Source organism: Carassius carassius, chromosome 40 (assembly GCF_963082965.1).
Source record: "Carassius carassius chromosome 40, fCarCar2.1, whole genome shotgun sequence".
NCBI classification, from domain to species: domain Eukaryota; kingdom Metazoa; phylum Chordata; class Actinopteri; order Cypriniformes; family Cyprinidae; genus Carassius; species Carassius carassius.
In genome coordinates this window covers 14,389,640-14,533,490 of record NC_081794.1, presented here as the reverse complement: position 1 = coordinate 14,533,490, position 143,851 = coordinate 14,389,640, and the positions used below count along the sequence as shown (strand labels likewise).

The 143,851-nt window shown below is 37.5% G+C and overlaps 11 protein-coding genes across 17 annotated transcripts in view; 3 read left to right on the top strand and 8 right to left on the bottom strand.

Annotated features, from left to right (window-relative positions):
- LOC132122193 (caskin-2-like) overlaps window positions 1-5,539 on the bottom strand; it is a 65,817-nt gene extending 60,278 nt beyond the window's left edge. Inside the window, exons 1-2 of the mRNA XM_059532164.1 lie at window positions 5,333-5,539; window positions 4,616-4,965 (exon numbers count right to left, since the gene is read on the bottom strand). Of these exons, the coding sequence (XP_059388147.1) occupies window positions 4,616-4,709 (94 nt within the window). The 5' untranslated portion in view covers window positions 4,710-4,965; window positions 5,333-5,539. The remainder of the gene's footprint in view (window positions 1-4,615; window positions 4,966-5,332) is intronic.
- Window positions 5,540-15,401: 9,862 nt separating this feature from the next.
- LOC132122653 (alpha-N-acetylgalactosaminide alpha-2,6-sialyltransferase 1-like) lies at window positions 15,402-20,210 on the bottom strand. Its single transcript, XM_059533019.1, has 9 exons — window positions 19,800-20,210; window positions 19,431-19,629; window positions 19,172-19,334; window positions 17,063-17,231; window positions 16,763-16,901; window positions 16,441-16,541; window positions 16,209-16,292; window positions 16,013-16,112; window positions 15,402-15,832 (listed from the first exon to the last, which is right to left on the bottom strand). The coding sequence occupies exons 1-9, from the start codon at window positions 19,892-19,894 to the stop codon at window positions 15,659-15,661; spliced, it is 1,224 nt and encodes a 407-aa protein (XP_059389002.1). The 5' UTR covers window positions 19,895-20,210; the 3' UTR covers window positions 15,402-15,658.
- A 58,536-nt stretch (window positions 20,211-78,746) lies between these two features.
- LOC132122192 (vacuolar-sorting protein SNF8-like) lies at window positions 78,747-81,767 on the top strand. The gene is made up of 8 exons (XM_059532162.1): window positions 78,747-79,069; window positions 79,155-79,205; window positions 79,296-79,434; window positions 80,067-80,171; window positions 81,000-81,072; window positions 81,147-81,288; window positions 81,365-81,439; window positions 81,522-81,767. The coding sequence occupies exons 1-8, from the start codon at window positions 79,016-79,018 to the stop codon at window positions 81,657-81,659; spliced, it is 777 nt and encodes a 258-aa protein (XP_059388145.1). The 5' UTR covers window positions 78,747-79,015; the 3' UTR covers window positions 81,660-81,767.
- LOC132122191 (calcium-binding and coiled-coil domain-containing protein 2-like) lies at window positions 81,765-87,996 on the bottom strand. Its single transcript, XM_059532161.1, has 13 exons — window positions 87,742-87,996; window positions 87,538-87,640; window positions 85,936-86,096; window positions 85,695-85,820; window positions 84,892-84,972; window positions 84,657-84,772; window positions 84,513-84,582; window positions 84,155-84,310; window positions 83,864-84,049; window positions 83,646-83,732; window positions 82,486-82,654; window positions 82,362-82,387; window positions 81,765-82,282 (listed from the first exon to the last, which is right to left on the bottom strand). The coding sequence occupies exons 1-13, from the start codon at window positions 87,916-87,918 to the stop codon at window positions 82,121-82,123; spliced, it is 1,620 nt and encodes a 539-aa protein (XP_059388144.1). The 5' UTR covers window positions 87,919-87,996; the 3' UTR covers window positions 81,765-82,120.
- A 1,061-nt stretch (window positions 87,997-89,057) lies between these two features.
- Window positions 89,058-95,372, bottom strand: LOC132122190 (syntaxin-4-like). Its single transcript, XM_059532160.1, has 11 exons — window positions 95,039-95,372; window positions 94,333-94,440; window positions 94,029-94,128; window positions 93,839-93,913; window positions 93,676-93,746; window positions 93,450-93,558; window positions 93,149-93,222; window positions 91,741-91,878; window positions 91,469-91,579; window positions 91,296-91,377; window positions 89,058-90,071 (listed from the first exon to the last, which is right to left on the bottom strand). The coding sequence occupies exons 1-10, from the start codon at window positions 95,066-95,068 to the stop codon at window positions 91,297-91,299; spliced, it is 897 nt and encodes a 298-aa protein (XP_059388143.1). The 5' UTR covers window positions 95,069-95,372; the 3' UTR covers window positions 89,058-90,071; window position 91,296.
- A 205-nt stretch (window positions 95,373-95,577) lies between these two features.
- Window positions 95,578-102,490, bottom strand: LOC132122185 (tubby protein homolog). 3 transcript variants are annotated; one of them, XM_059532152.1, is made up of 13 exons: window positions 102,177-102,490; window positions 100,499-100,697; window positions 100,264-100,420; window positions 99,928-100,167; window positions 99,702-99,838; window positions 99,464-99,581; window positions 99,190-99,374; window positions 98,444-98,614; window positions 97,313-97,425; window positions 97,125-97,239; window positions 96,902-97,000; window positions 96,155-96,326; window positions 95,578-96,037 (listed from the first exon to the last, which is right to left on the bottom strand). In XM_059532152.1, the coding sequence occupies exons 2-13, from the start codon at window positions 100,601-100,603 to the stop codon at window positions 95,904-95,906; spliced, it is 1,746 nt and encodes a 581-aa protein (XP_059388135.1). In that variant the 5' UTR covers window positions 100,604-100,697; window positions 102,177-102,490; the 3' UTR covers window positions 95,578-95,903. The 3 variants fall into 3 exon arrangements, with proteins under 3 accessions (XP_059388135.1, XP_059388133.1, XP_059388136.1); XM_059532150.1 differs by having other exon boundaries at window positions 100,499-100,713; window positions 102,177-102,233; XM_059532153.1 differs by having other exon boundaries at window positions 98,456-98,614; window positions 100,499-100,713; window positions 102,177-102,230.
- Window positions 101,633-108,960, top strand: LOC132122186 (uncharacterized). 3 transcript variants are annotated; one of them, XM_059532156.1, is made up of 7 exons: window positions 101,633-101,817; window positions 103,682-103,736; window positions 104,002-104,088; window positions 104,591-104,691; window positions 106,721-106,816; window positions 106,960-107,190; window positions 107,277-108,960. In XM_059532156.1, the coding sequence occupies exons 2-7, from the start codon at window positions 103,713-103,715 to the stop codon at window positions 108,316-108,318; spliced, it is 1,581 nt and encodes a 526-aa protein (XP_059388139.1). In that variant the 5' UTR covers window positions 101,633-101,817; window positions 103,682-103,712; the 3' UTR covers window positions 108,319-108,960. The 3 variants fall into 3 exon arrangements, with proteins under 3 accessions (XP_059388139.1, XP_059388138.1, XP_059388137.1); XM_059532155.1 differs by having other exon boundaries at window positions 101,633-101,915; XM_059532154.1 differs by lacking the exon at window positions 101,633-101,817 and adding an exon at window positions 103,451-103,586.
- Window positions 108,961-111,355: 2,395 nt separating this feature from the next.
- Window positions 111,356-118,663, bottom strand: LOC132122187 (arylsulfatase G-like). The gene is made up of 12 exons (XM_059532157.1): window positions 118,562-118,663; window positions 116,688-116,918; window positions 116,424-116,611; window positions 116,176-116,223; window positions 115,508-115,619; window positions 115,267-115,401; window positions 113,265-113,461; window positions 113,096-113,176; window positions 112,782-112,890; window positions 112,585-112,705; window positions 112,393-112,483; window positions 111,356-111,639 (listed from the first exon to the last, which is right to left on the bottom strand). Exons 2-12 carry the CDS (start codon window positions 116,909-116,911, stop codon window positions 111,362-111,364), a joined length of 1,584 nt encoding a protein of 527 aa, XP_059388140.1. The 5' UTR covers window positions 116,912-116,918; window positions 118,562-118,663; the 3' UTR covers window positions 111,356-111,361.
- LOC132121874 (monocarboxylate transporter 7-like) lies at window positions 117,818-128,201 on the top strand. The gene is made up of 4 exons (XM_059531612.1): window positions 117,818-118,013; window positions 119,288-119,436; window positions 122,720-123,446; window positions 127,143-128,201. Exons 2-4 carry the CDS (start codon window positions 119,301-119,303, stop codon window positions 127,363-127,365), a joined length of 1,086 nt encoding a protein of 361 aa, XP_059387595.1. The 5' UTR covers window positions 117,818-118,013; window positions 119,288-119,300; the 3' UTR covers window positions 127,366-128,201.
- Window positions 128,202-128,217: 16 nt separating this feature from the next.
- Window positions 128,218-132,729, bottom strand: LOC132122188 (archaemetzincin-2). Of its 2 annotated transcripts, XM_059532159.1 has the most exons (8): window positions 132,580-132,729; window positions 131,896-132,178; window positions 131,634-131,807; window positions 130,627-130,755; window positions 129,727-129,890; window positions 129,013-129,189; window positions 128,717-128,876; window positions 128,218-128,550 (listed from the first exon to the last, which is right to left on the bottom strand). In XM_059532159.1, exons 2-7 carry the CDS (start codon window positions 132,176-132,178, stop codon window positions 128,748-128,750), a joined length of 1,056 nt encoding a protein of 351 aa, XP_059388142.1. In that variant the 5' UTR covers window positions 132,580-132,729; the 3' UTR covers window positions 128,218-128,550; window positions 128,717-128,747. The 2 variants fall into 2 exon arrangements, with proteins under 2 accessions (XP_059388142.1, XP_059388141.1); XM_059532158.1 differs by lacking the exon at window positions 128,218-128,550 and having other exon boundaries at window positions 128,636-128,876.
- A 1,535-nt stretch (window positions 132,730-134,264) lies between these two features.
- Window positions 134,265-139,830, bottom strand: LOC132122184 (guanine nucleotide-binding protein subunit alpha-13-like). 2 transcript variants are annotated; one of them, XM_059532148.1, is made up of 4 exons: window positions 139,507-139,829; window positions 138,235-138,461; window positions 137,121-137,171; window positions 134,266-134,981 (listed from the first exon to the last, which is right to left on the bottom strand). In XM_059532148.1, the coding sequence occupies exons 1-4, from the start codon at window positions 139,784-139,786 to the stop codon at window positions 134,409-134,411; spliced, it is 1,131 nt and encodes a 376-aa protein (XP_059388131.1). In that variant the 5' UTR covers window positions 139,787-139,829; the 3' UTR covers window positions 134,266-134,408. The 2 variants fall into 2 exon arrangements, with proteins under 2 accessions (XP_059388132.1, XP_059388131.1); XM_059532149.1 differs by lacking the exon at window positions 137,121-137,171 and having other exon boundaries at window positions 134,265-134,981; window positions 139,507-139,830.
- Window positions 139,831-143,851: the final 4,021 nt, after the last annotated feature.

Here is a 143,851-nt window from a genome sequence, read left to right as displayed (position 1 = left end):
ATAATCTTTACAGACTGATCCTAGTTACTCACTCGAAGGAAGATAAAATCAATACAATGAAAGCACACATGGTGTTCTGATTTCATATCTCTCAAATAGTCTGGATACGTCACCTGCTCTTGTAAGGTTGTTTTGGTGCTGATGACTGTAAACAAAGCTGCTGAGAACCAGTCAGCTCGAATGAATCTTACCTTTACCTTGCTAGTCTGTGCATAAAGACTTTTCTCCAAAAAGGACATTTTTATCATGGAAGCTTCAATTAATCATTTTCGTGAAATTAATGCTGTTGGAAATAACTAGGCCAGTAACGCCTTGTTTAAGAAAATCTGAGCTGAAGCTCAGTGGATCATATGACCAATGGCCATAGTGATAACAAAGATTATGTTAAGTTTTGATATAGGTCATTATTCAGCTTTACAATACAGAACATTTGGGTCACAGAGGTCAAATATAAGCCTGGCTATTGTCTCACTATAATAAAACAAAGCTACAAAGGGCATGTCTATGTAAGTGCAATATTATTTATTCAGATACATTTACTCTGAAATTACTTATTCAAAGAGGTGATTTCTTGCTTTGGAATTACTTTCACTACATATTACATAAGCCAATGAGGATATGAATGTGTTGAGATTTTTGAAGCCCACAGACGCTCATTATCATTCATTTGCATCGACAATGAAACAGGAAAGGTGAGACAAATCATAGCTGAAAAGTTAAGTAACAACACAACTAAATCACGCCCATATTTATTATAGCTACAAACAATCACTTGTCCCTCTGACACCATGTACTAACCAGAAGTGATGCTATGTGTTCAACAACGAGTGGTTTGTCTCTCTTCACCAAAAGAAACAGAACATATTTGATATTTAAAATGTACAGCAATGTGCTGTGGGATCCAGACCAATGAGATTCCACAGTGCATTGCCACAATAACAGAAACCAAATGATCACCAAAATGCCATTACATAGTTAGAGTTACATTAAATACAGATTAACATGGGATATCTTTTATCATTTTGCCTGGTTTAGGCACAGTTTGAAAATAATGCAAAACAGGGTTTACGTAAAACTTATCCTTTGCACTTTGCAGAAAAATATAATATGGTGTATAATATATAATACGTAATATGGTGTCACTGGTATAAAATGACCAGTCTTTCAAAAACTGAGATTATAACCAAATCTTCAATTAAATCATTTCAACAGATTTTGTATATTGTATATAGAATGTACATAGGCTAAGGAAGTTGTTAGAATACCCTGTGTGAGCAAAGTCAGTAAGTTTTCCAGTGCGCTAACTTCAGCAATTTCAGGAAAAAGAAACAGTCTCTACAGTCAACAATCACTTTAAGACAATTAAAACGAAGGCAGAAGAGCGCATTCTCATGCAGTCTTTTCAGTAAATGTGAGGACCTAGATGTAAGATGCTGTATGTGTACGTTGTTTGTGTTTTCTACAGTAGACTTCATGTTCTGTAGACTAATTAAGCTAAAAATAGTTAATGTATGCAAGCTCTCACATAATGCTTATAATACAGTCCATCCTTTAATTAACCAAGTTTTGATGAATATTTAAAAGCTGACTGAAAGATGCAGGACCTGTTTGATAAATTGAAGGAACAGCAGACTTACAGTTTATACTAGATCTATCGATGACTGACATCGCTCAAGGATTAACTCACTGAGCAGATCCCAAAACAGTCCTGAGTAGCCTGACCCATCTGTCATGAACAAGTGGAGAGAGTATTAAAATGTGTACAAGCTTGAGTAAAACATGCTATGTGTGGAAAAACTCTATGGTTTTCAATCAACTCATATGGAACTGCTATTTTTACCATAGTGTTTACAGGGTTTCAGCATTTTTAGGGGAAAGAAGCGACAAAGCAAAATGGCCCAGATGACGGTGCACTGAAATCCAGCTCTCTTTAAAGTTAATCTGTCAGTTTGCCATATGGGTTATCCCCCTATTATTTGTAAGACAGGTGGGGGTAGACATGAACACCAGAATTTTCAGATTTTGCTAAAATGAAGGAGGCGGTTAAGAATTTCAGGTTTTAATGCTGAATTTAAGCCATACAAGATACAGTATAGGAGCATCTCAGTACATTAGAATGTCGTGAAAAAGTTAATTTATTTCAGTAATTCAAGTCAAATTGTGAAACTCGTGTATTGAATAAATTCAGTGTACACACACTGAAGTAGTTTAAGTCTTTGGTTCTTTTAATTGTGATGATTTCGGCTCACTTTTAACAAAAACCCACCAATTCACTACCTCAACAAAATAGAATAATTAATAAGACCAATAAAAAATTACAAATAAAAATTTAGTGAATTGTTACTCTTCTGGAAAGTATGTTAATTTACTGTACATGTACTCAATACTTGGGGCTCCTTTTGCTTTATTTAATGCCTCAATTCAGCATGGCATGGAGGTGATCAGTTTGCGGCACTGCTGAGGTGGTCTGGAAGCCCAGGTTTCTTTGACAGTGGCCTTCAGCTCATCTGTATTTTTTTTGGTCTTGTTTTTCATTTTCCTCTTGACAATACCCCATAGATTCTCTATGGGGTTCAGGTCTGGTGAGTTAGCTGGCCAATCAAGCACACCAACATCATGGTCATTTAACCAACTTTTGGTGCTTTTGGCAGTGTGAGCAGGTGCCAAATCCTGCTGGAAAATGAAATCAGCTGGTCAGCAGAAGGAAGCATGAAGTGATCCAAAAACTTCTTGGTAAACGGGTGCAGAGACTTTGGTTTTCAAAAAAACACAAATGGACTGACACAAGCAGATGACACCCCAAATTTACTCCAAGCAACATGAGCTTCTCCACCCTTCCTCCAGAATCTAGGTCCTTGGTTTCAAAATGAAATCTGAAAAGAGGACTTTGGACCAATGAGCAACAGTCCAGTTCTTCTCCTTAGCCCAGGTAAGACGACTCTGATGTTGTCCGTGGTTCAGGAGTGGCTTAACAAGAGGAATACGACAACTGTAGCCAAATAACTTGACCCGTTTATATACCTTGACCCCAGCCTCAGTCCATTACTTGTGAAGTTCACTCAATTTCCTCAATCAATTTTGCTTGACAATCCTCATAAGGCTGCGGTTCTCTCAGTTGGTTGCGCATCTTTTTCTTCCACTCAACTTTCCTGTTAACATGCTTGGATACAGCACTCTGTGAACAGCCAGCTTCTTTGGCAATGAATGTTTGTTAAATGTGAGCAAAAATCATCACAATTAAAAGAACCAAAGCCTTTTCTTTAAATTCTGCATGAAATTAAAATTCCCTTATTTTAAATGTTTACTTTTGATTTAACTCTTTTACTTGATCTTTGAATGCTGGACTTAAAACGTAAGACTTAATGACTGCTTAAAACACTTTCTTAAATTCGACCTCAAGCTTGCATTCAGATATGACTGAATCGATTTATAATCCATAGAACCAAGTCCCCTCTCTACATTATTTCTGATAATCAATATCATTCAGATGTAAGTCATAATACAAAAGAGATGATCTGTCTCTTCTTTCGTTTCATCGCAACTTTAAATAAAAAGTAAGGCAGTTACCAGAGTTGCCAGGTTTTCACACCAAAACCTGCCCAATTGCTACTCAAAACTATTTTTATTTGTAATTTTTCCCTTTTACTAGGGAAAAGTAAGTAAATGAGGGACTTTTTAGGAAAATTTGCTATTAAAAAATATTGAGAACTTTTTGGTGTTGCCTTGTTTTGTAAAACCCAACCCACTCCCAAAAATCTCAAAGGCACTTCTTTATGAAAGTGCCTGATTAAGATTGATATGGCATTGTGTGACAAGAAACACATTCAAAACTAATAAAAAAGACTTCACACTGCCATCAATATCCTGTAGTAGAATATGACCACAATAGTGTTGACTATAAGCTTTCAGATATGCAGGGAGTTCACGGACTGTCACGGACTGTTCACCTGCCACGAACTGACCCTGTTTGGTCTCCAGTTGAAGCAGTCTCCATCTGCTTGGGGAAAACATAATCTGCAGGTGCACTGCACCAACTTGGCCAACAACTGACCCTTGACCGCCTAGTGAGTAGACAGACTACTGATTTAATCCCCCAAAAAAGGCTTTAATGTGCCATTCTAACTGCAGTTGATGTCTGAAGGTACCTGTTTACATCTAGTTTTTATGTGGAGTGAATACATTACTGGAATGGTCAAGAGATGCTAATGGTCTTTTCATGTTCAGTTTGGATGCAGCTGTTGTTTGGTGTCATATAGGGCTAATTAGTGTTATTGCCACTGCTGCTGCAGCTCAGATGTTAAATTAATGAGTCCCTGATGGTTAATCTTAATATTAGACACAACAACATCTTAGCCAAATCGAATCAATTTATGGGCTTGAAAATGAATTCTTCACCTGGAATGTAATCTGGGACATAAGAACAGCATTTTTAAAAAAAGAGCATAGAGTGTATCAGACTGCAGATTATTTCTTTTTAAATATTTTAAATGTGAAAAAGAAACTTTCAGAAGACACTTAATTTACGTATAATCTGACCTGTGGCTGATAATGTTTTCAAATGGCCGCTGCCAAAAGAAGAAATAAGTAAGCCAAAAAAGCAGCCTACTGTACTTACTATTTCGGTTGGTCTTGATCTTGGCCAGAAGTTTATGAGCTAAAGGAAGGTCTCCATTCTTCACAGCCAGAAGAAGGTCCTGCTCCTTGCCCATGGTTTTCGTCCAGCTTCCAGAAAAGTGTTATAATCTGGATTCACAATTTCATGATCTCTCGGTTCATTAAACTTTGGACTTGGCTTTTGTTTACCTTATCACTTTTTGGTTTGCTTTTACACATATGGTCTAAATATTTAGCACACTGCGCTTTTAATTTAATGTCCTATGCTACATAAAGTAGATGATTGCTTTTGAGCAGCGAGAATATACTGAATGTAAGCCATCCTTACAGCCAGAAACATCACAAGGACACCTATGGGGAAAACAGACATGCTGTATTATCAAGGCTCTCTATACAGTCATATACTCTTTAACATAATATTCGTACATAAAACGCAACTTTGCTGCTGCTGTTGTTTTAAGAAAACATCTCATGACGTCTTGAATCTGAATTTTTATGTAAAAGAAACAAGCAACCAATCAATTAAGACAACATAAGAGCGTGTGATCGTTTGGATGTTATTAAAAGTACAGTAGGAAGGAGAGTGAGACGTTGAAAATAACCCTAAGCATTAATGACAACTTTCCTGAACGGTTACCTCTCTGGGTGTTATTTAATCAAATTGTAAATAAGTAATGCACTTGTCGTGTAGAGCTGTGGGATCACGTAGCCTACTCACCAATGCGTAGTCAGGTCGATAAAAGCGCTTAAAGCCACTTATTCCTCGAAACCGACGAAGTTTATGAAGTATAATCCCGTTTGTGTTTTCCGTTTCTGTTCGGGAAATCGCAAAAGCGCAATGCCATACTTGAACGTCTTTGACACAACACAAGTGACCGGTGCGTGAGCGCGCGCGGATCAGTCACGCGCCTCTCTAGTGCTCGCTCTTCCTGAAAGGTGCGCTGTGAAGACTCTTATATTGCAGAAAAAAAGGATTCCAAGGATTTCAAGGACGAATATCTCCTACAAAATACTCTGTGCGTTCAAATTACTGGATGTAATGTTCCAAAGATATCCATATCATTTCATGTTATATTTACAGCTTGACTTTATACCATAATTGTTCATTTGTTGCTAATTTAACAGTTATTTCACCATGGACTTCGTATTCGTTGATGGACATTTAATCATTTAAAACATCTGGGACTCCCATGTTAATTCGTTGTCGTTTCTAAAGTTATCGCGACATCTGGTGTCTGGACGATGTAATGTCCTGAGAGCTCTTGGCGGGAACCACAAACTAGTTCAGGGTTGTCAAACTCAATTCCTGAAGGGCCAGGGCCCTGCAAAGTTGAGCTTTCTCCATAATTAAACACATCTGATCCAAGTAATCAAGTCATTCAGGCTAATTTGAAAATTAAGTATTTGGAACAAAACTTTTCAAGGGCTCTGGCCCTTCAGGAATTGAGTTTGACATCCCTGAAATAGTTGTTAATTTGGCACCTACTGATTGTGCCCCTTAATGTCACACAATATGCAAAAATTATTTGCAAAGAGATCTGACTCCAAAACACTGTCTCAACCACTTTTTTTAATCTAGTAAGTATTTGGGTCATTTCAAAGATGATGATTTTCTTGTAAGAAACACAGATTCGTTTAGATTTTCGCAAATACATCCAGATAAATTTGTCGTCATGAAATTTCTTCCAGGTTCTCATCTCCAAACGATAATCATGATTAGCATAAAGCACTAGTTTAGTGTGTTTGTTGTCATAGTAGTTATGGGATATTTCTTATATTAACCATAGGCTCTCACCTGCAAGAAAGCAGAAAAAAACAAATGGCGTTGCTATAAAACAATAAGCCCAGGGGTCAGTACATCTGTTAAAATCAATCTGAACTATTATTATTATTACTGCTATTATTATTACAATAACACTTAAAATGTCACATGTGTGCATAGCCAGCAGAAGAGTAAATGCTCCATTAGTTGGCCTGACTAGCCACCATCTTTTTGTTTTCAATTGTTTTGCCATAAGAAACCTAAAATAAAAAATGTAAGACATGGCCATCAATGAATAATTAACAGATATGTTCATGCTCTGAATATATGGTTGTATGGAAATTAAAGCTCTTACCTGTTTCGCACATATCTGAGAAAGTCTAAATTGAGGATGTATTAAGAAGTTTTATTAAAATGGCCACTGTAATAATTCCTTGGCTTTCAAAATAATAATAATAACTCACTGAACAACAGTCTGAAAGTTTATTTGTATATTAGAATGTTCTTGATCACTCAAGTGTCACTTAAAAGCATCATCAGCTGCACTCGTTGGATCTGGCCTTATGTTGTTCAAGTTTAAGACCATCATAATAACTATAGAGCAAAATGCCCAGTTGAAATATATGAGATGTAATGTTAATCTGAACTGTGAAGGTAAAACAAATTCAAATTATGACAAATGTGAATGGGGAGGAGAATTTATATGTGCATCAGTTTTTGGAAAAATAAAGTCTTCCACATAGTAACCACCTGTGTATCCATAATCATTGAAGGTTGTGCATTTCTTACACGGATGCACCAAGAATATACATTAAGTGTCTAAAACTGAATGATAAAGTTTGCCGTCTTTAACTTAACTATGTTAAATTGAATGCCCGAAGCAAACTTCTTAAATCATCACAACATTAATAATAACACCAAAATAAGACTGCTCTCTTTATCTGGCAATCTCAGGTGCACAAAAGTTGTTTTTGTTACAGCAGTAGTTTCCCTAGAAGATTTTCCTTTGAGATTTTAAAGTCCAAGTGCATGAATCCATCATAAAAAGTATTCCACATGGCTTTGGGGGGTTAATAAAAGCCTTCTGAAGTGAATTGATGAGTTCATTTAAAACTTTATAAATCATAATCTCTAGTTTCCACATTCACGAGAGAGTGGCGTTCCAGAAGATGACGTAATGCAGGCACCAAGTTTTGTTTACAGCAAAGAAAAAACAGTCTCCTCTTGGCTTATATTGAAATTATGCTCCATGTGGAGTACTTTTTATGATGGATGGATGGATGCACTATTTTTCGTCTACAAAATCTTGACACCTATTCACTGCCATTATAAAGTTTGGAAGAGCCAGGACATTTTTTCATATAACTCTGATTGTATTTGTCTGAAAGTAGAATGTCATATAAACATGGATGGCTTGAAGGTAAGTAAATGATGGGGTAATTTTAATTTTTGGGTGAATCAGCCGAGATTAAAGCTTTGACAAGATATCCTGATGTAACACATAATAACTCTGAATGATTTCATCTGCCAAGTAAACTTTTCAGTTTACCTGAACACACAATCAGTAGAGTCAATCTCCTTTTCTAGCCTGGAGCCATTGAGAATGCCATCATTCCCATCAACAGCACAATGAATACAGCCATCCTTCACTCTTATGGGTACTTGTAGTAACTGAGTACTAGATGCTAGTTAAGGGATGGTGTCAACAGCTGCTTTTGTGGCTATAAAAAAGAACAATTGTGCATTATTCTAAAACCATGTCTTTATAAACCATATACCGCATCACATTTATGCTTTCAGATTAAACACATCTGTGTAATTGAGTCCCATATAGCCAAAGGGGTTGTTGAGATGATCACTTTGTAAAAACAGCTGAATGTTTGGAATAAACTTCTCCTTAAACACAGGATTAGAGGAATTTTACAAGGAGGCCATGCATTTCTGAAAAAAAATATTGAATACGTCTTTAACCCTATAAAGCCTGACAAATGAAAAACTGTTTGAAAAGTTGTATGTGCTTATGTGATTTATGATAAAGGGAGAATATAGAGCTCATGCTTGAGGGAAAAAACTCAATTTTATTCAGAGCCCAAACTAAGCAAAAATCTGCTGTTTGGTACGGTTGTTACTTTTTAGCACGATACCCTCACCTGTCACCAATTCATCTGCTTATTTTAGAATGTTTAATTTTTTTTTTTACTTGGATACCCTATAAACATTCAACTTATTTCCCCTGTCTCGACTTTTTCAGAATGTGTTGCAGCCATCAAGATCTCTTTTAATTTACAACTTAATATAATTAAGTTGATCAGTGAAATATTGTAAATCTTTTCTTTGTTCAGTCGTTTAAATAAAAATCAACCAACGAGAAATAGACTGAAATAGAATAACCAAATCAAAGATTTTTGTGCTAACAGTTAACAAAATGTCCCACCATTTTTGAAAATGGGGCTGGCTGTATCGTTTTCTAGGGGGAGAAAATGACACATGGAGAAATCATGCACACCTACAGTAAGTTGCCTCGGTCTAGTAAATGTTCATTTTAAGATATTACCAACAATGGAAAAGTTTTTACATTTTCTTTGCAAAAATCACTGAACATAGACATTCACCATGATTAAAAAATTTACATTTTAGAAATACACTTAAAAGGCCTTTAACTTGCAAAAGATAAAACCTACCAGATCTGAACAATCTGTTCTTCACAAAGACCGTAAAAGAATAGAGAGCCTCCTTCTGCTTTTGATGTGTTTGTGTTTTTAAAAAGTCAGACGGTTTCACAAATTGTCACCCCCTCCTTTCGTGGAATTATAGTCCAGTATAATTTCTGGCTTAAGGTCCTCTCTTGCACTCAGTGATGCATTTCTGTGCATTGTACTCATCACAAGGACATTCTTGTTTCTGGGCAATAGGAAACTACTGTTGCATTTTCAGAGAAAGCTAATTTTGATGAATGCACGTTTCTGCCCTCCATGTTCAGAATCTCTCTGGGTAGCTCAGGTTTGTCATTTGTAATTTGCCATTAATTTTGAACACCATGATTTAGCTTTGTGAATGTGTTTGGTTAGGGTTAGAGCACTTTTAGATACACTTACTGTTTAGAACTGGAGTTGATGCCCTGACATACTTAAAATAAATGTTTTTATGTTGTGTCTGTACAGTTGCTTTTGAAAAGCTACCTATGATAGTCAAATTGACCCACGAACATCACAAACGTAATAGTAGTTTTGTTTGTATATGTCAAAAAACACCAGCATGTTGAAACTTTGCATGCATGTTCATGATGATAAATGAGAAAAAGTCACAAAAAAAGTCACAAAAAAAAAAAAAAAAAAAAAGATTTAATATTATTTCAGGTAGCTTGAAAAAATAAGTGATAAGCCACCATCTGTGGCTGACAAAATATTTTTCTGTATTGGAATAAGTGTGGAAAACCAAATTTTTTTGCTTCATAAGGTAGTAGAAAAATAAAATAACAAAATATATCCATGAAATGTTATTATTTTGGGTCAGTTGCCTTAGAGCATTAAAATATGCGGGTCAAACTGACCCGCGAACATCACAAACATAATAGTAATTTTGTTTGTATATGTCAAAAAACACCAGCATGTTGAAACTTTGCATGCATGTTCATGATGATAAATGAGAAAAAGTCACAAAATATCAAGAAATAACATAGGTTAACCAGTATTTCCAACAACTAGAAAATCTAAAGGGGTCAAATTGACCCGCAACATACAAGGGTTAAACACTGAATACTGACATGGCTGTCTAATAGAGTTGGCTTTGGGGAAAAAAATGTTGTAAAAGAGTAAACATAAAAGATTAATGTTCAGATACAGTTTGTTCTTCACAAAGACTATCAGAATACACAGTATCTTTCTTTCTGTCTTTGATGCGTTTGTGTCTTTGGTAAAGTCTATGGATTATAGAGTCACAGAATTTCTTCAAAGTCTTAAGCTTTTCAGGCCTGTGGTAAGAATAAGTTTGTTAACCCTTTAAAAATATCAACATTTCTACACTGATTATTCATAAAATCTTAATTCGTCTTTTTCAAACAATTATAGACAATCTGAAAAATACAGATACGTGTATTTTCTGAGTTTTTATTGAATACATTCAGTAATTGTTCACATGCAAGGTGAAGAAGGTCACCTAAACATTTTCTTAACTGCTTATAAGACTTTTGACCAATTCTGAACCCTCTCTCCCCACAAAGCTCTATCAGTTTATCAATATTTCTGGGATGTCTTTATGATGTCTGTCATGTTCATTCATGTAGTTTCTGAAGTTTGATGATGCTTATCAATAGCTTATCATTTGATGATGCTTATCAACAGTTCTGGAAGAACATTTGTTAGATAGGATGAGCTATAAAAAGTATACTTTAGATGTAGAAAAAAATAAATAACTACTTTAAAGTTGGTCATATGTGGCTATTGATCATATGTGGCCCAGGTTTAGGAAAAAAATAAATATATAGAATTTCTTAGAAAAACATTATTTAAGAAAATTAAGAAAATAAACATTAGAATAAAATGTATATATATATATATATATATGTATATATATATATATATATATATATATATATATATATATATATATATATATATATATATATATATATGGGTGATTCTTCAATTAGGGGAACTTTTATGTCCCCAGGTTATACATTCATGTTAAAAATACAATATTATAAAATAAATAGATAAGTTATTTCAAATAATATTTATTGCACCACCAAAAAATGTTATACACTAAAATCAGTATGATTTCCCTTTTTTTAAAATGTTTTCATCACTTCATTTGCCTACTCAGGCCTTGTCCCCAACCCAGACTTTAAAACTTATCTGCTCTGAAAATGTGATAAAATTTAATCAGTTCATTAAAAAATCACAATATATGTTTAAACAGTTACTTAAAAAGGCACTTGATGCATAATTTGGGTTCATATCTGTGCAATTTGTGAATATTTTTAACAATTTAATATTGTCCACAACAAAACTGTCATTATCGCAACAGTCTATGATTTCAACAAGGATTTTTTGAGGGTAAGACTTGTTTATGCCGTAACCATGGAAATAAAGACTAGCAGGGGAGCACATGTCAGCCATGAAAGAACAGTGCTATTTGATGTCTGAAAAGTAATTTAATCATGAATTCCTTCTGATCATGCAGTAGACTTATTCAGCGTCATTACCATAAATGCTGTAGCAGCAATATTTTGATAATATATATATATATATATATATATATATATATATATATATATATATATATATATATATATATATATATATATATTCACATGATTTATGTGTATTTAAAGTTCTTTTTGTATAGCTGTTGAGTGATGTTAGCAAAACCATGACCTAGCATATTTTTTCCTGAAAAAAATAAAAATGTCATTACCGCAACACGTCATTACCAACACACAACTTGTTGTGATGGTAATGACAAGTGATGGTGGTAATGACATGTTCTGGGTCACTATCTTTATCATATTATGTGTTTATAAATTAAGTTAAAGAAGCATAATAGTGTGATTTTACAATGAAACTTAAAACTATTTTTTCTTATTTTTAACCAGAATGGCTCCCAAGAAATAAACTGAAAGGTCTAGAGATTATAGAAAAAAGGAAGGAAGGAAGATCCTGTAAAATATCAGCAGCACATTGACAGAGAAAAGGAAAGATACAAAAGAAGAAAAGAAACAGGAAAGCTTAAATTAATCTCACAACTTTCAAAACAGGAGCAAAGACAGAAACGCAAACAATGGAGAGTTAACCAAAACAATAAAAGAGCCAATGACAAAATTCGACAGGAAGTACTTAAAGAATTAAAATTGCAGGAAAAGTGCAAAGTCTAAATTCTAAATAAAACCTAATTTTATAACAAGGACAATTCTTTATGAAATTAAATTAGCTTATTTTAATACCATGAGCAAGATCCTAAGCAAAAACATTGGGTCACCACAATACTCCCACAGGACACACAATGGCATGGCTGGAGTTAATCTTCAGGACACTTTGCTCATTGAGTGACTACACTATGCCTGTCATTTAAAATAGGGCCCAGTATCTCTTTCTCTCCACATCCCATCCATCTCCCTTTATCATCTCTAATTCACGTTTTGAATGTTCAAATACATGTTTGAAAGCAAACACCAAGGTTCATTATGCATTGTTAGTTTTGACCTAATGCAACTTTTATGAGTTTTTAACCCAAACATATAATATTTCACCTAATAGTAATAGTCATAGTTATGAAATATTTATGAAGGATATGTTTATGCTGTTTTATCCCATTGTGACAATTGATTCTCTAGAAAATAGTGTATGGTTTCTTCATGATTGAAATGAACATGTTCAAGTTGATGGTTGTGTCATATTTATATATCTCCTCACATCTGTCCATTTCTTTCAACAACACTCACCAGAAGTCATTATTTAAGCCTTTAAATTTGCTTTATGTATCAGTGCACTTTTCATTTATGTCATTACCAAAACACATGTCATTAACAGAACAGTATGTCATTACCACGTTGCTTAATTTACAGCAAACATACATTTAAAACTGTTTTATGTTCAATCTTGAGGTGCTACATGAAAAGCCTAATGAAATACTCATCCACCTATTCAAAGAGAAAACATCTAAAATTAATTTTCCAGAAATTAAACAAAAGTGTGCTTTGATGAACACAGAAAAACACATTTTGATGGTAAGAACAAGAAAAAATATGTAATTCGCTGAATGGAAACATTTGGTTTTTTATACGTGTTGTTGAAGGTTAACAATGTTTGCAAGATTAATGAGTTTAAATGATCTCCTTGATACATTCTTTGCATTATGAGACTTTTTGATGTTGTGATGGGAATGACGTTTTGCAGTGCCAGTTGGCAAATATATATAAATACTCAAATTATATTTAAGCTCAGTCGTGGTCAAACAATTAAATTATTAACGGAGGCAAAAACAGATACAGAAGTACCACCTTGTATTGTTGTTGATGACAAAAAAATCATTGGCAAAAACGAAATCTTAAATAGTTTTAATACTCATTTCATTGCTGCTGGTTCCCTTTATGAAAGGCGACGTAATCCAGTTTCAGGTTCTCCCACTGCATGTCCTGTTGATCAGTTACTATCAGTTCAACCATTTCATTTCAAGACAGTAACCGTACCAGAAGTAAGAAAGGCCCTGAAAGATCTAGATCCAAAAAAATCATCAGGTCCAGACAAATTGGAACCATATTTTCTAAAAATAACTGCTGATTTGATAGCAAATCCAGTTACATATTTAATAAACCTTTCTTTAGACACAAATCAAGTACCAGCCATCTGGAAATCTGCTAATGTTCTCCCCCTTCACAAAGGTGGTGATCCTGCAGACATAAATAACTATAGGCCTATTTCCAAATTGTTAAAAAATCTAATTAATAACAATATTTTGAATGAATTTCAATCTGGTTTTAGGAAACAACACAGTACAATAACAGCTGTTTCAAAGGTTGTAAATGATCTGATCAAAATCTTAGACAATAAGCAGCACTGTGCAGCACTGTTTATTGATTTGTCAAAAGCTTTTGACACAGTGGATCATAAAATACTTCTTCAAAGACTCACCTCTATTGGAATATCAGAACAAGCAGTGGGATGGTTCAGCAGTTACCTATCTGGGGGAACACAATGTGTGCAAGTAGATGGCCTCACTTCTGCCTCCCTAAATATTTTAAAAGGGGTGCCTCAAGGCTCAATCCTTGGGCCACTTCTTTTTAGCATTTATATAAACAACCTCTGCAATAATATAAATAATACAAACTACCATTACTATGCTGATGATACTGTTCTCTACTGTTCTGGGTCCACATTAGGTCAAGCAATCACAAATTTACAATCTGCTTTTAATATCGTGCAACATAATCTGGCTACTTTAAAGTTGGTTCTAAATTCTAAAAAAACTAAAGTCATGACTTTCACTCGGGGAAGATCAACAAAAAACAATGTCCCAACTATTTGTACACTTTCAGGTACAAAAATCGAAGAAGTGTCAAATTACAAATACTTGGGCATTACCATTGATCAGTCACTATCTTTTACATTGCATGCCCAAGATTTGGTTAAAAAACTGAAGTTAAGGTTGGGTTTCTTCTTTAGAATCAAGTCTTGTTTATCTTTTGAAGCAAAAAAACAACTTGTAAATGCAACATTCTTGTCTGTTTTGGACTATGGTGACATTTTATATATTCATTCAACCTCCCAGTGTCTTCATGCTTTGGACTCGGTGTTTCATGGAGCCTTAAGATTCATCACAAACTTAAAATCTCACACTCATCACTGTCTGCTGTACTCTCGGGTCGGGTGGTTCTCCCTCTCCATTAGGCGTTGGATGCACTGGCATCTTTTTATTTATAAAGCAGTATTGGGAATACTTCCTCCTTATCTGAACGCTTACATCCTCCCAAGGTCTGCAGGGGCATATCACTTGCGTTCACAGGATCTGTTTTTATTGACAGTCCCTAAAGCCCGCACTGACTTTGGCAAATTAGCTTTTAATGTTGCAGCACCATCTGCATGGAATCAGCTTCAGAAGGAACTACAGTTGAAGGAGTTGGTCTCATTTAATTATTTTAAAGGCCTTTTAAAGGACCTTGCAGAAAGCCAGTCTGTCTGTCATTGTTTTTAAATAGATTTATTTTTTAATTTTTTTGATGACATTGTTGTTTGAATATGATGAGTGAAAGTGTGTTTATGTACTTACTTGTTATTGTCTATGTATTTATTTGAAACTACATTGCTGCCACTTGCCACGACACTCTTGTAAAAGAGATTTTTAATCTCAAGGAGTTTTTTATCCTGGTTAAATAAAGGTTTGAATGAATGAATGAATGGTCATTATTATATCTTTACATCAAAGCATGTAAACATTGTCTTGACATAATTCTAACAAAATTCAACCAAATTTCATTCATCAAAATGTAAGATGGCAAAATATCCCCCAATTGAAGAATCACCCATATATGCTGTGAATTTTTAATGTAATGAAAATGTAATGAACAAAGATCGAACAAACAAACCAAGACCATTTTAAAATATAAATATCACCTTCCTCACCTTTTAAAAAAGCGAAAAACAAAAAAGGTAAAACTGATAGTAGGCTACAACCTTTCATTTGGAGCATATTACAGATGTTTCATTTCATTTTTGTCCACAGCTCGTTTAAGAATCGTAAAATAACGCCTGTTGACAGAACAGAGAGTCTTCTTCTGTTTTCGATGTGTTAGTGTCTTTGGAAAAGTCTAATGATTCCAGAGTCATGCAGTTTCTTCCAAGTCTTTATCTCCAGTCCATAGTCATGGTTAATATAGAAAATTACACTAGTTTTTTTTAACTTTTCATAATAATAGTTGGAGTACTTTTGGTGGTCTTCTGTAATAAATCCATAGGCGTCCACCTGATATTGAACAATAAAGCATTTTCAAGTAATACTTATAAGGAATTAGTAATTTATGTCCAATACAATTATAAAATGAGAACAGAAAATTGTATTTTAGAGTACTTCCAGTGTTAAACAGCTGCAAACAACTTGATGAATAAGCTGAACGAATAGAAAATAACTACTGTGTTTACTTACAATATTACATGTGTGAAGAGCCAAGAACAAAGCAAACGCTCCATTGGTCGGTCTGTACATTGACCAGTGAATGCCCTGCATTTGTTTGGAAGGCATTAATCTGTTTTTTTTTTAAACATGGGTCATGAAAAGAGATAGATCACACTTAGATTGTTGTATGATTAGACAAACTGCTCACTGGTTACATAAATGTTACCTGTTGCGAATGTATCGAAGAAAGTCAGGGTGAAGAACATAGAATCTACTCTCGTTAAATTTCCCTTCGAAATATTTCAGTGGCCTATGCAAGAATAAATGCAGAGGGTTTCTTTGTTTGTTTTTAAATCAATAACATAATAATACCTTTTCACCCCTTATCATGCTGAGGTGGAGCCACTGTTGCAATGCTATTCTGCCACGGTTTGAAAAACTAGAGCTGGATACTGTACCTCACACCCTTGAATGACCCGTTGGCTTCTTTTCCCTGCAAAAGGCCTTGGATCCACTCAAAGTCCCTCCGGCCTTCAGGGATCATTACATATTTGATACCCTATTAAAAAGAAGAAATTTGGGGGGATCAAATAAACCTTGTGAGCATTAGAGACTTCTTTTAAAAACACGAAAACAAATCTTAACCTCAAAGTGTTAAATGGTAGTGTATGTTGTGTAGTGTATTTATATAATTAATTCTCAATGAAGAACACAGCAGCACAAGCAAATTGTATGGAATATTTGTTTTTTAAGACAGAGTCCAGTGTAGAATATACTGACCTCATCTTGTGGAACACTGTTAAAGCCGTACTTTTTTAAACTCAGAATGTTGGAATACAAGGAAAAAGCTGTGTGTATATAAACTGATGTTCTATTTCCAACATCCTCCTCGTAACCTTGAGTAACAGCCCCATTTACTCTGTTTCAGAACACACACAGTCAAGACCTCAGTAAAGCAGGCTGTTATTGTCATGCATTATCATTAACATAACTATTTAATTCAGTTACCAACTCTCCCTAGCCATATTTGACTAAGCTAAATGATTTTATTGTAAAACGTTAACATGTTTTAACTCTTACCGAAAAACATAATCATGGGAGTCTATGTCTTTGCCCATCTTTGAGTTATTGAGAATGCCACTACAGCCCACAACAGCACAGCGGATACAGCCATCCTTTGAATTGTCATGCACAGGCAGTAATATTGAAGACTTAGGCTTTGGTATCAAATCCACTGCTCTTTTAATCTCTTCAGTGAAAGACAAAAAAACACAGTTTATGAAATGTAAAGTGCATATAGGGACAGTAGGTCATCTAAAGGAATAGTTGACCCAAAAATGAAACTTACTGAAGTTGTACAAACCCTTCAGGCCATCCGAGATGTAGATCAGTTTGTTTCTTCATCGATTTAGAATAACATCCACCAGTGGATCCTCTGTAGTGAATGGGTGCCATCCCAATGAGAGATTGAATAACTGATAAAAACATCACAAGTAATCTACAAGTAATCCAAATTACTCCAGTCCATTGAATAATTAAACTTCATAATCCATAATAACTCTTCCTTGAGTCCATCTATGATGTCCGCAAAATCTAAATATTGTCATGGTTCATGGGATCACTGACTCATTTTCATTCTGTGTGTATGTGTGTGTGTGTGTGAGTGTGTATCAGTGATTTCTGCTGACTGGTTGGTCAGTGCCAGCTGTAGCTCATCAGCTCAGCTATTTGAGACCTGCGCTATCTGTCCTGTGTTGTCAGATTGTTGGTGTTACCGCTGTGTTGCTGTTCTTTGTCTAACTGGATTTTGGTTCAAGCTTCTCCTATGGATTGCATGTTCCCTGGGATATCCACGGCTGCCATTGGCATCCCTGCGCTACCAAGAGTGACTCATTTCCTGCACATGCTTTATTTGACTCTCTTCAAAATAAATGATTTCACATTCGCTACTGAATTCTCCTTTGTATTTTTGACATTTGTTTAGAACAGTTTCTTCACTTGTTAAGTGTTTAATCTGTACATTTTTCTCTCCTGATTCAGATGAGACATCTTTTTCACTGGATAAAGCAAGTTTAAAACATCTTGATGGACTTGTTTATTACAAACATGCAGCTTTTCACTTCACAACATGTTAATTGAGGGTCTGGAGTTGTGTGGATTATTGTGATGTTTTTAGCAGCAGTTTGACCTTTCATTCTGATGGTACCCATTTACTCCAGAGGACTGGTGAGCAACTGATCAAGTCTCCAAATCTGTTTCAATGAAGAAACAAACTCATCTACATCATAGTCTGAGGATGAGTAGTTTTTATTTTATTATTATTATTTTATTTGATAAATTTTCCATTTTTGTGTGAACTATTCCTTTACTTCAAGTGTGCAAGTTTAGCTAAATCTATAGTGTTTGTGGCCAAATGGTTATTTAAAGAAAAGGAGAAAAAAGGCTGTTCCTTTTTTAAATCAAGATTACAGTGAAACATTTAAAGGGGTCATATGTTGCGATTACAATTTTGAATTTCTCTTTGGAGTGTTACAAGCTCTTGGTGCATAAAGAAGATCTGTAAAGTTGCAAAAAGTAAAGTCTCAAATCCAAAGAGATATTCTTTATAAAATTTAAGACTTGTCAACACCCCCCTAAAACCGCTTGTTCTAACACGCCCCCACATGTTTACATCACTATGTGGAAAGATTTGAATAATTCCGACCAGATGTTCACACAAAGGTAACGTAAAATAATGCTAACACATGTTTTTCAGCTGCAGTACTCGTTTGCTATTGCTGGGATCTCATAAATAAAATGTCATTGCAAGGGGGAGGGGAAGTTATATTATTTAAAAATTACAAACACACATGAAGTTTAAAAAAAAAAATTATGTTGTGCATGAATAAATCCATTATACTAAATACTGCAATATTCCATTCAAAAAAAAATATAATTGGTGACTTGAAAAGATAATGTGGGATAAAATCAACATTATATCACAAACACTGTCAATGTAAGCTTGCACTGAAGCCATAATGTTTCTTTGAACAAAAAAAACTCACCTGTTTCCATTATTTACAGTGCTAAACTCGTGACATTAAGCTAATGAAGACATCAAGATAACGACCTGCTGCACCCCTTTCTCAAACACATGCAAGACTCTACACACACATATTATGCCAAATCTTTCATTTGCCAGGTTATCACCATTGTACTTGTATTCCATGAAGCCGAAGGGATTGTTGAAGTGTGCTAATCGATTCCATTCTGTTATGTTGAGTAGACCTTTGTACAGCCACAGCTGAATGTCAGGAAGAACTTTCTCCTTGAACTTGAGATCCTCTGTGTTTTGAAGGGACTTTGGACAGGTCTACAGTAAAAGGTGATTTATTACTATTTTTTTTCAAAGGATTAAAACGATTTCACAACTTCACAGTGAGAATGTTGTTAGAGAAGAAGGACTTACAGGATCTCTTGCTTCATTGTTTCGCAAATAAAAGTCTTCAAAATCCCACACTGGAAGTTTTGTAAAATTTTTCTTATAGAGAACTGGAATAGGTGTTATGTTGATTTCTTCCTCAGTGGAGTAAATGTGTTTTTCAGTTTTGTACAAACTAGGAATTCCAAGTTGTGATAAAATTGATGCAGAAATGATGACAGTTTTGCTAATTAGGAGGAAAGTGTGTAGCAAAAACAGGAATAAACTTTTTGTGGTAATCCAGACAGACAAATATCTAATAAAACAGTAATAAATCCCATATACTGGTCATTAGAATATCAAACACCTTATAAGACAAATTTACAACATTTGCAAAAGATTTACTAATTTTCTTACCTGTGAAACTGTTCAGAAAGATTCATCCAAAGCTCTAGATAAAGCAGCAGGCAACAAGTCAGTATGATGCTAATAACAGCCCAGGCGTTCTGCATATTTCATGACCTGTTTCCACTCATGTTATCAGTCTGGCCCTATTCATGTGAAAGATTCACTGTTTTATAATCTACCTATTCAAATGTATTACATCATAAAACCTGTTGTTTATTTCTGGATTAGAGTCTGCCTATTGCTATGAAGGACATTATTTTCCTATGGCCTGCCCTGATCTGGGCAGGGTTTAAACATAACACAGTTTATAAATGAAAAATATAAAGCAAAAAGTGTTTTTTATTTATAAAAAATAATAAAATAACATGCATCATTTGCCTATTTTTCATACTAGTAACTAGTAACAGTGTCGACATGTAAGATAGAGAGGGTGATACTAGCAGATTTTGAATTTTAGTTCAGTTTAGTTCATACTATATTTAACAAGGATTTGAACTGACATGCACTATAATCATTACAGTAAGTAAAGCTAAAGCACTACTACTGAATTTTCTACTAAACATTTCCAGACTTCTGATTCACTACTTATATTATGTATAATAATGAGCAATAAATACATATATACACATACAAGTAAAAAAAACATACCCATTTTTAGGTTCACTGAAGTCACTGAATTCAACTTGAACTCCTTAAAATGGTATTTGAATCTATAATCCACATAACCACACTTTCAAATAGAATAGAGTTTAAGCTGTTCTTGTAAATCACTCTCTGTCACCTCACCAAACGTGTCTTAAAAAACACATACACTTTATTAAATATATATCACAGATGCTCAGTCTGTGAAATTATCACCTATACAGTTGTGGTTGTAAGTTTAGTGTGAAAAGGTTTAAAGGTGTCATATGATGCCATTTTAATTTTTCCTTCCTCTTTGGGGTGTTACAAGCTCTTGGTGCATAAAAAAGATCTGTAATGTTGCAAAGACTAAAGTCTCAAATCCAAAGAGATATTCTTTATAAAAATACGCCCCCCTAAAACGTCTCATTAAAACACGCCCTCACATGTCAAGTCAAGTCACCTTTATTTATATAGCGCTTTAGACAAAATACATTGCGTCAAAGCAACTGAACAACATTTATTAGGAAAACAGTGTGTCAATAATGCAAAATGACAGTTAAAGGCAGTTCATCTTTGAATTCAGTGATGTGAAACTCCATCGGTGACAGAATGGAGAAAAAAACCTTGGGAGAAACCAGGCTTAGTTGGGTGATACTCATGAAATCTAGATATAGAAGGTGCCTATCATCAGAATTTTTAAAATGCCCTTGAAGCCAATTTTCTTTTTGCACATATAAGATTGAGGTCTGAACTTACTATAACCATTATTTCTGGAAGATTTAAAAAAATATTTCCTATATAATTTTTACATTTTTTAGATGAAGTCCATAAAAAATTATCATTACCGCAACATGACATTACATTAAATATATGGTTAAAAATGTGTATTTTTGGCTAATGTTAAAGTAAATTAAATTAAAAATTTAATTAAATCAAATTAAATGTCACGTTCGGTGTTACAGAGAACACACAGGAGAGAGAACCAATTGCGGGTATGTATTTATTAAAGGGGCAATCCAAAGAATAAACAGTCCAGGCAGGGGTCGATATCCAACAAATCCAAACATAAACAAAACACGAAGACAAGGCAAGGCAAGGCAAGATGACGGACATGAATAAACATCAACATTAAACAAGGACTCCGTCACTAAGACTCAGACAGACCAGGTATAAATACACAAAAGGATGATGGGGAAACAGGAGACAGGTGGGGAACAATCAATTACCTAAACAAGGAGGAAGGTGACCAAATAAGGAGACAGGAAGTGACAAGGTGACAGACACCGTGAGAAAGGAGGACATCTAGTGGAAACCCAGGGACACAACCCAGACACTGTGACAGAACCCCCCCTCTACGGAGCGGCTCCCAGACGCTCCACGACAGACACAAAACAGACCAGGAGGGAGGCGGACAGGTGGAGGCTCAGGGGGAGGGATGGAGGGCCAGAAAAGAAAGACATTGGAAACAGGCACCAGAAAGTAACCACAAAACAGGAAGACCAGGAGGGAGGAGGACTGGAGGAGGTTCAGGGGGAGGGATGGAGGGCCAGACTACAGAGAGGAACAGGGACAGGAGTAAATACAAAAACAACAAACAAAAAACAACATGAAGCCCCCCAGGGCGGGGCAGAAGACCACCACGTCCTTGTGGTCGAGGCCAGAGTCCTCCAGGGCGGGGCAGAAGACCACCACAACCGTGTAGTCAGGGCAAGCGCCCCCCAGGGCGGAGCAGAAGACCACCACGTCCGTGTGGTCAGAGCAGAAGCCCCCCAGGGCGGAGCAGAAGACCACCACGTCCTCGTGGTCAGAGCGGACGCCCCCCAGGGCGGAATGGAAGACCACCACGTCCGTGTGGTCAGAACGGAAGCCCCCCAGGGCGGAGCAGAAGACCACCACGTCCGTGTGGTCAGAACGGAAGCCCCCCAGGGCGGAGCAGAAGACCACCACGTCCGTGTGGTCAGAACGGAAGCCCCCCAGGGCGGAGCAGAAGACCACCACGTCCGTGTGGTCAGAACGGAAGCCCCCCAGGGCGGAGCAGAAGACCACCACGTCCGTGTGGTCAGAACGGAAGCCCCCCAGGGCGGAGCAGAAGACCACCACGTCCGTGTGGTCAGAACGGAAGCCCCCCAGGGCGGAGCAGAGGACCACCACGTCCGTGTGGTCAGAACGGAAGCCCCCCAGGGCGGAGCAGAGGACCACCACGTCCTCGTGGTCGACGCCAGAGTCCCCCAGGGCGGAGCGGATGACCACCACCCCCCTGTGGTCGATGCCGGAGTCCAACAGGCCCGAGCAGCAGCCCACCCAGTGACTTGACTTGACTCTGAACGTCCAACGGTGACCCGCCCTGACTCTGGAAGGTCATCAGTGACTGGCCCTGACTCTGGAGAGTCCACTGGGACCTGACTCGACTCTGGACGGTCAACTGGAACTAGCCCTGACTCTAGACCAGTCTTGGGCACCGCCTCGGCCTCGGGAACGGCATCGGGCACCGCCTCGCCCTCCGGAACCGCCTCGGCCTCCGGAACGGCATCGGCCTCGGGCACCGCCTCGGCCTCCGGAACAGCATCGGGCACCGCCTCGGCCTCCGGAACGGCATCGGAAACCGCCTCGGCCTCCGGAACAGCATCGGCATCGGGCACCGCCTCGGCCTCGGGCACCGCCTCGGCCTCCGGAACAGCATCGGGCACCGCCTCGGCCTCCGGAACAGCATCGGGCACCGCCTCGGCCTCCGGAACAGCATCGGGCACCGCCTCGGCATCGGGCACCGCCTCGGCGTCGGGCACCGCCCTGGCATCGGGCACCGCCTCGGCATCGGGCACCGCCTCGGCCTCCGGAACAGCATCGGGCACCGCCTCGGCATCGGGCACCGCCTCGGCCTCCGGAACAGCATCGGGCACCGCCTCGGCATCGGGCACCGCCTCGGCCTCCGGGACAGCATCGGGCACCGCCTCGGCCTCCGGAACAGCATCGGGCACCGCCTCGGCTTCGGGCACCGCCTCAGCCTCCGGAACAGCATCGGGCACCGCCTCGGCATCGGGCACCGCCTCAGCCTCCGGAACAGCATCGGGCACCGCCTCGGCATCGGGCACCGCCTCGGCATCGGGCACCGCCTCGGCCTCCGGAACAGCATCGGGCACCGCCTCGGCATCGGGCACTGCCTCAGCCTCCGGAACAGCATCGGGCACCGCCTCGGCATCGGGCACCGCCTCGGCATCGGGCACCGCCTCGGCCTCCGGAACAGCATCGGGCACCGCCTCGGCCTCCGGAACAGCATCGGGCACCGCCTCGGCATCGGGCACCGCCTCGGCCTCCGGAACAGCATCGGGCACCGCCTCGGCATCGGGCACCGCCTCGGCCTCCGGAACAGCATCGGGCACCGCCTCGGCATCGGGCACCGCCTCGGCCTCCGGGACAGCATCGGGCACCGCCTCGGCCTCCGGAACAGCATCGGGCACCGCCTCGGCTTCGGGCACCGCCTCAGCCTCCGGAACAGCATCGGGCACCGCCTCGGCATCGGGCACCGCCTCGGCCTCCGGAACAGCATCGGGCCCCGCCTCGGCCTCCGGAACAGCATCGGGCACCGCCTCGGTCTCCGGAACAGCATCGGGCACCGCCTCGGGAACGTCCTCTGGGCCTTGAGGAACGGTAGACGCCTGTCTCCTCCTCCTCCGTCCTCTATGTTGGCGAGCCGGTGACACCTTATCTGGAGACTCAGGCGTTGAGTCGGCCATCTTGTGCTGTGGCCCCAAGCTGGCGGCCACCTTGTGCTGTGGCGCTGGGCTGGCGGCCATCTTGTGCTGTGGCCCTGGATTGGCGGCCATCTTGAGCAGTGGTGCTGGGCTGGGGACCGCCCCACCGGAAGAGACCGGAGTGGCTGGGGCATTCCACAGAAGCCGATGCTGCACATAGTACACAAACTCCCAGTAGTCCAGTGTCTCTAAATGTACCATCTCCTCCTGAGACACTGGATCATCCAGCCCGCCGTTGAAGTAGTCCTTCAAGGCCGCATCGTTGTATCCCATACCCTCGGCCAGGGACCAGAACACCTGTGCCAGGGCACCCACCTCATTGCCCTCTTGGCGGAGAGCAATCAGCCGGAGATACTTAGCTCTCCGCTCCGCCATCTTGGCTGGGGAACGGGAAAAAAACATACCGCTGGATCTCAGTGTGACGGAGTCCTTCTGTCACGTTCGGTGTTACAGAGAACACACAGGAGAGAGAACCAATTGCGGGTATGTATTTATTAAAGGGGCAATCCAAAGAATAAACAGTCCAGGCAGGGGTCGATATCCAACAAATCCAAACATAAACAAAACACGAAGACAAGGCAAGGCAAGGCAAGATGACGGACATGAATAAACATCAACATTAAACAAGGACTCCGTCACTAAGACTCAGACAGACCAGGTATAAATACACAAAAGGATGATGGGGAAACAGGAGACAGGTGGGGAACAATCAATTACCTAAACAAGGAGGAAGGTGACCAAATAAGGAGACAGGAAGTGATAAGGTGACAGACACCGTGAGAAAGGAGGACATCTAGTGGAAACCCAGGGACACAACCCAGACACTGTGACATTAAATTACTCATGCTCAAAGCTATGTAAAACTCTGGAGAGATTACTTTTTCATATTTATTATTTTTTGTAATTTTCTTATTTTCTCTCATTACCGAAACATACATGATGATTTAAAATTTGTTTTATTTAATAGCTTTATTAAAAGATACCATACACATATGTCATGTAGCAGACCTTAAATAAGTAGTGTTGTATAATATGTATATACATTTTAAAACTAAATATGATTATCTAATTATTGCTTAATTTGTAAAAAAAAAAATTATACATGTTGCGGTAATGAAAATGTCATTTCGGTAATGAGGATCAATGTTTCGGAAATGAGATTTAGCTCACACATTCACTGTTGACAAAGGGGTTTGATGCCTAACCCTATTTTACATATTTAAAACGCATAAAATCTTTAAAAGAACATTTATTTCATAAACAGTGTTTCATTTTCTCATTTATCGTAATCATCACAGTACCATGCCTTGTGTTAACAAGTTACAATCTTATGCTCTTCTTAAGAATCATGTCATGTAGCCTATACTGTAGTACTAACAATTATACAACCATTAGTATACATTTTATCATTCTAGTTAAACATACAACCATATGATGAGAACTTTTTTCAATGTAACATATCATCATGTGGTTCTGAGAAACCTTTAATTGTAACAGCATAATTTGCTCTTGTAAAAAGATTTTAGTTTATCTAAAACACTTTGGTCCTGACATTGAACACACAACCTTTTTCTGAGAATAATTTAATGTGAAGAACTTGAATAGCAGAAACATTAAACATGTGAATGGCAAAACCTGGAATGTGTTCTGTTGTTAGGGCCAGCAACCGCTCAATGGATGAGGTACGCTTTTCGAGGACTGTTTTCTTTGTCTGCCTTTCCTCTGTAGATCCATCCTTGAGGGTCTTTGTTACAGTGACAGACCTTGTGATCCGCTCTTGCCAGATGACAGTGTTCCCCTGAGTGAGAGGATCTAAGGATGTGGGAAAGGTCTTTTCAATGCATCTTTGACATCTGCCGTACATGCTGGACATGTTGCCAGTGTCAGACACACTGGACTGCACAAGATCCTCTGGGCTTGATGTTTCAATGATACCTAGTTGTTGCATTCTTTTTAATTTAAAGCCAATGTTCTCGTGCATTTTACATGCACACGTCTCTCTGTCTTTTAGGCCTAATAATCCAAAATGTCCTCAATCTAAAGAACTGAGCTTTGGACACTGTTTGCTCAGGATGTTCAACAATTGATGGAGTTTTGCCAAGGTGTCTGTGAGTGTTCTTTTCTATAAATTTGTCCCTTGCAACGAATCTCTCCAGACTTGCCATTTATGATAGTTGAGACATCATCCCGATGTAGGAACATGCTCACAACCTTGCCAAGTTGTTTCCGCCTGCTATTGATCGTCAGTCCCTTTTTAGCCTCTCTGATACTGACCCTCTGTGAAATATTTGCTTGTTGCATTGCACTTTTTGTTCTATTAGCCGCCAGCCTTCTAATTTTTCTGTTTAGTGTCAGCAGTTGTGTTGTCTTTGCCCCAAGTTTCTCTTCAACATACCTTAGTTTTGCTCTTAATGTGGCCCCAGTCCTTGATGCCCGCTCTTTTTTTTTAATGACTGGCCGTGTTCTCTGGGGGGTGGATGTCTCAATTGGCCCTGTCAGGTCTAAACTTTCTTCTGCTGGTGTTCTGTTCAGACTTTCATTATTTGTGTCTAGTTCCTGTCTGTTATTTTCTTCATTTCCAAAGGAATTTTGTCTCACGTAATGAAGATGTTGGAGTTAGATCTAGAAGTGCTTGCTCTTGCTTTTTTTTCTGTAATATTTTGCTGAATTTTTCTTCCAAATTGTTTTTTCTCTCATGCTGCCTACTTGTGAGGTTCTGAGTAGTCTTAATTTTACCATTTTCTTTACGTTTCCAAAACCTGAAAAAGAAAAAATTAATGAAAGGTGAAATGCAGTAAGCACTGACATAAATACAAACTTTGGACTATGATCAAAATTGCACACAATTTTTCATTTAGGAATGGTAGGTGTGTGTGTGTGTGTGTGTGTGTGTGTGTGTGTGTGTGTGTGTTTGTCTGTGTGTGTGCATGCGTGTGTGAGTGTAAGCACACACGCACACACACGTCTGTGTATGATGTGTGTGAAAGAGAGTGTGTGTATCTAAAATTATGTCAGCCTTCACATTTTCATGTCAGCATCTGTGTGTGTGTGTGTGTGTGTGTGTGTGTGTGTGTGTGTGTGTGTGTGTGTGTATATAGTAGGTATCCTATACTGCATTCATACTGCTTTTTGTGGAAGCACTTCATAAAAATGAAAAATTTGTGACCCCTGCTGGGGGGGTTGTAATAGCTATTTTGTTTATGCAATCTGTTCAAGAAGTGTTTAAGGCAAATATCAAGTTATATTGAAATTAGCAAGAGTTATAGTGCACGTTCCTCCTTCATAAGTCTGTTTCTCATTACCGAAACATTGAGTATCTCCACCGCAACAGGCCTTCAATTGTTGCGGTGAATGATAATGGTGTTGTGGAGGATGAGCGACCTTAAACATTTTTGCTTACTGTGGAAGCTAAATGAGGGTTAGCTAAACTTTCCCTCTCTTTTTATATTTAGACCATAATGGGGTATATAGTACTCAAAAAATTAAAACGGCAAAAGTTTTTGGTAATGAGAACTAAAAGGTTGTGTAGGTACTATGACAAACAAATTTTTTACTTTTATCTGGAGAAAAACAATAAGAACTGCTTATCTGGTAGCCATCTTGAGTGTCACAGTCAATTATGTCCCTTCCAACAGAACTCCTTGAAAATGTTAGTTCTTTGAGGACTTAAACAATGATTGAAAATTATTGCGGAGGATGAGAAAATTGGTCTTGGACACATTTATATTCCATGTTTAAATACCATGTTTATTTACTGTAAATGTTTATAGTATAACATGCACTGAAGATTTTTATTTTTTCATTATAAAAAATTCCACCTCAAAGAACCCAAATCCAGTCATGGGCACGTTGTGGTAATGAGAAATTTTACCATAAGTCTAATTTCGTGAGAATCACCCAGGTGGGGCGCCAGTTCTCCTCTGACCAGACGAAACCAGCAGTTCAATTCCAGGCTGCAGCAAAGTCAGATTGTGAAGAAGAATCATCTGTTTCTTGTGGTCTTGTCCTGGTGGTGATCTGAGACAAGGTCTTTACAGGGGATCTGTATCTGGGGCTCTAGATGTCCTGTTCTCCACTGTCTTTCAGGGCTGTAGAGGTCCTTTCTAGGATGATCCAACATCTGGTCTGGATACGTACTGTATCCGGGTGACTGCAGTGACCCTCTGATCTGGATACAGACTGGATCTGGTTGCTACGGTGACCTCAGAATAAGAGAGAAACAGACTAATATTAGCGTAGATTCCATCATTCTAATGATGTAGCAAGTACATAGGGTGTTATGTGAAGTGTTCCTGGTTCCGGTTAACCTAATTAATGCAGCCTAAAAATCCTTTAACGGATTTGGATATTAAAAGCATATTAGTATGTTATGTGTGAACCAGGTTAAAGAGATAGGTCTTTAATCTAGATTTAAACTGCAAGAGTGTGTCTGCCTCCCGAACAATGTTAGGTAGGTTATTCCAGAGTTTAGGCACCTAATAGGAAAAGGATCTGCCACCCACCGTTTATTTTGATATTCTAGGTATTATCAAATTGCCTGAGTCTTGAGAACGTAGCGGACGTGGAGGATTGTAATGTAACAGGAGCTCATTCAAATACTGATGTGCTAAACCATTCATGCTATTGTGCGTGCATGCACAGGCGTGTATGTTTGTGTGTGTGTGGGTGTGTGTGTGTGTGAGAGAGAGAGAGAGTGAGAGAGAGATGGTCACATCCCAGCGGAGTCAGCTGTTTTAACCGTGGCTTGTGTACTGCATACACATACAAGCTTCATCACTGTGTCTGTCACATGACTCCGTTCCCCTTTTGGGCTTGAACTGCTGGTAAAACTAAGGACATTATTAACTGTCTTTACATTAATTTTGAAAGATGAAGCTCACGATTATGGAAAGGGGCGTTACATTTCTGATGAGTACTTGCAGTGTTTGGCCAATCACAATGCACTGGGTCATTTGGCCAATCAGAGCAGACTGCGCTTGTAAGAAGGAGGGACTCTGTAGAAAATGACAAGTTTGAGAGAGCCGGGGCATAGAGGACCTACAATAATGTAGAGTATTTGAAAATTAATGTGTTTTTTTGAACATTAAAGCATGTCAACATATTCTGTAACACCAAATACACAAAATAATCATCTTTAAAAAAGCATCATAGGACCCCTTTAAATATGCAAAAGATTCTGGAAAACCAAAGAATGTGGAGGACCTGGAAGATTTTTCTGAATAAAAGTGAGCAGTTTAATTAGGGACACATAAAAACATAGTTGATCAGAAAACGTCATTGATCAGGTAACAACACAATACTGGGAATTAAGTGTGTGTACATTTTTGAATGGGGTTGTTTTTATAAATTCAGTTGTTATTTTGTCTTGTGGAATGTGATTTTTTTTATCATCCTCTTTAGGGGTGTCGCGATATACCGGTATTGACGATAACCGTGATATTCAGAGCAACAATTATCGATATCATGTTAATTTAGTGTTTGACGACATACCGGTCCGGTATTAGTGATAACCGCAATATTTCAAATAAACAGTTCTGTTATGATAACACCACATGTAAATACTCCAGCACCAGTACCTGGTTGAGCTCCCAGGTGGTAGTATTGTAGACAGGTAGACACCTGGCACACAAGAAGAAGACGCAGCACTCGCAGCTAATGGGAAGCCAAACACACCTAAAGTAGGATGAAACAGCGTGGTATTAAAGTAAACGACTCGACAGAGCAGAAAGGATGTGTTTGCCAGCGTCACCGAACTGACAGCGCGACGCTGATCAGTTATAAAAGTGTGGCGCGAATATTACTCTTCTTCTAATAATGTTTTATGGCAGACGCCAAACCAACTTTTGGCGTCCACCATTGACATTTACCACCACCAACTGGTGAGGCATCTGTCTGCAACAGAAAGGGACAGTTAAAGTCCGGGGCCCGCAGGACGTGAGGGCTGTCTTGATCTGACGGATCGCTTCTTCCTCCGCAGGGCGCCAGGATGGCTTCTCCGGCTGCCCCTTTCTGGTCAAGTCTGTCAGGGGGGCTGCTAAGGAGGAGAAGTTAGGTATGAAGCAACGGTAATACCCTGCCAACCCCAGGAAGGCCCGTACCTGTGTCTTGGAGCTGGGACGTGGTGCGGAGAGGATGGCTGTTACCTTCTTCTGCTGGGGTTTAATCACCTGGAACCCCAGATACTTGGCCTCGGTATGGGCGAGGTGGCACTTCCGGGGACTGGCCGTAAGTCCAGCCCTCCGTAGTTCTCCTAACACCCTCCGGAGCCGCTCTAGGTGGTCCTCCCACCGCTCGGAGTGGACAACGACATCGTCCAGGTAGGTGGCAGCATAGGCTTGATGGGGCTGCAGGAGGATGTCCATCATGCGCTGGAAGGTTGCCGGCGCCCCTTGCAGGTGGAACGGGAGGGTCCGGTATTGCAAGTGGCCACTTGGGGTGGAGAAGGCGGTCTTGGGCTTGGCGTCCTCTGTGAGTCCGACTTGCCAGTACCCTTTGGTCAGGTTGAGGGTGGAGATATACCGGGCCCTCCCGAGTCGGTCGAGGAGTTCGTCCACCCTGGGCATTGGATAGCCGTCGAACTCCGAGATCTTGTTTAGGCGGCTGTAGTCATTACAGAACCAGAGGGTGCCATCGGGCTTCGGGACCAGGACGATGGGGCTGGACCAGGGGCTCCGGGATGGTTCAATCACCCCTAACTTCAACATGTCAATGTCAATGTCAATGTCACCTTTATTTATATAGCGCTTTAAACAAAATACATTGCGTCAAAGCAACTGAACAACATTCATTAGGACAACAGTGTCAATAATGCAAAAATGATAGTTAAAGGCAGTTCATCATTGGATTCAGTTATGTCATCTCTGTTCAGTTAAATAGTGTCTGTGCATTTATTTGCAATCAAGTCAACGATATCGGTGTAGATGAAGTGTCCCCAACTAAGCAAGCCAGAGGCGACAGCGGCAAGGAACTGAAACTCCATCGGTGACAGAATGGAGAAAAAAACCTTGGGAGAAACCAGGCTCAGTTGGGGGGCCAGTTCTCCTCTGACCGGACGAAACCAGTAGTTCAATTCCAGGCTGCAGCAAAGTCAGATTGTGCAGAAGAATCATCTGTTTCCTGTGGTCTTGTCCTGGTGCTCCTCTGAGACAAGGTCTTTACAGGGGATCTGTGTCTGGGGCTCTAGTTGTCCTGGTCTCCGCTGTCTTTCAGGGATGTAGAGGTCCTTTCTAGGTGCTGATCCAGCATCTGGTCTGGATACGTACTGGATCCGGGTGACTGCAGTGACCCTCTGATCTGGACACAGACTGGATCTGGTGGCCACGGTGACCTCGGAACAAGAGAGAAACAGACAAATATTAGCGTAGATGCCATTCTTCTAATGATGTAGCAAGTACATAGGTTGTTATGGGAAGTGTTTCCGGTTCCGGTTTACCTAATTAATGCAGCCTAAAAATCCTTTAACGGATTTGGATAATAAAAGCATATTAGTATGTTATGTGTATGCCAGGTTAAAGAGATGGGTCTTTAATCTAGATTTAAACATCCCCTTAACTTCCTCCTCGATGGCGTGTCGCCGAGCCTCCGGGACACGATAGGGCCGCTGCCTCACGATGAGTCCTGGTGGTGTACCACGTTGGTCCGCCCAGGGAGGGGGGAGAACACATCGGGGAACTGACCGACCAGGTGCTGCAGCTCCGTCTTCTGGGAGGCGGACAGTTGGGGCTCCATGTCCACAACCACGGGAGAGTAGGTGGCAAGGGCGGAGAGCTGGGTGCGGATTCCAATCCAGTTTTTTAACAGGTTGATATGGTACAACTGGCTTTCCCGTCTTCGCCCGGGCTGTCGCACCCTGTAGGTGACCTGGCCCACCTTCTCGGTCACAGTATACGGCCCTTGCCAGGTGGCCAAGAACTTGCAAGCCGCGTTGGGGACCAAGACCAGGACGTGGTCTCCCGGCTGGAACTCCCGTGGCTGCGCCGCCCGATCGTAGTGGTGTTGTTGGGCCCGCTGTGCTTGACTGAAGTGTTCCCGAACCAAGGGCATCACTTGGGGTGACACTATAGTGCGACACAATAGATAATAAATAATTTACAGTGCGACACAATAGAGCAGGCCTTTCCTGACGATGAAGTGCGGGACCGGGTGGGGCCCTGGCCGGACCTCCTTCCCCTCGACAACCCGGACAACAGTGCTTCAACGGGTCGTCCTCGTGCTGGGCCTTGCTGAAGTCGCCCTCTCCTGACACCTGCTGGAAGACATCAAGATATAGGTTAGGGACACTTGGGGACTCACCCTCTCTAGCACTGTCGGAGGCCAATAGCACAGGACGACGTCGGTCCCCCTTCTTCCGGAGGGGTCTTTGGCGGCTCCCACAGGGGCTGGCAGGCTGGGTGGCGGCGAGGAGGAGGCGGTCAAATCTGGGCCAATCCCTTCCTAGGAGCATCGGCACCGGGAGGTCCGTGACGATCCCCACCTCAAGCGGCCAAGATCCTGGGGTGGCTGAAATGGTGACCCGCCGTGCCGCCACCTCTTGGGTGTCCCCGTGGACACACGTGGGACTCCCGGAGTCCAGGACAGCTTCCAATGCTTGGCCATTTACCTTCACCTTGGCTCGTGGGCCCCCCCCCCCCCGGGCGGGGCATGGTGGACGATACAGCCTGCCAGCCACGTCCGCATGGAAGGGCGGGGTGGTTCGGTGGGCATGGGCTCGTCCTGGGGAGTGGGAGCCGCCGGCCTGCTCACTGGTCACGAGGCGCCCTCTGGCGTGCGTTGCTCCTGGACCACCCTCCGGGGAAATGGCGGCGCTTGCTCCCCAGCCTCCCGTCATTGGGCCGCATCCGCCAGTTCGATGGCTTCCACCAGCTCGCCGAGAGTTCTTGGGATTCCGCATTCCTGCCGCTTGACGATGGGGCCAGGGTAGTGCGCGCTAGAACCGGTCGACGACCACGCGCTCCGCCACCTGGCTAGCGGTGGGATGCCCGGCGAGCAGCCAGTGCCGCGCGAGCCGGGATAGTTCTGCCACTTGGGCCCGGGCTGGGGATCGCGCGTTGTATTCCCAGTCAAAGAACAGTTGGGCCGCTGCAATCGGTGACAATCCCACCTGAGCCAGGATTTCCCGCTTCAGTTCCTCGTAGTTCTCGCTGGCCTCGGGTGGGAGGGAGAAGTAGGCGCGATGTGCTTCGCCGGTCAGGAGGGGTGCGAGCAGCCGTGCCCAGCCCGGGCATTCCCAACGCTCTCGGATGGCGACTTTCTCAAACATCTGTAGGAACATCTCTACGTCATCATGGGCGGTCATTTTGGGTATCAGCTGCGCGGCCTGGACACGGGGATCAGGCGGCGGGGCGTGTCGGCCTGCCTGGAGGGCGGCGAGCTCGCGTTCCGTCTACCCTTGACGGCTGGCAGAGTGTTCAGCAATTTGTTGCTGGCGGATGCTGACCTCGGTGAGGTGTTTATTAAGTTCTTCCATGATGAGGGGAGGAGCGCCCGCCTGCATGGGGAAAGGGAGAAAAGAAGCAACGATGAGGTAACAAAATAATAATAATTTTCTTTTTTTTTTTTTAAGTGAGGCGGCTGTCGGTGACACTTCACGCTTCTGCCCGCATTCTCCACCAGTGTCACGGGGTGAAGAATCACACGACAGCAAGGAGTGCAAGGTAAGGCCCCGGAGGGGGGATTTATTTGAGAGAGTTCAGTGTTCAGGAGTGGGAAGTGCTGGTGCGCTGATCGTGGGGGTCGCGAGGCGCCCTCTGGAGTGCGTCGCTCCTGGACCACCCTCCGGGGAAATGGCGGCGCTCGCTCCCCAGCCTCCCGTCGTTGGGCCGCATCCGCCAGTTCGACGGCTAAACCTTATTTGAGAGAGTTCAAAAGGCTGCTCTTCCAAAAGGCTTGACAAATTATATGATTTAACACCCATGTTTCTTACTTTATTAATTTTTAATAAAGTAAGAGTTTTAATATTTATTTTTCATATTTTTTTACATTTTATTAAAAAATGCTCTATTCTTTCTGCCTGATTACATTGTATAAATAATACATTGACCTGTTTCATGTTTTCCTATATTAAACAGAGAGCGAACATTACTCTCTGCAGAAGTTTGTGTTATTTTCCTGCACATAATATAATGAAGATCAGAATTAAGTTATTACATTTATTTTCCTTATTATCTTTCATGTTACTAAACGTAAACAGTAGTGATAGCAACTTTGTAGCACGTATATATTTAATAGTCATGTTCACAGCAGAAACTTCCATTATCCTCTTAGAATTTAAATATTTTATGGTTTCGTTCATCAAGGCATATTTTAAGTAAATTTTACATTTAAGGATATTTGTGTAAGTGTAGCATATGGTTATCCTTGGAGAAAATAGTAAAATGTAGACCTACTTATACTTTTCTGTCAGGACATTAATTTTCTCTTACATTAAAATTAAACATAGATTGATTGTCATTTTTAACCCACAGTTTGACTACAAATATAGCCTATCGTTAAAAGACACAATGCAGTGCAAAATTCTAAATACATCATATTGAATTTACAAACACTTTGTTTTATTTTTAATGAAATTTTATTTATTTAACTTGGAGTGTAGAGAAAAGCCTTACAAACCGTATCCATTAGCCTACATAAAACTGCAATGTTAAAGTTAAACAACGTTCCCTTTACCAGAGACAACAAAAATCCCAAATATATACTATTAATAATGTCAAATTTAAAATGGGCAATATTGTGCTGAATGTAGAACTTGGAAGACAATAACAATAATAACTAAGTACAAAATAAAAAATATTTTATATATATATATATATATATATATATATATATAAGAAACATGGCAATTAAGTAACATGGTTGTTGAATTAATTAATTTGTCAAGCCTTTTGAAAGAGCATGCAGAACAATGTAAAATATATGGTATTGTTAAATACATTAAAGAAATAGGATTAATCAGGAAAATTATATATATATATATATATATATATATATATAATTATGTATATATTCGTTGGTTATTGGTGCTTCACACTCCAGTCCAGTTGGAGGCAGTAAATGCACCAAAAGTTGGATTGAACATTATTAGTAAGAGTAAACATTATTCATTATTAGTAAGAGTAATGTTGCGCTGTTGCAACCAGGGGGGCAGGGTTTCATATTTTATTGAAGCAGCCCTGGGCGCCGCCATTGGCTAGCGGACCCCCACCTGCTGTTAGCATTCCACTGACTCCCATTCATTTTGCCGTCACTTTGACAGTGAATAACTTTACATCTGAGGCGTTTAAAGACTCCATTTGTCCGTTCATTATTTCTAAAGAAACACGAAAATGTATAAAAGGCTCCATTACCTTGTATCTTACGTTATGGTCCCGTAGAAGCCTTTTTTGTGAAAAATAGGCTAATGATTGCGTCATAACCAGCGACTCTCTGTCGCACAGTAGATAAATTACCGTATGGACAATAGGAGAAGCTCGAAGGCAATCTTTTACTGTCTATGAGGCAATCGGGGGGACGCGGAGGCATAAAGTCAAGGGAGATAATTAATCAGAATACTTACCTGTATAATATTTACTCCTGTTCACGCTCGCCTTCTCTGCAAGATTCGATGGGTGATTCAGATTTCTCTAGGCACAGCGATTAAAAGACTTACAGGTTGCTCACGTGACATCTACCTCATCAAGTTCAGTTTGAGTCTGCGCAGTACGCTCGACCCCCAGGAAGTGCGTGCTTCTAATTGACTTCACATGTCTCCGTTGAATCCAATGGGGTCGCTGTGTCCATTTCTTTTACTGTCTATGGTCATAACAAGAGACTCTCTGTCGCACAGTGGAGAAATTACCGTATGGACAGGAGGAGAAGCTCACAGGCAATCTTTTACTGTCTATGAGGCTATTTGGGGGACGTGGAGGCATAACGTCATGGGAGATAATTAATCAGAATACTTACCAAAATGTGCTCCTGTTCACGCTCCCCTTCTCTGGAAGATTCGGTGGGTGATTCAGATTTCTCTTGGCACAGCAATTAGAAGACTTACAGGTTGCTCACGTGACATCTACGTCATCAAGTTCAGTTTGAGTCTGCGCAGTACGCCCTACCCCCAGGAAGTGAGTGCTTCTAATTTGACGGCATTCACTAAATTCCAGGGGTTTCATTATAATACAACGTAAAATGGGCGTTTCTGAAGGTATTGGTAAAACACCCTCTTTAAAAAAACCTGTTAACCTGCACCAGAACGTCCTCGTCCTCAAAGCCTCCCCATACGCACATGTCAGTGATTATGAATAGATTAAATGAAACAGGACAAATTTAATCCTGACAAACTATGTATCATTATAAAGATCTAAGCCTCAAGCATCGACGACAGATCGCTGTTTTTCAATGGAAAGCTTATAAAGACTGTATTTGCTACATTTGTGTAAGCAGTTCACATAAAAAAATAAACATTGAAAACGCTGTACATACCAGATCCGTCGTAATAAGGGGTCATAAACACATCCACAGCTGTAAATCCCGGTTTAGTTAGAAAGGTAAGGGTCCACTGAACGACATCTCATGAAGCACGTTTAGTCCAATGAAGCAATAACGTTGTAATATGGATCATAATTCCTTTGTTTACATTTCATTTCTTCAGCGACAGAATTGTTTGCGTCCCTTATGGAATAACTCACGGTTGGAAACTGCGTCTTGGTAGTAAAAACACGGCATGGTTTTGCAGTGTACAGTGTCACAAACAGAATGAGGCGATCCACCGGAAAAAAGAATGAATGAAAAATAGGCGGAAAATAGTTTATTTGAATTTGGCGCTCTCTCCTCAGAGCTGGTGACGCGCTCTGACGCACCTGTCAGCTGATGGAGGCGGAACTTACAGCGATCGCAAATTCCTGTCTTTCTTTAAATTTTTGACAGTTTTTATATATGTGAGAGTGTGTTTTATGTTGAATGTGAATGTATCTGCATGATTACCATCTGTTTGAGTGCAAATCAGCCCAAATCAGCTCGCTATTACTGAATGGTCATGGCTATCAAAGTGAACGCGTCTATATGAATAGAGAGAGTGGATTATTTACTTCGGCACATTTGTGTTATTACCATCTGTATAAGTGGCCATCAGCACATCAGCACTTATTTGCATCGTAATTTATTGTAAAATATGCATCTCTAGCAATCTCAGGATGTTCTATATTGGCAAACAAAGTTAAATCTTTTTTTTTATTTTTCTTATTATTCTTATTTTTCTTACTCAAATTATTCTTATTGTATTTTTCTAGTGCTCAAATAAATCATTTATATGATGTCTAAGTTTCTGTCTAGTGTTTTATAATTGAAAAAAAACTATGCAGTGGTATGTTTACTGACTTAATAATTTGTAGAAGCTTTCAATACTATTGGGAAATATATTTTCTTATATTTGGGGGGTTGGGGGGTGAGAAAAATCTCAGAAAAATATTTGCAGGAGTCTCATTTTCCATGATATTTTATTCAGATTTGAAATAGAAAGAGACATGTGGCTTTCAACCCATTACTTTTCTAGATTGCTCCAGGACTCATTTCATGTATTTTTATATCAAATAAAAAATATTTAAGAGTGGTAAAAAAAAATTCAAGGCACTTCAGTGTCTATAACTTTTAATATTTTTGAGCATTATCAAATCTGGTTGATAAAAAGTGAAGCCCAAAGGGTCTTCTTTCTAAAGACACCACAATTATGTTTGTAACACACTAGGAAACTATTACAATTATAAGTTAGTTAGAGCACTTTCAGCTGTGAGTCCCATAATGGGGGGTGCTGGCTAACAGGTTAAAAAAAAAAAAAAAAGGTCAACGATCATGCGCAGAATTGTTTTGTTTTTTTTCGCAGCCATTTTTTTATCCTAGGATCAACTCAGATGGATAATGAAGGATAAATAAAATCATACCTACGATGGAGAAAACAGTCATACAAGTAGATATTATATTTCATATCTATTATGTTTTATTATCTTACAGTTAAGCTATTTTCGAAAACAAATAAACAACTAAAAAATAGTACTCTACTTATGTTTTACTATAAGTTTTACTACAAACCAAACATGGTTATTGAAGTTCATGCTAATCACAAAATATTTAATCATGTGTTTGTTAAGCCACTCACATTCAGCCAGGTACAACATCCTGTTCACACATTCAACCCTCAAACATTTTATTATGCTCTTGATTTATCTATTTCTTTCTCTGTAGTGTGACAGTCCATTCTTCAGAAAAGTGATGGTTTGGGAGATAATACATCAGAAGATCCTGTAAGCCCTGAACCAACCAGTCCTTCAAACATTATCAAACTAAATATGTTCTTTCTGTGTAAATTCAATTTAGGATAGAATTACATTAATACAGTTATGACTTCAGATCCCTGTCCTGATCTCAGGTGTTTCATGTCAAATTACATTAATACAGTTATGGCTTCAGATCCCTGTCCTGATCTCAGGTGTTTCATGTCAAATTACATTAATACAGTTATGGCTTCAGATCCCTGTCCTGATTTCAGGTGTTTCATGTCAAATTACATTAATACAGTTATGGCTTCAGATCCCTGTCCTGAATGAAGATCAGAATTAAGTTATTACATTTATTTTCCTTATTATCTTTCATGTTACTAAACGTAAACAGTAGTGATAGCAACTTTGTAGCACGTATATATTTAATAGTCATGTTCACAGCAGAAACTTCCATTATCCTCTTAGAATTTAAATATTTTATGGTTTCGTTCATCAAGGCATATTTTAAGTAAATTTTACATTTAAGGATATTTGTGTAAGTGTAGCATATGGTTATACTTGGAGAAAAAAGTAAAATGTAGACCTACTTATACTTTTCTGTCAAGACATTAATTTTCTCTTACATTAAAATTAAACATAGATTGATTGTCATTTTTTAACCCACAGTTTGACTACAAATATAGCCTATCGTTAAAAGGTCAGTGTAATAAAATCATGGTTAATTTGTTTTCTGATAAACATAAAACACAATGCAGTGCAAAATTCTAAATACATCATATTGAATTTACAAACACTTTGTTTTATTTTTAATGAAATTTTATTTATTTAACTTGGAGTGTAGAGAAAAGCCTTACAAACCGTATCCATTAGCCTACATAAAACTGCAATGTTAAAGTTAAACAACGTTCCCTTTACCAGAGACAACAAAAATCCCAAATATATACTATTAATAATGTCAAATTTAAAATGGGCAATATTGTGCTGAATGTAGAACTTGGAAGACAATAACAATAATAACTAAGTACAAAATAAAAAATATTTTTTTTATATATAAGAAACATGGGAAGTAAGTAACATGGGTGTTGAATTAATTAATTTGTCAAGCCTTTTGAAAGAGCATGCAGAACAATGTAAAATATATGGTATTGTTATATACATTAAAGAAATAGGATTAATCAGGAAAATATGTATATATATATAATTATGTATATATTCGTTGGTTATTAGTGCTTCACACTCCAGTCCAGTTGGAGGCAGTAAATGCACCAAAAGTTGGATTGAACATTATTAGTAAGAGTAAACATTATTAGTAAGAGTAATGTTGCGCTGTTGCAACCAGGGGGGCAGGGTTTCATATTTTATTGAAGCAGCCCTGGGCGCCGCCATTGGCTAGCGGACCCCCACCTGCTGTTAGCATTCCACTGACTCCCATTCATTTTGCCGTCACTTTGACAGTGAATAACTTTACATCTGAGGCGTTTAAAGACTCCATTTGTCCATTCATTATTTCTAAAGAAACATGAAAATGTATAAAAGGCTCCATTACCTTGTATCTTACGTTATGGTCCCGTAGAAGCCTTTTTTGTGAAAAATAGGCTAATGATTGCGTCATAACCAGCGACTCTCTGTCGCACAGTAGATAAATTACCATATGGACAATAGGAGAAGCTCGAAGGCAATCTTTTACTGTCTATGAGGCAATCGGGGGGACGCGGAGGCATAAAGTCAAGGGAGATAATTAATCAGAATACTTACCTGTATAATATTTACTCCTGTTCACGCTCGCCGTCTCTGCAAGATTCGATGGGTGATTCAGATTTCTCTAGGCACAGCGATTAAAAGACTTACAGGTTGCTCACGTGACATCTACCTCATCAAGTTCAGTTTGAGTCTGCGCAGTACGCTCGACCCCCAGGAAGTGCATGCTTCTAATTGACTTCACATGTCTCCGTTGAATCCAATGGGGTCGCTGTGTCCATTTCTTTTACTGTCTATGGTCATAACAAGAGACTCTCTGTCGCACAGTGGAGAAATTACCGTATGGACAGGAGGAGAAGCTCACAGGCAATCTTTTACTGTCTATGAGGCTATCGGGGGGACGTGGAGGCATAACGTCATGGGAGATAATTAATCAGAATACTTACCAAAATGTGCTCCTGTTCACGCTCGCCTTCTCTGGAAGATTCAGTGGGTGATTCAGATTTCTCTTGGCACAGCAATTAGAAGACTTATAGGATAGAATTATGAATAATTACAAGGGTTTTCTTTACAGCAGTGGGCTTTGGAAAAGTACTGAGATTAATCAAATCTGAGGTTTAACTGCAGACTTGTCTTGTGTGATAGAAATCATGATAGAATGGATGTAAAGTCAGTAAACTTATTGAAGTGAAATAGGTATACCATAACTGAATAGTATATTGTGAACATGAAACGATCAGGACAGGTATCTGAAGTTATAACTATTAATGTAATTTGACATGTAACACCTGAGATCAGGACAGGGATCTGAAGCCATAACTGTATTAATGTAATTTGACATGAAACACCTGAGATCAGGACAGGTATCTGAAGTTTTAACTGTATTAATTTACATTTTACATGAAACACCTGAAATCAGGACAGGGATCTGAAGCCATAACTGTATGAATGTAATTTGACATGTAACACCTGAGATCAGGACAGGGATCTGAAGCCATAACTGTATTAATGTAATGTGACCTGAAACACCTAAGATCAGGACAGGGATCTGAAGCCATAACTGTATTAATGTAATTTGACATGAAACACCTGAGATCAGGACAGGGATCTGAAGCCATAACTGTATTAATGTAATTTGACATGAAACACCTGAGATCAGGACAGGGATCTGAAGCCATAACTGTATTAATGTAATTTGACATGTAACACCTGATATCAGGACAGGGATCTGAAGTCATAACTGTATTCAGGTAATTTGACATGAAACACCCGAGATCAGGACAGGGATCTGAAGCCATAACTATATGAATGTAATTTGACATGTAACACCTGAGATCAGGACAGGGATCTGAAGCCATAACTGTATTAATGTAATTTGACATGAAACACCTGAGATCAGGACAGGTATCTGAAGTTTTAACTGTATTAATTTACATTTTACATGAAACACCTGAAATCAGGACAGGGATCTGAAGCCATAACTGTATGAATGTAATTTGACATGTAACACCTGAGATCAGGACAGGGATCTGAAGTCATAACTGTATTAATGTAATTTGACATGTAACACCTAAGATCAGGACAGGGATCTGAAGCCATAACTGTATTAATGTAATTTGACATGAAACACCTGAGATCAGGACAGGGATCTGAAGCCATAACTGTATTAATGTAATTTGACATGAAACACCTGAGATCAGGACAGGGATCTGAAGTCATAACTGTATTAATGTAATTTGACATGAAACACCCGAGAGCTGGACCGGTATCTGAAGATATTGCAGTGTTAATGTAATTTTAACTGTATGAATGTAATTTGACATGAAACACCCGCGATTTTTATGGCCACACTAACCATGAAACACACACTAAACATGAAACACCCGCGATTTTTATGGCCACACTGTGTGTGTGTGTGTGTGTGTGTGTGTGTGTGTGTGTGTGTGTGTGTGTGTGTGTGTGTGTGTGTGTGTGTGTGTGTGTGTGTGTGTGTGTGTGTGACAGAAGGCAAAAGGGCCAACAAGTGCTAAGCATCTCTCGGGGAACTCCTTCAAGACTGTTGGAAGACCATTTCAGGTGACTACCTCTTGAAGCTCATCAAGAGAATGCCAAGAGTGTGCAAAGAAGTAATCAAAGCAAAAGGTGGCTACTTTGAAGAACCTAGAATATGACATATTTTCAGTTGTTTCACACTTTTTTGTTATGGATATAATTCCATATATAATTCCACATGTGTTATAGTGGAATTATATAAACTATTAATTCATAGTTTTGATGCCTTCAGTGTGAATCTACAATTTTCATAGTCATGAAAATAAAGAAAACTATTTGAATGAGAAGGTGTGTCCAAACTTTTGGTCTGTACTGTATATATCCGGGTCTAAAGGAACAATTAGCAAACAGAAAAAGAGATTAGCCTGAAACCTTCACTATGTAATGTAATGTTGAGTTTATCTAACATGACCACTGAGTTGTTACAGTGTATGCTACTCAAACAGAAAATGTCTTTTATTCATCTGAATAATCAACAATGCGATAATGCAAACAGGTGCACATTTGAAACTATGTGAAACTACAATATTGAAGTGAGTCTGCCTAACCGAACTGTTTGCAGACTATTAAATAAACTTTATTTTTAAATGTTGGTTATGGGTGGAGTGAAAACATTGCAATTGTTTGTATGGGTCATATACCATCAAGATATTACAACACATCCTGCGTTTCTCTGAAAACAAACTAGAAAAGCAAGATACAAAGCAAACAAGTGTAAGACTTGAATTACTCAGAGTGAACCTTGCATTTTAGACAAGATGCATTATAGTGAACAAACATGGCATGTACAATGTAAAGATATTTACAATGCTATAAAACAATTCTATTTCACTATTCTTTTTCTTCTGAACTTGAAAAAAATTTAAGCTGCACGATCATTTTCAACACTGATAATAAAAATAAGAAATGTTTCTTGAACCAAATCAGCATATTAGAATATCATATAATATAAAGTATAAATTACATTTTAAAATATATTAAAATAGAAAACAGTTATTTTAAATTGTAATAATACTTACATCATAAGAGACTATGTAAAAAAATGTATTTGGTGTAATAAAATGTGTTTATGCGGATTAAGGTTCAAAAATCACATTATTTTCCACATACTGTACATTATTGTTCCTTCTCTATGCCCTGACTTTCATGAAACACATCGTTTTTTACAAAGCTCATTAATCTGAAAAGTGAGGTTGTGTATCCAGTGCCTTGTGATTGGCCGAATGCTTCAAGCATTTGACAGAAATGTTACACCCCTTAACATACTGTGATGGCGTGTCCCAGTCAGAAGACTGGCGCACAGGACAAAAACAATAAAACCCATTACAAATATAATTCTAATTAGACAGATTATAATGACTTATACTGTCTTTTTATGTAAACATACAACCATGTCTGCATTTGTGATCGGAGAAAAAACAAAGAAGCACTACCCTACACTGCTCAAAAACTCACGTTTGAATCATCAGTTGCAAATTTTTTACATGTAAAAAACGTACTTACAGACTGTGAGTCAGAAGTGGCAGACTGTCCTTGCAAAGAGTGAGGAACAACCGGGGGCTAGAGTGAGGAACGGCCAGGGGCTAGAGTGAGGAATGGCTAGAGTGAGGAAAGGCAGGATGCTAGAGTGAAGAACGGCTAGAGTGAGGAACAACCGGGGTCTAGATTGAGGAATGACCGGGGGCTAGAGTGAGAAACGGCTAGGGTTAGGAGCGACTAGAGTGAGGAACAGCAGGGCGCTAGAGTGAGGAACAACCAAGGGCAAGAGTGAGGAATGACCGGGAGCTAAAGTGAGGAACAACCAAGGGCAAGAGTGAGGAACGGCTAGAGTGAGGAACAACCAGGGGCTAGAGTGAGGAATGGCTAGAGTCATGAACAGCCGGGAGCTAGATTGAGGAATGGCTAATGTGAGGAACGGCTAGAATGAGGAACAACCGGGGGCTAGAGTGAGGAACAGCCGGGGGCTAGAGTGAGGAACAGCCAGGGGCTAGAGTGAGGAACGGCTAGAGTGAGGAACAACCAGGGGCTAGAGTGAGGAATTGCTAGAGGGAGGAACGGCCGGGGGCTAGAGCGAGGAACAGCTTAGAGTGAGCAACAGCCGGGGGCTTAAGTGAGGAATGGCTAGAGTGGGGAATAACCGGGGGCAAGAGTGAAGAACGGCCGGTAGTTAGAGTGATGAATGGCCAGGGGCTAGAGTGAGGAACGGCCGGGGGCTAGAGTGAGGAACAACCGGGGGAAAGAGTGAGGAACGACCGGGGGCTAGAGCGAGGAACGGCCAGTGGCCGGGGGGAAGAGTGAAGAACGGCCGGTAGTTAGAGTGATGAATGGCCGGGGGGTATAGTGAGGAACGGCCGGGGGCTAGAGTGAGGAACAACCGGGGGCAAGAGTGAGGAACGACCGGGGGCTAGAGCGAGGAACGGCCAGTGGCCGGGGGGAAGAGTGAAGAACGGCCGGTAGTTAGAGTGATGAATGGCCGGGGGGTATAGTGAGGAACGGCCGGGGGCTAGAGTGAGGAACGGCCGGGGGCTATAGTGAGGAACGTCCGGGGGCTTGAATGAGGAACGGTCGGCGTATAGAGTGAGGAACGACCAGGGGCTACAGTGGGGAACGGCTGGCAGATTTGACGAATGAGCGGCCACGGGCTTGCGGGAACCACATGTGATGACCCCAGGCTGGACTTTGTCCACAGTGAAAGCTGATTCGGTGATCCACAGCATGAAGATGATGTATTTCCTCAGCGACCAACACGTATCAGCTCTATACATGATGAAGCAGATATCATCCTCTTTTGGAAGGCCAAACAAAGTAGTTTCGATTTCACAATGAAAAACACAGCTTCTCCACAACCTTGCGCCGGTGGAAAGGTCTATAAAACGTGAGTTCAGAATGTCTATAAATGGTGATCCCAATGCATCTTTTTCATTATCAACATGGATATTAAAATCACCAACTATTAAAAATTTATCTGCAGCCAGAACTAACTCGGATGTAAAATAACCAAACTCTTTAATAAAGTCTGTATGGTCCCCTGGTGGCCTGTATACAGTAGCCAGTACAAACTTAACAGGGGATTTATCATTAACATTTGTTTCTCTGGATAATGTTATATGAAGCACCATTACTTCAAACGAGTTATACTTGAAGCCTGCACTCTGAGAAATCCTGAAAACGTTGTTATAAATTGAAGCAACACCTCCCCCTTTGCCTTTTAGATGCGGCTCATGTTTATAACAGTAATCTTGGGGGGTGGACTCATTTAAAATAATGTAATCATCAGGTTTTAGCCAGGTTTCTGTCAAACAGAGTACATCTATATTATGATCAGTGATCATGTTATTTACAAAAAGTGTTTTCGTAGAAAGGGATCTGATTTTCAATAAGCCTAGCTTTATCATTTGTTTATCCATATTGTATCTGTTTTTTATTTGTTGAACCTCAATTAAATTGTTAATCTTAACTTGGTTTGGACATTTTTTGTATTTTCTAGTTGGGGGAACAGACACAGTCTCTATAGTGTGATATCTAGGTGAAAGAGTCTCTATGTGCTGAGAATTAACTGACCTCTGTGAAGGGAGGCAGCTAGCAGACGGTCGGTTTAGCCAGTCTGTCTGCTTCATGACCTGGGCCCCAGTTAGTCAAGTATAAACTCTAAGACTATTTGCCATATTTCTAGAGAGAAGAGTGGCGCCACCCCAGGAGGGATGAAGACCATCTCTTTTCAACAGGTCAGGTCTGCCCCGAAAGCTTGTCCAATTGTCTATGAAACCTATGTTATTCTGTGGGCACCACTTAGACATCCAGCCATTGAGTGATGACAATCTGCTATGCATCTCGTCACCACGGTAAACAGGGAGGGGACCAGAGCATATTACAGTGTCTGACATCGTGCTTGCAAGTTCACACACCTCTTTAATGTTATTTTTAATGATCTCCGACTGGCGAAGTCGAACATCATTAGCGCCGGCATAAATAACAATCTTACTGTATTTACGTTTAGCATTAGCCAGCAATTTTAAATTTGCCAAAATGCCAGGCGCTCTGGCTCCCGGTAAACATTTGACTATGGTGGCTGGTGTCTCTATATTCACGTTCCGTACAATAGAATCACCAATAACTAGAGCACTTTCATCAGGTTTCTCAGTGGGTACATCACTGAGTGGGGGGAACCTGTTTACTGTTTTGATCGGAACAGAAGAGCTGTGTTTTGACCCACGACTACGCTGCCTCACCGTCACCCAGTTGCCCTGCTGCAGGGGCCCTGTTGCCGGAACCGAACAATGTACAGGAATCCCTGAGCTAGACGCATCCAAAGCTGTATCTAGAGCCCTAACATTCTTACTGTCCTCAATTAAAGTTTGGATGCGTGTCTCTAATTCTGAAATCTTCTCTGTCAGCCTAACTATTTCCCTGCATTTATCACATGTGAATCCCTCATCTGCGACAGAGATAGATAAACTGTGCAAATAACAATAGCAGGAGAAGCCATTACTCACCGTGCTTGATGAAATATTCTTACTGCGGTTGTTTGATGAACTTGTGAAAAAGGATATAAAATAAAAGTGAACGATCAAAGTTAATCTGATAAGATTGATCGATAATATCAGAAATGTGGTGTGAATTAAGTTAAATTTGATCACTTTAAAAAACAGAGAGTGATAGTAAGATAAAGATTCTAGAGAAAAAATAAAATAAAAACAGCGACACAGAGCTACGATTAGCTACAGAAGGCCAACAGGAAGTAGAGAAAACACTGTCCAACAGCGAGTGAGGAACAACCAGGGGCTAGAGTGAGGAATTGCTAGAGTGAGGAACGGCCGGGGGCTAGAGTGAGGAACAGCTTAGAGTGAGCAACAGCCGGGGGCTAAAGTGAGGAATGGCTAGAGTGGGGAACGTCCGGGGGCTAGAGTGAGGAACAAACGGGGGCAAGAGTGAGGAATGACCGGGGGCTAGAGTGAGGAATGGCCAGTGGCCGGGGGGTAGAGTGAAGAATGACCGGTAGTTAGAGTGATGAATGGCCGGGGGCTAGAGTGAGGAATGTCAGGGGGCTTGAATAAAGAACAGTCGATGTAGAGTGAGGAACGACCAGGGGCTACAGTGGGGAGAATGGCTGGCAGATTTTACGAATGAGCAGCCAGGGGCTTGCGGCAACCACATGTGATGACCCCAGGCTGGATTTGTCCACAGTGAAAGCTGATCCGGTGATCCACAGCTTGAAGTTGTGTATTTCCTCAGCGACCAACATGTATCAGCTCTAGGCATGATGAAGCCGATATCATCCTCTTTTGGAAGGCCAAACAAAGTAGTTTCGATTTCACAGTGAAAAACAAAGCTTCTCCACAACATTGCGCCGGCGGCAACAGCGCAAATAAAAGTTACGCATTCTTTCTTTGCATGAACATTTGGGTGGCATTATGCAAATCTTCCCACAACATGTGGGGGCGTGGTTTAATGAGGTATTTTAGGAGGGCATGGACTAGTCTTAACTTTTATAAAGGATGTCTCTTTGGATTTGAGGCTTTAGTCTTTGCAAATTTACAAATCTTTTTTATGCACCTGTTGTCACGCTGTCTAGTCTCTATTTCCCTGGGTGTCCACTAGTGGGCTCACTTCCCCTTAGGCACTTCACCGTAGGCACTAGAATTCCTCTAGTCTTGTACTGTCATCACAGTAATTGCACTCCTGTTAATTGCACCAGGTGCAGTCACTTTATTGTCATTAGCCTCCCTATAAATACCAGTCTTTCCCTGTTGTTTGTATGGAGTCCTTACTCTTCGTGTATCCAGCCTTCTCGTCCCCCGAGATTCTTCCTTGCCTTCTCTTCCTCCGAGTTCCCGTTCCATTCCCTTTCCTGTTCTCTCTTTTGTTTATTTATTTGTTTTGGACTGATTGTTTGGTTTTGACCTTGGCTGTTTTTGACCTCGATTTGGATTACCCTTTAATAAACATACTGGCGATTGGATCTCTCTCTCTCCCTGTGTCTCTCTGGGTCACGAACATCACAGAAGGACTCCATCTAAAAGATCCAGCGGTATGTCTGTTCATATTTCCTCCCCAGTCACAGAGCGGAAGAGGAATGGTTTCGAGGGTTCTCGCCTGGTCGTGTTTCGTGGGACCAGGGGAGGTCGCTCAAGAGTGAGTGATCAAGATGACGTCCGGCATCACTCTCCACTATGGCCCCCCGTCGACCTGGGTTCGGGAGAAACGGATGGGAGCCGCCATCTCACCATTGTGGACAGAGAGGGGAAAGGAGGCGCAAGTCTGCCGAGACAGCGCCCATGCACAAGATGGCCCCCAGCCCAGTGCCCCTGCCCAAGATGGCTGCCAGCCCAGCACTGCTGCGCAGAATAGCCGTCGACCCAGCACCATTGCACAGGATGGCCGCCAATCCAGCACCACGAGGCAATATGGAAGCCAGCCCAACACCACAGCACAAGATGGCCGCCAGCTCAGCGCAACGAGGCAAGATGGATGCCAGCCCAGCGCCACAGCACAAGATGGCTGCCAGCACAGAGCCAATAATCTTCATGAGCAGAGTCAAGTCAGCATTGATCTTCTGGAATCCAGTATAAACCCCATGGGATTACTAGAGTCTCGTCACTTCTCTGTGGAACTGCCAGAGCCTCTCCACGTCTCTGATGAACTACCAAAACCGTTCCACGTCTCTGCTGAACTACCAGAGTCTCTCCTCACCTCTGCGGAACTTCCAGAGGCTCGTCATGTCTCAGTCGAACTCTCTGAGCACCCGACTGATCCTGTTGTGGCCACGGAGGCTACCCTTAACATGTTCATGTTCTATGTTTCTTACTTGCCCAACCAGACTTGTCCTCCTGTTTGTCCGGCCGCACGGATGTGGTGGTCTTCCGCACCGCCCTGGGGGTCTTCCGTCCCGACCACACGGTTGTGGTGGTCTTCTGCTCCGCCCTGGGGGACTTCCGTCCCGACCACACGGTTGTGGTGGTCTTCTGCTCCGCCCTGGGGGGGCTTCCGTCCCGACCACAAGGTTGTGGTGGTCTTCTGCTCTGCCCTGGGGGCCTTCTACCTCGTCCACAAGGATGTGGTGGTCTTCTGCTCCACCCTGGTGGGCGTCACGCTATGTCCTTCCTGGACTTGGGGTTTTGTGTTTGTTGTTTTTTTTTTTTTTTTTTTTTTTTTTTTCCTCTAAGGACCTGGCCCTCCGTCCCTCCCCCTGACTCTCCGCCGGTCCACCTCCCTCCTGGGTTTCTTGTCTGTGTCTTTCGTTCTGTTTCCCTCTAAGGACCTGGCCCTCCGTCCCTCCCCCTGATCCTCCGCCGGTCCACCACCCTCCTGGACTCCTTGTTTTGTGTTGCACTTCTCTTGTCTCTGTTTTCCCATTTTACCTGGTCGTCTTGTCTCTGTTTCCCCATTCTACCTGGTCCTCTTGTCTCTGGTTTCCCCATTTTACCTGGCCCTCCGTCCCTCCCCCTGGTCCTCCGCCGCTCCACGTCCCTCCTGGTTTCTTTGTGTTTTTGGTTTTCCCTTGGGAAAATAAAAGTTACGCATTCTTTCTTTGCGTGAACATTTGGGTGGCATTATGCAAATCTTCCCACAACATGTGGGGGCGTGGTTTAATGAGGTATTTTAGGAGGGCATGGACTAGTCTTAACTTTTATAAAGAATGTCTCTTTGGATTTGAGGCTTTAGTCTTTGCAAATTTACAGATCTTTTTTATGCACCTGCTCAGCCAATGTCTGTGTCACTTTGGTCCATGGCTTCTTTGGAAGTTTTCAAGTTCAGATAATATATTACTAATAATAAAATACTCAGAGAATTGTTTAAAAGAAGTTTAACGCATCACAATTGGAAATGGTTTCACTTTATTAAAAACAACAACTCATAAGTATTAAAATTGAAAGTGATACAGAGAAAGGTTTTCCCCGAATTGCGGCTTGAATGTGTTCCAAACATTTTATATTCATGCATAACATTGCTGTGCTTCCATATTTAGTGAAATTAAACACACCCATTACTCTCTGTGTAAACAGAGACATAGTTTGGTATGGAGACCCAAGACAGTAGGTGTAACCTTTTAACACAGTAAGCAAACTTACAGAAGCATAAGTTCAAATGGAATAACTGCAGCATCTTTTCAGGGAAGTAAGCTGATCTATCTCTACTTTAATATAAAGTGTATATATATATATATACATTTTTATCATTATTACAATTATTATATTATTGTTGCCCTTTTGTTAAAATAATCAAAAGATAGTCACAAGATAAATATTCAGATTTTTTCCCCCAGAAGTCAGATTTATTCAAACAATTATAAAAAAAATTTCATATAGATACACAAGAACTTTGCCTGTTGAATATTGAAAAAAAATGAACAAACAAAAAATCAGATCAACTGTTCCTGCTCATCTCCAGACTGGATTTGTTTTCTCCACTTTCCCTAGTTGCAGATTCAATTGTTAGATTTGTCAGCATTAATATTTTTATACTTGTATTTATTTTGAGGGATCAAACTCTAACACTGTGTGTCCCAACCAGACGTGATGATAAAAGTATCTTTTCCATGTAGTTTTTGTCCTAACCACCCATGACAGCGACACAGAATTCTATTTTAGAAATGGTTATTATTTTTTGCAATGTCGCAGCAGGAACAACATACAAAATATGACATTGATAATCTCAGGTAATGATTAAGTGCTTTATTCAATGTTAAAAGTGTCTAATGGGTCTGAATATTATTTTGTGTGATCTTTATGGCCATAGTAAAAGCAACTACAGATATTTTACCTCAGATTTTGAAAATAAATTGGACTAAAGCAAACTTACGTTAAAACTGTTAACTCAATGCAAACTAACATCCATAACAAAGATGTGTTCATGAAGTAATGCTGCTCTGACTGTTGGGTAGAAGTCTGCTGCAGAGATCGCCCCAGTGGGTGCTTTGCAGAAGTGTGGATAGAGGACGCATAAATGTTAAATGGGACACCCTACAGTCATGTGGACTTAACAGGCATGGCAGCCATTGTAAGTCCGTAAAACCGAAAGTGCAAATGAAGGCCCTGTTCCAAATGGCACCCTAAACCCTTGTGGTCTTCCTCTGACTACGCACTTTCGTGATATAATGTCGCTTTGACTGTCGGGTAGAAGTCTGCTGCGGCTGCTGTGCAGGCTCGGCAGAAGTGTGCATCGACGGCACATAACGGCCCAAAAGGTGGCGCTCGCGAGCACCCTTTTGAATTCTAATGACGAATGACACCCTGTGGACTTCAAGCGTTAGTTCACCCAAAAATGAAAATTATGTCATTAAACTCGCCCTCATGTCGTTTCAAACCAGTAAGACCTCCATTCAAGTAAGAAAAACATCATCAAAGTAGTCCATGTGACATCAGAGGGTCAGTTAGAATATTTTGTAGCATCGAAAATACATTTTGGTCTAAAAATAGCAAAAACTACGACTTTATTCAGCATTGTCTTCTCTTCCGTGTCTGTTGTGAGAGTTCAAAACAAAGCAGTTTGTCATATCCAGTTCGCGAACGAATCATTCGATGTAACCAGATCTTTTTGAACCAGTTCACCAAATCGAACTGAATCGTTTTAAACGGTTCGCGTCTCCAATACGCATTAATCCACAAATGACTTAAGCTGTTAACTTTTTTAATGTGGCTGAAACTCTCTCTGAGTTCAAACAAACCAATATCCCAAATTAATTCATGTACTCAAACAGTACACTGACTGAACTTCTGTGAAGAGAGAACTGAAGGTGAACACCGAGTCGAGCCAGATAATGACTCGTTCTCGTCAGATTTTCCTACCGTAGTACAAAATTTTACCTATATCTATCGATATATCCTAACTCATTGAAAAATCCTACTGCGTACTACTGCTTCGCTCCTGTGACTATACGTAAAGTAACTTTATCGAAGATTCTTATTAGGCAATGGTATAGGCTATTTACAGTGCCAAGAACATCATCAGATTGTCCTACCACTATAAAATAAACACGTAGGATGACTTTACAGCGCAAAATACTAGGGATGTCCAGATCCGATCACGTGATCGGAAATCGGGCCCGATCGCGTGGTTTCAGACTCGATCGGAATCGGACGTTACCTCCCGATCAGGACTCGGATATATATATATATTCTCATTCATTTTTAACACATCTTTTGTTATGCAGTGGCACAGAGTTAGACCCCTTTGACTCCACACAGAAACAGCAACACGTGCGGCATGACATCACTTTGTTTTCAAGAGCTGGTGTGAATAAATATAGATTCAAACTCAAAGAGACATGATAGTTTGCGCATGACCTGATATTTCATTCGGACCCAGAATACAGCGAGATGAACATCACAGAGCGCTAAACTCTCATGCAGTGTGTGTTTCATTCATACTCGAAGCCGGAGCGCGCTCTCGCGCTGATATCAGGAAATTCCTAATATGGACAAAAGCGTCCAGCTATGCTGTGGTGCTCACAGGAAAACAGAAACTTATGCAAACACGAAGACATTAATATACGATCACGACAATAAATTGTTCTTCAAGTCATCTCCAGCAGGTGATAAATAAAGTATGAACAATGCAGTGCTGATTGACATAGTATTTATTACAGTATAGAAACTATTCTGCATTATTATGTGATAAACAGTGTTTGTAGTATATTAACAAATCATTATTATTTGTTATTGTCCAGCATTTATAGATTTCTAAGCCAATTAAAAGCTAGAAATTAGAGAAAAATTAAAGTTGCCTATACTACCAGTCAGAAGTTTTTGAACAGTAAGCTTGTTAAGGTTTTTTTTTTTTTAAAGAAGTCCCTTCTATTCACCAAGCCTGCATTTATTTGATCCAAAGTACAGCAAATCAGTAAGATTTTGAAATATTTTTACTAGCCTAATTAAAAAAGCTGTTTTATATTTGAATATATTTCAAAATGTAATTTATTGAACATCCTGGATCTGTTTTTTCGCTCTTCTTTATTCTTTTTTTATGTATTATAGAAGTATCGGATCGGGACTCGGTATCGGCAGATACTCAAAATCAAATGACTCGGACTCGGACTAGAGGACAAAAAAACCTGATCGGGACATCCCTACAAAATACATCATCAGATTTTCCTACCACTATAAAATAAACATGTCTGATGATTTTACAGCGCAAAATACCTCATCAGATTGTCCTACCACTGTGAAATAAACATGTATGATGATTTTACAGCGCAAAATACCTCATCAGATTGTCCTACCACTATAAAATAAACATGTAGGATGATTTAACAGTGAAACAATTCTTATTAAAATAAACAGGATGATTTTACAGTGCAAAATACCTCATCAGATTTTCCTACCACTATAAAATAAACATGTATGATGATTTTACAGCGCAAAATACCTCATCAGTGTTACAAACACGCCAGGTTCCACCTCCACTCATTCACAAGGTCTTACCTGTATGCTAACTCAAAGGACTAACTCTTCCTCTACTTACCTCTCTCCAGCGATTCTCCGAAGGTCCAGATCCCCAGTGTGCGTGTGTGGGGTTCACCTCCCTCCACTGACGTCTTCACCCAGCTCTCATGGATCCATTCATCACTCTACCCAACACTACCTGCTCCTCTGCTTGTGTCTATTAATAAACCCTTCTGTCTGTTACTCCTCAGCCTCCCGAGTGATCTGTAACAGAAGACCGGACCAACACCGCTAGGCACAAGCATGAGCCTCATGGACCCCTTTCAAGATCTGGTCGATGCACTCTGAAGAACACTCACGGCTACACCTGCATCCCCAACACCAGCGAGCACTTCCGTCAATGATGCCAGCACTTCCTCACCTTCCGTTCACGCCAGTCCCATGGCCCGGCCGGCGCCCTACTCTGGTTCAGCGGGGGAGTGCAGCGGTTTCCTCCTACAATGCTCGCTCGCAAAACACTACTGTGGGCAGATTCAATATGAACTCAAAATAACCCAGTTATCCAGTCTTATTCCAGCTTCATCGACCATTTCCGAGAAGTTTTTGGCAGACCAGCTTGGGACTCTTCCATTGGTGAGAAGCTGTATAATCTCAGACAGGGAAAAACGTACCAACCCGGTAAGAAGGTCTGGCTGTCCACCCGGGACATCCGCCTGCACCTACCCTGCCGCAAGCTAAGTCCCAGATTCATTGGCCCATTCACCATCCTCCAGCAGATCAATCCGGTCACTTACAAACTCCAATTACCCCCTGAGTACCGGATTCACCCCACCTTGAGTCTCTCCTTAAACCTCACCATCCTTCTGTCTCTCCCTCCACGAACCTGGCGAAACCAAGGCCCCCCCTCCACTCCTCCTAGACGACGGCATGGCCTATGATGTTAGTGACATCCTGGACTCCCGGCGGCGTGGTGGACAACTGGAATATCTAGTAGACTGGGAGGGATACGGTCCAGAGGAACGTTCCTGGGTCCCACGCAACGATATCCTGGATCCTAACTTACTCGACACCTTCCACTCCAATCATCCTGACCGACCAGCTCCCAGGAGAAGAGGACGTCCACCACGTCGTCGGGGTCCTCGGCCCTCAGGAGCGGGTCGTGGGGAAGGGGGTACTGTTACAAACACGCCAGGTTCCACCTCCACTCATTCACAACGCACGCCCTCACCTGAGTACTGAGCACTTCCACCTGACCCTCATCATTACCCAATCACCTCGGCACCTTAAATACCACACACACGCACTCAATCAGTGTCCGGTCTCGTTCGCGACATGGTCTTACCTGTATGCTAACTCAAAAGACTAACTCTTCCTCTACTTACCTCTCTCCAGCGATTCTCCAAAGATCTAGATCTCCAGTGTACATGTGTGTGGTTCACCTCCCTCCTCTGACGTCTTCACCCAGCTCTCACGGATTTATTCATCATTCTACCCAACAGGGGCGTCATGCATTCATGATTTTTGAGAGGGCACATTTGGGGGGGGGGGGGTCGGGAGTATAAGTCATTCTACGAAAGCACTGTATAACTGATATAGGCTTATTTTTTTTATTATTTTTTTTCCTTTTTATTCAAAACAATTCCAAACATGCTTAATATATCAGGAAATATCTCGTTTCTCAAATATGTGTAGGTAAACGCGTTTTGCACCTTCATAGATTGTTATTTGATCAATATATGGAAATGTAGTGTAATCTATTAACTACACATAAAAACCTGACTTTTTACTTAAGTGCCATATCATACCATAAAATATTTTTAATACGACTGAATTTGCATTTAATGTAAATTTTAATAACAATATTGTAAGATACTTATTTTAACACTTTCATTTTACAGAGAGTAAAGAACATTTACATTATCAAAAAACATTTTCATTCAGTCTAGCCAGAGTTCAGGCACTCTCAAAAACTCCCATTAAAATCACTGAAGCACTTTACATTATGAAACGAATATCTTACTTACATTCGTATGCACATCTGCACTTTTTGTTGTTTCTGATGAGAGAATTCGCTAAATAATTCAGTCAGCGAGCAAGTGAACAAAACACCGCGTTTCAGTGATGACTCTTCTGGACGTCTCTCATTGGCCATTGCATCCATAAGCGCAACAGAATAGTTTCTGATTGCTTATCATGAAGCGTTGTACGAACGCGTCTGTCTCTGGCTCAGCGCCAGCCAGCGAACGCAGATTTGAATTTAGCAGCTGATGCTGTGCACTGAACGATCTAATCACACCGCTGTGATTGTATCAAATATATAAAAAATATTATTCTGCAATTTTTTTTTTTTTCGTTTGGAAGCTGCATTTAAAATCCACTTGGCTCAGAAATCTGAGGGGGCACGTGCCCCCTCACTTTGAATGGGCACGACTCCTCTGCTACCCAACACTACCTGCTCCTCTGCTTGTGTCTATTAATAAACCCTTCTGTCTGTTACTCCTCAGCCTCCTGAGTGATCTGTAACAATCAGATTGTCCTACCACTATAAAATAAACATGTATGATGATTTTACAGCGCAAAATACCTCATCAGATTGTCCTAAAACTATAAAATAAACATGTAGGATGATTTTACAGTGAAACAATTCTTATTAAAATAAACAGGATGATTTTACAGTGCAAAATACCTCATCAGATTTTTCTACCACTATAAAATAAACATGTAGGATAATTTTACAGCGCAAAATACCTCATCAGATTGTCCTACCACTATAAATTAAACATGTATGATGATTTTACAGCGCAAAATATCTCATCAGATTGTCCTACCACTATAAAATAAACATGTAGGATGATTTTACAGTGAAACAATTCTTATTAAAATAAACAAGATGATTTTTCAGTGCAAAATACCTTATCAGATTTTCCTACCACTATAAAATAAACATGTATGATGATTTTACAGCGCAAAATACTTCATCATATTGTCCTAAAACTATAAAATAAACATGTAGGATGATTTTACAGTGAAACAATTCTTATTAAAATAAACAGGATGATTTTACAGTGCAAAATACCTCATCAGATTTTCCTACCACTATAAAATAAACATGTATGATGATTTTACAGCGCAAAATACCTCATCAGATTGTCCTACCACTATAAATTAAACATGTATGATGATTTTACAGCGCAAAATATCTCATCAGATTGTCCTACCACTATAAAATAAACACGTAGGATGATTTTACAGTGAAACAATTCTTATTAAAATAAACAAGATGATTTTTCAGTGCAAAATACCTTATCAGATTTTCCTACCACTATAAAATAAACATGTAGGATGATTTTTCAGTGCAAAATACCTTATCAGATTTTCCTACCACTATAAAATAAACACGTAGGATGATTTTACAGTGCAAAATACCTCATCAGATTGTCCTACCACTATAAAATAAACATGTCTGATGATTTTACAGCGCAAAATACCTCATCACCCTTACGAAACAAAAATATATTGCAATATACTAGAATTTATATTGCAATACATTAGAAAATATATTTCAATGTATCAGAAACTTCCTCATATATTTGAAAATATATAGCAATATATGGATGGACAACCTATTGCTATATATTGATTCATATATTAAAATACATTGATATACAAACAAAACTGTATTACATTATTGCATGTATGTTTATTGAAACAAAGAATTTTTTTTATGAGTTAAGCAAGCTCATGGATAGGTTTACAGAGAGGTTGATTAACAATAGTCCAAATCAAATTTTTGCATTCACATTCATTATATTTTACATTATATATCCATATGGATGGACCATATATGGCTATGTATTGATTCATATATTGTAAAATGTAGATGAGAGTATTATAAAATAAATTATCATTAACAGCAGCAATTACAACATTTTTTTTTTTTGAGTCCACTTTTTATTCTCCTACATGACATTTCATCCTCAACATTTTATTCCTCCACATGACATTTCAGTCCTCCACACTGCAACGTGGAGGTATACATGCATAAAGGTTGGCATAATGTGGCAGATCAACTAACATACATTTCCTGTTGAATTGCATCACATCAAAAACCTTTTTCCTGCCCTGTAACACTCTTTTCAAGCAAACTACATTTTCTAAATTTAGCACTGAACTGTGTGATTTGTCATACTGTCTTCCAACAGCAAAACATTTTCTGTCATCAAGTCTCTCTACCACAATGTAATAATATACAGTGATTATGTGTCCATTATCCAACAAAACAGTGAAGCTGTTCCTTTTCATTACTCTAGTGAACTGCTCTGAGTAATACAGTTCTCCTTTGACGAAAGTTCTACTGAATATTTTCACAATTGTATCCGTGGTGACTGAAAGTTTCTCTCTCATAGCCAGTATCTCTTCGTTAGTAAGTTTTCGTACATAGTGTAAACCAAGGGTCACAACTTGATCTGCTACTCTTTCAAACTGTTTCAGCTTTTTTTCACCAGTCAAGTTGTTATACAGCTGTATACATCTAGGCACAGCATTTCTCAGTGCATTGTTTTTCAAAAGAGGCAACACTTGTCTATATGTGAATTGTTTCATTATTTGTAAGGGAACACACTGGGTGCCATGAAACATCTTCAGTATCTCCCCATTAAAAGACTCAAAAATATATCCTGAATGTGCCCACAAAGGTCCCCAATTTCTCACAGAGTCCGGCAAATGAAGACATAAATGTACGTTAAATGACACATTTTCCTTTCCATACAGTGTTTCAAACTGTTTGACAAACTCAACAACTAGTTTTTCACATCTTTTTAACCCCTCTGATGTGACAGTGTCCTTACATAGCAAGAACATGAAGGTGACAAGGATTAACCAGTGCTGGTAAAATGCATGGGGTAGTATTCCCTTTAGCACAAAGATGCTATAAAAAAGTAACCAGTTCTGCCATTCACTGGCTTTCCAAAACTTCCTTTGCTGAAAAGAGCGGGGCACTCTTGTGATATTGCAAGGTGGTTTAATTCTCAAGAGTTGTTTGTCGAGCTCAGGAACACAATTACCAATATAGTATGGCTCCTCATGGTGTTCACTATCCAGCCACATGCTTGTCATTTGCCGAACAACTCCAAGATGTACATTATGCATATGGTCAGGAGGCATTCCAGATATGAGGTCAAAGTGTGGGATGTTGACAAGACATGTGGGCCCTTTAATGCCCCTCACAGATTGTGTGGTACGCACAGCCTCCCTTGCATCATTTAGGGTTGAAGCATGATCCCTTTTGGGAACTTCTTTGTATGGATAAACCCTAACAGTTCCATTTCCCTTTGGAACTTGTTCACCAGGATGTAGGCAGAGGCTGCACCCATAATGACCATTAAATTGGGTCATGTTTTGCAGAATGGGCCTGGCAACTGAATCACACATCATAACAGCTGCTATCACTCTACAATGATTCACAATGTTGTTGCTGTGTAACTTGAAGCCAACAGTTGACAATGACTGACACTCTTTTGTGAATGGTTTTAAAAATGTATTAACATTTGGCTTTTTAGTACCAAACCATAGGCCAAAAAGTAAAACATTCTCTTTACGGACAAGATAAGGAAGCTCGTTTACCATCCCTTGTAATGGCCAAATTCCATACTGGGATGATTTGAATACTGGAACTCCATCACAATTTAATGTTAAGGAGAATGCATGAGGACTATCTAGTGGGCCGCCATCTTTGTTCAGATTATGATACATTTTACCACAACATATGTCATCATAATCGTCTGAATTACATGTGCCATTTCCTGACTTAAGACAAGATGCAATATCTTCTCTTTGAAGAAGATGTTCCAGTTGCGTTTGGATGGGTAAGTATAGGAAGAAATTTCCATTCTTCAGTGAGCTGTTTCTATCCCATGTAGAGTTACATATAGAACACTGCCCTTCAGTGACTTGGTCGCCGATGTAATATTCACAGTTGGGACAGTATATGTGACATTCTAGGTGACCTTGTATTGGTTTAAGCTCTTTTAAGAACAGATGCTTTGAAGTTAGAACATTTTCTGGACAGTGGATATTAATCAAATCTAAAAGATCAGACAGGGCCACACCAGTAAGTGAGTGTCTCAAAGCATATGAAAGGATAAGTAAAAAACTCTGAGCTTTGGTTAGTTGTGAGCCTGTGTAAAGTGGCTCATCATTTACTGGAGGAAACCATTCATTAATGAAATGGATTCAGAGTCAGTAAAAGACTGCCATAGTGGTTCAAACACACCAAAATCAACACTGTCCTCAAAACTGAAGATTGATGACTCTGTTGTTAGGCTCAAATTTGGTGGTAGTTCATTGGATTCAGGGTCTGCGTGCAGGCTCTGTAATGGGAAAATACAGTAAGTCCAAGGCATAGTTGACAAGCATAAACACTAGGAATTTTGCACAAAATTAAAACTTGACAAAAATATTAAAGATGTGGCATTGTTGTATACAGGGTAAAAATAAGACTTAGGTTAATTTAAAAAAAGGCTAGGAAAGCGAAATAGTTAAAGTTTGAAGACACGAAAATCAGATCATTGCACTGTTAAAATTACTTACTGTAATGTCATCAACATCATGTGCATTTTCAGATCTGTTGTCATAGGAATCCTGATCCAGGTCCTGCTGTGTAAGAATAGAGAAGTCTTAGAAGAAGTGCTTTCAGTGAAATAGTCAAACACAGAAAACAGTAGATTAGTTGTAGTAGCAAATATTAGTAGATTCCTTACAGTAATCCCACCACCATCATGTGCGTCTTCTGAGCCACTGTCAGAGTCGTGGTCGGAGGAATCCAGATCCAGGTTCTGCTGTGTAAGAATAGCAATTGCAATTGGGTTAATGTTATCTGATTTGTCCTTACCCAATTCAGACAACAAAACTTTGCTTTTACTGATATTTACTGAGAAGCACAAAAAACCCCCCATCATTTTGGAATATTTTTGAAAATGGAAATATAGTGTTTTGGAAAATAACTCTTCATATATTATATATTATATATTATATATATATATATATATATATATATATATATATATATATATATATATATATATATATATATATATATATATATATATATATATATATATATATTCTGCTGGTGTATGTTTGATATGCATTATAATTAGGCTGTATTTCATATACCAATATTTCATAAATCCTAGCAAAAATGTACTCTATGGAACTCTCTTAAAAAAGGGAAGACGATAAGTGTCCAATGCTGACCGCCTGCAAAGTGGATGGCAAGATAAGATTTTTCCACCAAATGGCTCAAATGGAGGGCTTTCCAATTATCCCACTCAACATTTGGTCTGACCCAGGACTACTTATTTGCTCAATTTTCTTAACAGATAGTAATCAAGAAGGATTACATTTCAATGAACTGGTTATAAAATGTGGCCATTTAGTGCAGCGTACTGTCTAGGTCTACAAAATACACACAAAAGGTCATGTTCATGACTCACCGTTTCCTGGTTTGACTGATGCATGTTGATGGCCTCAGTCAGTTTCCTGCGATAAGAATGAAAAAATGTCCTTATTTTAAATAATATCTATTGTCAGAGGCTGTCCAGGGCGTAGGGTGTGGCAAGCATTTTTTAATTTACATACATATATATTTTTTCTACTTCACTATAATTTCGTTATTTTATTTCGCGACATACTCAAACTCAGCTTGTACTGAATCGTTTCAGAGACTTTGACATGTTTCCCAAATGACATCAGAATAATATCTGAAATTTCACTCACCAAAGCGACATTATCATATAGTCATTTAAAGGAATAGTTCACTTTAAAATGAAAATTCTGAATCATTCTCACCCTCATGTTGTTTCAAACCTGTATGAATTTCTTTCTTCTGCTGAACAGAAAGGAAGATATTTAGACGAAATATCAGTAACCACACAGTTTCTGTCCCATTGACTTCCATAGTATTCCTACAGGTTTGAATCAACATGATGACAGAATTTTCATTTTAAAGTGAACTATCCCTTTAAGGAAGATTGTTCACAGCGCTTCCTCTGACTTTCACTTCACTTCTCTCTCTCCGATGACAACACTCCAGATAACGCATCCAAAGTCCAACTTTCCAAGAAATGCTCCGTGCTGCTGCCAGCTGTTTCATCAGATCTGCTCTCATCTGACTGTCTACCCTGCTCACACTGACAGCGGCGCAGGCGCGATCTGAATGCGCCACTTCTTCTATTGGATCTTACGGGTATCAGACAGTCACTACAGCACAATCAGTGATTGGTTCGGATCATTTTACTGACTCGGATCTTTGAATCTCGTTCAGCAAAATTAACGAATCTTTTTTCAAGTCATTTCGTTCATTATAGCTGGATATAAATAAAATGTTACATGATACATTCCCCAACACATCTAGTACCTACCTATGCAAATGTTGATTATATATATATATATATTAAAAAAAACTATTATGAGAAACAGAAATAATGAATTGCTTGGCTGGGTCTTAAGGCTGCAGATTAGGCCTAACGTAACTTAGTTCACCTCTCGTGTCATCGGGTGATATCGACGTTGATATCGTCCATCGGCACAACCCTATTTGCGAGCCAGTGTGCTACATGCTAGCTACGTTTAGCCGCAAGCTTGTAAAAACCCACACGAAACTACAACAGTAAATACAGAACAACTTCCAGAAAGATGTTACCAGCATACCTAATGTTGTTCCTTATTGGTCTAACTTTGTTAACAACCTGAATTGTGGGAATATACCTTCCTTACAAATATCTCCTTACGAATAAAGTAAGAGAAGTCTCTTTCAAAATCATACATAGGTATTATCCTGCTAAGCATTATCTCCTTAGGTTTAAGCTTGACATATGTGTTAACTGTTCTTTTTGTGGAATATGTCCAGAAACAATGGTACATCTGTTCTGGCAATGTCCCTATGCCATCACATTCTGGAAAGATCTGTCCCGATACATTACTGTTAATCTTATTGCTGATTTTTCTTTGTTTTGGAAAAATGTACTGTTTGGCTTCCATGATAACAAGAGTAAAAAGCAGAAAGAAATATACCTAGTTAATCTATTGATCATTTTAGGGAAATATCATATTCACAAAGCGAAATTTAGTAAAAAAAAAAAGAAAAAAGAAGTAAATACAGAACAACTGTTTAATAACGTAACTTAACTAGGCTGGAGTAAAACACAAACCTCCTTTTCCAGTATCTCCTTGTTCTTGATGGAATCTCATATTCTGAACCAGGGGCAGTGTATTTTCTTCTCCTTCCGTCCATGCCTCTCTTCTTCTGGAACGGAACCCTCGATCAATGTCGGTACCACTTTTCTGCTTGCACGATCCGTTATGCGCATGCGCAGAGATGATAATCCGGTTTACGACACTGCAAGATCCCACGCTTGCGCGCCTTTGCACCGCGCGAACATATTGCGCATGCGCTTAACCACCGCTATTCTGCGTCTGTGCGTACGTGCCTCAGCGGTGAGAGGAGAAAAAAAAAGATGAAGTTTGCGCTAGTGAGCTGGTCAAAGGGGAAGGATAAAGATGCTCTCAGTATAGTCCCCGTAAATTGGATTGTAGACTTCGATCCTGAAAACTCTAAAAAGGAGTATCTTATCGAGTGCCGCAGCATCGGTGGCAAGAGGCCTACAAATGGGTGGCCGGTTGAAACAGCACACATTTTGCAGTTGGCAGGCAAGTACAGTGCTTTTTTATATTGTTTTACTTGGTTAGTCATGCAACATTATTGATAGCAATTATCCTGTTGAGGTTTTGCATTATTGGCCAAGTAACGTTCGCTGTAGGCTAGTAGCTAGCTTCGGGACAGTGACGAGCTAGCTAACGGCCGTCACGTGAGTCCCGCGCTTAATTTGAACTTCCAAAGGGCCATAGTCACATGAGTATGAATTTTTATTTAGAAGTGAAACATTAATTAAACACATACTTTAAAAGTCCTAAATTGAAGATTGTCAGCTGAGATTTGGGTTAATAAGAATACTTAACTGTCAACATTGTCAGGGAAATTCAGTTAGCTGCTGTAAGTTACATGACAGCAAAATTTAACGTGTTAAAATGAACAGTCTAAACTTATAAAAAAACAGGGGGAAAACGATACAAAAAACTGTAAAAACAGTACAAAATTTGACAGTAAAATACAGTATTTGATGTAATGTAAGCCACATAGTTTTGTTTCTAGCCATTAAATTCTGTCTTGCTACTACTTCTTACTAACAGAAAAGGAGTCTACACTTAAGGTTGCTGAGCAGAAACTCTTGCAAGAGGACCTACCAAAAAGCAAGAAGAGAAAGAGGGTACCCAACAAACTTTACCTTGACACACAGGAAGAAACTGTAGAACAAGTTCCAAAAAAGGTAATAGGGTTCTTTTCATGACAGCTATTTTGATAATATATTTTTACATTTCTGTCTGTATTTGTACATTTCTGACAATGGTTTGCACTGTCGCCTCACAGCAAGAGCCCAGCAAGCAATTTTGTGTTTAAAAGACGTCTAATAGCCATCCAAACACAGGCTAAAAGAGTCCAAACGTCTAGGCTAAAACAAGGCAAAATTTGGGCTGTCAGTGAAAATTTAATAGACCAAATGAAACCAAACACCTTGTAATCACTGTTGACTTTGCGTACATAATGGAATATCATACATATCACAAGTTATTTTGGCAGAAGCGACATGTAACCAAATTCAAGGTTATTTTGCCTAGAAGTGTTAATCATTGCCGGACTATATTGGGTCTATAGTTAACCTAGACGGTGAAATGACGGCTATTGCTTGCTGGGAGGGTTCTGGGTTCAAACCCGCTGGCTGGCTGGGGCCTTTCTGTGTGGAGTTTGCTATTCTCTCTGGGTACTCTAGCTTCATCCCACAGGCCAAGGGTTGCATGCATGTTAGGTTAATTGGTGACTCTAAATTGCCCATAGGTGTTTGTGTGTCTGTATATGTTAGCGCTGCTGGGTTGTACAAGAACGTTCCTGGCAAAAAAAAAAAAAAAAAAGGACCTATAGTACTACAGCTATGAATTTAAACAGAGTCTATCCATGGAACCTATTAAACTTAATGATTCATTTTAATCAGTTTTTGGTTTCATTTTCCTAACTTTTGTGTGTATTGTTTCATACATAATTGATTTGATCATTTTTACCCAACAGAAAAACTACAGACTCATAGCTGCAAGACAGTCTGAATTAGAGGTTTTTCCTCAAGAAGAACCTATCCTCAGCCCAGTGGGGACTGCTTTAGAGGCACTTGAGGAGGAGATCAGGGCCCTCAGGGAAGAGAATGAAAGACTGCAGGACCAGCAGAGTGTAGGATCTTCTGCAGCCAGTAAAGATCTTGAGACCCTAGTCAAGGCTTTACATAAGGAGAACGCCAGGCTACGCAAAATGGCAGTTAAAGGCAACTATCTCTTGTAGATTAAAATAGTGATTCTTTTAGATTGAATAAATCTCTGTCTCCTTATTTTTGTTGTTATTGTTAGAGATGTAACATTTTTAAGGGATATCTACTGATGTAGTATAGGGTTTCCTGTAGGAAAAATTTAGCCTAGGGCTAAACACTGTAGCGCCACTGACGCAAAATTGGTCTGGCAGAAACCCTGTAATGCTTTCAGAATTCCTCACTAACTCATTTTGCTACACTTTGAGACACCAAAAAATGAGCGGAGGTGTATTTAGATTTTTACATGTTATGTATTTACAACTTGTTTGGAGTCCTGTTGTGGTAAATTCGGTGGGCCATATTTTCCAGAAATTCCATCACTCTTAGCAGCTGTGAGGACCCTCATTTCGGACAAGATCACAGAGAGCTCAAGCAATGGAGGTGAAAGCGAATTTGAGGCCAGTGTTGCTCTACCATCACCTCCTCAACCCACATCTCCCAAACCAACATCAGTAAGTACATTTTTGTAATGGTCAATTAAAAACATAAAACATTGTGTCACTGGTGATTTTCTTTGTTTTTATTCTGGTTTGTCTTTCCTTCTTACAATTAATTAGGTGCCACTAGGGAATGATGACTCCACCAGAGTGTCTGCCCATTGTTGGGAGACTGCAAGAGCACAACCTACAGCGAAAGGAATGGCCCGCACCCTCCTGCTGGGCCTGTTCAGCATTGATGTCCTAATGAAGTCCAACCTGACGGGAGGGGTCAACAAGGTCGATCCATCTGCAGAGAGACGCCAGCCTCTGGACCCCAAGAAGCTTACAGCTTTACTCAGTAAGACAATAAGTATTTATTTTTAATGGATTAATATATTTTGCAAAGTTATTGTAAAGGGTAACGAACACTTTAGGACTGAAATGTACACAACTAATAGCAAAACAGATGGACGAATAAAAAGCTTTAACAGCTTTGATATTCTTTTAGATATAAAGCGATTTCTCTATCTAGTCAGAACACATCAAACATTTTTTAGCATTAAAATAGATCCCCTGTAGCAGCTTTAAAATCCCAGCACCAGCACCAATTCACCTCCCTTTTGCAACAATCAGAGGCTAACATTATGGATGTCTTTCTTATTTACAGATGCAGTTGTTCAGCAACACCCAGGGGCGAAGATTCCAGACATACGAACGGCCATAAACAAAAGGATCTGTGAGTTAAGACACCAGGAGAAGAAAAAGTCCATGGACAACTGAAGGACTGGCCAAGGCTGGCCAATCAGAGTGGGTCTTGATAAGTTAGCATGCGGGATCCATAACACTGCACTAAAGTATTGTTGTCCTGTTTTTTTCCACTGAGGGATTGTTCTGTTTTTGTTGCACTGAAGATTGCACTTTATTTTATTACAATGAGGAACAGTTGTCCTTTAGGAAATGTTTTATTAATTCCTTTAAGTATTTTTGTTCATTTATAGTTGTTGTTTTCTATTGGATCTATTCACATAAAAAAAAAAAAGTATAGCCTGGAACTAATTATGATATGGCACATCCCTACCAGCAAACCAGCTTGCCATTTGTCAAGCACATTATGTACAGATGGAACCATGGTGACATGCCTTTCATTCTGTTTGTTCTCAGGTCTTTTGAAATAAACCTCATTCAGTTAATGTGAACTATATTGATGTCTTATTCAATCTATTATATTTTAAAATATATGACAGACATTGTACATTAGATTATTTCATATTTACCATGTATACAATATATAATATGATAATTATATATAATATATTAGGTAATATAAATCAGTATATTTTTCAACATATTTAAGACATGTTCCCATATAAATCTGATTATATTATCTTGTACATTGAGGTATATTATCCCATATAATTTTACATATATATTTACATATATATAATGCCTCTTCCAATATATAATTTCATATAATGTGGGATATATTTCAATATACATAACAATATATTAAATAGTATAATAATATGTTTTTATTCAATATATGAAAACGGCAATAATTGCAGTATTGTCCCATATATTGCAATATATAACTTGCATATATATAATATATTATTATATAATATATCATATGATATATTACTATGTAAATTTCACAATATATGGAGACACATGAAATATATTGTTACGTAATATATTGAGAAATATATTTTTGTTGCGTAAGGGCAGATTGTCCTACCACTATAAAATAAACACGTAGGATGATTTTACAGCGCAAAATACCTCATCAGATTGTCCTACCACTATAAAATAAACAAATAGGATGATTTTACAGCGCAAAATACCTCATCAGATTGTCCTACCACTATAAATTAAACACGTAGGATGATTTTACAGCGCAAAATACCTCATCAGATTGTCCTACCACTATAAATTAAACACGTAGGATGATTTTACAGCGCAAAATACCTCATCAGATTGTCCTACCACTATAAAATAAACATGTAGGATGATTTTACAGCGCAAAATACCTCATCAGATTGTCCTACCACTATAAAATAAACACGTAGGATGATTTTACAGCGCAAAATACCTCATCAGATCGTCCTACAACTATAAAATAAACATGTAGGATGATTTTACAGCGCAAAATACCTCATCAGATCGTCCTACCACTATAAATTAAACACGTAGGATGATTTTACAGTGCAAAATACCTCATCAGATTGTCCTACCACTATAAATTAAACACGTAGGATGATTTTACAGCGCAAAATACCTCATCAGATGGTCCTACCACTATAAAATAAACACGTAGGATGATTTTACAGCGCAAAATACCTCATCAGATGGTCCTACCACTATAAAATAAACACGTAGGATGATTTTACAGCGCAAAATACCTCATCAGATGGTGCTACCACTATAAAATAAACACGTAGGATGATTTTACAGCGCAAAATACCTCATCAGATTGTCCTACCACTATAAATTAAACACGTAGGATGATTTTACAGCGCAAAATACCTCATCAGATCGTCCTACCACTATAAAATAAACACGTAGGATGATTTTACAGCGCAAAATACCTCATCAGATCGTCCTACCACTATAAAATAAACAAATAGGATGATTTTACAGCGCAAAATACCTCATCAGATTGTCCTACCACTATAAATTAAACACGTAGGATGATTTTACAGCGCAAAATACCTCATCAGATTGTCCTACCACTATAAATTAAACACGTAGGATGATTTTACAGCGCAAAATACCTCATCAGATTGTCCTACCACTATAAAATAAACATGTAGGATGATTTTACAGCGCAAAATACCTCATCAGATTGTCCTACCACTATAAAATAAACACGTAGGATGATTTTACAGCGCAAAATACCTCATCAGATCGTCCTACAACTATAAAATAAACATGTAGGATGATTTTACAGCGCAAAATACCTCATCAGATCGTCCTACCACTATAAATTAAACACGTAGGATGATTTTACAGCGCAAAATACCTCATCAGATTGTCCTACCACTATAAATTAAACACGTAGGATGATTTTACAGCGCAAAATACCTCATCAGATTGTCCTACCACTATAAAATAAACACGTAGGATGATTTTACAGCGCAAAATACCTCATCAGATGGTCCTACCACTATAAAATAAACACGTAGGATGATTTTACAGCGCAAAATACCTCATCAGATGGTGCTACCACTATAAAATAAACACGTAGGATGATTTTACAGCGCAAAATACCTCATCAGATTGTCCTACCACTATAAATTAAACACGTAGGATGATTTTACAGCGCAAAATACCTCATCAGATCGTCCTACCACTATAAAATAAACATGTAGGATGATTTTACAGCGCAAAATACCTCATCAGATCGTCCTACCACTATAAATGAAACACGTAGGATGATTTTACAGTGCAAAATACCTCATCAGATCGTCCTACCACTATAAAATAAACACGTAGGATGATTTTACAGCACAAAATACCTCATCAGATCGTCCTACCATTGACTTACTTCATTTACAAATTCTCTTCCCTGATCTGAGAGAATTCTCTGGGGACAGTCATGTCTATAAATAAGGGAACAGAGATGTCTTAAAACTTCAGCTGCTGTCTTTGCTTTTAAAGGAAAGGCCTCAATCCATTTTGAGAAGTAGTCTGTAGCTTTTAGGATATATTGAAAGCCTTCTGCAGTTTTGGGTAATGGACCAGTTAAATCAATTCCAACAAGCTCCCAAACCACAGAAACCTATAAAATGCAAAGTAAGTTTAGTGTGTCTGTGTATGTATTTATATATTTGTGTGTGTGTGTGTGTGTGTTATGATATATATATATATACTGCATATATCAAAATGTTACTAGGTCAAAGACATTTAAGTGTCCGCATCAAAATAAATTTACAAAAGTGGTCTTATATACATAGAAAGCACATTAAATAAAAGTAAAGTTTCAACTTTAAAAAATTTAAATATGTTGGGAAAATAAAATATCAAAATGTGGGTGAAATAATGTTCCATTGTAGAACAACATATGCTCTTATCCAGACGTCGTTTCTTTCAGGGAAGACCTTGCATTTTCCAACATGACAATGCCAGACCACATACTGCATCAATAACAAAATAATGGCTGAGTAGAAGAAGGATCAAGGTACTGAAATGGCCAGCCTGCAGTCCAGATTTTCACCCATAGAAAACATTTGGTGCATCATAAAGAGGACGATGCGACAAAGAAGACCTAAGACAGTTGAGCAACTAGAAGCCTGTGTTAGACAAGAATGGGACAACATTCCTATTCCTAAACTTGAGCAACTTGTCTCCTCAGTCCTCAGACGTTTGCAGACTGTTATAAAAATAGAGGGGATGGCACACAGTGGTAAACATGGCCTTGTCCCAACTTTTTGGAGATGTGTTGATGCCATGAAATTTAAAATCAACTGATTTTTCCCTTAAAATGATACATTTTCTCAGTTTAAACATTTGATATGTCATTTATGTTTTATTCTGAATAGAATATTGAGATTTGAAACTTTCACATCATTGCATTCTGATTTTATTCACAATTTGTACAGTGTACAGTGTTTTTTGGCATCGGGTTTGTAACAACCCTTTAAGTTGAATTTGAGTGCAAATCTACGAAGGTTCTGCCTTTTGGATCTATCATACCCTGATGGATCCCACTGACAGGAGATTACACAGTGATTCACTTATCTTCCACACCTGTATAAAAAATTAAAAAAAGCACAAATAAACAGAGAACTATATACACAAAAAAATCCAACTTTCAAAAAGTCCTACTAACCAGTGTAAAAAAGTAGCCTGAAAAAAGAATGTTTAGTAGAAATCAGTTTAATGTTTTGTGTGAAAAAAAAAACCTTGTCACTAGCATAAGCTGTTTTGTTTAACTTACTTAGATACTCAAGTATTTGTTCACAACAATCTCTAGGCTTTTCAAATTGAGTCATCTGAATAAACAATTGTACATGGAACAATATTGCACAAGTTCCCAGCATGCATTGCTGCTTGAAAACATTTTGTGTTCATTATTAAAATATTAGAATTGTTTTAAATTTTACTATCTTAATTTATGCTGCTGTTGTTGTCACTGTCCGTTAGCTGTCATGTGGATCAGAGTTCATTTTTTAACTAATTTAAAATTTATTGATCCTCACCATGGTTGAGAATCGTGTGCTGAGGTATGTGCATCTCATTGCAATTAAATTAATGCTTGTTGGCTATAAGCATAAATGCTTTTCTTCATTTACAAGAAACTAGTACTATGTAAAAGGCTTTGAACAATATACTTTAATTTTGTCTATATATATAAAAAAGGATTATTATAGATGTTAAGCAGTGCAAAATTCCAAGTGTCTTTGGTTGTTTAACACCTTTTTAAAAATTAAGTAGATTGACTTTTATTCAGATTATATGTTTATATATTTCGTTTGATAGTTAAGTTAATTTAAGCTGATCGAGTTAAATAGGTTGTCTATTTATTTTTTTATGTTAGGTCAACTGATTTTGCAGTTTAACTATAATGGAGAAATTATTTTTTACATCAAAAATTTTTGAAATGGTTTACTAATCAGATTATCATATAACCTAACATATAGCCTAACTTTTCAATGACAAATGATAACAAAGATGATCCCTGGTGCTAGCTGGTTACGTAATGTGACATTAATCAGTTCTCATTACTACTAGCTGTCTTGGTATAATCAATACTAACAGAAATAGTCAAAAACGTACCTTACATGAAGAAATCCACGCGCGAGTAGTAAAAATTTTGGGCGTGTTGTTCAGCGTGACAAAAATGACGCAATATCGATGTGCGCATGCGCTGTAAGCCCTTGTAGGAAAATCTGACGGGTAGGATAAAATGTCAGGACACCGGGCCGAGTCAAAGTCCAGGGCCGTTTTTTAGTCCCAGTCCGTCCCTGGCTATATATGTGATTTAATTATTTACTAACACTGATGTGGGTATTTTAATAAATGTATATTTTAACAACAAGCAACTGTGACAAATTTATCTGTTTTCAAAAACACTACACTTGACTCTATAGACAATGTACATGCAAAATTATTCCAATCGGGAGATATCGCCCTCCGAAGGGCACTTTGGAGTGAAAACAATCATGGCTGCTATATTGAAGGGTCGTTCCAAACCAGGCGGGAAGGAAGTCGACCGGAAGTTGAAGTCGGCCGCGTGCCGCCATCTTGTAGCAGAACTTCACTAGCGTTAGCATCCCATTGACTCCCATTCATTTTGGTGTCACTTTGACGGCGAATAACTTTACATCTGAGGCGTTTAAAGACTCCATTTGTCCATTATTTATTTCTAAAGATACACGACAATGTATAAAGGGCTCCATTACCTTCTATGTTACATTATGGCCCCGTAGAAACAGTTTTTGTAAAAATAGGCTAACGATTGCGTCATAACCACTCGACTCTCTGTCGCACAGCAGTAGAGAAATTACCGTACAGACAGGAGGAGAAGCTCGCAGGCAATCGGGGAGACGTCAAGAGAGAAGCCCATAGTGATGATGATGCAGACGGGCCCTTTAAGAAACAGTTGTTGGGTCCCCTACACCCTTCGAAGCTCTCCCTCCGGAGGGTAAACCCTTTGAAGGGATTAAGGCATAGGGATCAGCTCTTCCAAATGGAACGCTGGGAAAGATTTTTTTGGTGCTACTCACAGAGAAAGTTCTCATTTCAAAATAAAAGCTTAGGAAACAAGCAGTCCAAAAAAGCACTGAACCATTATTGCATTAATACAGAGTATGTAGACTATATGAATGAATATGAAACGGAATATTTACAGAACAAATGTCAAGTTAAAATCTTGTCTTTACCTTATTTTTTGTGAGGCAATCCTGTTTAAAATATTAAGTAGAAATATGAATATTATATTTTGCATTTTTTCCAGAAGTCTAAAAATACATTTTCACCAGCCATTGCCTTAATAACTGTATATCCATCACCACTGTTATTATTGCCACAAGGACATAGGAACCTATGGAAAATATAATCTGTTGACTTTTCTTAAAATGCCTGAAAATGTACACCTCGAGTCATTAGTTTGGAACATTTCCTTACATCAGTCAATACTTGTCTGATTTGCATAATGAAAATATGTTTGCCTTTAAAAACGAATGGTTTTAATGGGGTCATTTATCTATTTTCAGTTCCACGAACATGTTATTTGTCTAAAACAAACAACAAAGATGTAAATAGACTTTACACCTAGATTGTACGAAAAAATAGCCTTATCAGCGTTTATGTCTATGCATTACCCTTATTATTAATTGTTTTAATGATGTGGAAATAAGTTGTTGTTCTGGTGTTAATGTCAGTCGCACTGAATAAAAGACCAGTGCAGTTTGCTGTAGATTTGTGCATCAGTTTTAGCCAATACAGGGGCCAGAAGCAGAACCATCACAACAGGACCAGAACCAGAAAAGGTAGGTCTGAATCTATTTGCATTCAGCTGTTTTGTTGTCAGAGGTGCTGGATGTTTGATATCTATTTTCTCATCTGGTTTGAAGTATTAAAGGAGAAATGAAAGTTGCAGTATAAGTTCCATTTGTCAACAGAAGTAGTTAAAGGCATAGTTAACTAAAAATGAAAATTGGCTAAACATTTACTCACCTTCGAGTCATCCAAGAAGTAGAGGAAATTGTTAGTTCATGGGAATAAATATGGAGAAATGTAGCATTACATCACTTGCTCATCAATGGATCCTCTGCAGTGAATGGGTGCCGTCGAAATGAGTCCAAAAAGCTGATAAATGCAATACAAAACTCCACAAGTAATGCAAGTTATCCAAAAGCTATGTGTTTTTAATAAACAAATTTATCTTTAATACGTTTTATGTTACACCACCCCTTCTTGACCAAAATGGTCCGTGACACTTCCTCCATTGATGAGCAAGTGATGTAAAGTTTAACTTCTCCAAATCTGTTCTGATGAAGAAACAAACTCATTTGCATCTAGGACGGCCTGAGGGTGAGCACATTTTCTACAAATTTACACATTTGGGTGAACAATATTTTTAAGTTTGTTTAATGCATAAACTAACATAGGTGTTTCCAAAATGTATATGTACAGACAACAGAAGTCACACAACAATTAAAGAGAAGCTTTTGTTTTGATTTTATGCTCTATTTGTTTTTCAAATTTCACTAATAGCTCACGAAATGAGATCCAGAAGTTTAGCCGCCGTTATGCTGAATCAACCATTGCGAGTGACATCAGCAAAATTGTGGACTCAATGGTTCAGAAAAACTTTGTAAACTTTCTGCTCAGTCAGAGAGAGAAGAAAAGCGAGTAAGTCCGGGGAAATGGGCAGCATGTATGTTACAATATTCAGGTTTTATAAAGTAACAGGCAACATCTGATGCTCGTTTCTACAGACCAACTACAGAAGATCCAGACACCCGGATCTTCAATGACCTGCTGAAAAAAGAGTTTGTGATGTGGATTCAGAGAAAAGGTGATGCATTCAAGTAAGTTGACTTCTGCAAGTGTGATTTTCCATATAAACTGCATTTACCATATTTTTCTTCCCCGGCCAACAGGAATCAATAATGCAAAACAGAACATGCCTCTAAAGCACCTTGGAGACCATGGACCAAATCCAAGTTTGATTTGAAGAGTGTACTGGAAATGTTTAGTTAATCAATGTACTGAATCTCTAAATGGAAATCTCTTAATTCTAATTAAATTATTTTTCAGAATCATAAATTATGGTTTGTACTTTATTATCATTAATATTAGTCACCCAAAACGGAGTCATTTGTGATTTGAACATATACTACTGATCCTTTCCTCACCACTTTGTGAAATATATCCAACATGGAATACATTTGAACCATCCAGAACATCAGGGGCTTGATGTGTAAACCTTGCCATGAAAAAAAATTAAAATAAACGCTAAAAAAATTGTGCACATTCACATTCTCTTTGCCTTGCATACACATTCTTTCACTGATGTGGTAGAATTGATGAAGTAAACATTGATTTCCATTTAAACTTATTTCAGCACATCGCATCAATATCCAGAAATCATTACTTGACTGGTAGGACATCTAGTGGTGACCATGTGAAGCTACAGGTGAAAAGGCCACATGTAAAAAAATACGTTTCACTTTGAACCCAGACAGTTTCAGTGACCTAAATGTTGTGGTTTTTCAGTCTAAGACAGCAGCAGCACATTCTAACACATGAACAATAAGGTAAAAAACTTGATTGCCTTCAGATTTATAATTTTGTTACTGGAGGAAGTGATCCTTCTTGTCTTCCACCACCTGTATAGGTTTTTGATGCTCAAATTTTGAGAGGGAGCTAATCCTGTAGGTTCTGTACTGTATGACTTGATGAACCTGTTGTGTTCGTTGATGAGCAAGTGTTTCATAGATGGATCACTGACATATTGTACAGTTTCTATTTTCTCCTCTCTTCTGATTTTCAGCTTCTCTTTCTCTGCCAGCTTACCAATGAGGAGAAAACCCGATGCTGGTTGATTTTGCTACTGCATTCAGGCTCCTGCAGCCTACGTCTCTACATTTTGTACCTTCAATTTTGCTTAATTGTTTTTGGGATTGTCTTTTTTTATCCTTTTTATTTCTAATCTGTGGCTTTTGCATTGTTTGGCTCCACTGTTCATCTTTTGCAGGTGGTGGAGTTGCATATTCAGTCTTTCTCTCCTTCTTTTCTTGTCTCAGATCCAGCTCTACGATCATTTCACTCACTCTCTTACGCTTTTCATCTTCAACCTTGTTATCACAAAATACAAACAATTAATGTGTTTAATTTAATTCTCTGGGCCTTTCTTTCAGCAAATTCATCTGCTATGTCCTTGGTGTTTTATTTAAGGCTTTGTGTATATTTCCAGTGGAAAGAATGGCTTCTTTCGAAAGTCTTTCAATAAAAGAAAATTAAAATGAAAGAAAGAGAATTAAAATGGTGCAGGTGTCACTGAAGCTGTGATACAGCTGTGTTGTTGTTTTTTTCAAATAGTCAGCTACCAAACTCAAGGTTTTTTTTTTTTTTGAGAGAGAGAGAGAGAGAAAATAGCTGTGGTGCAGTAACCCTGCATAGTAAGGATATTTTCAAAATAATTTATACAAATCATATTCAAATAGGCTAATAAATACAGAAATTGTTTATTTTATTCTTTGTTTAGAACATAATTTAAAACATTGTGTAGTTAATTGATAGTTTGAATAACAAATAATAAAATAATAAAAACAATATTGAATAATTGCAATGCGGAGAGTAACAAAACAAATGATGTGGTAAAATAGTTTTTTGTAAAACATAAAAAAAAAAACTTGAATGTGACTTTAACAAAAAAGGAAATTTATTAATTTGAATAAAAATAAACTCCTGAAAACCCATTATGTATATTTTTATTGCTAAATATGATCCCCCATAACACCATACTACTCGCATTGCCTACTGTTTTTCCTCAAAGGCCTATTATACATTAGTAGTGTGCGATGTATGAATGCTTGGAAATAATAGGCCATTCAATATTTTCATGTCTATTCATTAGGCTATTTGTAGTTCACCAGCACCCAAAAATCATAATAAGTGTTTTGCTACTTATAACACAAATCATATACTTTAAATTCTGTCAATTTTTTTCACAAAATACAAACAATAAATGTCTTTTTCCACTCTTAAATGAAATCTCTGTATTGTAAATCAGTCATCTTTTCCTCTTTTCTACTGTTTACAGCATGAAATAAACGAATATCACAAGACTTGTTGAAAAAAATCAGAACATTTTAAATAAAACAAATGTCTCATGTAATGGATCAATCAGTCTTTTGAATATTGTCAATAAAACAGCATCATAACAGTTGTAACATAATATTTACCGAAATGCAAACAACATAACTTTGCGAACATTTTTTTATTTATTTATTTATTTGTTTTTTATTTAGGCTATTTATTTTTTGAGTACATAGAACTTTCACATTGATCAACTTTTTCGTGCAAAATAACTTTAATCTTGTAATTTTGACTTTATTCTGAAAATATTGTGACAAAAACCACTGCCATATTTACTAACACAAACATAGCCTACTCTTGGCACAGCGGCCCAAAATGTAGAAAGACAGAAAGAAATTAAATAAAAACTACTCACTACTCACATTTTAGTTGTAATTAGTTTTATTTAATTACCTTTCTTTGAGCAAATTCATCCACAATGTCCTTGTTGTTTAAAATGAAGAACAATATGTTCCCTCGTTTTACTTTAAAAAGCACGCAGTATATATAAAATTAAGAAGAATACATTCACTCTTTTTTAATTTCAAAAGTCCCCCTTTGCGGACCCCCAATCAGCCTGGGCCCATATATGCATGATAGGACACCCTACCGTGGACTTAACGGACACGCGCACGCGCACGCGGTGGCCATTGTAAGTCCGCAAGACCGAAAGTGCACATGGAATGCCGCATTTCCACCGCAGGAACTTTACCCAGGAACTAGGGACTTTGGCCTGGTACTCGGTGTGTTTCCACCGCAGGAACCAGGAACTAAATAAAGTTCCGGGTAAAAAAAAGCCCCTCAGAAAGTCCCTGCTGGCGAGGTGGTACTTTTTCAAAGTTCCTGAACTTTCGGGGGCGGGACTTGGCCGCTAAACATCCTGATTGGTTGAGTGGTCTCTTTAGTGGTTAAACATAAAATATAATTCAGCTGCGGGGTAAATCTAACAGGTTTTCTTTGGTCTGTATTCAATTTATCTATATGTTAAAATGAAAATAAAAAAGGCAAGTCTATATAATATTTCTGCCTCCTTACTGCCTCCTTTCGTTTTCATTTAAGCATAATAACAGCTGCAGAAATGTACTTAGTTCAGGGATATGTGTATATATAAAGCCATTACAATGAAACGAAATATTATATAGATTTGCCTTTTTTATTTTCATTTTAACATATAAATTGAATACAGACCAAAGATAACCTGTTAGATTTACCCAAAACGAGTTATATTTTATGTTTAACCACTAAAGAGACATCAGAGCCAGCGGCACATATCAGAAGGTCTAGCCGAGGTGAGGGTGCTTCTCGGCGGATACATGAGGACTGAGCTCCCGCTGATCGCGTGGAGTTCACCGTCTCTGAGATCGGCGAAACATGTATATAAATAGGCGCTGTCTTTATAAATAAACCACAGATTTGAGTTTTAAACAACTACATTCTCGCCTGAAATACTTTTACAATTACATTTCATGACACAATAAAACAGTAATATTTTGAACATGATCCGAATAAATGGTGGTTGAACTCAATCAATGCTGCGTGAGCTCAACTCGCTTTGGCTACTGCAATTTTGCTCTCAGTATATTTACAATAAAACGAAATAGGATATCAAATACCACTGCCTCCTTTCGTTTTCATTTAAATGTAATAACAGCTGCATAAATGTACTTAGTTCAGGGATATACAGCCATTACAATGAAACGAAATATTATATAGATTTGCCTTTTTTATTTTCATTTTAACATATAGATAAATTGAATACAGACCAAAGAAAACCTGTTAGATTTACCCCGCAGCTGAATTATATTTTATGTTTAACCACTAAAGAGACATCAGAGCCAGCGGCACATATCAGAAGGTCTAGCCGAGGTGAGGCTGCTTCTGGTCGGATGGATGATCACTGAGCTCTCGCTGGTCGCGTGGAGCTGACCGTCTCTGAGATCGGCGAAACACATTTTTAAATAGGCGCTGTCTTTATAAATAAACCACAGATTTGAGTTTTAAACAACTACATTCTCGCCTGAAATACTTTTAAAATTACATTTCATGACACAATAACAGTAATATTTTGAAAATGTTGATCCGAATAAATGGTGGTTGAACTCAACCAATGCTGCGTGAACTCAACCAATCAGGATGTTTAGCGGCCAAGTCCCGCCCCCGAAAGTTCAGGAACTTTGAAAAAGTACCACCTCGCCATCAGGGACTTTCTGAGGGGCATTTTTTTTACCCGGAACTTTATTTAGTTCCTAGTTCCTGCGGTGGAAACACACCGGGTACCAGGCCAAAGTCCCTAGTTCCTGGGTAAAGTTCCTGCGGTGGAAACGCGGCAATTGATTGCAGTGCACTGGCCCTCCAGGGAAAGATTTGAATAGCCCTGCCATAGACTGTAAAAGGGCCATACCCTGCAAACCCAGACGTTGTTCTCCAGACCGACGGGTGGCGTTATCGGACACATTCACCAAAACATTACTGTCGAGACCTTAGTCGTTTCTAGAAGAGAGAGCACACTTCTGTGAATGTTTTCTTCCTGGTTTGTTTGGAACGTTGTAGAGAAGAAGAGCATAACGTTAATTGAAAGGGAACATCCCTATTCGTTTGTTTTATAGTAATATATTTAATTTAGTTAGTCTGTTTTGTCGTATTCTGTCTCGATGTGTAACTGTAGCTCGTGAGCTGTTCAGCTGACTAGGAAGTAAATTACTACAGTTATCAGAACAGGGCAATAATACAGTTTCATTTTGTAGTATTAGTATAGTGTTGTAGGGGCTTTTATTTAGGCATCATGCACAGAAGAGGAGTCGGAGCTGGAGCGATCGCAAAAAAGAAACTTGCAGAGGTATGATGACATCACTTCTGCGAGATTTGGGAACTAGGCAAATCTTTTGGCATATTCATACAAGCTAATTTGTTTACTGTCACAGGCAAAGTATAAAGAGAGAGGAACTGTCCTTGCTGAGGATCAAATTGCACAGGTGCGTGTAGTCTACTGAGCAAACCACATGGATGTAACTTAAAACAACACTGACCCCATTATAATCAGACCCTATGTGTTACCCTTGTAGATGTCAAAACAACTGGAAACCTTTAAGACCCATTTGGAAGAGTTTGCCAGCAAACACAAACAAGAAATCCGTAAGAACTCTCAGTTCAGGGTGCAGTTCCAAGAGATGTGTGCCACCATAGGGGTCGATCCACTGGCATGTACGTGTCCTATCAGAAACGTTTCCCTTAAACCTGAATTGGACATGTCTTTTTTTAAATGTTCATGGGTCAAAGACGGGACGACTCATTTTTGCTCAGAAATAAATATATATAAATAAATAAATACATAATTGGTGGAAAATATACACACACACACACAATTAAGCAGGACACATTCTAATGAATGGGGGGGAACGTCTGGGTTGATACTTGCAAACAATTTTTCGTATTTGACCCTATATGAAAACTGTGTGGATGTATTCTAATTATTATAGAAATTATATTTATAATTAATTATAACATTATTTAATGTCAATTATAATAATAAATATTGCATTTGTAAGTAATTATAATTAATTATACAGAATTTGTATGATTTATTAGGGATTAAAATGCGGATAAATTATAATTACTAATCAACTAGTGTACATTATTAAAGCTGTATTTATAATTGCTTATATTTAATTCTTTTCATTTTTAATGAAGCCTATGTGGATGATTTATAATTAACTGATTATTATGTATAATTTAATTTATCGATTAAAATGATAAATAATTATATTATGATTAATCATAATTTCAAAGAAAAAGTTATATGTCCTTATGAACTTTTTTTTGCTGTATGTGTGCAGCTGGAAAAGGATTTTGGTCAGAGATGCTCGGAGTTGGAGATTTCTACTATGAGCTTGGTGTACAGATCATTGAAGTCTGTTTGGCTCTAAAACACAGAAATGGCGGTAAGTTTTGCCAGTTTAAAAGTGTTAAAGTGATAATTCAGTTTTACATATTATCAATATTACAGGCCTGTGTTTTTATCTTGAAGATATTATGTGTGTCGCAAAACAAACTGCATATTCTCTTCTTCCATATATTTGAAATACTTAATACACGGCTCTGGTATTCTTGATTCTCATTAGTCAGTCGTGCTTTCAGCGATCAGATATTTCTAAATTATGCTGAAAATGATTTCCTTCTTCGTATATAAAAACACATTAAAAGACCCGATCAGCTTGTCAGTGTTTGACAATAATGACTGTCTAAATGTGACCCTGGAGCACAAAACCAGTCATAAGTAGCACGGGTATATTTGTAGCAATAGCCAACAATACATTGTATGGGTCAAAATTATTTTGAAAATAATTTTTTCTTCTATGACAAAAATCATTAGGATAACAAGTAAAGATCATGTTCCATGAAGATATTTTGTAAATTTCTTACCGTAAATATTGAAGCTTCATTTTTGATTAGTAATATGCAATGCTAAGAAACTTAATTTGGAGAACTTCAAAGGTGATTTTCCTCAATATTTAGATTTTTTTTCACCATAAGATTCCAGATTTTCAAATCGTTGTATCTCAGCCAAATATTGTCCTAACAAACCAAAAATTAATGGAAAGTTTATTCATTCATATTATGTATAAATATCCATTAAAAAAAAAAAATTACACTTATGGCTGGTTTTGTGGACCAGGGTCACAAATGTCTAATATGACGTTCTAAAACGTTCTCTATGAAAATAACATATAAATGTAAATATTAACCAATGAATTACTTTATTTTTGCAGGTCTTATCACACTGGATGAACTTCACCACCGTGTCTTGAAAGGAAGAGGGAAGTTTGCACAAGATGTGAGCCAGTGAGTGTATATAGTGTTCTCTAGCTGTTCTGAACACATGAATTCTCTTACCAACCATTATCGTCGTCGCTCAGGGATGACTTGGTGCGGGCCATCAAGAAGCTCAAGGCTATGGGAAATGGCTTCGGGATGATTCCTGTTGGAGGCTCTTATCTAGTCCAGTCGGTCCCAGCAGAGCTCAACATGGATCACACTGTTGTCCTTCAACTAGCAGAGGTAATCAATACCAAACAAAGCCTGAGACCTTTACACTTCCATGACGTCAGATCTGATTATTGGCCATGTTTCACAGAAAAAGGGCTACGTGACAGTGAGCGAGATCAGAGACAGCCTCAAGTGGGAGAGAGAGCGGGCCAGTCACGTTCTTGTAAGTGTACAGGAAAAACCAAACGCTGCTCTGAATGCTTTCTATATCATATAGAAATGATACCTTTTGCTCTGTTTTTCAGGATCACCTGCTGAAGGAAGGCTTAGCATGGCTGGACTCTCAAGCTGCGGGAGAGCCACAGTACTGGCTTCCTGCTCTGTTCTCTGAGCTGTCATCACGAGATGTTACGCCTGAGGAGGCCAACCAAATGACACCTTGAGAATAAGACATTATTTTGTAAATACGTTGTCTTGGTGGATAGAGGTGAAGGTCAAAGAATGTCGCAATGTTGCAGTGAAAATGGAGATTAAAAACATCTATTCAGTCACATTTCTCACAATATGTTTATTATTCCAATGCCTTATTAACCACTGGAAAAAGTTTAGGTAAATAAGACCATGTCAGTTGTTGTAATTGTATAAGTCCAATTTATCTTGCATCTGTATTATATCTCCTATAAAAAAAAATATAGATATATATTGAACATTTGGTTCCAGTTTATCCAGTGATATTAGAAACATTACCTAATAATAAGAAAAATTGTCCCTATTTTAGATAGGTAACAGCTAAAAATGAAAGAGAAGTGCAGCATATCTAGAAAATCCTGGACTATTCAGTACTTTAAAAAGTGCCACCTTACTTTCCCGAAGACAGTATAGCAGATGAAAAAAAAAAATTGGACTAATCCTCATGACTATAGACGTGATCTTCAAACTCCTGCTGCTCCATATCATCACAGATCAGAGTGCAGAGTGGACAGATTTTGTGAGACTGCTCATGTTCTACCAGTTCAACCTCGTTGATGCCAGGGAAGACCACCTGACAATGCTGGCAGACCCTAATCTACACATAAGGAAATGCATACAGTTGAATCATTTTGACCTCATTCTTGAAATACTGCATTCATTAAAAAAGTAATTACCTGTTTATCTTGATCAGAAGGATTTGCTATAATGTAGAAATGAAATCTGAGTTAATACACTAATTTTAAGACAACTTGGAGAAATGCTACAATTTCCTATTTCGTTGACTGTTATTATACCAACCTGTCATGTCATCAATGTTCTCATAGACATGAGAGTCAGGTGAGTATGTTTGCTCCAGGGAGTCCAGTTGGCTTTGAGGGTTGGATATTTGATCAGACATTGCAGCAACAGATGCGACCTGGTAGTCAAATATTGCTCTTTTAAGCTTATTTATTTCTGCTTGCAGTTCCTAAAGATAAAAAGAAAAAAAGTCTTCATGAAATAATAATTGACTGGCATGTCTTTGGTATTAATATTTTGTAGAAATTTCCTAAAATATGCTACTGTTCAAAAGTTTGGGGTCAGATTTATTTTATAATTTAAAAAACATTCCAGCAAACAGTCATTTTATATGACAGTACAGATAAGACAGTAAATACATTATAATGTTACAAAATTTTATATCCTGAAAAAATATATATATTAAGAAGCAAAACCTTTTCAACATAGATAAGGTTTCTTGAGCAGCAAATCAACATATCAGAATGATTTCTGAAGGATCATGTGACACTGAAGACTGGAGTAATGGCTGCTGAAAATTAAGCTTTTCTATCACTGGAATAAATGGCATTTTTTTATGGAAGGCCGTTTCTGCCACTAAATAAAAAATAAAACAAAGTAATTGTGACTTTTTTCTCGCAGAATTGTGAGATATGAACTCGCAACTGTGAGAAAAAAAGTCAGAATATGCAGGATATAAATTTGCCATTGTGAGAAAAAAAGAAAGTCAGAATTGCGAGATATAAACTCACAATTGTGAGAAAAAAAAAACGTTTTCTCCGAATTCCGAGTTCATATCTTGCAATTCTGACTTTATAACTTGCAATTCCGAATTTTAATCTCACAAATCTGACTTTATAACTTGCATTTGTGTGTTATAAAGTCAGAATTGCAAGATATGAACTCACAACTGCAAGTTATAAAGTCAAATTTGCAAAGATATAAACTCGAGAAAAAAAAAAGTTAGAATTGTGAGATAAAAAGTCGAAATTACCTTGTTTTATTTTTTATTCAGTGGCAAAAACGGGCTTCTATACATTTTAAATTATATTAAAATAGGAAAAAAAATGAACCGTAATAATATTTCACATTATAGTTTTAGACTTCTCACCAACCCCAAACTTTTGAATGTGTAGTGTAGCTAACAGTGATGTTTCATGTGTCATATCAAAACAGATCACCTCGTTCCTCTCCACAAGCTTCTCTCTGTCTGATCTTGATGTCTCTGCCATTTCGTAAATTTTGTCTTGTGCCTGCTGAAGCTGTGCCTGTAATGACAAATTGTGTGGAATCAGGATCGAAATCTTGATTATTATTCCTAAACGTACTTACAAAATCAAACTAAAGTTGAAAATAGAATGTAAAAGATTAAAAAACATGACACTATATTGAAAAATACCTGGATTTGATTGGGTTTCTCATCCTCTGTCTGTTTCAAGGTTATCTCCTCAAGCTTCCTTTTCACTTCCTTCAATTCCTGCTCAGCGGTTTCTGCACGTTTGCAGGCTTCTTTGCAACTCTGTACCTCACAGCGAAGCAGCCCTCTGGCCTCTGTCAGCTGAGTGAGCAGGGCTTGATACTGTACCTGAGTCACAAAGAGGACAATACTTCATGAAAATACAGTGATTTTTGATTAATGATTTAAAGTCTTCAAACTTCAAAATATATAAGCCTCAATGACAAGCCTCACTTTACAGTTTTCTTCTTTCTGTTGGGCTTCGTGCTCTAAGGATGTTTGTAATGCTTTGTTTTCAGCCCTCCGGTCCTCCAGGGTCTTTTTTATCCTAAGCTCCTGGATTTCAGCATGCAATTTCTCATAGTCTTTCCTGCTGCTTTGCACATCCACCTAAAACAGAATAAATGTGAAGCATCCTAGACCACAACATTTTTTTGCATTCATTTGGTTGTGTTTTCTTTTCAATTCTTACTCTGCTTTAGTCTTGGTTTTTGTAAAGTCATGAATTACGAAGCGTCTTTGTTTAGAGGCACTATTTTTTTCTTAATTATCATTAACAGTAATAACACATATTAAAAACACATTTGCAAACCTGTAGCAGCTTGACTTGGTCCTGTACTTTGTTGTAATTTTGCTCTGTTTCTTTCAACAAGGTGTTTAGCCTGGAGAAATATAGATACAAATGTCCATAAACTTGCACATAAAACACAGAGATTTCCATATTGAGGACACTCACCTGAGGACTTCCCCATTCTTGAGTTCAAGCTGTTGCTGTAACTCTGTCCTTCCTTTCTTAAGCAAGCAGACCTTTTGAACAGCTCTATTGTACTTTTCTTGCAGAGATGTCAGTGACTGTGAATAATTTTCAATATAAAATCATACTGATTAAATTACAGAGATACTGTAGCTAAAATATCCAGCTGTGTCAGTGTCTCCACTGGTTGTTTGCAGAAGCATAGTGCTTTCTTTACCTCTTCAGTGCAATTTAAACTGGGTACATCTGGCAGTGGTGATTCTGGTTTATCCTTTGACTTTGAATCCTCTATGGTGCTCTGCAGTTTAGTATAAAGGCACATTTATAACCAAGAATAAAATAAATAAATATTAAATAAAATATAAATATTAAATAGACAAATTAAATTTGAAATGTTGCCTTGACAAATAACTGAAATTATAAATTTTAAGTTCTAAAAACTGAGAAATAAATACATTAAAATAAATTGAAACTACAGAAATATAAAAGAAACTAATAGAAATTATAAAAGACAAAAATGTATAAAATTACTATATACAACTAAAATAAAAAAATTAAAATAACAACTGAAAATATAAAAAGCTAATTGAATGCTATTATAAATACTATAATATAAATAATATAAACAAATAATTACATATATTTTATATATATATTGTATGTGTGTGTGTGTGTGTGTGTATGTGTGTGTGTGTGTGTGTGTGTGTGTGTGTGTGTGTGTGTGTGTGTGTGTGTGTGTGTGTGTGTGTGTGTGTGTGTGTGTGTGTCTTTGTGTATATATATAACACACACACACATACACACACACACACACATTCATAAACTAAATATCAGACTAAGCAGAACAAGTAGTACAACATTCCCACTACATAATGGGTACAGTGCACAAAGACAAGGCTCAAAAAACAATAGGCATTGGCCTTCATTGCAGAAATCACAAATACTACCATAACTATTGTAAATAATAAGTGCTTACATGTTTACATATGTGTATAATACAAGAAAGAGAGTCAGACTAACCCTGAGACGGCAGATCTCATGCAGTCTTTCACCCAACTCTTTTTTCAGGATCACATTTGTTTCTTTTAAAGACTCGATTTCTTTCACAAAGTCTTCTTTCTCCTTCTCCATCTTTTCTGCCTGCTCCTACTCACAGGGACATTCAATGAATGATTTTTTGGCCAATTAGTAGTAATATTAATTTTAAGCTGCTAGCAGAAAGTAAAAATACTACAAACATCAACTTCCAAAGGAGATGTACCTGTGTTGTTATGACTAACAGGTCCTTCTCCAAGCTGCAGTCAAGGCTTGCTTCTGCTGGGTTTTGAAAGCAGAATGGGTTGCTGGCTCCTTTGACATGACCTAAGCTGTCCACATAGCAGAACTGGTAAAACTCCCCATCATCCTTGGGCAGGTAGCTCTCTGAGTGAAAAATCACTATCATTAGAGTTTAATATGTAGGGCAGTGGTTCTCAACACAATATTCAAAGGCCCCCTATATAATAAATAATTAACAGAAACTGGCAGTGTTAAAATAAGTAATTAACCACAAAAGCAGTTTAATTAATTTAATCATTATTATATTATATTAATAATAATTAAAAGTACTAGTGGGCCTAAGCCACATAGCTGAGACTAATATAGGGATACACTATATTGGTTATTATCATCCAGTAGTTATTTTTTTTTTATCTATCTGTACTGTTTGATATTGGGTATTTGATTGTTAATTTTGGATATCTTATTGTAATTTATATCTAAATATTTAAATATTTATGCCTAAATTAAAGATTTATGTATTTGCATTGTATATAAAATTTCCATCCATTTGGATTACAAAGTTTCCGCATAATAACCTTTATGTGATGTATATCGGTGAGAACCTTTTTTTTTTTTTTGTAAATAAATTATGGACATGGTTCATAAACTATGGCTAGCTGTGGAAAAAAGTGATATTCAATTATTTAAAATATAGGAGACAACAAATTGGATTTCTTGAAAATAAATATTTCATACAAATTTATTTCTTTGGTAGTACTACCTGTTTTAATTATGTGGAACTGACAAATATGCATATATATCATATTAAGTTCATTAGTTTATGTTAAAATTAAATCTAAATGGATGGTCATTTAGTATAAATTTCAAATGCATCAATCATTTTTGTAGTGTAATTTTAGTGTAGTTGTATTTGTAATTTATTTAGATTAAATAGCACAGAATTTGTATATTATTTATTGTTTATCTTGTTTAGTATATGTGCCAAAGTTTAAAGTCTACTCTCACTCAAGTCCAAGAGAGATACTTGAATGTTTTGAGATATATAAATATATATATAAACTGCCCTTTCCCTGCCATTTTCAAGTAATCCTCACCATGTGCATCCCACACATAATTAACTGCCAAGAAAGTGGTACAAGGAAATTAAATCCTTCAGACACTTGAAACATCACAAGGTCCCTTGATTTAAGGACCCTTGCCCTGAGTAACATGATCAGTTGCCTAGCCTAGATGTGGATCTCTGAAGTTCGTGATTCAGCCTTTTAAAATAGCAGCACAACGTCACATCCACAGCATTGGTGCACATTAATTACACTAGGGTCACAACTAAAGTTAGCAAAGACATGATAACAGGAGGGGGACACATCAAGCCCCCCTTTTACATTCAGTTTCCAGCCGTATTGAATATTTGCATGTCACAACCATGTTTACATCACAATAATATTTCAGACATTGTTGTAAGCCTCGGTCTCGCATCTCAGGTTCTGGCACTAAAACACAACTCGGTTAATGGGGCAAAATACTGGAAAGATTTGATGGGTAAAAACAGAAACTTAAAATGTGCAGTGATTGTGATGCCTACCTGAGAAAACCACTTCCAGCACAGGTGGTTCAGGTCCGACATGGTCCAGGGAAGGTACCACCCATACGTAGGTATAATACTTCTGTGTTGAATTCCAACCAACCTGGGCCATTTGACAGAATACATTTTTTGTATTTTTTAATTAATTTTTTTAAGAGAAATACAATACAGGAAATATAGTGCATGGTGTTATTTCTTACACACCTTATAGATACCGATCCAGTCCCTCTGGCTGGGCTCCAGAGCACCGGTGATAGTGTACCGGCACGTAACCGCGATGTTCGGCGGATATGATGGAGGAACATCGTTGAAAACTACCTGCGAGTACGATGAGGTCTCCACTATAACGAGGGCCGTCTCTTCCTCCGTTCCGTCATTCATCCCGGTGTTTATGTGGGACACGGTCACCTTTCAATGCCCCAAAAGATTATTTTAGTTAAAAGCTTCTTTATGCTTTGTTTTGCCGTTGTTGAGTTATTCTTTCACTTTCATTTCTCTAAGGGCGTAACGAGGACAAACAAAAGCGACTCGACTGACAACATGCTAGATTTGATTTTGCAACATAGGTCTGTAGTTAAATCAAAATATTGTTTAAACACACAAAAAAGTGTTTAAGTAAACGAGACACGGCTTGTAATCTTGAAATTAAAACATTTTCTAGTTTAAAATCATTATAAAACATTGGACAAACCAACGCTTTGGCGTTTTAATTGGGTGATATTTTCACAATAAACAACTTCCATAAATAAAATGTTACCTGAACCTCTTTCTGTCGCAGTCCAGACCGTGTTGAACAGGCGGCGAGATACACGGCAGTTGCTATAAATGGGAGCAAACTAGTAAACACTATCTGGGAGATGTAGTTCTATACGACTGTCCAAATGAAACTACTGGGGATTCCCGTGTATTATGTCATCTAGAGCTATGAGTTATGAGGAAACTACAGTCTCATCGAACCTTCTGTAATAGTTGCATAGGAGTCCCTCATTTGTCCACAGTGTGAAACGATGGATGTCAAAATCATACAGTCATTGTTGGAAATGGTTCAAATACACGAAAATGCTGGAAAACCAAAGAATTTGTGGGATCTGAAGGTTAAAAGTGTAACTGTTAGGGACAAACAAGGAACTAATGAACAAATATCACTTAAAACAACAACAAAAAATGATGTGGATCATTAAGGTAAGAACAAGGTATTAAAAATAAAGGGGATGTAAACTTTTGAATGGTGTAATTTTTATAAATTCAACTATTATTTTCTCTTGTGGACTATATGGAAACATTTTATGTGAAATACCTTATTCAGGACAGTACTTAATAAACAAGAACATGCATTTTGTATGATCCCTCTTATTTTGATAAAATAATTAACATTTTGCAGATTCTGCAACGTGTATGTAAACTTCTGACTTCAACTGTATGTCCAATCAGTTGGATTCGAACAGTAAAATGGGAAATTCAGATATCAAAATTATTTAAAAAAATAGGATAAGATAAGAAAAAACATTCCAAAACAATCATATATAATACGTACTTTATTTAAAAATTACAGTTTTACATCAGAATGAATGAAATGTGTGGCAGTATGTCTACAGGCTGCAAACTGAAACCAAATACTGCAACTGTATTCTTGGTGATCTCTGCACTTATCGTGCCACACAGTGGGCACTCCATGTTACGGTTCAAGAAAAGGCACCAAGGTTGAGGCACTATAAAAGTAATGTACATAATCAGTTCTTAAAAGTGCATGTCTTTACTAAGACAGAGCACAAATGAGTTAAAATAAACATACATATGCGACATGACGTAAGACCAAGAGAAGTAGTATTTTGAAAGGTAGTTACTATAATGCAAAGCAGAGTATACAATTAGTTGTTATGTGTGTGTGTATATATATATATATATATATATATATATATATATATATATATATATATATATATATATATATATATATATATATATATATATATATATATATATACACACACATACATACACACACACACACACAGATGACCTTTAATGGAATTTTAAGTTTGAAATGGCATTACAAAAAGATCAATCACAACATAACACAAAATACATCTTATAAACATATTACGGCAAAGACAAATAGCCCATCACTCAGAGTTCTTGAGCTTGTCTCCGAATGGAAGCGGTATATATTAGGAATCTCATTAGCATTTTTTCTTTATCTACCCTATATCGCCATGCTTTAGTGTTGGTGTAGCAAATTAAGTCCACCATCTTGGAAATGCAGTCAGTAAAGCAATCAGTTATTTTAAAACGTTTTTACCATGTAACTTTTTAAATGTCCAAGTGGTGCAGCAGACACACTTTCAGGAAATTGTATGACAAAGCAGCTAAAACAACAGATCCACAATTAAAAGTTTAAACAAATGTAGCTACCAAAACAGTTGGGATACCAATAAGGGTCATGTTTACACATGGCCATGTTGTTTGTTAGAGGGACTTCAGGAAGACAAAACCCAGTGCTTGATGGGCAAAAAGAAGTCTAATAAAGGAAAACACTGTAAAGAAAATGGATACATGATTTAAATATCAAATAAATATTAATAAAAATGACAGAACACATTTGGGCATAAATTGATAGTTCACACAAAAATGAAAATTTGCTGTTTGCTCACCCTCAGGGCATCTAAGATGTAGGTGACTTTTTTCTTTTTTCTTCAGAAGAACAGTTAATAAGATTTTTGGCTGAAACTGTGATCCTTGATGATTCATAAAATGCAAGTCAGTTGCTGCCTGACATTGCAAATTAAAAAAGGCATAAAGGAACACAAAATTAATACCCGTGGCTCCTGACTATACTTTGAGTTCTTATGAAGCGAAATGATCAGTCTGTGCATGAAACTAAACCTTTTTTTTTTTTACACAACATTACCTGTAATCCAATGCCTCAGTTAAATGGTCCTGAGTGATGTCCGGTTTGCAAACAAATCATTCTTTTGAACTGCTTGAACTGAATTATCTGAAACAGTTTGTGGGATCTACAAGTTACACAATCAAAATTTACTTTTGGACTGACAGTCATTCCGAATTTAAATCAGCCAATATATCGGTCTATATGATTCTATGATGTTTTTTGCCAACTCACTCAGCGACCCAGTCCTCTAACAGTCCCTGAAATGTGAAAACAGTTCTGACTCGATGAACAGGTGATGTGGGCATGAACCAAGCACTTGTATGAAGGGGAGAAATGAATCATTTAGCTGATGAAGACAAGTTGCTTATGCATTAGACATGTAAAACATCCACATTTCACATTATTATTGGGTGCTTTAATGATACAATTGTGTATGTTATATCCTTGTGTGATTATGTAAAATCACTAGTGAACTGAACCAGTTAATTGAAACAAACTGTTAAAACAAAAACTGTTTGTGGAAAATAATTGATTTCCCTGTTGCCGGAGGCTACTGATTACAAGTAACATTGTACATAATGTTCAATAATGTTTCTTGTACAGACTGATTGTATCGCTTCATAAGACCGGAGTATATCGTCAGGTGTTAATTTGGTGTGCCTTGATATGATTTTTTTTATTCTCAAAAGATGGGTGTCCATTGAGTTGCATGTTATGAATCACCATGGACCATGGTTTCAGCTAAAAAAACGGTTTTACTGAAGAAAATAAAATCACTTACATTTTAGATGGCCTGAGGGTGAGTAAATCCCTTTAAATACCTTGCATCAAGGTAACATTCAAATTCAAAACAATTGATGGAACTTACCTCAAGTGCCAAAAGTGACAGCCAGGATAATGGCTAGTATTACAATTAAAATAGCAAGGCATAAAGCAATCCATATTTTTTTCTGTGAAAAAGAAATGTGATGATTCAACACTGGTCAATAACAGAATGTTAATATGTCAAAAAATAAATTATCATAATAATAAGTTACTCACCTTGCGAACTTTTTTTGAAGTTTCTACAGCAGCAGCTGTGTCGGCAACAGCTTTCTCCACGTAGTTATGGGAACTCTTAATGCTCTCCTCAATCCGGTCCACCATTTCACCCTGAATTATATTTTTTATTTAACGTAGAATATGTATTTAAATTTAAATATGGACGAACATAACATTAAATTAAACAAAAAAAAAAATTCAAATGATAAAACATCATGGTTTTTAATTTACAACACATCTGAGGAATGAACTAACCAGTGTGTTCATCTCACCTGTGCTTCCACCTCCATTGCAAGGTACTGAAACATATCATGCAACTCTTTAATACTTTTCTCTAGCTTGATGATCTCATCATGTCGTGACTCAATCTCATTCAGAGCCTGTCTTGTAGCTTTAGCATCATTCAAAATCTGCAAGACAAAATCGATTTTTAAGTGGGTTCAAAACACTGAACAGGATTTTTAATGGGATCACATCATGTGACATATACAGGACACTATGGTGAAATGTTTCATGGTGCTTCATTTCAGGCAAAGGGGATGTAAGGGTTCTGAATAGATGAGCTGAAGGGCAAGAATGACCGTAATAAAAAGCCTAAAAGAGAAGTGGAAATCTATAAAGGAGGTACTGAAAATAAGGGGCATTTACTTCTAGCATTGCTTTAAAAGGAAAACGCCACGTTTTTTCCATATTCCACCATGTTCTTCCCTCAACTTAGACAAGTTGATACGTACCTCTCCCGTCAGTTGAGGGAGAACATGTGGCGTTTTACTTTAATGATGTTGACAACCCAGATTTCTTTTATCTGGAATAAAAAGGGCAATAACACTAAAAAAATACTTTGTCCAAAGGTGCCCCCGGAAATCTTAGTTCAAACTGTAGGTCTTTGCCTAATATTTCGCATTTAACTGCTTCACAAGAAACTCTGAAAGAGAAGGGGCAGAAAACAGGGAAATATTCCCTATTTATTATATCACTAAATAGCCAGATAGGCTAAATAACTTCAAATCAAAAACAAGAAATTACATTTTAGCTGGAACAGTTCTCAAAAGGATCTTACCAAAGAAAGCAAAAGAGAAAACTAGAAATGTTATATTTACGTTATCAGAAGGCTAACAGAAGACAGAATAATATCACTCTACTCTAGTAGCACTGTACTGTACTGAAAGTAGTACTGTAGTTGTAGTCTACTGTAGAGGTGGGCGATATGGCAAAAATATTATATCATGATTTTTTTCCCCCAGGTTTTACTTTTTTGTGAGTTGTCTGACAGTGCAGCCAAACTAATTTCCTCATTTTAAAAGCAAATAAATTTTTGGGGGGTGATCTATCCCTTTAATGACAAGAATCAACATTTTTAGGACTAAGTCTACTGTCACTTTAAGACCTGCACATGTGTCTGTATACAGACACGCATTAACTTTTCTCTCAGGACACTAGGGACAGTAGACAGATTTGTCAATTGCCAAATCAGGCCACTGCAGCGTCATCACAAAAGTTTACCATTTGCATGTGTTTTTAAGCCTTGATAATTAAAAAATTCAAGTGATTAAAAAGCATTCGGGCGTGAAAGAAAACTGCATTCAGTACTTGCAAGCTGTGTTCTGTGTAAACTGTGCACGCACACTTGTGCATTCAAGTCAATGCATGCACACACACTACACAATAAAACACACTCACGTTTTGTGTGAAAACATCAGTTTGCCCACTCTCAAGCATGGATTCTAGCTCTTCGTCGGTCACATTGTTACCAGCTGTAAAGGAAACCACATTCACATTAGTTTTATTTATCTTGTTCAAATAATGCAAAAGAAAGCCATGTTGCACTGGCTAATACTGCAGTAGTCTAGGACGTGTACTGATGTCAAGCATTATGTATCATACAAATGGAAACTCTAAAATGAGGGAAATAATAATGAGAGACCTGTGTGATAATGCTAGTATTGTCAATAGACTAAAACAAGACAGAAAAAGCACATACTGATTTTGAGTTGTCTTTGTATCCTCTCCACATTTCTGTCTCTGTACTGGGCTTGGATTGTATTACAGTGACCCATCACTTCCAGAAATTCACGGGACAAGACACCATGCTTTTAAAAGATGTTGAGGGACAAAAAGGGAGGAGCAGATTATTGTGAGCCAAAACAAGAGTGTCCATGTATTATATTTACAAATATTTATAATATACGTATTAAAAAGCAACTGACCTGGGTTCGCCGCATTCTAACGTTTATTGGAATATATTTGTCTTCACCTTCAGCTTTCTTAGGTTCAATGCCTGTGACAAATTAATGGTTTAATTTTTCACATCCAGTAAGGACAGCAGAAAACGTTCAATAACATCCACCTATGTTTATTTATCAGTCTCACTTTTTAACTTCTTTTGGATCTGGCTGGCCATGACTTTGATGTCTTCTCTGAGGGACTGCAGTTCCTTTTTCATACCTATATTGGCAAGGAGAATTGTATTATTTATTAATTTAAACCTTTTGTTGGATCATAAAACTTACATGAAAAAAAAAAAAATCTCAAACACCCAAACCTAAACTGAGCAACTCACTTTCCTCTGGGAGTGCGACTCCTAACACCGTTTTCTGTTTGTTCTCCAATTCAGACACCTTCTTTTTAATCGATTCAAGTCCCTCGTGAATCTCCTGAACCTATGTAGAAAACAAGTATGGTATTATTAAGTTAACTATGTTTGAAACAGAAAACATTGCAATGCTAATCTACACAATTACATAACAAAAATGTAATCATGGTGAACAACTGATGCCACAAGCACTTGTAAGTTTGGAAGTAGCGACTCATTTCTGGAGCCGCTTACAAAACAATCCCACAGTTCCCTATTAATTTATGTAAACCTTTTTAAAGAAAGACTCATTTTCTTTCTCCTCGTTTGCTGAGCTCCCAGATCCGGGCTTTATCATGAGAGCGGTGGTTTCTTCATCTTCATCTGATGCATCAGCAGTCTAGTGAGAAGAGAAGAAAAGTACGCACATTAAGAATTAGTTATACATTTGAAATATTTATTTATACGCAGTTTAATTCACTTACTCGCGTTCGAAATGAATGAAAATGTGTCAGACAAAATTAAGAGCACATAGCACATAGTTTTATGGGAAGAAACGGATGTGATTTTAAACTTTTGTCCTCGAGGGTGTGAAATATCCAACAGTTAGTTTACAGTGCTAAATATAACTGAAATGAGTTCCATTACAACAGTCATTTATAAAAAAAAATTAAAATTAAAAAAAAAATCACTGAATCAACTGCAAACATTATTGGCTGCTAGTTTGTTTGTAGACTAAATAGTTACACCCACCTACGCTGTAAAACTATAACGATGGTGGTGCAGTGTTAGCTTCCGATTTCTGGTATTTCACTGATGATTTTTTTTTAGAATCGCTATAAAGATACATAAATAGAGACATAGCAGCAGACTGGGAGTTTATATATGAAAGTGTTAATAAATCACAGTTGCAGCTGTGGGTAAGGTACAGTATCCGCTAGTTAGCCAGTTAGCACGCTAGCCGGTTTCCTGAGTGCACTGCCCTACTTTGTACTCACATTGCCCAACTCCTTCGTTCGGTCCCGCATTCTCGATGTATCTTATATCCAACTCCGATGAAAAGTTCCTGTCTTAAGAGGCGTAGCTCATCTAAATTATCTGCAAACTAAATTTAGCAAAACTCAAAACCGAAAAGAGGGAGTTTCCATTCAAAGTCACATTTCACGCCAGCCAACTTCCACAAATAACTTTGAGAGCAGATTGTTGACGGGCGCTGTGAGGAGCCTAAAATGACGATATTAAACTAATATGGATGAACTTCAATTATGCATCGAGTTCAAAATGGGGCGATGTAGATGTATATGAATTTGTCGCTTTCTTCTTCTTCTGTTTCAGTTTGCAGATGTATGAAAAACGATCAAGGATTTTACTGCCCCCCGCTGGAAAGATATAGAGGCCTACTATGTTTATTATTTCACTTTGGCGAAATACAATATTCCACTCGGATCTCAAGAATCTCAATAAGAAAGCAAACGCGAAAAGAAGGTCTGTAAGTTGATGAATGTAACTTTATGAAGAGTAACTGTATAATATAGCCTTATATAAATTCAACAGGTTTTTATTTAACAATGTCAATCTCTCTTTGTTCATGTAAACAAAGGAAATAAAAATATCTTGGAGAGCAGGCAATTGAAATTAACAATTGAAGAGTGAATAAATACAAAAGAAATCCATACATGTCTAATTGTAGATTCATAATTAGGAAAACAGATAAATTATCTACTGTACATTGCAATCTGTGGATAATATTGTGGATAATAGCAACATTCTAAAATTCATTAAAAGGACTGCAAGAACATTCAAATATCAAATTAACGCTAAGTTTCCCTTTTTGAATGAACAGAAAATACAGATGAATGAGGCTCATTCACAAGCCAGTTTGCCATCAAAGGAAGACAGAGTGATGGCAAAAGCCTGCAGAGCACACATGGGAAAGCTGTAGTCCATGGAGAACACATCTTCAGCTACTCGCCCAAACTGCATCACAATGTAGTCCACTGGAGAGAGATATTCACTGATATTAGATTTAGAATTAGAAGTAGGAATTGTAATATTGTTATATATAATATATTAAAGCAACTACAAATACAAAATGAGTAAAAAGAACCACTCACCATTATCTGGGTGGACAATCTGAAAGTTTTTCACAGATGCCTGAGTAACTCGGCCATGAAAATTTAGCACATATGACTGAGTTTGCTCATTCCAGCTGGGTGATTTATTTAAAAGGGTGACAAGATTCTCTTTGTTTCCGTTCTCATATCGGGTGAGCAGAGACTCCAGCTCCTGGGACATGCAAAAGAGATATTATTGTCATTAGAAATATATATAAAACATGATTTAATAAGTGAACCAAAAACATAATTAGATTTTATCTCGGTGAAGCGTGACAAAAAGTTCCCAGACATAAAAAACACCATTCAAAGGTTTGGAGTCTACATTTATACAGAAAGAGTGCATTACATTGGTCAAATGTTACATTAAAAGAATACAAAAGAATTCTATTTCAAATCAGCGCTGTTCTTTTGATCTTTATATGTATCCAAAAAATCTTTAAAAGAAAAAGTTTCTTGAGCACCAAATCAGCATATCAGAACAACTTTTTGAAGGATCATGTAACATTGAAGACCGGAGAATTTGCCTGCTGAAAATTTAGCTTTGACCTCACATTTTATTACATTACACTCTATTTCTGATCAAATAAATGTAGCCTTGGTGAGCACAAGAGACTTCTTTCAAAAACATTTAAAAAAATGTTGGACCCCAAACTTCTGAATGGTAATATATATCCAAAGGAAGAAACATAATATTGCGACTGATAATCAAAAAATAAAAAATGTGATCACCAACATAATACTCACATTTTTTGGTCGAATAACAACTCTCTCATCATTCTCATGCATACCAGGAATAATTACTGTCATTTTTCTAGGTCCTTTGAAACCCAAAACATTTTTCTCCTGTGTGACAGTAAAGAACAATGTAAGGTTTATATATATATATATATATATGTATACACACACACACACACATATATAAACCATAGACATCTAAAGAAAAAACAGCACAAAGTTGGCATCTTACATAACATATTGCTGCTAGCTCTTGTCTCAGCGTATCTGTTTCTTTAATGAATGGTTTCCTTTCTGGATTCACGCCATTATCATACACAGTGAATTTAGTACCCAAGACATTTGATCTGAGGAGACAAATTTTTAGCATGGGCAGAATTGCAAACAATATTTGTAATAGGGCACTGTAATGGTACTGACCTTAGTTTGCCAATGTAGCTCTCAGTGTCTCTGGATAAATCGGTAGGATCGATTGATATCAAATAATTCGAGGTTTTGCACTTCTTTCTTTTTCTGCCAGCCATCAGAAAGACCTGCCCATTCGAAACATTGGACAAGAGAACAATGACATGTTAAGCAATGAAAATGACATTAGCCGCTTTTCCACTGTCGGGCCAGTGCGAGCCAGGGCTTAAAACGGGCCAGGCAGGGCTAATAGCCTCGGGCCAGTAGCAGCGAGGCCGAAATAGCGCAGGGTTTCCACAGTCGAGCCTGAAGCTCTGCTGCACTTCACTAGAACACACCCTTTACACGCCCTGTCAGGAACAACATCACGCAACCCCATCATTTCACCAACAAAGAGAAGTTATCAGAATAAGAAATAAGTCACGGGAACTAGCGCGATCACAAAACGAACATTATAAAAGCTGCCATTTGTTTGCAGGCTTTGTTAAATATTTAAATCTAACAGCATCAATGTTTTACTATAATAAGGGGATGCATCATAATGAATTAATTTATCAGGATTGAAAATTAGTCACACAGAAATATAGCGTTATGAACATTATGTATCTGTTATTCAGTCGAGTCTGTTTCTGTTTATTTGAAGTCACAATAGACTATATACATCACATTTAGAAAGAATGATAATTTCCATATTTTTATAAAAGCTGCCAAACAAAAACTAAACGAGACGAGACTTATGACAGATAAAATATGTTACTAAATAAATACACGATTATGATAGAGAATAAGAGGCTGACGTCTGATTTCTTCAAGTGGTCATATTTACCATGTTTACTATGGTAATGTTAATGGCTAGTGTGCATAGTCTTTTGCATCGCTTATAAATATTTCTGCCTTGTATGCTGATTATAATCCATCGGATCAAGTTATTTCAAAAACTCGCTGCTGACTGAAAGTGAGTTTTGAGCTCAACTTATTTTAAAAAGTCTTTAATGCTGGTGTTGAAGTTTTTAGCTTTCTGAAACGATTTGCAGCGCTGAGCTCTCCAGACAAGAAACTCCGCCTTTGTTCATAACCCCTCCTCTAGCCCCAGCCGGCCCGACAGTGGAAACGTGGCTAGTATTTCTCATGTTTTTCTTTATTCACACTTCTGCTAACCCTTTTCCCATCCTCCTTTTCCATATGGAGGTAATATGTGGGAAAAATGCCTTTCTCCACTCCCCTCCTGTCTCTGGTGATCCTGCACTGAATGGTCACATCTCTCGAAACAGGACGCATGGCAAACTGTTCCAGATCCTCCAAAGACATCGGAGAGGACTGGGCAAGAAAGAAAAAAGATCAGGGTTATTGTATTAACTTCAAATAAACCTTAAACCATAAATAAATAAATATATATCTATATATATTCACACCGAGTGGTTAAACTAGGTAGTGCAGTCCAAATTCAAAATATTGGAGAGGGTTTTTTTCACCCGGTCCCGGTGATGATGAATGAAATTAAATACGCGGAGGTTTCCGCCAACTGGCAACCCAGGGTGCCGAAATACAATTGGGTAAACCGACAGTGAGCGGGTTTCACAAACCAAAACAAAGATTGACATTCCGGCCAGGAACACACTTTTTCAAAGGAGAAAAACTGACTGTAATGTTGTTTTTCAGATAAAAAAAAGTATGTTTATTTAGCATGTTCCTTAAATATCTTAAAACATAGTATGCTATTTTTATGCTTTAGTAGAGTCAAAAACTTACATACAGCACCTTTATCTCATAAAAAGGGCAAAACAAAATGACTTATTAGCTTTCAAATTTAAATGGGAAAATGATATTTATAAATAATATGCACACACACAGTGTATATAACACTAAACAAATGATTTTAGACTACATCTTACTCTTCCCATGTCCAAAGAATCACTATCAGAGACGGGCTCCTTATAGTTGGAGTTTAAAGAAGCAATACTGTCATCAGTTTTTGCTCCTTTTTTAGACTTCTTTGTTGTTTTTTTAGCTTCCCTCTTTTTGTCCTCCTCCTCTTCGTCCTCTTTTTCTTCTTCACTATCACTGAGATGACATCTCACTACAACGACAGAAAACTAATATTACCAATCAGGCCAGATCAAAAGAAACCATCATAAAACAACAAGGTTAAGACGTATGATTTTATACTTGGTTTGGGATGTTGTTTTCTCTTTGGTGTTGGAGGAACGCAGTCTTTTGTTTCGTCCTCGCTCTCTGATTCAGGTTCTTTCTCCTCATTAACATTGATTTCCACAACTGAATCAGTCTGAATTGCTGGAAAATACCCAGAGTTGGAATGTTAACAATGCCAATGTCAGCTTATTTCCTATTTATGGATGAGGCACTGGGCTGTGTGACAGGAAACGGCCTCTAACAATGGAGACACATCTCCGGTACACTTACAAGACTGTTCCTCTGTCTTCACTTTCTGCTTGGATTCGTTTGTCTTTTCCTTCTTCTTTACAGTTTTTTTCTCTTTCCCCTCATTTTCCTCCACTTCTATTGCAGGTTTGGCCTCAAGAACTAGAATGTGCAATTCAACTAAATGTAAAGGCATGTCACTCAAAAGGCAGATCCAAAAGTTTTAATTGAAAATAGAAAAAAAAACTCACATTTTGTTTGCCCTTTTTTAACACCCTTCTTCTTAGTTTTCTTTCCATCTGCCAGGCCTTCTGTGTCTAAAGTGCATTTAGCGCTGTGCTGTGGGCTGATCTCTAGATCGATTTTCTTAGGGATGACCGGAACAGACTGAGCAACCTCTTCAGAAGCCTCTTCTGTCCTGGATGAAATGGTCAGCTCTCCTAAACAAATCTCTTCCACCGTGTTTTCGTAAATCTGCTCGGGCTGTGTGTCTGACAATAAAAAGGCAGGGTGTTATTTTCTGTAAAACTAATGACTAATAAAAAACATTACGTGTTAACAATACAACAAAGTAAGTGATTACAAACCACTGAGGGAAATGTTGCTCTGAGATTGGCTTATCAATAAAGCTGTATCATCAGATTCAGCTTTCTGTTTGCGTGTCTTGGGACGAATGTCACGATTCGCAGTGATCATCCGGGCATCTGTCCTTCTTCTTTGTTGTTTCTTGATTAATAGCGAACGCTGTAAGAATGGACATGATATGAACTGCTGCATCAGATATAAGTCTAATCCAAAGACATTCATTTCTGAGATACTTGCCTGATTGTCCAGCTTCTGTTGTCGGACACCTGCGTCCTCCATTTCTTGTGTTGGAAAAGAACAAATATCAACATTTTGACAAAGATTCCATGTTTTTATTTTCATAAACTCACCAGTCACAATGCCCGCTCAAATCAGCTATCAGCTATCAAAGCAATGTCCTATTGTCTGTCTCTGCAGCTCCATATGACATCCCCACCTGCATGCGACAGAAGCTAAAGAAGATTACAGCGGATAAAGTTCTTATACTCCACTGAGACGTCATGTAGAATAGATCCTTCATCATTACTGAAAACAGCACCAGTGTCACAACATTAAGTGTAATACCAGAAACTAATATATATTTCTGCAAATTCCTGTCAAATTATGCAAGAGTAACCACTGTTTATTAAGGCACTTGTCGATTTTGAGATTTTGCTTCCTTAACTTGTCTATTTTTTTTAGACTTGTGGGAAGAAAACATCCTAAATACACTATTGTGTCTGTAAATTTCAATTACAATACATAAGCTATTTTTAAAAGACATTTAAAAGATGTTTCCTTTAAATGAGTTTTTTTTTCTCATGCACTGACTTGTGCAGCACTTTACAGTTTTATTCTTATTTATATTCTTAAAATTTGTTCATGTATCACTTGCCTGATTTATATAACGTTTCACACTTAAAAATGTGTTTTATTTATTTGTTTAAATTAATGGAGTAATATAAAGACTTATCCAAAGTTCCCCCTTAAATAAACTTTTAACTCTAACGCAGTAATAAAACAAGCATTTTGAACCTTTATGAACTTTTAAGGCCAGTTGCAAAATAGTCTTACAAGTTAGTGATCTTTTTTTTTCGTTTTGACTGGTTATGGCTTTAAGTCAGTTACATAGAAAGTCGATTAGCCCTTGGCTAACTGCTACTTGACCAGTCTAGGTCTTCACAGAGGTTAAATTTATGCAACTTCCCCCAGATTTCAGGAAATATATTTTAATAAATGTTAATACAAAACAACTAACGTTCGTTGACACGGGAAATTATGTTATCTATTAGTTCTGTGTCTCAAAACCTAGTGACCCCATTGCTAGTTTTAGCATCATAAGCATAACTCATAAACAAACTAACCACCCGTGCCCTGGATGGCAGTATCTCCCCTCAGCTTGTTAATATATTCACAGCTGAAGAAAAACGAAACTGATCACGTTACTCAACTCGCATACTCTCAACAATGTTTTGACGTGTTTTTTTATACTTCTAATCTGTTCTATCTGTTTGTGTAATGCAGTCTAAGTGACATTTAAGAAAAATCGCAATTTATTACGGACGGATGGGATGAAGGTAGGAATTTTACTTTATTTTTTACATTCGTATCTATGAGCACATTAACTCGCGCTAACGTTACCTGAAATTCAACCTGGAAATAAAGCACTATTACAGTAAGTATCATACCAATGCATCTATCTTTTAGTTATTTTCTTTAACATTTTTTGTGAGTTAAAAAGTGCTGTGACAGATAGCAGACAAGTTAACGAATTAAAGGCCACTATACACTAATGCCAGAGTATTCCTCTAAACAGGATTGCTAAGTATGTCCGGTTTCAATGCATTTAATCTGTAATCACGGGTAAATGACATTATTAACCACAGAACTAACAAATAATCATGATTAATCTATACGGGGAGGCTGCAGACAGGACCTTATTTGTAGCAGACAGATCTACGGCCCCTGAGGAGGATATACGGCGAAATGATTAAACCGACGCTAACCGTCCCGTCCATAGACATTGACTAATTGAGAGTTTTGTTGTTTTTGTGTGTGAATTTAAATATAAACATTACATTAAGATATCAGATGATCTGCACTTACGAATTCAAATACATGTACGTATTCACTTTTGGTCTACATGCATAGCCTACAGGAGACAACTGAATTCGTGTTTTTGAAAAAATAATAATACACAAATTTGGATCAAATGGACAATGTAATGACACGTGATCTACTGTAGCCTTATTAGATTCACTGTAGGTTTTCATATGTACAGGTGATGGAGTGATATATATGTTGTTGTGAATTTATATATAAAGTTATTCAGATATTTAGCCCATCAGACAAACAGTGTAATCATTTGGACCATCAGTTAAATATTGAATATTTATTTATGCTTTAATATTCACTACTGGTTGTCATACAGCTACAGAATAGTGTCCTACAAAGCATTTGATAAAGACAAACAATTCACCCTTTTCTAAAATTCAGAGGGCCATTTAACCATCTGAGAAGAAAAAGACAAACTTTTTTGTGTACAAAAATTTATTAAAAACATGAACTAGGATGAATGTCTTTTAATTGTTGTTCAGTCCTCCAGTCAAAATGCTCCCACTCACTGGTTTAAAAAAAAAAAAAAAGTTTCACATGTTTAGCTTTTTACAACAAAATGAAAAGTGTCTCTTCTACAATAACCAGAAAAAACAACATTAGAGCAATGGTTTCACCTTATGGATAAACTATTTGACATTAAAAACAATGTGAATCTGATTTTCCTTTGGCCACTGCCTTGCATTTCAACAGAAAGAAAACATTTGAATTTACTGACCCCCCAACACGACATCTCTTGTTACTATCATTAAAGAGGCAGATTCATAATGAAAATGTTTTAATTTAATTTAAACTGTATGAACATAGGATATCAAGAATAGAAATGTGAGTATTGCCATGTGGGAGTTTTACTGAGGTGATTATGTAAACAATGACGAGGCATTATTATTCGTGTGGCTTCTGTTCTGATGGCTCATATACAGCCTCCCCATGCTGGACGCATCAGGAACAACGGGGGGTAAAACTGCCTGCTCCAGGTCTGCAGCCTCCCCCTGCTCTGATCAATGGCCGTTTAGGGGAGGAGGGGCAGGTTATTCCTCACAGGGGTTTAAAGAGCAAGTCTGGAGATATTTGTCCCCTAGACACTTAAATCAATAATTAGTGATGTTTTGGAGAGGACACAGTACGAGGTCTGAGGAATCTGTTGATTTCTCCCTTTATGGATTTGTGAAAACATTTGCTTTCCTTAAGTTATGGCAAAACAAAACAAAGACAGAAAAGACAAAATCATGCAAGTAAAAAAAAAAACCTGTAGCAGAACATGCATGATAAGGGATGTTTTGATCGTGGTTGATGACTCATGCTGCAGTGACTGTTTTTCCACAGATGCCCATTGTGTCGTGTTACCTCTGGTAGGATGATCAGAAGTCAAGAGCAAGATGTAAGTTCTCTTTCTTATTCGTTCCAGTTTGTCTGTGTGATATGCAATGACAGATATAAATATTGCACTTAAGCAATGAGTTATTATGGGTTTAAGTCATTCAGATATTGAGACATAGCAGATTACAAAACAGCTGATGATACTTAAGGATTTGCTGTTGATAACAAGGGACCACAGTATTGTCCTTTTAAAGGTATAAAATATCATAAATGTTTGAGATTTGTATATTTTGGTCTTGAAAATGTTTCTTTAACTTTTTTAAAAGGAGTTCATTGCTGTGAGAGTTCAGGATCCTCGCGTGCAAAACGAAGGGTCGTGGAACTCATATGTGGACTTCAAAATTTTCCTTCATGTGAGTATTTTTGTTAGTATTATCAGATTATAATCTAATAATGTGACCCTTTCCAACTACCAAAGTTTTTTAAATACTTCCTTAGACATGAAAACAGATTAAAATGTTAAGATTAATTTATAATTAATAAATTATAATTAATATAATTGTACAGTTTTGGCGTTGATTAATGCTACATGAGGTTTTTTTAGTTCATTGCATTTCAGTGACCATAATTTATGTGTATAATGATTATTTAGAGGGCAGAACTGTCTGTGTCTGATATATTGTACATTAAGCATTTTATTGCACAGCAAATAAAATGCAAACAAAACTGCTTCTATTGAAACTGGTATTTTAAAGATACATGAAACTTCTGTAGATAAGCACACACCATCTTAATAGCCAAATACTGGCCGATATATCAGTCTTTCACTATATGCATTTTTATTCTTCTGTTGATCAACACTTGTTTTTAAATGCCCTTGTGTTATCTTATCTGGCTACTTGGTTTTTTCACCAGACAAACAGCAAAGCATTCACTGCCAAAACATCCTGTGTGAGGCGGCGATTCAGCGAGTTTGTGTGGTTGAAGAAAAAACTGCAAAAGTATGCTGGTCTAGTGTAAGTTCCTTTGCACAAACACATGACTGTATAGCTGCATACATGTCTCAGCCAGTGCACCTCAAAAAAAAAAATAATAATAATAATTTTTTTTATACATATACATACATACACTTTTTTTTTTTTTTTTTTTATATGCCATTTAGAAATTCTGTGTACATTTTATTCAAAGGCGGAGCGTGTGTAAGGCTGGGGAAGGCTTAAAAAAATGCCCCTGCTTAAACTCGCGATAGATCAATGTTAGTGAAAATGTCATTCTCTATATATAATTTATTCGCTGTTTGAATAATCGTGGAAAGGAAACATTATATAATTATAAATTTCTGGCGTTATTATTAAATTGTAATCTCGTTAAATACAAATTATGTTCCATTAAAAAAAGTATTTACCCTACATGACACCCATGTCTGGTTCTTGCCAAAAAAGACGTGTTTATGATGTTTAATACACAGTGGCCGAGCCAGGATGTTTTTCCTGAAGTGGCCAGGGAGGGGCCAGCAATCAGTCTGGGGTGGCACAGAAATCTTCATTAGTTCAATATAAAAATATATGTTTGATTATAATGTAGGCTACTGGACTGTTTTAGTGCCTAAAACACAACTGAGTACAATTAATTTCTACTTAACTGTAATTGAGATATTTGTAAATTAGATCAAGTAATACTGGGTGAATATGACAATTTTTGTATTATTCCTCACCTCCAGGTATTTTAATAAAGGGGCTCACTATAGCTTTATTGTTTATTCAGCTCCTAGAAACTCCCAAATGCTTGCTCTCCATGCATGCATAGTGATAAAAATTTGAAAAAGGCCGAAGTAAACAGTCATAAATGCCAGAATACAAAATGAGTTATTTTATGCATTTAAATGTTTTAATTTTCGCATATTGTCTAGTATAAGTGCACTGTGCTCACATTTATTTGTGCATTCAATTACAAATAAAAAATACATATCAACTTGTGCCTTAAGGTAATCTCGAATTGCAGAATATATTTTAGTACATGCATTTGAGAGACGTTCTTGTGTGCTGCTTACATGAAGTTTTCAGTTTTAATCGCCTTTTTGGTGATTTCATGACTTGGCTGACGACAGAACGAGGTATGTAGCTGTAACACATTAATACTTCCTAATTATGGGAAGATGGAGGCGGGAACCGGCGGACAATCAAACAGAAACTTTAATTACAAAATAAAGACAGCCCCTCACGGACGACTGACGTGCACAAATATAAACCAAACACAACTAAAACCCAGGCCTGGTCCTCTCTCGTCCTTCACTGTCGTCGCTCCCATTTTATATCCTTCCATCTCCTCCGTGGGACTCGAGACCGGTGGGTCGAGCAGGTGTCGCTCATCTCTAATGACTCCACCGGCCTCGCTCCTGTTCCCACGGCCCTCGGCCCCGCCCCACTCATCACAGTAGCCTATGCTCAAAGATTCTTGTGTGGGTTATTTAGGATGAAGAGATATAGAGTTTGTGCCACATAACTGCGTACTGTTGAAGAGTGTGCTCTGTGAGCACAGTAAAACGGCTGATGGGACAGGGAAGTGTGTTTTACTGAGAAATAGTCTAACAATATCTCATCAGACCGGAGTTCACAGTTGTTCTACTGAAGCTCATTTGGCTGCTGTAGCTTTTCCGCGCTCGTTTGACTCGCGCATGATGCTGAGGTGAAATGCGCATCTGAAAAGTATCCCGTTTGATGTGGTAATAGCCTAAAGAGATACGGCGGTTCCGCATCTAAATAAATCCATTTCTTGTCAAGAAAAAAATTGACAAAAACTGCAGTTTTGAGTGGGGGGGCCAAAGGAGTGGACACGCTTTCGTTAGTGATGGCCACCCTGTTAATACATTTGGCTGCTTTTTGCCTTACCCTATGGTTTGTTCACCCTCCGCTTATGATTTTATTTAAATTTACTACAAGCAACATTAACAATTTGCAATGTACTAGGGAGTTTTTCTGCACTGTGTTCCTTTTTTATCTTTATAATAATGAAAAAATCCATAATGCATCACTGTATTTCCCACAGACCTGTTCCTGATCTGCCGAAAAAGACTTTCTTCTCGTTTATTAATGATGAATTAATTGAAAGGAGGAGAAAAGGTCTGCAGAGCTTCTTGGATCAGTCAGTTCCAGCTCTTTCTTTAAAATCTTCTAGTACTTGTGTTGCTTCTTACAAACATTTAAAGAATGGCATAGTTAAAAATAGGATGTAAAACAGTACAGAAATGTTCATTTTAACACGCAGTATTTTGTCTTTCTATACAGAGTGCTCCACATGACGGTATGCCTGTCAGATAGCCAGCTCCATCTTTTCCTGCAGACTCAGCTTCCTGTCAAGCACATTGAGGATTGTGTGCAGGGTCACACCCCTTACACTGTTACTGAAGCCATTCTGACTTATGCTTCCTCTAACCGTGGCTGGGTGCAGGAGGAAGGGGATGTGGACGAGACCCAAAAATTATGGCCCACCACTCTTCCATATGAATCTGTAGAGAGGTATACATAAAAAATAAAATAAAAAATAGTTGCAAATACATAAAGCTCTTTCTGATATAATATTAAGATTAAAGATCTCTTTACAGCCCTGCTCCTCATCTTCCTTCATTACAAAGTCCAGGAGCCACTTCCAGTGGGCCTCTAAATGAACTTACAGATGTTTCAGACTCTGAGTCGAGACTGAGTGATGCAGAACAGTCTGCACTTGACCTGAAGCACGGAATCGGCCATGAGCAGCTGCCTCAAGAGGGAGAGAGTTACATTAAACTAGTAGTTGAAGTCCACCCAAACCTTGTTGTTTCTGTAGAAACTGAGGAAGAGGACGGAAACATCAGCTCAAAAGAAAAGCAAAGGCTTGATGAAGATGCCAAGGATCTACAAAGTTATGATTGTAAATATCTAGCTCCACAGATAGCCAGACTCATTGAAGATGAGCTTCAGCAAGGAGATGCCCACAATGAAGAAGATCTTGATCAAGAAAAGTCTGTTGCCGAAGACTCATTTGAAGTTACCTCAGTAGACGAAGTCATCGAGAAAAAGATTGATGATATCAATGAAGCGAAGAAGGGAAGTCAAGATGTTGGACTTGAACTGGATAGCACTGTGAGACAAACCCCTGACAAGGTCCTTCATGAAGAAGATCCCGGAGAAAGGATCCATAAAAATGAAGTTACTATTAATCTCAGTGCTGATGCTGAGAAGGTACTTGAAACCGCAGAAGATGTTGCGCTCAATGATGCTTGTGAGGAGAACACACCAGATACTGAAGATCAAGATAAAGCTGAGATAACAGAGGAGCATGTGGTCCAAGAGAATGGAGTCAGTGATGACAATGCTGTTGCTCGGGAAGAGGCCATAAATGAAAATGAGGTGCATGTTGGCGAAGTGAACAAGCTCAATGCAAAATGTCTTCAACCTTGCAGTGCCCTTTTGATACTTGAGGGCACTAAGGAAGCGGTGAGCATGCAAACGGCCCCCGAGACTGTCAGTAACCTCAATGCCAATACTGCTGATGTCAACACACTTGTTTTACAAGCCATAGAGATGGACTCAAAGCAATGTCACGAGATGGACAGTCCTCCTATCATCACTACACACCAAACAGATACTAATTCCCATGGGAATTAGTACAGTCATAGATTAGACAGAGTTACATAGATGGACTCCCTTCAGCTCATTCCCAGTCAACATCCAAGACGTCTTTCTACTGTGTGAATGAGTGCATGTAACTGTTCTCAGCATTGATCCACTGTTAACGTGTTCAGTTACAGACTAGATACACTGAATGATTAGACCGAGCTGTAGTTTTTCCCCTACAAACAATGTGAACAAACACAGATAATGCACTGACTAATGTGCCATTCAGGATTGTGAGCAAATTGCACATGCAGCGAATAGTTATAAATCCATGGTAGCAGGCGAGAAAAAGCAGTGTACATCACTGTGGCACCTTGATTCTAATATTCACCATCCTTAATCAAAATATTTCTGTATTTGTATGATTTTAGCAAAAGGAAATACCCCATATGACATGTTGTTGATCTATTTTAGCAAAACCAGATTTTAACGGGCACTTCCTTTTTCTCCCAACTGTAAAACCATGTTGCTCTCACATGTTTGCTCTACTGGAACTTTGGGTAATTTAAAGGGTTAGTTCACCCAGAGACGAAAATTAGGCTACATTTTACTCACCCCTGATGCATCCTAGCTGTATATGGCTTTTTTTTTTCTGTCGAATCCAGTTGGAGTTATATAAAAAATTGTCTTTGATCTTTCAAGCTCTTTTGTTGCAGTCAGCTGGTGTTGCATGCATCAGTCCAAAAGAAGTGAAATAAAAAGCGCCCTTCCATTAAAATAAGTGTCTCACACAGCTCCAGGGGTGAACAAGGGCCCCCTGTAGTGAATCGATGTGTTTTTGTGAGAAAAATATCCATATTCAAAACATAAACATCACTTTTAATGTAGCTTGCGCCAACAGTTGTACATAAAAGCAGTTCCAGTAGCATGATGTTTGAGGTCAGTGTTGTGCATACACTGGTGAGTCTCGTGAAAACCCTCTTGGCTTATATCGAAATCCTCCCACATTCTTCTTTACTAATCCTTGTTTAGTACTTCTAATTAGTGACCGTTGTTTTGTTTTGATCTTTCCGCTGTTTCTGCGTGCGTCACTTCTGAGCGGCGCATGCGCAAAGGTGACCTCATACGTCATCTGTGCTGAACAACTTCCATTTACAATGAGCACAATCTAGATTGGATATGGAATATGGATATTTTGCTTACAAAAACGCATCGATTCGCAACAGGAGGCCTTTGTTAACCCCCTGGAGCTGTTCAGACACTTTTTTAATGGAAGGGTGCTTTTTATTTCATGTCTATTTGACTGAAGCAATGCAACACCTGCTGACTGCAATGATAGAGCTTGATAGATCAAAGACAGTTTTTAATATAACTCCGACTGGATTTGTCTGAAAGAAGAAAGTCATATACACCTAGGATGCCTGGGGGTGAGTTAAACGCAGCCTAATTTTCATTTTTTTAAGGGTAACTAACCCTTTAAGGGATGGTTCAGCCTAAATTGAAAATTCTGTCAACTTTTACTCACCGTTGTGTTCTTCCAAACCTGAATGACTTTCTTCTGTGGACCACAGGATGATATTTGGAAAAATGTCTTAGTGTTTTTCTATCCAGTGTTGTTTTGGACCCAACTTAAGTTCATTATACAATTGAAACATTCTTCTAAGTATCTTCCTTTGTGTTTTAATAAATTTCTAAAAAATTACAAGGATGAGTAAGTGATGACAGAATTTTCATTTAGGGGTGAACAATCCTTTTAATATAATTTGTGTGGCTGTAAAGAATACCTTTTTTAATATTTTCAGGGTCTTTGGCATCTAATTTCTTTGTTGCTTCATTTATGGTGAGAACACTAATTTCCACACAGAAATTTTATAAGCTATGGAAAATAACATGAAAATAACATAAATGCACAGGAAATGGCAGCGCACATTGTTTGGAAAGATAATATATTTTATTTTCCCCATCCTTGTAATACTAATATGGAAACAGAAATGTACTCAAAAGGGAATTTCTTTTTGATTGACAGAAACTTCTTTATTTTCTTAGATAAGTTGATCTTTTATTACGCACAGATACAAATATGAATGCATAGTAGCATTGCAAATTCAAAGCATCCTACATTATTTTTTAATTTGTTTTAAAAGGATTTAATTTAAGATTACATTTTTACCAGTAAGTTGTGAAGGGTATAAGAATGTCTCATTCGGCTCCACTTGTAATGTGACATTTTCATGTTCATTTATATGCGCCACATCTGTCGGTAGACTACATTGTAGGTACATGAGTGCCAGAGCACGTGTTTATTACTGTATGCATGTTTGGATTCACCAATGTGCTTACTAACATCAAACCAATAAAGAACAAGAGGTTGAAATGAAACTCAGTGTCCACTGATTCACCTAAGAGAACATGTTGGAAACCATGAGTGCAGTCACTATACCGACCAATACCAGTATATTAACTGAACAAATACCTTTCAAAATGCCACTGGACAGTTCACACAGCCAATGAAAGTTGGACTTGTTCTAAATCTGCATTTTAAAATGAGTTATTAATGTAATATGTTCAAATGTGTGTTAAAACATGAATTGGACATATATTTTAGGTTCATGTCCTGTTATCAGAAACGCTGGTAATATAATTAATGATTTTTTTCAGTCACAGTTATGACAACAATATCACCACAAGATGGAGACATGGTGTCAAATTACGGAAAGGGAAAGTCAGTTATAATACTTTTTTTAATGTTACACTTTTCCATTAATTTTGTTTTTTATATGCACATAGGATCAAATTATTCTCATGATTTCTTTGAAAATATAAAAATCAGTTTGACCCCAGTTTGTAAGCTCAAAATGAAAAAGCAGAATAGAAATTTATGGCAACATCTTGGAATATATAGCTTCCTGTTACACAGTCTTAGCTTTACACATCAACCACATATCTTCTTGGTAGTCTAGTGTGGTTTTCTGGGACATTGCGCTGAATATTTGAACTACGCTCTTCCCAGTGTAGGAAAAAACTGCTTTCTATATGCTGATGTGATCTAGCCCATTGACAAATTGTGCTGAGTTCAAGGCTGAGCCGACTGACCTCATTTTAAACTGTGACATCTGCAGGCGGGGTTGTGTGGCTGGCAGCAGGGGACTGCAGCTGGATTCACAGTGTAGTCGGCCGATGATACCTTATCTGTGGCGATGTCCCATAGCAGAGCCTCCCTCTCTCTCTCCACTTGCTTCAGTACAGATCTATACACTTCACTCTCAGGGTTCAGAGGGGTCTGCTCTGCCTCGTCCAGTGAGAGGTCAAATATCAGAGGGGGGTTGTGATACTGCTGCTGTCCACTTCCTCCACCGCATGTCACTGATCCACCTGAGAGAACACATCAGAACCATTACACCAACCCAAAAAAAGCAGTCAATGAACTTTGGACTAAAAGTTCAAAGTGAGTTATTATTTTATGGTTTAACTTGAGTAATTTAAACAGTTAAAAAAAAAAGATTTATTAATTCATTATTTTGCTGTAACATTACTTTTTAAATTTGTTTAAAATGTCTTATTTCTTTTTCAATTTATAGAAAATTGTTTTAATTTATTTCTTCACTGATACATTTTTAAACATGAATGTAAAAGTTAAAAATGTATTTTTATTTCTCAATTTAAAGAAAAAAAATTAATTTATTATTTAGTGTTACATTTAACTAAATTTAAAAAAAATGTAAATAAGTAATTTAAAATGTTTGATAATTTTTGATAAATGTAATTTATAATTATATGTGGTATTTTGTATTTTATTCCTGTTAAAAACCAATAAACATTTAGTTTACTTTTTAGTTTATGATTTTACAGTTAGAGTTAACTGCATGAATCCAAACATACATTTAAACTAATTAAATCAACAGTTTAAAATAATAAACAAAATAAATAGATTCAAATAAGTATGTATTTGTATTTACAGTTTTATTCTTAAATTAATACATTGATTCTTTCATTTTATTTTAAACTGAAAATTAAATCCTCAATAAACTAAGTCTATTTATTTGTCAATTAAATATATATATATATATATATATATATGATTGTTTAATTTGTAGTTTTAAGTGGAAGTCCTTCATTAACAGTAACCTGTGATGTAAAATGCCTTGTGATGTCTCAGCCTGACGCTTTGAAGGTCGCCAAACTGTCCCGCAGCACCGCTGTTTGGATGCATGAGACTCTGATGACAGGAAGAAGAATTAACCAAAAGCCAGTCAAAGCAAACTTCACAAATGTTTGTTTTGCTCTGTAAAAGTGGTGTGTCATCTAAACACACTGTACCTTATGGCCTGTGTCAGAGTCGTTGAGCAGAATGTCAGTTATATCAATGCCGTCATAGCGTCGATCTGATGGAGGTTTTACACCAGCCAGGGAGAGAATAGTTGGAAAGATATCCAGACCACTAAGGAGTCAAAGCCAGTCGTCATACAGTGAAAACCAAACAATCATGTTACACAGTGTTCATTATTTTCCAGCACCTTAGCAGGGCGCTGCTGGTGCTGTTGGGTTTGATCTTCTTAGGCCATGTGACCACTGTGGGAACTCTATGACCTCCTTCCCATGTGGTTCTCTTGGCTGAGCCGCCACCTGCTCCGAAAAATGAAAAAAGACTATTACATGATAATTCAATTAATGGGTTTGTTATCTAAAACAACCGAAGAGAAGCCACAAGTAAGCATGAAATCTGCATCCACAGAAAAACCTGGATGTTCATTCATTTAACATCTTCTATTCATGGCAGATTAAAGGTGTTTTTTCTAAAAACAGAAAAAAAGACATTTATTTTCATTACCTCTGCTCGTCTGCCATTTTCCAACAAAAGGCCCAACATGCCCAGCAAACTGGCACTTCTGCTCCCATGGGCCATTGTCACCTTATAAATTGATGCATTGTATCACTATCAAGGAATGTTTTTCAACTCAACTGAGCCTTTAGAGTGAAATATGTTTAAAATAACTCACCAGTGAACCATATCAATGTGTTTTCCAGCTGCTCAGAGCTGACCGCCTGCATGATTGTCCCCACCAAAGAGTCCATGTCACTGAGGCTGGCCGTGTAAGGGTCTTGTGTCGTAACGTTTAGGAAGGCGTTATGGAACAGTGGGACATGCATGTGAGCAAGAGCCACATACAGTAGGAACGGCTGCTTCTTCGAAATGCTACACAGACACATTAACACAACACATTTTATACAATACAATATACAAATTGTACAGTGACAGAAGGATAGGTTTGTTATTGAGAGGCAAAGTGTAAAAGTACCATCAGAAGATATTACAGATTTTTCAAACACCACCATTCAAATGTTGGAGGATTTGTTTTTGTTTATGTTTGAAAGAAGTCTCTTTTCCTCACCAAAGCTGCATTTATTTGAGGAGACATTAAGTAAAAACAGAACAATTGTGAAATATTACTACAGTTTTCTATTGTGTCATCTTTTAAAATGTAATTTATTCCTGTGATGGCAAAGCTGTATTTTCAGCATCATTACACCAGTCTTCAGTGTCACATGAGCCTTCAGAAATCATAACCATAATTATCATGATATGACCCTTTGATGAAAAGAAGGTTAAAAAGCATTTATATTAATAATAAATGTTTTGTTAAACTGTTATAATTAACATGATTGTCGCTTTTGATTTTCTAAAAGTTTAATGCATCATTGTTGAATCAAATTATTATTATTTATTTTTTTAAGTATTGTAAAAAGTAAAAAGAGGGGGCGGGGTCAGCAGAAATCATTAACTTTTAAAGGAAAATGCTACAAAATGGCGTGTTCAGAAAAGAGCTGTTTTTGACAGGGTACAAAGGTGTTTTTTTCATTACCATTGAGAAATTTGAACCAAACTATGTTACAGACTTGCAAACTTGTGAAAAATGAGCATCCGATGACCCCTTTAAGAAACTAAACACAGTTTGTAGAGAGATGCGCAGACGCAGGTAAACAACTGTCATGCCTCTTTCTCTCTAAATAATTAATTCAAATAAATGCTGTAATTCATTCAAATAAATGTGATCTTACCACACCATTTCATCTCTGAGTCCAATTTGAAGCAGAAAGAATATCACTAAGGATGCAGTAACTGACAAAATAACCATAATTTTTGCCCTTCCGGTCAAACATCAATAACAGCTTGTTGTCAATGTGGGGAAATGACTATGGTATAAGCGGGATAATGCACAGCTAGCTGTGCCTTAAATGATTTAAATGCACTAATGCGCTTTACATTTGGGTGGTTCTTGGCCTCCACATCATGCATTAAAATTGTTTACTGCATAGCTAAACAAGGCATTATCCCTTACCTATATAATATACAAAACAATAAATATTATTATTATATATGATTTAATTGTTACTAGCCCTAACATGAAAATAGTTTACTAAATTTTAATGTCAATATATTATCTATTGATTCAAACAGATTTATGTGAGGACTGCAGTGGTACTGGCTTTGACACGGTCACAGGTCTCTGTACAAATACACAGCTGGAAAAAGAAATTGATGAGACTTGGTTGCACATGCAGCCCAACAGATGATGATGTATTCTTAGACTGTGTCAGAGGTCAACACCACAATTTTGCCTGCCCAGTAAACTTGTTTACAGACTAGAGACCTTATTGACTGATCAAAGTCCCGTGTGTGTCGCAAAATTGTTTTTATAATCCACTTTTAATCAATAATGTTTTGGCTTCACACTTAATACCTATAACCTGTTATAGATGATTTGAATTTACATATATTTGACCAGGAAGTTCAAGTGGTTTATTAACCTTTAATAACATTAATAATAATATTAATAATACAGAATTTTTGGGGAGAAAAGAATATGTGCAACAGAAAGTAAGTTATTAGACATCCAAGCACAATTTAATGGAAGGCAGGCTATTTTGGAGTTTTATATCGGTATCGGTATCGAAATCAGAATATAGGTATAAAATCATATATAGAAGTGGTGAACAAACCTGGCTGTGAATATCTGATTGACTGCCGCTGTGGCATATCTGTCTTTAAGGCTCCATGTGTCCAAAGGTTGTTCAATTATTGTCTCGTTTTCAATCAGAGGCAATGCCACTTTAGAGTAGCAATCTTCATGCTTCCTGTTGAGAGAAGATTTTTCAACATATTTGAGATTTATACAAAATCTCAGGCTATATGGCATCTGATGTGCGTTTTGACCTATATAACCTGAATACTAACACAAACCTAGTAACATACTGACTGCGGAGACAGGGAGGACAGCTGGGAAGGTCGAGACCTGGTTTGTCAGTGCAGCCCATGTCGTTACTATAAGGAATACCGAAGTAATAGTCAAAACCTGTAGTGTTAACACAGAAAAGTGAGCATTTCCTCATGACATGGCTTCAAACAAATACATAATGTTAGACACTAATTACAATTTATATATAAAAATGAAAAAAAATTTTTTTAAATAAATTAAATACATTTTAATTAATAGATTTGTAATTCACTGATTTAAGTAACATTAGTTAACAATAAATGTTAACTAAAACAAAATATAAAATATAAAAAGCTTTGTAATTCACTGTTTTAAGTAACATTAGTTAACAATAAATGTTAACTAAAACAAAATATAAAAACTTTTTCTTTTTTGTTCATCAGGTTTAACTTGATGTACTAAAATAGCTGAAACTAAAACTGAAATAAAAATGAATAAAAATAAATGAATACAAATGAACAAAAAACATACAGACATTTTATAAAATAATAACTCAACAACAAAATTACAAAAAAATAAACTAAAATTAAAATGAACATAAAATCTACAAATTAAAACTAATAAAAAAAATTACTTACGTTTTTAATTATAATTTTACATTTTTTAATTATAAAACTAATTATAATTTAGTTACCTCTATGTACAGGATTGTAGAAACCGTTGTGTCCAAGGTGCCATTTTCCTGTTTTAAAATCAATAAAAGACAACTGGAATTCGAAATATTATTACATATAATAAGTTTAGCTTAGGAGGCTTATTAGTTGCCAATGCGACGATGCTTATTTGCTAATCAGGAGCTAAGCAAAGCACAGTGTCGAGTTCATTGCTCTCAGGATGTTAATCATGTTGTTCTCAGCATGTTTTTTGAGTTTCTGTGCTTACCGATAATGGCTGTGTAATAACCTGCTTCATGCAAGAGCTCAGCAAACGTTGTCTCATTGAGTGGCAGCCCTCCGACTGACCCCACAGCAAAATTATGAGTGACCCCATTGCGTAGCCCATGTCTGCCGGTCAGGAGGGCAGCACGTGACGGCGAGCATGTGGAGGCAGGAGAGTGGAAGTCTGTGAATCTGCAAATCACCAGACACAAGCACCAACAATTAGACCTAATAATGCACAAAACTGTGTCTGTAATGATAACTCTACCTTTTGCCCTTCAGCATTAATGAGTCCAACCAGGGTGTTGGTGTGGAGTTGTCAGGCCTGTTCACCCAGAGGTCACCCCATCCGATATCATCGGCTAGGATAATGATGAAATTGGGTCGTTCCTTTTCACTAGTTTTGTCTTCCTTTTTAATATGGCTTTTGATGTGATGAATCAGTCCAGAGTACAGAAGCAGTAAACACAATCCAAACTGTGCCATTTTCATGCTAAATCTAAAAAAGAAGACAAGATTTAAATGATGATTAATTTGACACATAATTACTAATACACTGATTGCTACTTTCAAGGGGAAAAACAACTATAAAAACAGCATGATTAATAAATCAGACAACCAGATATCTTCAATGGGGGTTATTATTATAGTTAACTAAAGTTAAAACTATTCAAACATTTTTGTTACTCGAAATAAAATAAACATTAATTGAAATTAAATATTTTAAAAAATATTATTTTATGTTTTTTATTTTCTCATAGTATTTGATTTCAGCTCATTTTCCTTTCATCTTGATGTACTAAAATAATAAACAAAATATAATACTATGTTAACTTCAATCAAACTAAACATGTTAATTTATCCCTCAAACATTCAAAAGCATTAAGTAAAATTAAAATGAAATGTAGAGAAATATGATTGTACATCATTAATATTTATTTTAACAACATGGCAATTTAATCATTAAGTAACTAATTACATTAATATGCTGTTATATGGATGATATTTCAGACATTTGATAGAATGTGTAATGGATCCTGCTTATCTTATCATCCACCAAGGATTTCTCATCTTGAAGACTGAAGATCCATGAATTACATTAGGCAGCATGTAATGTAGAATGTAATAATGATATGATCAGTAATAATCTGTCAAACTAACAGTACACTATAATCTCATAGGAAACAAACAATATCTAAGGTTGCAGTTTTTCATGGCATAAAGCTCTTTGGACATCTCTGAGGAGAGCTTTTCACTGTTGGGTTTGAGCATATCTTGATGACAGTTATATAACAAACTTTACCTAATGCACCAGTCCCTTTTAAACATTCAGTACAGTCTCTCGTGCAGCTCCAACTTTACTCTGTGGTGGGGAGAAGAGACAGCATGCTCCTTTGAGATTCCAGCTCAAGGGAAGTGGGGGGTTGCGGGTGTGACCTTTCATTCAACGCTGACTTTAAACCAATCCTCAACTTGCTCACCAGCTGTAACCTCCCACCACAGAGGAGCTCAGTGTTTGAGACAGTGGAAGCAGCACCACATGGACTACAGTACAGCAGTGGAGTAACAACATTCCTCTCCCTGACAGGAGAAGGTATTTATTTTTATAATTATTATTTTATTTTTTTTATCTCTGAATATTCAATGTTACAATTTATCAGTGGTAAAATGACTACTACTACTACTACTAAAGAAGTTAAACAATTCACATGGGTCAGTTAGTGCGCGCGTCACACGAATGAATGCAGGTCAGGAAGACACGTTTATATTTGTATAGAGTTACTGACCATACAAACGACCACGTGACAAGAACCTGAGAAAACACGTTCACGCTGGAATCACGATGGTGACTCACCTTACTTTTGATAACGTGCAGTGATTTAGAACAAAACAAACGTATTAAAACATATCAAAACTTAATGTTCATTTGACAACTGCGTCATACAACAGGTGTGATGCTCTGAGGAGTTAAAGCAGTAACGTTTTTGACTTCAGAATATGATAGGAATGGAGCTGTTCGAAAATAATGTTAGCCGTCGCTGTCCTAATATTGGGAAAGGAATTTAACAAACTTCAGATTCGATATGCATTTTAAACTATATTACGACTTATAATAATATTATGAGATTAATTACTCCTCACCTAAAGCCGAGCGATGATTTGAATCAATGAAAATATTCCAGTCGTTGTTTTGCGCATCAGTTTGTTGACACTCATGTCCCGCCTCCCCTTTCATGACGTAACATCCCTCTGGTAACGCCCCTTGCGCTATAGTTGTTAAATTGTTATACCTGTTTTTTAGGTATATCTATAAATTATACAGTCCCCCCCAGTAAAGTTTCATATATTCAGTTTATTTTTGTTTTTAGGTTTATTAATTTGGTTCTGTGCAGTTTTATTAGTTATTGTTATTTAAAAATATTTCCATTTGCCTTTATTTTTATTTCAGTTTTGGTTTTAGTCATTTCGGTACACATTAATTTCAGTTAGCTGTCTTAGTTGAGTCATTTATATTAACATATATTGTGATAATATGATAAATATGATCAATTTATTTCATCTTGACAACACTGGTCTCTAGCACACATCAGAAATTCAACTTAACAGAAACCTGTCCCAAAACCTGATTAAACGAATTTAATAGCTGATATTGCAATTGTTTGAATATAGTTGTTTATGAAATGATTAACCATGTACATCTGAGTACAAGTCTACTTTACAATTAAATGTCTCTTTACAAGTGGGAATGATCACGGTTGTGCCCCAATACAGTTTTTACTGACGGGATCTGAGTGGCTGTAAAAGTTAATTCACTTATTTACTCACTATAGCTTACCTTTATCTTTCCTTTTTTTGTCACATTCACAGGTCGCAGATCAAAATGGCACAGTGGATTTTCCTAATAAAAGGTTGCCTCGGCTCTAAAGTGTACTCTGAGGTCCCAGATGGTGGTTGGGGTTGGATTGTGGCTGTAGCCTTTTTCTTGGTGGAGGTGTTCACTTACGGGGTTATCAAAGGTTTACATTTTTACTGTTACTTTAAATTTAGAAATTAGTACCTCACTATTGGGATTGTGACAGGTAGGTAAAGCCTTGAACTATACACACACACTGTAAAAAATCCAACTCACAAAAAGTTAGACTAAAGATTATATTTTAGTTAACTGGACAATTAAATGCAAAAATGTTGGCATAACTAGTGAAAAGACATTGGTTCAACAATCGTTGGACCAACCTAGAATTAATTGTAAATTCAATTTGTAAATTCAAGTTAACAAGCATACAAGTTGGGTTGGAGGTTGGAGCATGCGCACTGTAACGACCATGAAATTGGCGCATGTGCAGTGAAGCGCACCAACACCGAACAGACAAAAGGAGCCTCACCCTAACTGTGCTGGATACGGTGAACAAGCTAAAGCCCCAAAAAGTCAGCGTATTCTTTTAACTTGCACTTATATTGCTCGTTTTGTAACATGTTTTGTGTTAACAATTTAAAATGTTAAACATAGAACATTTAAAGTACCGGTTGAATGAGATAGCACTTTGAAAGTTTTTTTTTTTTTTTTTTTCTGCCTACTCATTTACTTACTTTTTTTAAGAATGAGTATGGCTAAAGTTACCAATGTGTTGCTGCTGGTTTGAAATTAAACCTGGACCAAAATATTAAGCATGTAGTAGTTTTTTTTGACCTTGTGATGCTGTTTAAAAACACATTTTTAGTCAACTGAACGTACTTTATTAAGTCAAGTGAAAATAACATTAAAAGTTGAAATTACATAACAAAAGTTTTTTTAACTATAAAAACTCAATCAGCTGAACAAAAGATTTTAAGTTGGGAGACATGTGACCTTACTCAGTGAATTGAGTTAAATGAACTAATTCGTTTAAAAGTTGAGTAAACTCAAAAAAGCTGTGCAGCAGCTCAGCAAGGATGCATGAAAGGGATAGTTCACCCTCAAGGCAAGCCAGAGGAGACTGGTTTTCCTTTGCTGTAAACAAAACTTAGTTCTCGATCGCAAGACTAAGACTAAACATATTGTCACAGGAGATTTTGCTATGCCATTTACTGCCATTATAGAACTTGGACGAGCCAATATATAACTCTGATTGAATTAGTATTAAAAAAAAAAGTCATATACACCTTGGAAGGCTTGAGGGTGAGAAAATCATGGGGCAAATTTCATTTTTTGTTGAACCATACCTTTAAATTGTTGAAAGGTTACAGTAAATACATTTATAATGGTCCAAAAGATTTCTATTTCAAATAAATTATGTTCTTTTGATATTTTATTCTTCCAAGAATCTTGAAAAACATATTTATCAGGGTCTCCACAAAAACATTATCAGTGGTGTCAAAAGTATTGGCATTCATTACTCAAGTAGAAGTATAGATACTAGGGTTTAAAAAGACTTTTGTAGAAGTTGAAGTATCAACTCAAGGTTTTTACTCAAGTAAAAGTGTAAAAGTACTGGTTTAAAAACTACTTAAAGTATAAAAGTAAAAGTAATGTAAGGAAAAAAATGCCATTAAGAACAAAAGCTTAGGCCGTGCCACAGGGGCCTATTGTGCACTACCCCACCTCCTCAAAAAAACATTTTTCTAAAGGCCATAGGCCAGCCCATAATGACTATAATGTTATATTAAATGTTCATGTTGAAAAATTTGGGATGCACTAGGCTACCTGTTTCAGCCGCATATATGCCCATTGAAAATGAACGCCCTTTTAGTACAATGCAAAAACATTAAAGGACTAGATATGATGACTAGTTGACTATAAGTATTGTTATGATGCAAAAAGTCAAACTTCAGAGGCATGTCATCAATAACCTTTAATGGAATGTAAATGTACATCCAAGCTTAGCTGCAGGAGTCTGCGAGGGCAATGGACAAGAACATTGGTGCAGTCTTAGTAACAATTATTCTTGTATGGTTGTCTATTTACAATAAACATTATAGTGCTGTCAAAATGAATGATTAATCCAAGTGATTAATCAAAAACTAAAAATGAAAAATAACTCATAATCCTGATACCTTCTTGATTGATAGCTTCCTGTATTCACTACATATGTCTGCTATGTCGAGTGTATGTGTGGGGGGGGGGGGGGGGGGTTGTTGTAACGAGTTACAAAGTTGGTAAAGCCTACTTATCACAACATTGTCAATCGCGTCATCAATCTCAAACGATAATTTTTTAAAACGTCTCGCTACCGAACTACCTACAGTAGCTTAATTTGTGGAGGACGAAGAGAAAGCACCCATTTGGTAATTGAGCCAGTAATGAGAAATAATAACTTTTAAGTAGGGTCCAGTGCCTTTTCAATACTTTTAAAATGGTACCGGCCCCTAAACGGTGCCTGAACCGATACTTAAAAAAAAGAACCACAAAAAAAAAACTATGGATAACTTTAAAAATATTTAAAATAAATACATAGCTTTTACCTTGGATGCTCTCATTTCCCAAGTTGTGCTTCCCTTAATCTAAAGCTAATAAATGTATTTCACAATCTGGGTCATTATTTAATACAAAACCACACATAATGTTTCTACTGTATCTCTGTCAATCTCTCTGATATTTCGTTAAGATGAGTGCTGTCTGTCACTGTCTTTAATCAGTTCTGTGAATTACTGTATGCTCATTCTTTATAAAGTAGCAACAATGTCGTTTGTAAAGTACAATACAGTGCAAAAGTCTTAGGCACATTAGTATTTTCACCAGTCTGACGCCGGTTTCATTTGAAATTTAAGGGGACTGACTTTGAGGCTATCGGATACCGGTTCCATACACAACCCTACTTTTAAGAAATATATTTTTTGATAAACGAACCCAACACTGGCTATGCCCTGGCCGGAGTGTGATGTGATTTGTGTCATGTGCAGGTGCGATTGATCGCGTACAAACCAATAGGGTGTCGGAATGGTATATGTTTATACTTCTCATCCAACCACAATCAAATTCACTCCATCCGGTTGGCGCGATTTATCTGGATAGGTATTTTTTTTTTTTTTTGAATGACGACAAGCCGGAATGAAATACCAGTAACGAACCAGTAACTATTTTTAAAATGTAAGGAGTAGAAAGTACAGATACTTGCGTGTAAATGTAAGGAGTAGAAGTCGGCTGAAAAATAATTAATCAAGTAAAGTATAGATACCCAAAATTTCTACTTAAGTAATGTAACGAAGTATTTGTACTTCGTTACTTGACACCTCTGAACATTATGCAGCAAAGTCATGTTCAACATTGATAAGTTGTTTGAGCACCATATCGATCATATTTGAATGATTTCTGAAGGATCACAGTAAAGAGAGCAAGAACAGAAGAACGGGCTCTGCTCCGTCCCATAGTCATCAAACCAAAGATTTTTCCAGCAGGAACTGACCAGAAGATCACATGCTCTTTTCCTGAAGAACAAATGCAAGGCTCTGCTAGCTATAAAGATTCAGCTGTACAGTCTCTTGATGAGCTGAAAAAGGGGCTCAAATCTGGGAAGGAACAGAAAGAAGCGGAACCACTTCAGATCTCTCCAAAACAAGCCGTGTCAACCAAAAATAAGCTCCTGGATTTGACTGTACTAAAAGAAGGCAGTTTCTTATGTTATTCAGCCTTTGGCCTTTTTGCAACACTGGGCTTTTTCGCCCCACAGCTGTATTTGGTGGAGCTCAGTACAAGTTTGGGTACCGGGAGGGGCAAGGCTGCCTATATGCTGTCAACACTGGCCATTGCTGAGATCTTTGGACGTCTCTCCATTGGATGGGTCCTGAACTGGGGGCATATCAGAAAGATCTTCATACTTCTAGGATGTATCTCACTGATGTCCCTGGTGCTGGTGTTGTTTACTGTGGTTAATGGCTTCTGGGGGCTGGCAGTGTGCTGTGTGCTTTACGGCTTCTTACTTGGGAACATTGCATCCACGCACATCCCGATGTTGGCCGAGGATGATGTCGTAGGGATCCAGAGGATGCCTTTAGCTGTAGGCGTCTACATCTGTATTCAGAGCTTTGCAGGACTGGCTGGTCCACCATTAGGAGATAAGAAGAATTAAATGTTTTGCGCCACCATTCAAAGTTTTGGAGTTGGTGAAAAGCTTTTTTAATGTTCACAATTTTTTTATTCTAAATGAATTAATTTTCTACTGTAAAAAACTGCAGAAAAATGGAACACTTAATCATCACAGTGTAACATCAAGTCATTTAAACTTCAGGGGTATCAATCTGTACAATTAGGAAGCTTAAGTGTTTGAGAATCAGTTTCTCTTGCTTTGGTGCAAATGAAAGTGACAACAGGTGCACTGGAGAAGCAAAAACAAGACTACCCCAAAAAAGTGAATGGTTTTGCAGTTGGTGGCCACAGACAATTGCTCTCTCATTATCCTTCTTTCCTGACTGATTTGTCTTTAGTTTTGTGTTTTGTTAGTACCAACAACCCAATCAGGTTGCACAGATACTCCAGGATGGTACATCCATACATGCCATCACAAGGAAGCTTGGTGGGTCCCCCAGCAAAGTCTTGTGAGCATGGAAGAGATAACTTGGAGACAGGCCATTACATGAGGAGAGCTGGACAGAGCCATATAAAGGACTGGTATAGAGGGGTATGGAGGGCCCAGCCGCAGGAGGAACAGAAGAAGCACTGCCAGAGCCCTCCAAAATAGTCTCAATCAAGCTACTGGTGTACATGTTTCTGACTAAACTATCAGAAACAGACTCCATGAGGGTGGCATGAGGGCTGACGTCCTATAGTGTGACCTGTGCTCACATACCAGCACCATGTAGCTCGATTGACATTTGCCAGAATTGGCAGGTCTGCTATTGGTCCCTCGTTCTCTTCAGGGATCAGATCTGGTTCATGCGGAGTACATGTGAGAGATTGAAATGTGTCTGTAAATGCCTTGGAGAAAATTATGCTGCCTACAACATCATCTAGCATGATCTTTCTGGTTGTGGGTCAATGATAGTCTGGGAAGGAATGTCCTTGGAGAGTAGCACAGTACCCTTACTACTGTTAGGTCCAGGGATATGATCTTCAGAGCCACTGTCAGACCTTACGCTTGTGCAGTGGGCCCTGGGTTGCTCCTGGTGCATGTCAATACCTGGCCACACGTGACCAGAGTGTGTAGGCAGTTTCTGGATGACAAAGGTATTGATTCAATTGACTGGCCCTCACGTTCCCCACACCTGAATCAAATTGAGAACATTGTATTAGAGCATCCCAAGCTACAGAAGAGCACCAGGATAATGTCCAGGAGCTCACAGATGCCCTGATCCAGTTCTTTCAGGAGATGTATCCGGAAATCCTTTATCTCATCAGGAGCATGCCTAAATGTTGTCGGGAGTGCACACAGGCACGTGGAGGCTATTCACATTACTGACTTACATTATGAGATGCTTTGAGGAAATTCATGCAAGTTCAAAAAGCTTGTAATTTCATTTTTTTACTTTGATTTTAGGCAGGGCCATGCATGGGGGGTGGCCTGGTTGCTACCCCTTTGCCCTCATCGGCTGAGGTGCCCCTCTCGGCTCTCACCAATCCCCCCATCCAGAGGTGGAAAGAGTACAAAAATATTCTATTCAGGTAAAAGTACCATTACATTAATGAAATTTTACTTAAGTACAGGTAAAAGTACCAGTCTAAAAATCTACTCAAGTAAAAGTAAAAAGTAGCTCATTTAAACTTTACTCAGAGTAAAAATTACTTAGTTACATTTTAACAGTTGGAGGGAGTCAAAATGGGACAGGCCAAGGGTGTCAAACTCAGTTCCTGGAGGGCCACAGTCCTGCACAGTTTAGATTTAACCCTAATTATACACACCTGATCCAGCTAATCTAATCATTTAGGTTTATTTGAAAACTACATGATATGTGTGCTGGAGCAGGGTTAGAACTAAACTCTGCAGGGCTATGGCCCTCCAGGAACTGAGTATAGGTATATTAATCTCAAACTAGTTGTTTTTAATTAAAGGAATCAGTTATTTAGAATAATAAAACATTTGGGCTGTTACCAGGCAAATCAGTATCATCATTGGAAGTGGCATTTAGATGTATTACACTGTTTAGTGCAGGACAAGAATGCATTTAACCTGCAGTTACAAATGCATGAATAATGTTTTGATATACAAGACATAAAATGTTGAATACTCATTTGAAATGATAAGAAATTAATTATTTTAAAAAATCAAAAGATACTTTAAATGTGAAATTAAAATGGCCAGTATGTGTCAGCAAGTCACTGTTAATAAGTGAGTCATTGCGACTGAACCGAATCATTTAAACGGTTGATTCATTCAGGAACGAAACACTGTCACGTTGCTCAGAGACGCAAAACTGTGCTTTGGTGGCTGTGTTTGGAATTATTTTCTGTTGTAGAAATAGAGCTAAAAAGGCAATATGGTGTCTAAAACGCAAGTCTCTTAATTAACTTGTTTACTGAACTGTTATATATATGTATGTATATATTCATGATGATTTTTGGAGGAAACGATGGCATTCTTTGAGTGATTTTGATTTAATATATGAAATTATATAAATATGTGAATTTTCTGCCCCTATATCTTCAATTTTGTGATCATTCTAAATGCATTTTAGGAGACTGAATCACACAGTGAAAGAACGCACTATAAATGCGCGTGCACATCATTAAAACAAAAATAGCACACTCCTCACCACTGTCTTTTTGGCTAATTTGTGCAAAACCTTTTCATTTTAACCACCAATGCAACGATGCAATTATTTAGCTTACCTCTACATTCTTGCGCAGGGTTGATGTTTTGTCGAGATTTTATAAGCTGCTAGTTTGGTCTTCCTAGGCAAGTACAGCTTACACTGCATAATAGAGCATACATATGACCAGGGGTTCACTTCATTTCCTTCGAGTTCAACTGCAGAATATGACGGGGTTTCGTTTTCAGCGGTGTCTGCACCACTAACGCCTGTTTTGTCCGTCTGCATCTTTCTTGTGATTTTAGCGCAAGTTTGCCCTCCTGCTCATTATTTACTGACGTAGTTTCCAGGGAGCGATTTTTTTTCTTTTTTTTTTTACTCAGTAATTAATGTGTTTCAAAATGTAGCGAAGTACAATACTTCAAACAAAATATACTTAAGTAAAAGTAAAATTACAGATTAAAAAAATTACTTTAAAAAGTATTAGTACACAAAAAAGCTACTCAATTACAGTAACGCGAGTAAATGTAATTCGTTACTTTCCACCTCTGCATTTAACCCATCCGAAATGCACACACACAGAGCAGTGAACACACACACACACTGTGAGCACACACCCGGAGCAGTGGGCAGCCATTTATGCTGCGGCGCCCGGGGAGCAGTTGGGGGTTCAGTGCCTTGCTCAAGGGCACCTAAGTCGTGGTATTGAAGGTGGAGAGAGAACTGTACATGCACTCCCCCCACCCACAATTCCTGCCAGCCCGGGACTCGAACTCACAACCTTTCGATTGGGAGTCCGACTCTCTAACCATTAGGTCACGACTTCCCACGACTTCCACGACAGCCCTCAGTGGGTTGTTATTTGAGTTTCCATTGACCATTGTCACATCATTTTGTTCTCAACAAATTACACAGTTTTGATCAAATGCATGATTTAAGTGTTCCCTTTTAAATTTTTAAGCAGTGTTCTTAAAATTTAATTTATTCCTGTGATGGCAAAGCTGAATTTTTAGAAGCAAAAACTCCCTAAACAAGCAACTTACTGCATTTCCCTTTCAAATATTCTAGGTGTCCTTGTGGATGTTACGCAAAATTACAGGGCTGCATTCTACTCCTGTGCTGCTGGAATGGGACTAGGTGCCATCTTCCTTGGGTTCGTTCGTCCAGCTAAGACAGGTCAACTGTGCTCAAGGAGGGACAATGGACAGAATAACACCATAGTGGAGCAAGTGTCCAAAGACAAACTGGAGGAAATTCTAGAAGTGGATAATCAAGATATTAAGTCTTGACTTCCTTTCTGAATTTAGCATAACTTTAGGTACTATCAAACCTATAACTAAAATATAGCAACATTATGATTCATAATAATCACTCAATGGGTTCGTTCACCCAAAAATGAAAATTCAGTCATCATTGACGCACAAGAACCAATTAGGTCCTTTTCTCACTTTTCCCCAAGTGCTCTTGAGTTTACGTTTACCATATTTTAGGTGCTCTATGTATGTATGTTGATGTTAATATGTGAATAAAATGAAAGCCTTGTTGGTTTGGAAGTTGGAATGCCATGAGGTTGTGTAAATGTTGACAGAATTCATTTTTGGGTGAACTAACCCTTTAAGATGTACAAAGTTTCTACACCGAGATCATACAGGTGATGATCATAGTACACTATATTAGCAATAGCTGTCAAGACAACTATGATTAGACTTGAAAAACACAGTTATGGACATTTGTAATACTAAACATTAAGTATTTTGTTGATTAAAATCCTAGATGCAAAAGACACACACACACTGTGTAACAGGAAACCACATTTTCGTGGTTTTAGTGATTATAGGCAAGGGGTGATTACTAGGCACTGATGGGTAAAGCAATGACCAATAATAATGCTGAATTCAGCAACTAAGGTTAAACTATGTAAATGTTATAGAAAAGTGTTAGAAAGAGGTATTTGATACTTTATTTTTAAAAGGAACCTTGTTTATATACTTGCAAAAAAGCAATGGATTGAGCATATACAGCTCACCTCAGGTCAACTTTCAACTACAACATCTGTCTCTTTAATGGTACTAAAACCAGGTAAACAACTTTATTAATGCAAATAGTGTCTGTTTAGAGTATTGTTTAGTCTTCTGATGCTCATGATGCAGTGTTATCAACTGTGTGGATTACATTTGCATCTCTATTATTAAAGATAACTGTGAATTCAAAGCTTTACAGAGCTCAGGTTGTACAACTGAAATGAAGACAAAGATTCCCAATGTAATGCAATGCCAAATTCAAATGTGACAGTGTCTTATAAGACTGCTTCATCACTTACTTCTATAGTAAAACTATATTTGTTATTGAATTACTGTCACATGACTTGAATTTTTATAATGGAAAGGAATTATATTTGCTCTATGTTCAGTGGGATGAGAATATGTGGTCTTGAGAGGTTTTCTGTTTCTGCACAACAGACAACTAATAAAAATCTTTAAATCAGATTTTAAAATAAAATATTTTAGACTGTTGTCTGAAAATTGTTTTCTGATTAAACTCACATTTTAAACAAAAAGAGAGAAATAAAATGTTATTTAATGTTATTTTAGCTTTCTCACCAAAGCTCTTTTCATGAATGTGCATATAGCATGTCTCCACTTGTAGGGAGCAAAAGATCATATTGGCTGGATCATGATTTTTCACCTTCCAATATTCGTAAGCACTTATACAACCAGTGTTTATACTCTTGGAAGGCTTGTGTGGGTTTTGGATTTTGTTCACTGTTGGCAGCTCCATCTTCAATCCAGTGCAGCAAGGCCTGTTGAGTAACATACTATACTTATTTAAGTTAGTGATGTTCAAATGTTCAATTACATCGGTTCACCAGAGAGTGTTTCAAATACTTATATCCACTGCTGCAAACTACAGTCATTTCTGGAAGGGTGTGGTCTTACCTTGTATCTGTCAGCTATTTTGAATCCAATGGCAGACTGTAGTTTACGCAAACAGATGGGGCAAAGGTCAAGAGGTCGACGGTCAGACTCCTCTAAGTGATTGGAGCCTTGCATGACACAGTTTAGCCACTGGCAATGCTTCACACCGAATATATGTCCAATCTCATGTGTCAGGGTCTACCACAGATGTGTAAATAACAGTTGTGATTAAAAGAGTTCAAATAAAATGTTTAGCACATTTATAAAATGTTTTCTATGAAAGCTTATTTCTTTCACATAATGAAAAAATAAAAAGATAATGGTGAAATTTTATCTCACAACACTTGATTTTTTATTTTTCCACATGATTCTGCGTTTGCATCTTAAAATTTTGAATTGTTTGTTCCCGCAGTAGTTTATATCTCACAATTATAAGTTACGAACTTGTATTTGTGAGTTTACATCTCGCAATTCTGACTTTTTTCTCACCACTGCGAGTTAACATCTTGCAGTACTGCCTTAATCGCAATTTTGAGTTTACAACTCAATTTTTCGAGACGAAAGTTAGAAATCTGAGATATTACTCAGAATTGCAAAAAAAGTCAGAATTGTGAGATTAAAAAGTGGCAATTACCAAGCATCCATAGTTTTGTTTTCGAAACACAGGGCATATTACAAATCTTGAAAAACATTAATGCATTTTTTTATGTGAGGGTTTGGGCAGTTTAACTTCACCTTGCAGGAACGGAGGAGAAGAGTGCTGGTGATTGGAGGAGTGTAGTAATTTTCAAACACCGAGTAGTCTCCTAGCTTTAGTTTTATATTCTTCTTCAGCCGTCCTGCATAGCTTCTCTGGTAAAAATTATCATCATATCGGGCAAAACTGAATACTCCCATTCCTATAGAAACAAAAAAATGTGTGCTAAAAATAACAAAAGGTTTATTAAAGGGATAGTTCACCCCAAAATGAAAATTCTGTCATTAATTACTCACCCTCATGTTGTTCCAAACTTGTAAGTATTTTTGATGAAATCCGAGAGCTCTCTGACCCTCTGTTGACAGCAAGGGTCCAACCACAATCAATGCACATAAATGTAGTAAGGACATCATTAAAATGGTCCCTGTGACATCAGTGTTTCAACTGTAATTCTACAAAGCTATGAGAATACTTTTTGTGTGCAAAGGAAACAAAAATAGCAACTTTATTCCACAAATCTTCTCCTCTGCATCAACCTGGTGCCATTTTGGAGAGCATCACGATGTATGCGCGTGCTTTTCTCTGAATGTAAACAAGGTACAGTTCATGCGTGTTCTACATCAGCAGCACCATGCACATACATCGTTTACATGCATGGAAAAGCAGGTGCATACATCTTTATACTCTCCAAAATGGCACTAGGTGGTGGTTTCTGGCTATGGAGGGTCAGAAAGCTCTCGGATTTCATCACAAATATCTTAATATGTGCTCCGAAGATGAATGAAGTTATTACAGATTTGGAACGACATGAGAGTGTTTTTGGGTGAACTATCCCATTAAATAAAAAAAGACACTGTGCTACAATAACAACTTTGCTTTCAAGTTACAATAAAATTTGCAGCATTAACAAGATCATGGCTACTTAATTTAAGAATTACCGTCAGTGAGAGAAGCCTGGCCAAAAACAAAATTCCATGACTCTCTGGGGTACAAGTCGATCATGGTGATCCCCACAATGCAAAAGGCATCTCTGGGCTTCTTCTTTTTCAAGAAGTTCAACAGCTCTCCTGTAAACATATAAAGAAAGCATTAAGTTTACATACAAGTCGACGTGAATTGCTGTTTGCAATTAATCTTATTTCCATAATATACTCTACAGTTTGTAAAACAGATTTTATTTATTGACTGGATAAATTTGGTGTTACATACCAAAATATAGCTTAGACTTAATTTAGTCTTGCTAAAACATTGCCTAAATAACTATTACTAATTACTAAAAGTAACATCAGCAGAAAAGTTTTCAGAGGAACAGCAAGTTATTTTGATTAAAATGTAAGATTATCAATGTATTTAAATAACAAATATACATTTGTTCAAAGGTTTGGGATTGGTTATATTTTTTTATGTTTTTGAAGTCTCGTATGCTCACCAAGGCAGCATTTATTTGATAAAATAAATGTAATATAGTTCAATATTGTTGCGATTCAAAATTACTGTTTTCTATTTTAATACATTTGAAAATGTAATTTATTCCTTTGATGGCAAAGCTTGATTTTCATTAGGCATTACTCCAGTCTTCAGTGTCACACAAGCCTTCAGAAATCCTTTTTTATATGCTGATTTTGTGCTGAAGACAACTTTGAAAAATTGATTATTTGTTGAATTATAATGTTTTGCAACAAATGTCTTTACCGTCACTTTTGATTAATTTACTACTAATTAAAACATTTTAAAAACATAAACAATACACCAATTTTTAGGTGTAGTGTGTATAAAAATATGTATATATTTGTTTGTTCAAAATAAGACCAAGAAATACATGAAGTAAATTAATTCAGTGTGAATTCTGATTTTATGCTGACAAACATTTCATAAATGAGCTTCCTAGTCCCAGACTCAGCCAGTGCCAGTGGTTCTGGTTGTGTTCAGTAGCAACAGTACTAACCAGCATGAAGCTGAAGGTTGTGTGTGTTGTCGTTGATGCGAAATGAACACGCTGTTGAAGCAACTGTTACCGGTGGTAAAAGCTTGACCACTAGTCCATAATAAAATGCCTGGCAGTAATCCTTCAGCCATTCAACATACTGCACTGCCACATCCGCTCCTTCCCCAAAAGAGCCTGTGCAAAGGGATACAATTACAAATGTAAACATACTACGAATAATAAAAGACACATTTAAGCTGTTTTACATACTAAGTGCTCGAACCAATAGTTTGAATGTAGATGGTATTATGCCCACTGCTTGGAGAACGGCGGTAAGGGTTGATGTAAAACCTCTGAAAGTCTTGAGGATCCTCTGGATGCGCAGGAATCCAGTCTGAGTTTGAGTGAATGGTGATGGGGTTGAAAAGTGAATTGCCAGGCAGGAGTCCTTCTTCTAAAAGTGTCTTCTCTGGTCTGCTGAATTGTTGGTAGGTTTCTATTAGATCTTTCCGTGTGGACAGGAGAGCAGTGTGCAGTCTCTCAACAGGATGCTCAATAACCTGCATCTGTCCATACAAATACACACACATGTACAAAGTAAAAAATTAATCAAGAAAGTAGCCAATAAACACAAAAGAAGAAACTAAAATGAGTGTTCTGGGTAAACTGGTGTTTAACTGTACTATCATGTTCACTGTGGCACTGTTTTTACTACAGGTGTTAGGGGAAGTGTATTCTATCTATCTGTATCACGTAATCGATATAACGTTACCCTATACACGCGATAAAGTCACGTTATTAATTAACAAAAGCCATTTTTATATTTAGCACTACGACTTATTAAACTGAATGACAACACAGTTCGAGCTGACTTGATATTAGCATAACATGGATTAGCGCTCAAAGATTAAGTTACCCTAAATGAAAGAGGAAGCCATGTCAACACATACTAATAAAGCAATGCTACCTTTAAATGTGTTCTAGGATAAAGGTCGAAGACTGGACTCAGTTGATGCGTTTCAGATAAAACGCTGAAAATAGTAAACAGAAACCATAACCAACGTCAAACCTGGGCTGCCTGTCGCATTTCAATATTCACTTCGCCTGCCATTGTGGTTTTCAAACGGAAAGTCCCACTCAATGTAATTTTTTTAACCATTGGTAATTGGTTTTATTTATTTTAACTATAAACACATAAACACTATTAGACCTGGATGAATAATTAACCCCGTTTATAATTCGTAATATTTCATAAATGTATTACAGGCTATACCTAAGAAGTCCAGATTACATTCTGTATGTATTCTAAAGTGCTAGACTTTTCATTTATGGGATGCTGGGTCAATATAGCCTTATTGCACCTAATATATTTTTCTTTCCTGAAATGAGAGGACAACAGTAAAATGAATACGCAACCATTCTGATAAAACAATCAGATTTAATATACAGAATTACACAAATGTGATTAAAAAAACAATCAGAGCACACTATACAAAAAGCAAGTGATTGTGGCCATGACTAAGATAGCACTGCATGAACTCATTTTTTGTACAGATTCTATACCTAAACAACTAAATTCAGGAATCAGTCCATATACATTTTCTATTAACAGTCAGATTACAGTGCTTGTTTTCATTAAGATTACATTAAGACTTAGTCACTCCATCAACACATTTTAATTGATCTCGCATTAAACCAGCTTTGAATGATCTAGACATTTAAGGCAAAGGTGACTTTGCTTGGCCCATTTAAAAAAATGTCTTAAGCAACCAATACACAGAAATATATCTGGACTGCTTTAACAGTCATTTTATAAAACCCTGAGCTAAAGCTGTCCACTTTAACCTACACAGGAACAAAGACATAAGGCTACTTTCTGTTTTTAAAGTGAATTAAAAAAAAAAAAAAAAACCTATTTAATTTCTGGCCTTATAGAATACATACAATAAATGTATGGTATTATGTTAGTGTGTAAAATATAAAGCTTGGGGGTGGGGTGAAATGTCAGAGAAAAAGAAATTGTACAGATGTTCTGTACAGGCTTAAACGGCAGACACTTTACCTTTACATATGAATAAATGTAATATGACAATAAGTACTTCATAAAAAAGTACCTTAATTGTACTAATTTAATGTCACGATGCGAGTGCAAGTAAAAATTATTTTGAGTGTGGGAAGACAAAGGCAGTGAAACCATGTTCTACTTTCAAAAAACAGAGAGTGGGGCCTTATATAACAAGCCCACAAACTGCTGACTAGAGCAGAAGAGCTCTCTGTATTAAATATTTAAAGCCCTGAGTTCTCACACTTTCTTTTTGAAAAGCTTAACAAAATCCAGGTGTTAAGACAATGGGTTACAGGAGTGTTAACAGTTCTATTATATGAAAATATGCATTCATAAACATACAGTAAACGATCAGAACTACATTTTGGCGAATAACTGAGGACCATTTCTTGGCATATTTGATATGGCTACAAGCAGCTTAAAAAGGTTGCTCTGATATCAAATTCTTTGCATACATTATATATATATATATATATATATATATTATATATATATATATATATATATATATATATATATATATATATATATATATATATATATATATATATATATATATATATATATAAATATATGACTGTAATAATATGAAAACATTTTTTTTAAAGTTGCATAATTATACTATCTATTTTTCCTTCAACCACAATAAGTATTGAACCACTTGTACTTTGTATTAAATAAAATAAAAACCTAATTAAAATGGAATGTTCTTGAAGGCCAATCGCTGCCTTTCATTGTAACATAAGCTGTTTAAGGTTGTCGTGCAAGATGGTGTCTTTGACATCACGGAAGACGAGACGAATGTTCTCTGTGTTAATGGCGGTGGTGAAGTGATGGTAAAGGGGCTTCTGCTGCTGATCACGACGCTTGTTACGGAAGCACTCGGCCAGGAACTTCTGAACATCCTGCAGATTGTGGGGATCACCTATGAACTCGGGAAAGTAGTCCTTGATGTTCACATTCTGAACTTTTTCTTCCAGCAAGTCTGTCTTATTGAGGAAGAGAATAATGGAGACGTTGGCGAAGACGCGGTTGTTGACGATAGTCTCAAAGATGTTGAGTGATTCTGTGAGCCTGTTGGTCTGACGGTCTTCCATGAGCACCTGATCGTATTCACTGGATGAGACTAGGAAAAGGATGGAGGTCACAGAGTCGAAGCACTCAAACCATCGCTTGCGCTCTGACCGCTGTCCCCCCACATCCACCATCTTGAAAGGAACATTCTTGATTTCAAAGTCATATTCATGGATCCCCTTGGTGGGCTTTCGTGCCAGCAGTATATCCTTTTGGCTGGGCAAGTAGTCCTGCAGATTAAATGAAAAACAATTATCAGACTGCCATAATACTACCATAAGACGACCCTATACATTTATAAAAATTTAGTACTTGTATTACCCGGACACAATAAATCCATAGAAATAAGTTAATTCTGTCTCTATCACGGTAACGCTCATGTCACATTGCAGTGCTGCGCTGTCACAAACGTTTATTATTTCCATTAAACCTCACCAGTTTAAACATCCAAGCTATTCTAAACCATTCAAAGCCCAATAAGCCACAAATGAGAACTCAATGAGGTACTTGAATGCAGACTCAGCTACCATTTCTGTGCCCATTCAACCAAAGTGCACGAACAGAAAACATCATGCAAGTAAATAAATTGAGTTCTCTTTTGCAGCTTATTGTGATTAAATATTCAAATACACAGAATGTGATGTCAAAACATCGGTCTCGGTTGGCATACATGCAAACATTTGCCTGTATTTAAGGGAACATAAACAGTTGGTGGGGGGGGGGTATTATTGCATGTGTCGATATGTTGGATCTATGCATAAAGTCTTAGAGTGACAGCAGCCTAATCTTCCTGCTGCAGTCTGTGTCATTAAGGTTAATCAATCAATGAATGAAAAAATAAACATTAGACTTGACTGAATAACTTTACCTTTAACAAGGATCTATATACATTTAAATTGTACAGTGAAGATTATGCAGGGGTTTTTTTTCAATTTATCCTTTATTCAATTTCTGCAGTATTTCTTATTTCTGATAGACTTATTTGAAAAACTTTCATTTAATTTATTTGTCCTATTGTTCATAATTAGCTTCTTTGTTCTTATTTTGTTACTGTTTGCTTGCCATCAGTAAGCTTGAGAAATTTTTAATCATGTTAAAGGGTTTGTTCACACAAAAATTAGAATTTGCCTGTGTTTTACTCACCCTCAAGACATCCTAGGTGTATATGACTTTCTTCTTTCTGAAAAATCAATTCGGAGTTATATATAAATATTTTCCTGGATCCCTCAATACATTATCATTGCAGTGGTCAGGTGCTTTTGTTCAACAGTCCACAAGACGTCAAATAAAGTGAGTGCATCTGTAATAAAACGTTCACACGGCTCTGGGGGGTGAATAAAGGCCTCCTGCAGCCAATCGATGCATTTTTTGTAAGACAAATATCCATATTACAAACATAATAAACACTTTTCTCTCACTTCTGTTATCTGTCATACACGGAAGCCGTTCCGGCGGATGATGAAAGATGTCGGCGTTGTGTGATTAGTGACAAACGCGAAGAGAAAACAAAACGCCTGTCATGAATTAGAAGCACAAAACGAGGATTTGTAAAGAAAAATGTTGGATGATTTTGATAAGAGACTGGTTTTCCTTTGCTAAAGTAATGAAACTTTACTTCTTTTGCTCCTGTAAACAAACTCGCAAGACTAGCATATGTCACAGGTGCGCGCCACACATATGTCCTACATCATCCGCCCAGAACGACTTGCAAGTATAACAGTTAGTTAGTATTCAATGTCTTGTGGACTGTTGAACAAAACCACCCACCAACTGCAATGATAACACATGGAATAGCCAGGACAATTTTTAATATAACTCTGATTGGATTTGTCTGAAAGAAGAAAGTCATATACACCTAGGATGCCTCGAGGGTGAGTAAATAACAGGCTAATTTTCATTTTTGGGTGAACTAACCCTTTAAGCTATTATTGGTAATTGCTGTGATATCCAAATTTGTATTGAGAATTATCAATTTAATCAATAACAATTCAAATTTTGATATCATAACCTTTTTCCAAACAAAAATAACTATTGTGATTTATAGTTTTTGTGAAATGGGATTACTCATTGTGATAAGATTTTGGTCATGTCGCCCACCCCTAACATGTATTAATGGTACAATGCAATAAAAAAGTACCAGTAACCAATATATCGGCCAAATGTCAGTACACACAAAAATTTACCAATAGTCTTCCTAATGGATAACAAAAAAATCAGCTTGAATTTTAGGTTTAATTTCATTTCTGCAATTCTGTGTACATCTCGTGTGTTCCTTAAACTGTATCATGTACATACAGGTATACTATCAACTACTTTGTGCTCTAGTTACCTGAAGACATTAACATTTATAAAATGCTATTTTTTTTTACCAATTGTCCAAGTTTATCCACATTGTCCAGGAAATACTTCACAGATTCACCCTAAGAAGATAAAGATACACAAAATCATTATTAGGTCTCCAGCGTGTGAGCTTTGGTGCAACAATTTGTCTTGTGCTGTGCCCCAATTTCCCTATTTTATCCATTTCCTGTTACTCTAAACATCCCTGTTCAACAATCAAATAAATAAAATAAAAATACTTGTGAGTGATTCGTTTTTTCGCTCTTTTTTTTTTTTTACACTTTTTTTTTTACAAACAATACAGCATAACACAATATTTTCCACCAGATATTCTGGTCCAAAGCAGACCCTACTATGATATACAAGGTTACTCTGGCCTTATTCAGAAGCAATTTTACCTAACACAAAATCAGGAAAATGAGGCTCTGCAGCATGGCTGCTTACTGGCTTGCTTTGTGGTGTATGCAAATCAGCAGTAAGTAGAGAAAGTGACTTGGTCACCAAAAATGAATGTTTATCGCTAAATAAATACGGATAAAAATGTCTTAAAATCACAACTTGTGTGACAATGCAGATTTTACTTGGAAAATTTGAGCTAAATCTTAATCTCAGTCACAAGGGTTCTACCCCCTGAACATGCATGCTCTTATCTTCATAACTGAAATGCAAACTACATTCATCCACAAACAGAATGCCCTCATTGTCAGGAGTCACTTCATTTGTGTTCAACTCATACCTTTGCATTACTCTCAGGTTTCAACCATTGCCCACGCTACACACACAACAAACATGATTTCTTGTGCATAATAATTTCAATCATATCAAAAAATGGCTGCTTAATTACATTCCAAATATATTAAATATATAAGCAAACATTTCACCATGATTAACACTTTAGTGCAAAAGCTTAATAGGAATAATTATGCAAGTCCACTGTGCTTATCTGCTATGATTTATAATACAAAGCTGTTTAACAACAGGTCAACATTCCTTCAAGTTCACAATCCCCACAATTACATAAATCCTTTAAAGAAAATGTAGTGGATTCTATATCCAAAACTTTAGAACCAAGAACAGCTGAAATTATGTAAAATGATGCAAATTAATTAATAAATATAAAATGAGTAATCATTTTATATTTACCAGCTGAAACTCTCTCCGTCTGTCATAAGCATTCTGAATACCACTGTCTTGCCACAGGGCACAGATGCAGGGCAGGTAGTTGAGAAAGACTTTGGTCTCCACCATCCCTTTGGTCATCATGGATGAGCGGGTGTCAAAGCCCATCACGGTCTCCCCGTGAACCTGATTCTCAGGATCTCCCCAAGGAATGTGCAGCTTCTCACGGGCATCGACCAGCACTCGGATACCTAAACAGAAATATTAGAAATGACAGATATTAGCATATTGCATTAATCAGGTTACTATAAAAATATACGAGGCTGCTGACATGATGTACTTTAAAAAGAAAATTAAATGGCATTGTTTTAATATGCAACCTCAGACCATGAGTAATTTTTGCGTCAACTTCATCAAACTTATAAAAATGAAAATCCTTATATATATATATATATATATATATCCCCTTTTTATGAGGTCAATGAGGTCAGATGGGCTACTGTGAGTTCTATAACTAAGAGTAATATACAGCATTCAAAAATGTATTATAAAGTGAACAAAATAAATATATTATTGTAATAATATGCATGTAGACTGCAGTACCCAAATGGCAAAGAAATTGTTTAAGAGCTAATTTTCCTGAATTTTATGTAGCTAATTGTAGTAGCTAGAAAAACAGAAATTATTTTATAGTTTTAAAAATTATTTTGTAATACGTTTTGACCATATTAAAATTAATCAAAAACTCATACTCATAAAATAAGGATTTTATCAAAGTGGAAGCAGGAGATCAAACCTAAACATGACTAAAAAGCTTACGTTTCCTTCCTAACATCTGTAGAATTTTTTATCCGTTTTGTCAGGTATGTCTCAAGAATCAGTTGAAATGCATATATCAGAATAATGTTATAAATCAATCACATATCCAAGATGACTAACACAGAATAAAGAAGGCGCTGTACTTTCTGTACTTTCTCTCGAGGCGCCAATTTACTGAAAGTTTTAAGTGAGATTTGAACATAGGCAACATATGTAAATGTTTTCGCAATCGTTATGTCCGTGTATAGTCCAAATACTTTATCTGATATATGTAGAACTGGACTTCAACAAACCCAACATTTAAAGCTGCCGTCCTTCGCGTCGTCTAAAGGCTGGGTGAGCAATCGAAAGTTACGAGAGAGAAATCAATAAAACACTTCCACCTGCAGCTACAATAAAGCTGGGCTTTTTTCGAAGTGTAGCTTTTTTTTATATAATGAACTTGTCTCTTTCGATTTCAAACTACGGGCTTGGTACCTTTGAGTACATTGCTGTAGATTGTAGCCCGGAACTCTTCTTTGGCCCGCTGGTCGAAGTCCTGCCCATGAATTATGCGCATTTGTTTGAGGAAAGTTGACTTGCCACTTTCGCCTGCTCCTAACAGCAAGATCTTCACCAGTTTCTTCACATACGTCTTCTCTCGAGACAGGCTTTTGTCGATCTCCTTAGACTTTCTAATTTGGTCAATTTCGCCGCTTGAGAGAAGACAATTGGGAATACAAACTATAGCAGTCCGGGAGGACAGGAAATCCGCCATCTTTGTAGTAACGACTTCATGGATACATCAGTCGCACTGCCACGCGAGGCGCGTTCACGTGTTCTTTACAAATAGGCGGATACCACGGGTGTGGTTTAAAAATGGACAACTATTTATTGTTTAATCAGTTCTTTTTTTTTTATTAGTTTCTTAGATTAGATTAAAAAAATGAAGAAAAAAAAATATTTCACATTTAAAATGTTGTAGGAGGCCTCTAATGCAGAAATGATTTTTTTTTTTTTTTTTTTTACATTTTATTAAGATACTAGGGAAATGTTGTAATATTGCAACGTTGGGCTCTTGGGTAGCAGAAATTCAGTGTTTCTACTCACTATCTGAACAAATGTTGTGGACATCTAAAAGTTCATTTGCAGGCTCTAATGCTTCTGTAACTTTTGTAAATCAGTGTCCTATATGAATATATACAATAATAAACACACAATAATGATACAGTAACTCATTTTTTAAATAAAAGATTATTTATTATAAAAAAAAAAAAAAATATATATATATATATATATATATATATATATATATATATGTGTGTGCTCAAATTATATTTAGCAACAGAACCTGAAGAACTAAATAAAAACTTTCATTACCTGACTTTAGAACTTTCATCACTTGTATCAGAGTCCATCTCAAAGTCACTGTTCCCATTTTGATATACACATATGATGAGATGGTCTTTTCTGGCTAATGGCATTCTGATATAGAAGAAAAAAACATTGATTATTTTCTATGATAAATAATCTCAATGCAAATCAATTCCAATCAAAAGTTCAAATTTTAAAGAATTCATGCATTCTACAGAATTCACACATTTTAAAGAAATTCACACTATTTATTCTTCAACTTATTTAATAATCATGAAATATTGATTGAAACTCAAAACGTTAACAAAGAATACATTTAAAACTTATGAATGATCAAAAACAAGAGTAACATTTTAAACAAAGCAGATTTTCTTTTTCGGCACAGTAAAAACTTTTTATATACGACAATCACAATAAGAAAATATAGCTGCAAGCAGCGATTACTGGGGTTCAAGCACATTAAGGCCTTTGAGGTGGTCTTGGCCAACCTGGATGTATGGCTGACAGTTAAATACATCCAAAATGGAGAATAGGCTCACAGAGTCACAACACATAGAATCAGAATCAGAATGAACTTTATTGCCAGGTATGTTTACACTTACGAGGAATTTGTTTTGCAACAGAATGATAGCGACAGAACAAAAAACACATAATAAAAGAATAAAAAATACAAAAAATACAAATAAGTAGGTAAGGAGTGACAATAGTGACACAACTTATTGCAAGTCTTCTCTTTTTAAGAGTCTAGATGTCATTATCAGATATAACTGTAATCATAATCTGGCATGATTGTAAAAACTGGTGTGTATGTATGAACAAAATGTTAAACTTAGACTAACAGTGATTTTATAATATTTATGCATGAATCCATCAAACCTATGAACATTATAGTTAGTTGAATGAGCCCATTAGTAGTCTTTCACTTCCATCTAGTGGTTACAAATGCAATTTCATGCAACGTCTCACACAACACTGAGTTTAACGTTTATAAATACGGTGCCCGTAAAGTGACTTGGTCGGTTTACTTAGTTTTGTTGTAGCCACGAAATAATAACTCGTGGGAACTTGATAATATGTCGTTGCCACGAGATATTAATTTGTGGGAACGTCATATTATGTTGTGGCCACGAGATGATTTTGTCGAGGTAACGACATCCTTATGTCGTGGCCTCGAGATGCTATGTTGAAGGAACAACATCCATTTCTCTTGCCACAACTTCTTATGTTGAGGGAAGGACATGTTTTTCTCGTGGCCATGAGTTTAATGCGTAAACAAACCTGCGTTACCATTGCAACCCAGGATTATCAGAGATGGAATCATTATTTTGAATTAAGTAATTATTATATTAACCATATGCTTTGGCTACCGGGCTGTATTACATGCGATCGTCAGTATTCAAATGAAGTTTATCATAAATAAATATTACATAAAGTGCATAATAAAATATAAAAACTTTTTTTATCCATCCTACAGTCTTGTAAGTCAATTAACTGATAGTCTTTCCCACATAATATGTGTACATTATTATTATTAGCCTATTATTATTGGTTATATTTTTTCATTTCGTTTATATTCATTTTTTTTGCTTCAATTTCGATCTATTTACTTAACATTCTGAATACTTTTGTAAATAATAGCGTACTGTAAATGCTCGACATTAACATAAAATGTCATAAATGCATAAAATGTAAATGCATAAATTTTATATGTATAAATAATATAATAATTACTTAATTCAAAATAAAATAGTAATGATTCCATCTCTGATAATCCTGGGTTGCTATGGTCACGCAGGTTTGTTTACGCATTAAACTCCTGGCCACGAGAAAAACATGTCGTTTCCTTCAACATAGCATCTCGAGGCCATGACATAAGGATGTCGTTACCCAGTGGCGGAGCCAGAGGGCTAGTTGGGGTGGCAATTGCCACCCCAGACGAAGTCCTTGCCACCCCTGTTGCCACCCCGCTGAAAACATTACACTGTTCATTTTTACGAACATTTCTCAAATCTCCCAGCGGACGTGAATGCATCCTTACGCAGCACGCACAAGCGTGCAGCTGCTGCTACACTTTTCATTGGTTAAGCTGACACGCAGCTTTTTGCGCTCGACTTTCTTCACTTTGTGCCGTGCGTGAACTTCTAAATGCGCACCTGTGCAGCGCAGCACACACTGTGACCCCATTTTGCTTTGAGCACATGCGCGCTTTGTGCGCTATGCTTTGAAGCGTTTCATATTATCATGGTTTTGCGCACTGAAAGATTATTAAAAGCCTATATTTTTTATACCTAGCCTACACAATACATTTAAAATAAGCATAATTTAAGCATAATTTATATTATTTATGTGTAGTGTAGGCTATATAAATATACTATATACTAATAGTAATTTGTTTTTATTAACATGTTTAGATTTTATAAAGTTACTGTGCAGATTTTTTCAAGAATCCTTTTTTGCTGCTCATTTATACACTCACTCACTAAGTTTAATAAAAATACATAATACATTTATGTAATATTTAAAGGTGTTAACTGTAATCTTACAATGCAAAATGATAACTTACAAAGGATTAAATTCATCACAATTATGTAAGTATCTGGATATTTGCCACGGGGCGAGGGCTTCAATAACCTCTCTCTTTTTTGACCATACATGTGTTTGCATCCCTGATAGTAGATGTGACTGTAGAGATGTACTGAAGTAACTTTGTGTAGACATACAAATTATTAGCACTTAACATAACATGTCTAGACGTCTTTAAGCAATTTTCCTTGTGTTGTCAAATAGGCTAGACCTCAATATACTCAGATTTTGTCGTAATGTATTACTTTAGTATTTGTATTATTAGTAACGGTGTACTCATGCTAAATAATAACAAGCAAATTGTCCTATTTTTGCTGTATACTTAATACATATATAATTGTGTACATTTTGGAAAATAAACAACTTTAATTTAATCTGTATAAATTTTGTGGAAAATAATTTATTTTTAGTGTAATTGAACACTTTGTATATTGACCCCCCAAAATAATACCTTGCCACCCCTTTGCCACCCCTGTTTTAAAAGTCTAGCTCCGCCACTGTCGTTACCATAGACATGGTCGTTACCTCGACAAAATGATGTCGTGGCCACGACATGAAGTTCCCACGAGTTAATATGATGTTCCCACAAATTAATATCTCGTGGCCACGACATATTATCACGTTCCCACGAGTGAAAACTAAGTAAACCGAACAAGTCACCTTACGGGCACCGTATTATAACTATTATAAGTTTTTGTTGTTGTTGTTGTTTTTTTTCCCAATCACTCTTAAATTTTGCATGCTTGATCAGAATGAAATTATCCATCATTTTAGACAGTTTTAAGAGACATTGTCGGCTTTTTGTTATTATTATTATTTTTTAAGATTCTAGGCTTTTCGGTACACAATGTAAAGAGCATATTATAAGATGACCAGTTTATAGCTG

Coding starts and splice junctions, on each gene's coding strand:
- LOC132122185 (XM_059532152.1), bottom strand. CDS start 100,603: ATGAAAATAAAAACATGGAATCTTTGTCAAAATGTTGATATTTGTTCT. Junction 98,615..99,189: donor ATTCTTTGGACATGGGAAGA/GTAAGATGTAGT, acceptor TTTCTTGCCCAG/TCCTCTCCGATGTCTTTGGA. Junction 97,240..97,312: donor AGCTACATTGGCAAACTAAG/GTCAGTACCATT, acceptor TTGTCTCCTCAG/ATCAAATGTCTTGGGTACTA.
- LOC132122187 (XM_059532157.1), bottom strand. CDS start 116,911: ATGAAAATGGCACAGTTTGGATTGTGTTTACTGCTTCTGTACTCTGGA. Junction 116,224..116,423: donor TTATTACACAGCCATTATCG/GTAAGCACAGAA, acceptor ATTTTAAAACAG/GAAAATGGCACCTTGGACAC. Junction 113,462..115,266: donor AATCAGATATTCACAGCCAG/GTTTGTTCACCA, acceptor GTGTCTGTGTAG/CATTTCGAAGAAGCAGCCGT.
- LOC132122184 (XM_059532148.1), bottom strand. CDS start 139,786: ATGGCGGATTTCCTGTCCTCCCGGACTGCTATAGTTTGTATTCCCAAT. Junction 138,462..139,506: donor CTACAGCAATGTACTCAAAG/GTACCAAGCCCG, acceptor ATTTCTGTTTAG/GTATCCGAGTGCTGGTCGAT. Junction 134,982..137,120: donor TGGATAAACTTGGACAATTG/GTAAAAAAAAAT, acceptor TTTAATCTGCAG/GACTACTTGCCCAGCCAAAA.
- LOC132122192 (XM_059532162.1), top strand. CDS start 79,016: ATGCACAGAAGAGGAGTCGGAGCTGGAGCGATCGCAAAAAAGAAACTT. Junction 79,435..80,066: donor AGGGGTCGATCCACTGGCAT/GTACGTGTCCTA, acceptor GTATGTGTGCAG/CTGGAAAAGGATTTTGGTCA. Junction 81,289..81,364: donor TTGTCCTTCAACTAGCAGAG/GTAATCAATACC, acceptor CATGTTTCACAG/AAAAAGGGCTACGTGACAGT.
- LOC132122191 (XM_059532161.1), bottom strand. CDS start 87,918: ATGAATGACGGAACGGAGGAAGAGACGGCCCTCGTTATAGTGGAGACC. Junction 86,097..87,537: donor GCTGGAAGTGGTTTTCTCAG/GTAGGCATCACA, acceptor TTTTTCACTCAG/AGAGCTACCTGCCCAAGGAT. Junction 82,388..82,485: donor GAACATTGATGACATGACAG/GTTGGTATAATA, acceptor TCTACATTATAG/CAAATCCTTCTGATCAAGAT.
- LOC132122653 (XM_059533019.1), bottom strand. CDS start 19,894: ATGCAGAACGCCTGGGCTGTTATTAGCATCATACTGACTTGTTGCCTG. Junction 19,630..19,799: donor CTTTCTGAACAGTTTCACAG/GTAAGAAAATTA, acceptor CCTCCTAATTAG/CAAAACTGTCATCATTTCTG. Junction 15,833..16,012: donor CTCTTCACACATGTAATATT/GTAAGTAAACAC, acceptor GTTCAATATCAG/GTGGACGCCTATGGATTTAT.
- LOC132122188 (XM_059532159.1), bottom strand. CDS start 132,178: ATGCAGGTTATTGAGCATCCTGTTGAGAGACTGCACACTGCTCTCCTG. Junction 129,891..130,626: donor CCAGGCTTCTCTCACTGACG/GTAATTCTTAAA, acceptor TTGTTTCTATAG/GAATGGGAGTATTCAGTTTT. Junction 129,190..129,726: donor TTCTCCTCCGTTCCTGCAAG/GTGAAGTTAAAC, acceptor CATCTGTGGTAG/ACCCTGACACATGAGATTGG.
- LOC132122186 (XM_059532154.1), top strand. CDS start 103,549: ATGGCAAAACAAAACAAAGACAGAAAAGACAAAATCAT. Junction 103,737..104,001: donor TCAGAAGTCAAGAGCAAGAT/GTAAGTTCTCTT, acceptor CTTTTTTAAAAG/GAGTTCATTGCTGTGAGAGT. Junction 104,089..104,590: donor ACTTCAAAATTTTCCTTCAT/GTGAGTATTTTT, acceptor TTTTTTCACCAG/ACAAACAGCAAAGCATTCAC.
- LOC132122190 (XM_059532160.1), bottom strand. CDS start 95,068: ATGCGGGACCGAACGAAGGAGTTGGGCAAT. Junction 94,129..94,332: donor ATGAGTCTTTCTTTAAAAAG/GTTTACATAAAT, acceptor TTTTCTACATAG/GTTCAGGAGATTCACGAGGG. Junction 93,747..93,838: donor GATCCAAAAGAAGTTAAAAA/GTGAGACTGATA, acceptor AATTTGTCACAG/GCATTGAACCTAAGAAAGCT.
- LOC132121874 (XM_059531612.1), top strand. CDS start 119,301: ATGGCACAGTGGATTTTCCTAATAAAAGGTTGCCTCGGCTCTAAAGTG. Junction 119,437..122,719: donor CACTTACGGGGTTATCAAAG/GTTTACATTTTT, acceptor GAAGGATCACAG/TAAAGAGAGCAAGAACAGAA. Junction 123,447..127,142: donor CTGGCTGGTCCACCATTAGG/AGATAAGAAGAA, acceptor TTCAAATATTCT/AGGTGTCCTTGTGGATGTTA.